This window comes from Malus domestica, chromosome 08 (assembly GCF_042453785.1).
Source record: "Malus domestica chromosome 08, GDT2T_hap1".
NCBI lineage: Eukaryota > Viridiplantae > Streptophyta > Magnoliopsida > Rosales > Rosaceae > Malus > Malus domestica.
Window position 1 is genome coordinate 7,771,746 of NC_091668.1, and position 144,179 is coordinate 7,915,924.

Consider the following 144,179-nt stretch of genomic DNA (forward strand, 5'->3'; position numbering starts at 1 on the left):
AGAACTCATACAAGAACTTCCCAAGAACTTATTCCCAATGGGTCACCCACGATGTTTTGTTTCTGAGAACTCACACGAGAACTTCTCAATGGGTCACCCATCTTGGAAATGCTCTCGCGCGAACTCATTCTCAATGGGTCATCCATCTTAGGAATGCTCTCGCGCGAACTCACTTAGCTTCGGAGTTCCATATACATATAAGGCTTACATGATTCACTCTCCTGAAAGATGTGGGATGTTACATTAACATTCAACCATCAAAGAATATTAGTTTATAAGAAATTAAAGAGATGTAAAAAATAAAATAAGAAATGGATTAGCCAAGCGCATCCAAATCAATCGAATACCAAGGAGCCTAGCTAAAAATAGATTTGATAAAAAAGTAACAAAAACCCAAGATAACACAAATGGTTTGATGCACAACTCTCACAAATATGCTGTCAGGATATCTGTTTGACTAACGTAGTAAACTGAACATGTGAAATACTGACCATATTTTTCTTCCTTCCCCTCTTTCTACCTACTCTCACTCCCTCACTCCCTCCCTCCCTCCCTCCCTCTTCATAACAATACTCAGAGGAGAAGAATATCAAGTAAATAGATATGTAAAGTTCACATCTACAGCGCACACTAAAACTCTCTCAAAATCTACACCAAAAGACATATGCTCCTTTGAATATGTACAGCACCCCCCATCTAATCACATTCCTCTTGCAGCCCCGACACTTCAAAACGGACCTGTCATTGTTCTTCTCAAGCATCGCTTCTTTCCTCGTTGAAGGTTTATAATCTCCAGGTCCTGCTAAGTGATCAAATTCCAAACAACTCATCAAAAATTATAAAACGTCCATGTATCCAGAGTCATATAAATTGTTAAGCAGCAATTTTAATGCAGTTTTGAGCCTTTTTCAAGTAATAATACTATAGCAACGGGTAACACCAGATTGCAGAAAATTCTAAATTTTGGCGATTTATTAAAGATAATATAGTTCGAGGGACTTTGATAACAAAACTTTTTGGAAAACTGCTCAGGCTCTGGCTAGTTTGAACTGCATAGAAACAATTGAGCAGTTCAGGTACTGCAATGGAGTTGCAAATAAAAAAGAATTCCCAAATAGAACAATCGAAGTACCTGATTCTTCTGCATTTCCACCATTTCAGCCTGTTTTTTCAGCAACTCTTGGTTCTCCTCCTTCAGTTCTGCAACTTCTGCTTCCAATTCCGTTGTGTAAGCCTGGCAGAAGCACAAAGACGAAACAATATAAGAACCATGACGAAAACTACGAGATAGAATAAAATGCAATAATATAGTCATCCTCTTTTTATCCCATGCAGTTCTATTCAAAGCAGAACTAACGTTCGAAGGTGTGGAACTTATTCAGTGCTCTAACGATTCGACATTATACACACGACTACTTAACGTTATTACCCTTAAAGCAAGCGTTTCCATTACCTTGTAATAAACATGATCCTTAAAAACTTGTCATGACCGTAACTTCTCAAAATCTTTCATCTCTTTGACACGTCGAATCGCTATCACATTTACCATTCTGCCGCATGAATCTTCCATGAAGTTTTGGGATACAAAATGTCATTAGATGATGAATGCAGAAAGGTCAATGTCGAGCAAATTTGATAAGGCGACAACAAGATGAATTTGTTCAATCTTGATGCCGCTGTAAATATTTTTTTTTTCTAACCTTCTCCAGAACTACTTTTAAATACTAATCACGGAAAAAAATCTTAACTGCATCTGCGTCCACCATAAGTTTGATCTATAACTTAGCCGAAAGGACAAAAAATGTATAACTGCTCTATAACTTGAATCTATTAAGATGTTGAACTAAAATCTGATCTTCGCCGAAAGGACGAGAAATGTATAACTGTTAAGAATCAGCTGACTTTCGATTTGAGTTCAGGATCTACTAATCGTATCAAAGCTAGAGCTTAACACAGATCCTATAAGCTTAAACTTTTAAGATCGCATACACAATCTCTTTAACTCCAAACATACCATCTTTCAAACATAAAATAGTGAGTTGATAAAATTTCACACCTCCATTCAATGGTTCTTTATTTACTTTTTACATTTCACAGAGCTTGAAATTCTGTATTCTCGTAATTAATATCTCAAATTTACTATAAGCTGAAACCGTACATATATGCCTGAAAGCAGTAAAACAAAGAAGACATATTCACCTGCTTGCGAGCTCTGGACCTGGCAGCTGATTCTCTGTTCTTAATCATTCTTCTCTGCCTTCTCTCAACAACCTTCTCCACAGGCCCGCCGCCCTTCCTCCCCCTAAAACCGCCATTAAACACGTAAGGCACCGGTGACACAGACGACGTATCAGTACCATTACTCTTCTCAATCCCATCAGATGACAACAGTTTCGCAGGTGAAGGCGTCACCACACGAACAGCTCCTGCAGCTCCTAACCCAACCATTCCCATCCCTGAACTCGGAACCAAAGCGCCATTCATACCCAGATCACCGATTCCCATCATCCCACCCCTCATTCCAGGACTACCCAACTGAGCATTTGGTCCCATAGGCAGCTGAGAAGTGTTGTAAGTCACAGGTTGTTGCTTGGGAAATATTTGCTGCTGCTGCTGTGGCAAGTGTTGCTGCTGCTGCTGCTGCTGATTGTGATGCTGACTTGATCTAACCCCGTTAGCATTCAATGGCAAATTCGAACCTTGATGATTATTGTTCTCAGAAACTCGATTCCCCATCACACCAACACCGCTATTCGGTTGCTGAAACTCGAATTCCAAACTACCAGAATTACCAAAACGAGACAAATCACCAAAAAAACCAGCACCATTAGGCTTTGGAGCCACTTGTGCATCTTCTCTCACAACCCCAGCTCTAAACAAAAACTCCTCCAAAGTCATCTCCCCCAAAGTCGGCTGCCTCTGAGGCATATTAGACCCGCCGGCACCCGTTCCTTCTTTCGAAAGGTTCTTCCACACCTCATCCACAGTTTTCTGGCTCAGGGTCCGGGGTAGGGTCAGAGAGCCCTGCCTCTGAAGAGACCCCCCACTGCCGTGGTCAAGCCCGTCTTGGCCACCAGCGCCGCCGGCAGCCGGTGCTATAATCTGAGTCTCTTCAGCCGTCCATATGCTCTTCAAGAGCTCATCCATGTTCATAGACCCAAAATCCTTCCCTGAGCCTCCAATGGTGTTCTGCAGCTCCTCAAACGTCAGCGTATAGATCGACGACTGCCTCGCTATCAGCGGTTCGTTCCCAAATCCCTTGAAGTTCATGTTGGTTCCCATTTTCTGTGAAATCTGAGCCAAAAAACAAAGACCCAAAAAAAAAAATACAGTTCAGATATTTACTTGCACTTTCTTCGACTGTTTTACTAAAAGAGCTTCCCTTCAGCTCACGGAACTCAACAGTGTCAACTTTCACCCATAAAAAAACAGAGTTTGAAGAACACAGACCAAAATCTCAGCTACCCCTCATCAAATTTCAATCGAAGCTCATATTTTTTTCACGAAAATACGAAAAATCTGCCTAAAAAACAGGTATCAAAATTCAATTTTTTGCAAAAATAAAAAATCCCCAGATCGAAAAGCACAACACTTAACACATATCAGCAACACACAGCAAGAATCAAGAAGTAAAGACTGAAATTTTGAGGAACCCTATTATACAAAAGCATTAAAAAAGTAAAAATTATAATTTTAGATGAACAAAAAAAGGAGGAAGGGGTAGACAGAATTGGGTTTTTCTTCTTTTTTTTTATCTTTTTTAATTTACCTTGTTACTATTTTTGGTAAAATGTGTCCGGTGGCTGCGGTTCCTCCTCCTTCTTAGGGCTCTGGTGGAAGCGCCAAGTGTCTGCTGCTCCTTTGCCCTTTCGCCTTAGCCTTTTAAGACACCCGGCAGTGGGGAGAGTGGGGGATTATTATTATTATTTAATTACTAAATTATTAAAATAATGGGCGGCGTGGACCAATCAGATGAGAGTGGGAGGATTTGATTTGACCGCTGACCAATGAGGTTGTGCGATGTGGAAGGATCTGGACCGTCCGGGTATTTTCGAATGGAGGGCCGGATTTGTTGGTTTGCATTTTGTTAGTGGTGGAGACGGGATAAGAACAAGTGGGTTGCAGTACACTCACAGAAAAAGAGGTTGGTCCACTCACGTTAGGTCAGGGCATTTTCGTCCACAACATTAAATTTCTATATTTTTAGGGGGTTTTTTTTTTTCCTTGTTTGGTGCACGTGAAAGCGCTGAACCGACAACGGTAGGTCTTCAGGACAAAATTTCAGATATTTTCGTAGGAAAAAATCTGTAATTTCAGTTTGATGTTTGTACGATAATACCCTTGTAATTATTCGTAATTTTCAATAACAAGCTCGGAGCAAACTGAGATAAGACTTGAAAGTAAAAGCCAAAATAAAAAGAAAAAGGAAGAAGAGGTTGGGGAGAGAGAAAAGCATGCTTAAACATTTTGGTTGCCACCGACCCCAACCAAAGAAAGTGATCGAGGGTTGGGGGAGAAAAAGTTTTGGTTCGTTTCTACATAAGAGAGAGAGGAGAGTTTGAGACTTAGATATCTTTTGGTATGCAGACGGAATAGGACGGGACGGAACAGAGAAAAAGCAAAAATGCCTTCGGATGGAAACAAGGAGAAAGAAAAATGAGACGAAGAGGTTATAATTTTGTGTTCCACGAATGTGGAACGAGTCGTTCCAGGGGATGAGGTGGAACGAAAATTCACCAAAAACTCGTCCTATAAAACAACGCGTTTGACCCGTTTTAGGTGCACTAAACGTGCTACGTCCCAGTCCGTTCCATCATGTCCCACGTAACAAACAGTACCTTACATACATTGTTCTCTTTCTTTTTTAGTTGTGCACTACCTATTTTTTTGTAGTCCTGGATTAATTAGATAAAAAGAGAATAAAGGAACGTAAAATAAAAAGTGTTGAAAGAAAATTGAGGAACTAAAAAAAAAATGAAGAAATAAATTTCATACTCTTTTTCCTTTTTTACACTTCTGTTATTTTATTTTGTTTATACCATATTTAGGGCCTCGTATTTAGATCTCGTACAAATACTCAGGGGACTTAAATGTAATTATGGGATAAAGGAAGGGGCAAATATGTAATAAGTGAGGAGTCCTTATTCTATAAAAGGACCCCTCACCCTCACAATTGGGGATGGGCTCATTCTCACCCTCGAGGCCAATTCCTAGGCCTGAGATCCCCTCTCTCACCCTCAGAAACTCTCAGAAGCTCTCACCATCTCCCTCTCTATTCCCTCAAATAAATACAATCAGTGTGGACGTAGCCCAAACCTTGGGGTGAACCACGATAATTCTTGTGTCATTTACATTTCGTGCAGATTCACGGTCGGATTTACGTTGTTCCAAGACCTCCGGTTTTGTGGATCAACATTTGGCGCCGTCTGTGGGAAACGACACAAAAAGCTGTGTCAGTTCTCTTTCATTTTTTCACCTCCACCGTGAATCTACAATAACCCAACAACCCAAAGCTTCCCAGAAAACCCATGGAGCCACCTTCTCTCTCCTTTGTCAGCCAGTCACACACGGAAACCAAAAACAAAGAAAGAAACAAATCAGCTCAATAAATGTGAAAAATCGCCATGATAACAAAGAAACAAAGACCAACCAGAGCTTTCAATTTTGTCTGCTACCGCTGCTTCCACACCTCCGAGCGAACTCACTCGCCAACTCGACAATGACTCAGGAATCGTTCATCTACAGCTTCGTGGCCCGAGGTACGATGATCTTGTCGGAGTACACCCAGTTCATCGACAACTTCCCCGCGATTACAGCGCAGTGTCTCCAGAAGCTTCCTTCCTCCAAGACGAAGGCATCCCCGTCATTGCCGAGAAAATTGCAACCTTGGTGAAAGCTGCCAATGTCCATGTCGAGTCTTACTGGCCTGGCCTCTTCGCCAAGCTTTATGGGAAGAGAAACATCGAGGATCTTGTCCTGAATGCTGGCTCTGGCGATGCAGTTTCCATCGCTGCCCCAGGTGTTGCCGAAGCTGCAGCCCCAACTGCTGCTGCTCCTCAACACATCTTTCTCTTCCTCCCTCCTCGCTCTGAGCCTTCTAGAAAAGTTCCAGAACCTTCAGCACCTCTCGATCTCAAACGTCGATGTTTCATCCCTGGAGCAGTTCCCGAGGCTTCAAAATCTCCAGAAGCTTATCCTCTCCGATAACACAATTGCCGGAGGCCTTGAATTCCTCGTTGAAACCTCATCTCCAGCTGCTGCTGCTCGTCAGATCCATAAGTGACCGTCACCGTCAGATCCAACCAGCGAAGATCCATCTTCCCTCTGTCACTCATCGTCCGTTGTGTTTCTTGACCTACCGCTGAACCATCTGGCTCTCGAGACGGCGTCGTCGAGGCTTCTGAGACCGCCGCCAGAGGCGCTGAAGTCCACCGAAGATTTCGAATCTCCAGTGATTTCATGCCAGTGAAACTAGTTGTGGAGTTCGATCGATTTGAACGAGTACAAGGTGTACAAGACCGAGTCAGTCGGTGAGTCAGCCAGGAAAGCGACCGCCGACGCGTCGACTCAGACCGACGAAAAACAGCACCGACGTCGTGTTGTTCGAGACGAGCACGAGGAAAAAGGTCAAGGTCAAAGTCAGCGCAAGGTAATTCAAATTCAGAGTCAGAGTCGAGCCCCGAAACGTTCGAGTCGTTGATGAAGACAGATGGGCGGTTGGTGCTCTGCGCGAACAGGGCGAACAAGGAGGAGGCAGTGAACCAGACGGCTAAGGTCTGTCCAACTGGGAAGATGAAGGCGTCAACGGTCCTGATGCAATTGTTTTCGTGCGACTCGATCTCGTTCAGGGACTGCGGATCCACGGCGGTGAGGGAGCAGGGGTTCTCGCTGATTGGGCATTACAAGCCTAGGCTACCATGGGGCGTGACCGGAAATCAGATAGGAGTGCGCAGCTGCAATTGGAGGAAATAGAGAACTAGTGCCATCTTCACTCTGCAAAGTAAAAGCAAAAGCTAAAAGAGAAAGATTATACTTTTGCTTTTGTCGACGGATGCATGTTCCTATTTTTTAAAAGCAAGAGAAAAGCAAATGGGTGGTGTCTGTCCAAGCAACTGTCATTCTAAAAAAAAAAAAAAAAAAAAAAAGCAATGGCAATTAAAAGCTTAAAGTCAGATGGTTTCCAAAGGCCAAAGAACATGGGTGGACAGGTATAATTGCGGAAGACCAGAGATAATTGTGAGGGACTCGTGGACCATGCAGAAAGGAAAAGCATAAAGGAAAAGAAAAAGTAAAAGCAAAACAGCACCAAAAAGGAGATTCAACGTGGACTATTCTAAAAGGCAGCATGTACAAATTGTCTCCATACAGGAGATTTCACCCTGGAGCTCATCAGCCATAAATAAAATATGAAGTATGGGGAGGTGGTGGAGGCTGTGATCATGAGGGATCGTGCAAAAGCGGAGATAAGATGAATGTACTTATAATTCCTTGTCTGCCATCTGCAAAAGAGAAAAGAAGACAGAAACAAAAGCAAAAGTAAAGCAGAAAAGAAAAAGAGAAAAGAAGAAGAGAGTGCAGCAGAAAAACACTGCAAAAACAAGTAATAAACACCCCACCCGAATGATGTAATTTATTATCTTTCGGAGACATCTGTATAAACCCCATCAGAGGGTAATATGCATAAACCCCATCAGAGGGTCAAAAAAAAAAAAAAAAAAAAAAAAAAAGGAAAAGCCCAAAACAAATGGGCTGACATGTTGTGGAGGGCAAAGGCACATAGGCTTGAAATAGCACCAACCAGGTCATCACAAGTACGCCTAGTACTCCAAATTATACTTGAGCACTACTCATGTCATTCATACGTAAACATTCATGAGCATCACTCATGACAATCATACATAAACATTCATGACCATCATTCATGTCAACATTCATGAGCATCACTCATGTTAACATTCATGAGCATCACTCATGACAACATCCATGAGCATCACTCATGTCAATCAACATAAACATTCATGAGCATCACTCATGTCAATCAGCTTCAAAAGCTTCATTTACAAAAGCTCCAGCTTCGAAAGCTTCATTTACAGAGCTCTAGCTTCAAAGCTTCACCTGCAAAGCTTCACCTACAAAGCTTCAGTGCAGGGTATACAAATACCGCCTCCGGACAACCGACACTTCGGCCCATACATGGATTCAATTTGAAGTCTCCAGCCAACAGACTCTATTGACCGAAGACTTGGGGGACTACATTATGTACCATATATTGGGCCTCAATTAGGCCTCATGAAAAATATTTGGGGGACTTAGCCCATTATTTATGTATTAAGGAGCGAGCCCTTATTCTATAAAAGGGACTCCCTTACCTTCATTAGAGAGCAACGCCGCCAGCTGAGCAACCGCCTTGCTGCAAACATCACTCCTAGCCCATCACTTATGTATTGAGGAGCGAGCCCTTATTCTATAAAAGGGACTCCCTCACCATCATTAGAGAGCATCAACTCTAGCCCATCATTCATGTATTGAGGAGCGAGCCCTTATTCTATAAAAGGGACTCCCTCACCTTCAAACGCCACAAGCCGAGCCAACCAAGGCAACACAAGCTACAAGCAGAGCGGCCTCGCAACATGTGCTACTTCTAGTTGAGCATCATTTCAGATTGGGCACCGCCTCATATCAAGCATTAGTTCTAGACGACATCTAGTTACTTCGGCCCACACATGGACTGAATTTCAAGTCTCCAGCCAAAAGACTCTCTTGACTGAAGACTTGGGGGACTACTGTTTATACCATATTTAGGGCCTCGTATTTAGATCTCGTACAAATACTCAGGGGACTTAAATGTAATTATGGGATAAAGGAAGGGGCAAATATGTAATAAGTGAGGAGTCCTTATTCTATAAAAGGACCCCTCACCCTCACAATTGGGGATGGGCTCATTCTCACCCTTGAGGCCAATTCCTAGGCCTGAGATCCCCTCTCTCACCCTCAGAAACTCTCAGAAGCTCTCACCCTCTCCCTCTCTATTCCCTCAAATAAATACAATCAGTGTGGACGTAGCCCAAACCTTGGGGTGAACCACGATAATTCTTGTGTCATTTACATTTCGTGCAGATTCACGGTCGGATTTACGTTGTTCCAAGACCTCCGGTTTTGTGCATCAACATATTTATTTATTAATTTTTGCAAGGGTAGTTATGTTCTTTGATTTTTTTTATTTATTAAAGGCCAAAAATAAAGTTGATAAAAGAAAATTAAGGTATTTAAATAAAAAAGTACAAAAAGAAAACAAGTGAAAATCATTTACTCAAAAAATGACTGAATTTTTTTGGTCGAATAAATTAAAACTTGAACTAAAAGTTCATTTGAAGCGAAAAAGATAGTAGACATGCATGATCTAGTAGTTTAGATGTTAGCTAGATATGGAAAAAAATAAAAAAAAACTAATTCATATAAAGGAGTGTTTCAAAAGGTTGTGGACCGAGTGCATGAGCCAGCCCAATAATGATCCACCAAAAATGGTAATACTGATCTATCAAAAATAAAAGAAATTTTTCGGTATACCAAAAACACATTTAGATATACTGAATGTTATAATATAAATAATTAAAATTTTATTTCAAGTATTCAATCACTTATTTTATGAGATGTTTCAAGTTACACTAAAAAATCTCTAAAAATAGGCCGAATGGAAGCATACACTAACCTTGATTTCCGAAAGGGACAAAAAAGGTACTTGACCCTTCGCGGGTATAATATGTTTTATGAGGAGAATGATTATACAAGTCCCCTAACTGCAGTAAGTATTTTCGATCAAGTAGCATGCAGTCTTATTTGTATCTTGTACTGACGAAGATTTTTAAATTACATTTTACGCATCAATCATACTTTAATTAGAACTTGTTATTTACGGAATTGTGAATTAAGTACGTAATTAGTGCTATGTATTAAGACCAAGAGTATTGAAACTGAAGGTCAGAAGTATTTCATACAATAATATTTTTTTTTTAATTTGATTAGAAAAGCGAATTTCGTATAATTTAATTGATCCTTACACTGTAGCAAATGAAGAAAGTTAGAAGCTCATGGCAATCCAATCTCATTGTCTCACCCTACTACTGTTACAACCTTGTTAAATAATCAACGGTCGGTGTGGGTTCTTTAGACTTTGAGTGTGTGTTCATAGTCATACAAACTTTTTTTTTTTTTTAATCTAAGAAAGTTCTAGTTCGTTCTGTCAAACTATATTAATGTTTTGCCAGTTGTTTGATAAACTTCCTAAATGTAGGGATTAGACTTTATACATCGAATAAGTTCAACATATTTTGTCTTAAAATCTCTTCTAGAAGGGATGAGACTATAAGATTGGCTTCGACTCAATTTTACTCTTGTGTTATCATACGACGTCAATTTTTTGAATTTAAGAAAGTGTGGGTTTGCGAGGTTCATAATAAACTACTATTCTGACCCTTTTTTAGTAAACTTATGAATGTATGCAATTGGTTTATTAAATTGAACAATAGTTTGACATAGTATGTCTTACAAGTCTCATATAAATAAACGAAATTGTAAAAGAATGATTCCGACTCAATTCCAATCTTGCCCAGTCCCGACTAGCAAAAACAATTGCGATGGCCATGAAAGTTAAAAATGCTACCATGTATTTTTCTTATATAGTGGACTTTTCAAGTGAAGATGCTGATGTTGGTGGAAGTAGGGTTTTTGCTTGTGGACTAAGGCCATTGATGCAAAGGTCAATTAGTACTTAGCTATCTCCACCTACAAAGCATGCACTTTGATTCTTTTTAGGTAAAGGAAGGCACGTACTGCAGGCACGTAGCAATTTCATATAAACAAATTCGGACTTGGATTGTCTGCCCTCCCATTTCGGTGCCCTCCTCGTGCCCTCCTATTTATGTGATCACGGTTAAGCCACGTCAACATTTTATATTACTATTTCTTTTTTTTTTATTATTTTTATAAAAAAATAATATAAAACGTTGATGTGGCTTAACCGTGACCACACAAAACAGGAGAGCACGAAGAGGGCACCGAAATGGGAGGGCAGACAATCCAAGTCCAACAAATTCAATCCATAAACATCGTAGTTGCTGCTGCCAGTCGAGGATTGGAAGCAAAGAAAATGGAGAAAAGTTGTCGAGCATGTGCCCTCCTCCCTAAAATATTTCCTAAATTGAACACTTTGGTGCAATGCTTACTTATTTCGTTTTCCCCGTTTGGGTTGGAGTCTTTATCCTTTGTGAAGGATTAGTTTCAAAACATGATTAACCAAGTGTATCTTCAGCGTGAATTCTCGAAACAAAACTCAACAAGTTATGATTAAGGAAAATGATTTCAGCTGCGATCTTTATTTATTCGAAGGTTAGAAATATTCAAAAGTGCGTAAAAAGAAAAGAAAATGAGCGTGAAAATCACTTTTGACGATAATGCAGAAATCACTTCTGATGATAATATACACCTATTACAAGAGCAAAACTAATAACTAGTGACAATAGTGCCTATAGTTTATGTTAGGTGGCGACGAAACAAGTGTTATGGATGACATAACTAATTTATTACCTTGTTATATATACATTTATATTAATATAGAAGAGTAAACCCGTTTAACTAACAACCATATATAAACGCGTTCGCATGCGATATGAATCCGCATAGCAGAAAACCCTAGAATGAAAAATGAAAGACTTGTAAACTCATCTTGTTGTCACTCATCAGCCTATCCGTCTATCGCAGTCAAAATAATTCTCTAGGTGCTAGTTATTTTAATTAGCATCCTATAATTGGTAGAAGTAGTTGTAATTTAGCAACTTTTTAGGAGTAGTTGTGGTCTTTGGCTTAAAAAATGGTAGGGTTTTATTAGCAAGTAATCTTTGTCCATGGTATGGTGCCACGTTCCCTAAAACAAATCCACAATTTTGGAGAAATAAAAAACACATAAAAAAAAGGCATAAAGTATTGCTATTGCTTTCGTAGGTGTGAGTTCATGACTGCACAATGCATACGTGTTGATTCAGTTCAAATGGGATGGCTACGCATCTTTTAGTAGTGGTTTGTATTGAAATACTTTTATAAAAAATGGGTATTCAAAAAAGTTGAGCTTAAAAATGTGTTTGGTAAACATTTAAAAACAGCTTATTTCTACAGTTTTAGGTGAAAAAAAAAACTGAAAACGTAAAGCAGCAACAATGAGCTTATTCTCACAACACAGCAGAAACAATTTTTTTTTTCAAAGCACAGCAATACCAAACCAGCCCTTATAGTCAAGGGCGAATGCACTTTGAAATTAAGGTGGTTTCATTAAAAAAAATACACATGTGAAGATTTCTTGTAAACTTTTTGAATGTTTGGTATGAGTATTTTTACGTTCTGTTGATGCACAAAATCAGCGAAGACTTTGGTACAACAGAAAGTGTCAGGTTTTATGACCTTCGCTTGGTTGCTTCGGTCACTAGTGAGGATAAGTACGTAAATGAATAGAGACAGAGAAGCAAACACAGGATGTACGTGGTTCACCCAGATTGGCTACGTCCACGGAGTAGAGGAGTTCTTATTAGTAGTGAAGGGCTTACACAAGTACAAAGGATCAAGCTCTCAATTTAGTGAGTTCTTGTGAATGATTTAACACAAATGGCATTAGGCAATATTGTGGGGGAATGACCCCTATTTATAGAAAAACTTGTAGCTTTGTCACATTGACATGTGTCATGTTATGATTGGTTCTTGATGTTGACACGTGCTGCGCTCTGATTGGCTTCTAATCTTGACACGTGTCGAGTAGTGATTGGCCTCCTGGTCGGAGGGGAACTCTTCTGGGTCCTTGACAGTATAGCGTTGGCCGGTGCTCGGTAGTTTCGGGATTGGTCAAGTATGGTACAAACAGTGCTCCCCTAAGTTCCCGAGTGAGGGAAACTCCTCGGTTGGGGACTTGCAAGATCCAATCCCTTGAGTAATCACGAAAATTCTAAGTACCGAAGTGTGGTCTGATCTTCATCTGCCCTTCTCTGGAAGTACCTTTCCTCCATCCGGGAATGGTGTATTTAGCTGATGTTGACGCACAAGGTAATGTATCAATTTCACTTGAAGCTTAGTTATAGTTTCGGGCTTAGTCAAGTGTGATACAAACCCTATAGTAGGAGTCCCCCAAGTCGCCGAGCTAGGAGATCTGCCGAAAGAGGTGACAGACAAGGTAAGCAGTCAAACTTCCAAGTAAGCAACCCAGGATCAGAGGTTTGACTTCGGCTTCCGGTTGATTGTTCTCATTCTCCTTGTCTCTCATTCAACTGCCAGGATAAGGAGAAGCAAATGGATAAGAGATGATATGAGATACTTTTGCTTTTGAAGAAGTAACTTTCCACAGGCTTATTCTTGAACTGTGCTGGAGGGTTTTCTGGTGCCCTTCAGAGTATAAGGCCGACTCAAAAATTTGAGGGTCAAAACAAGTCCATCAAATCTAGAGTACGTTTGACCTTGATGATATGGGATACTTTTGCTGTTGACGGAATAATGAATGTGGTATGGAAAGGTGTCGTGCTGTAGTGATCTGTTTCAGCTCACCGTTGAACCTTCTGCTTCAATCTTTTGCATGGCAGAAGTGGTGGGCAACCTTTGCATTTAAATGGTCCTTCAGAACATTCCTTCATAGTGACTCATCCACGCTTGGCAGCTTCAGTGTAAAGAGCCAATATCTGATCAACTGTCATGAGGTATTTGCCGGTGGAATTCGTGACCTTGACAGCAGTTGAGGATGAGTACTCGAGAGCAATGCTAAGTAAGCAACCAGGCAAAGGCTCCAGGCAGTCAGTTCCAAATTGGAGGTTTGATTTCAGGTTCCGACTAACTGCTCTCTTTCTCCTTGTCCTGTAGGTGTAGACAAGGACAAAGACAAAGACAGGGAGAAAGCATGATATGGGATACTCTTGCTTTCGACCCTGATGATATGAGATACTCTTGTTCTTGGTGTGGCTTATTTGCTGAGGTATTATTGGGGGGAAATAAAGCTGAGTATTTCGAGAGGTTATGTTGAGGGTGCCTTTTCGAATGCGAGAAAGGGTTGAGCATTTTTGCAGGTTTGCCTGTCCGTTAAGGAGGGAGGTCAATGTATATAGGGATTTCCCAATAACAAGTAGTAATGCTATTCCTTTACCCTTCTTGGTCACAGCAATGTAGTGGGAGCTGCCAGCTTCACGTGTTTTAATTTTGTCAAAGCACTTTGAAAAAGTGGTATGTGGTATCTGGAAAGCTGATATTACGTGTGAAGATTACAGACAAGCTTTATCTAAGGAAATCTGGCTCTCGAAGTTCTGAGAGTTGTGCCTCTTCGGTTTTCGAACAAGCAATCCCGTCGAGGATCTGACTCTCGAGATTCGGAAAGCGGTGCTACTCCGGTTTTTGAGAAAGTAATTATGTTGGGAGTCTTTTCTCGAATGTGAGTAAAGGTTGGACGTTCTTGCCAACCTGTCTTGCCGCAAAACACGGAGGTCGACACACATAGGGACTTTCCAGTTGTCAAGCAGTGGTGCTGTTCCTTTACCCTTATGGGTAATAGTAGGGTAGCTGGAACTTCGAAATTCTCGTGCCTAAACTTTGTCAGAGATCTTTGACAAAGTTATATGTGGTACCCGAGGAGTTGATGGTGCATATGGAGAGCGGTGATTGAACAGTAAGATTCACGTGCTTTCTACTTCACCAGAAATCTTCGACAGAGTGCCCGTAATTTCCGCAAAGCTGATTGTGCATGTGACAGGTGCTGACGAGGCTGAAAAAGCAGGTGCTTCTTCGATTTCTGAGATCGGCCCTCGTGGTCTCTGAGCAGCCCAGCTTTTGAGAAAGCAAACGCCTCTTCGATTTCTGAGATCGGCCTTCGTGGTCTCTGAGCAGCCCAGCTTTTGAGAAAGCAAACGCCTCTTCGATTTCTGAAGCTCCGTCGAGTGCAGATTTTTATAGAGGCTGGCATTAAGTTTCACAGCACACTTGAATCTCTACCAGTAGAAGCTCATTTCTTGCACTTCTAAGATCTTGATTTGTCTGACCTCTTCCTTCTTCAACACATTTGAAAATGTCTGGACCCTCCGACTGTCGTTTTGACTTGAACCTTGGAGAAGAGACAGCCACGCCTTCTCCAGACAACATATGGCGCCCATCCTTCATATCCCCTATTGGTCCTCTTACCGTTGGGGATTCTGTGATGAAGAATGATATGACCGCTGCAGTGGTGGCCAGGAACCTTCTCACTCCCAAAGATAACAGACTACTTTCCAAACGGTCTGATGAGTTGGCTGTTAAGGACTCTCTGGCTCTTAGTGTTCAGTGTGCAGGTTCTGTGTCTAATATGGCCCAACGCCTATTTGCTAGAACCCGCCAAGTTGAATCATTGGCTGCTGAAGTGATGAGTCTCAAACAGGAGATTAGAGGGCTCAAGCATGAGAATAAGCAGTTGCACCGGCTCGCCCATGACTATGCTACAAACATGAAGAGGAAGCTTGACCAGATGAAGGAATCTGATGGTAAGGTTTTACTTGATCATCAGCGGTTTGTGGGTTTGTTCCAAAGGCATTTATTGCCTTCGTCCTCTGGGGCTGTACCTGGTAATGAAGCTTCAAATGATGAACCTCCAATGCCTCCTCCTTCTGGGGTTTTGTCAAGTACTGAGGCTCCGGATAACCACCTTCCGGTGCTTTCTCTTTCTGGGGCTCTACCGACTGCTGAGACTTCCCCTAAGCAACCTTTGTGAAGGCTCCCTTGTTTGTTTATTTTGACTCATGTATATGTACATATTTGTGGCTTATCGAAAATATTAATAAATAAGCTTTGCTTCATTTCAACATATTGTGTTAAATACACCAAAGCCTTCTTCATAAAGTTCTTTGAATTTTTGCTTTTGTTGAAACCTGTATTGTTGAAGCTTTGTGAGTGAAGCATGTAGTTTGAGGTAGTGTTCCCTTAATTTCCCGAGTGAGGAAAACTTCTCGGTTGGAGACTTGAAAAATCCAAGTCACTGAGTGGTTGTGAGACTGCCGAGTATCAAGGTGCAGTAGCATATGGTGGGAGTCCCCCAAGTCTTCAGGCGAAGAGAGTTGCCGAATGAGGTGTCTAGCTAGTAGTCAATGTCATGAGTAGGAAAACTTCACTTGTTTCTTTTCGAAGTGGTAACCCAGGGCTCTTTCTTCATATATTGTTTTTTTTGTTATGAAGATGTGTTAGGCCCAAAGAAGTGGAGGCCTAGGCCCTTTTTCTTTTTGTTTGTTTTTTTTTTTTTGTCGACTGAGTGGGATGTTTTCAGCTGAATCCAAATAGGGGGATGTTTTCAGCCGAATCCAAGGAGGGGGGAAAGCATGACTCAACATCATTTGTCATGATGTTGTTCCCACACTTCATCATCATTTACTACTTTTCCTTTTCTTCTTTCATAATATGCCATCAATGTGTTTAATTTTCTTTTGCTTTGCCTTTCCTTTTTGGCTGGAAAGATTGCCATCTTTCCTCACAATCTGATTTACTGCAGTCTTGTTGAAGGAAATGTGGGTGTTGGAGCTAGGTAAACCAAGGAGGGTGTCTACGTAGAGGGAGTGGTAGCTCTTCAATATAACACCATTTTCTGTGGCTCAAATCGCAAAACCATCTTCATGAAAGTTGTTCCTTAGCTCGTGAACTACAACATATCCGAATTGGAGATCCATCGGAGTAGTACAACTCCAGAAATTCAGGTATGATGAGTGATTGTTCGTCATTTGTATATCAACGCGTCAGACTTGTTGTGAGCTTCAAAAACTCCATTTTCTCTTGCTCAGATCAACATACTTTCTTCATCGAAGTTGTTCCTTAACTTGTGAACTACAACATATCCAAAATTGAGATCCCTCGGAGCTGTATAACTCAAGAAATGCAGGTATGATGAATGACTGGTTATTATTTTTCTGTCAATCCGTCAGATTTGTTGTGAGCTTTGAAACTCTATTTTCTCTTGCTCAGATCAGCATGCTTTCTTCATTGAAGTTGTTCCTCAGCTTGTGAACTACAACATATCCAAATTTGAGATCCCTCGGAGCTGTATAACTCAAGAAATTCAGGTATGATGAATGACTGGTTATTATTTTTCTGTCAACCCGTCAGATTTGTTGTGAGCTTCGAAACTCCATTTTCTATTGTTCAGATCAGCATGCTTTCTTCATTGAAGTTGTTCCTCATCGTCTCTTTCATAACATATCAAAAATTCAGAATGAACTAATGGTTAAATATTTCCAGATCTTCGAAACATCACAGCAGCTTCGAAATCTGCAAGAATCCGACTGTCATGTTTGGAGCTTCAACACTTTAATTTCCGTCGCTCAAACAGAAATGGTTCCTTCTTGAAAGTTGTTCATATGCTCAAAAACTATAGGGTGTCCAAAATTCAGCTCCATTGGAGAAGAGCAGAGGTTGCAGAAATTTGATAGATGAAAGGAGGCGGAAGAGGGAAAGAGAGAAAAAGTCTCTTGGGTTGGATTTCTATTTTGGGGCAGATTCCAAGTTTTGTAGCACCTTCATTATTGATGAATTGCTTGTACTTTTGTCCATTATGAAACTTGGGACTTTGGCTTGTTGTTGGATCTATTATAATATGTTTGGGAACATATATAAGTGAATAAATAAGAAGGAAAATTTTGGGCCCTTGTGGGTGTAAAACAAAAAAATGTTTATGTTTACCCAAGTGTTTTTGTACAAGTTCAAGGGCATCTTGGGTTTTGTGAACAAAATTTGTTTATTTGGAGCAAGGTTTTGTGTTGAAGCTTTGTAGGTGAAGCTTTGGAGGTGAAGCTTTGATGGTGAAGCTTTGTAGATGAAGCTTTCTGGGTGAAGCTATGTAGGTGAAGCTTTCTAGGTGAAGTTTTTTTTGGTGAAGCTTTGTAGGTGAAGCTTTTTTAAGTGAAGCTTTTCGGGTGAAGTTTTTTTGGGTGAAGCTTTGTGGGTGAAGCTTTTTAGGTGAAGCTTTGTGGGTGAAGCTTTTTTAGGTGAAGCTGTTTGGGTGAAGCTTTGTAGGTGAAGCTTTTTTAAGTGAAGCTTTTTGGGTGAAACTTTTTGGATGAAGCTTTTTGGGTGAAGTTTTGGAGGTGAAGCTTTTCGGGTGAAGCTTTTTGGATGAAGCTGTTTTTTTTTTGTTTTTTTTTTGTTTTTTTTTTTTTGGCGCTTGACACGGTCTTCATTTGCTTGTTTTGTAGTGACTGTGGAAGACGGATTGCTTTCTGATTGAGAAGGGTTCCGGCATCGCTTTGCACCATCTTCATGTGGGTAATATAGGAACTTCCTTATGTTTTGATCATGCATGTAGTGATAGAATTTGTTTCTTCTTATTGTAGATGTCAGAGCCTGGAAGTTCTAGTGATGAGGGCTCTTCTAGCTTTAGCTCTAAGTCTGAGTCTGCAATGTCGGAGTCTTCAGGGTCTTTGTTAGAGTCCTGTACTAGAGAAACATTGGATGATCTTCCCAACCGTCGAACTTTAGCTATTGCTAGTTCTTCCTCCATGGCGTTGGGTGAGGGGGTTGTTTTTGATGCCATACCCATAGTTCGCTCTGAGTTCACAGCAGACCATCTAAAGAATAACTTGTTAAATAATGAGAAGCAGGTTGAGGCGCTAAGGCAGTCATGTAATATCCCTCGTAGTGTAGGGATACGTTTGGTACATGATGAAGAATGGCCTTCTGAGCCTCCCCAGGGTCATGTTATGTTCTACACCCAGATATTACTGACTTTAGGGGTGAGACTACCTTTACATCCGTGGTTGCAAAAGATGTTATCTTTGATCGGATATACACCTGGGCAACTCAATCCTGGTTTCTGGGATACTTTGATTGGATTTTATATCATTTGGATGGAGTGTGGGTTGTGTGAGCCTTCCTTCCATCAGTGGCGTTACTGTTACAAGATGCGCCCAGCAAAATCATGCACTGGTTATGCCGAGTGTGCATGTCGGAGTGAGAGAGAGCGTATTGTGTATGGTAAGAAAAAGGCATACTACACATGGAAAAACCGTTGGTGCTTTCTGTATAATGATTGGGAGTATGATAAGGGTGTCACGCCTGAGCGACGTGTGCTTACTCACTTCCAGACTGTAGGTTGTAACGTATCAACCGTTCGTACTATTTGCTATTTGTTGTGGTCTTTTCTTGCTTCTAACACTTTGCTTCATGTAGTGACGCGGGGCACCATCCAACTGTTTGGGCAGGAACTATCTGACATAGAGAAGGTGTTGAGGGTGCCCAAAGAGGATAGACATTTAAGCAAGCTACGACCCTTATTTCGTCGGTACGGTTTCCAACCCTTAGTTTCCGAGAGCCAGGGACGATCGAGTAAGTTGTATCCTTCATGTAAGCTTAGCTCAATTCCTTACTTTATTTGGAAAGTTGTATTTCTTATTTTGATTTTCCTTATGCAGTGGAGAAGGTAAGCAAGAAAACAGGGACTAGCACCAATAAAAGGAAAGCACCAGTGTTAGTTCCTTCGGAAGACATCCTACCGCATAAGAAAATTCATAAGTTCCGAGGGGAACCATCCGTTAGACCTAAGTCCCAAGATGGGGTCCTTAAGGGGCCTGCCTTTAGGAAGACTGGAGTCGAGGCCGTTGAAAATGCTGCTGCCGTAGTTGTAGGAGAAGGGAGCCGACTGTTGCCTCCTCCTCTTACTATGGAGCACACTGTCCAGGAAAGTGATCCTGGTTCCCGCCATGAGGGGAAAGGCAAGGAAAGAACTGGCAGTGTCCCGTGGAAGGACTTGAGGGTTGCCACGCGGCCACAGGATTTTGGGGATATCAACAATTGCTTGGCAGGGCGTCGATTCGCCTTCGATGAGCTCGGAGAGCCCTTAGCTAAGGATGAATCGGATTGCGACCGGATGTTGAAGCTGTCTTCATATGTGAGTGTTACTTTGTCATTTCCTTACTTTTTCCTCTTTATTATCATTATTTAGGTAGTGATGATCGTCTTGCCATGCAGGTCATGGCCGAGTATCACGACAGACTGCAAGAGGTTGAGCGGTACAAGGCAAAACTGAAGGAGAATAAGCAGCTTGTGGACGAGGCCCGAAGGAATAAGGGACTTTTGACTCAGGCTCTCCAACTGAAGGACGAAACCATGGAGAGCTTGAAAAGGCGAAATGGTGAGAACCTAAGGCTTAAGAAATTGTTTGAGGCAACTAAAAAACAGTTGGAGGTGGCTACCTTGGAGGTATCCAAGGTTAGGGGAGAATTGGATGGTGCCTTAGTTGAGATTTCTGAACTGGAGAAGAGCATTCAAACTGAAAGGGAGGCTGCTGTGCAAGAATACTTAAGTTCTTCGACCTTTCATCTTGCTATTAAACCCCACTGTGCTCAAGAAGCTCGCTTTGAAAAAAGGAAATGGATGGCCGTCCTTGATCGTTATGATGATGGGAGCATTCTTCGAAAATACCACGAAGATATAGATGAGCATCATCGAAAGGGCGAAACATTTGTCCTTGCTGTTGATCCTAGCAGCGAAGATGAGTCTAATAATGAAGGTAGTGCTGATGCACAGACTCAGCATGGTGAAGAGGATCTTGGGGATGCAGATGATGATGGTAGGACGCGGAGTGATACTGCCAAGGGTTCGGCTTCAGATGAGAATGAATAGCAGTGTCTTTACTATCTGCATGTATTCTGGATGTAGTAGTCTGATGTGTGTATAACATGTGCCCATGTTATAAGCTTGAGAGTTTTGGATTTTAGGTGTTTATGAGTGTTTGCACTATTATTAATGCATGTTTGGCTATGTATGAATAGATCTATTGTTTGGATATAAGCCCTTGTTTGGTTGTTCCTTTCTTTGTATAGTCTTGTCGACACATACTTAGATTTTGTTTCGTGTTGGATATATCTGCTTTGAGGTTTCAACACTTGAGTGTTCCATTGCTAGGAATGTAAAAGAGTGAGGGCTGAGTTGGCTAAATTACCTCTTTATTGAATTCATTGCCAAATGGCCTTCATTACATAGGATGCCGAACGGCTATAGCTCAACACTTGTACATCGTGAGTCTATTTGTAGTAGTACTTCAAGTGATCAGCGTTCCATGGATGGCCAAGGGTCTTGCCATCGGAGCTTCTAAGTGTGTAAGAGCCAGGGCGACTGATGCCAATGACTTCATACGGTCCATCCCAGTTTGGACTAAGTGTGCCTTCACTCGGGACTCTGTCGCAAAGTAATCTTTTCTTTAAGACCCAGTCTCCTATTTTGAAAGAACGAGGCTTGACCCTAGAGTCATAATAGTTGGAGATGCGCTGCTTGTAGGCGACATTTCTCAAGTGAGCTTGGTTTCTGTGTTCCTCGACTAAATCCAAGTTGAGGGTGAGTTGTTTGTCATTTTCACTTTGAATGTAATTCTGGACTCGGAATGTTGCTTGCTCGAGCTCAACAGGGACAACCGCCTCTGTGCCAAAGGCAAGTGAGAATGGAGTTTCTCCTGTTGAAGTCCGATATGAAGTGCGATATGACCAAAGAACTTGGGGTACAAATTCTGGCCAACAGCCTTTAGCTTTGTCCAAGCTGGTTTTCAAAGTGCGCTTGATTATTTTGTTGATGGCCTCAACTTGTCCATTAGACTGGGGATGAGCTGGAGAGGCAAAGCATAAGTTGATGTTGAACTTAGAGCAGAACAACCTGAACTTCTTGTTGTCAAACTGTCGCCCATTGTCAGTGACTATCGCATTGGGAATGCCGAATCTACAAAGGATGTTCTTCCACACGAAGTCCTCTATCTTTGCCTCAGTAATGGTTGCCAAGGGTTCTACTTCGGCCCACTTTGTGAAGTAGTCCACTGCAACGACTGCGTAACAGACTTTGCCCTTCCCTGCCGGCATTGGGCCGATCAAATCAAGTCCCCACTGGGCGAAGGGCCAAGGGCTGATCATAGGAGTAAGAGGCTCTGGAAGGGAATGAGGAATAGTCGCATATCGTTGACATTTGTCACATGAGCGGGATACTTTGATGGCATCCTGGTGGAGTGTTGGCCAGTAATATCCTTGGCGAAAAGTCTTGTGTGCTAGGGACCGAGATCCAGCATGATCTCCACAGACTCCCTCATGTATTTCCCGAAGGACGATTTCCGCCTCGGCAGGCGTAAGACACCTTAAGTATGGCAGGCTAAAACCTCGCTTATAGAGTTGATCATTGATGATCAGGTAGCGGGTAGACTTGTATCGAATTTGCTTAGCCTGGACTTTATCATTTGGGAGGGTGCCATGAGCAAGGAAATTATAGATCGGGGTGATCCAACTATCCCCCTGTTGTAAGTTGCATACTTCTGCGGCCATGGTGCTTGGTGTTGCCAACAGTTCGACATGAATTTTTCTTCCAATCTTGTCTTCCACAGCTGAGGCGAGGTGAGCCAGGGCGTCTGCATGACTGTTTGCCGCTCGAGGAACTTGGGTAATCTGGTAGTGGAAGTGCTTGAGCAAAAGTTGTGTTTGCACAAGATATGCTGCCATTGAGCTGTCCTTAGCATCAAAGTTGTTGGTAACCTGGTTGACCACTAATTGGGAGTCACTGAAAATATCAATTTGTTTAACCCCGAGGTGTTTGGCTAAACGTAATCCTGCTAGAAGGGCTTCATACTCGGCCTCATTGTTTGATGCCTTGAATTTGAAACGAAGAGCATACTCCATTGCTACTTTGTCGGGCGTAGTCAAGACTAGTCCCGCTCCACAGCCCTGTTGGTTGGATGAGCCATCAACATACAAACTCCATGATGAGGTCGTTGATTCTTCCTTCTGAGCTTCCGATGGTAATGAAGCTACTGCTTCAGGTGTAGAAGCAATGTCAACAGGATATGTGAAGTCGGCGATGAAATCTGCTACTGCTTGGCCTTTTTCGGCTGGTTTTGGTTGGTAGGAGATGTCAAACTCACCCAATGCTATCGCCCATTTGATCATTCGTCCAGACGTGTCAGGACTCTGGAGTATCTGTCGAAGAGGGTGATTGGTAAGCACGATGATGGCGTGTGCTTGGAAATAAGGGCGAAGTTTCCGAGCAGACATGACCAATGCTAGAGCTAATTTTTCAATGTTGGAGTATCGTGTCTCCGCATCTTGTAGGGCCTTGCTAGCGTAGTAGACGGGCCGTTCGACACCACTGTCCATTCGAATAAGAACAGAACTGACTGCTGAAGCCGAAACCGATAGATAGATGATGAGAGTGTCACCAACTTCTGGTTTGGAGAGCAGAGGGGATTTACTCATGTACTCTTTGAGGTTCCTGAATGCCTTGGCACATTCCTCCGTCCATGTAATGTACTTCTTATTTCCCTTGAGTGCTTTGAAGAAAGGAGCACATCTGTCTGTGGCCTTAGAGATGAATCTGGTTAAGGCTGCCACCTTGCCAGTAAGGCTTTGGATGTCTTTTGAAGTTATTGGCTCTTTCATGTCGAGGATTGCTTTGATCTTTTCAGGGTTAGCTTCAATGCCTCGTTGGCTAATCATGAAGCCTAAGAATTTGCCAGAGCCCACGCCGAAGGCACATTTGTTGGGGTTCAACCTCATTCGATACCTCTTTAGAATGGTGAAAGTTTCAGATAGGTTGGTGATGTGTTGGTCAGCATGTTTGCTTTTGACTAGCATATCATCAACGTAAACTTCCATGTTCTTCCCAATTTGTTCGGCGAACATTGAATTGACCAGTCTCTGATAAGTTGCTCCTGCATTCTTTAGGCCGAAAGGCATGACTTTATAGCAATATAGTCCCCTGTCAGTAGTGAAGGCCGTGTGTTCTTGGTCTGAGGGGTTCATGAGGATTTGGTTGTATCCTGAATAAGCGTCCATAAAGCTCAAGAGCTCACACCCTGCCGTAGAGTCTATAAGCCTGTCAATAAGAGGAAGAGGGAAACTATCTTTCGGACACCCTTTGTTTAGGTTGGTGTAGTCAACACACATCCTCCACAAGACCTTTTGAAGCGAAAGACTTTCTTTGGTCGGATTTTTCCTAACAAGGACCACATTTGCTACCCATGTCGGGTAATTGACTTCGCGGACAAAGCCTATGCCTTTGAGTTTTTCAACTTCTGCTTTCATTGCCTCGTATCGTTCAGCGTCATAAGATCTTCGCTTCTGTCTCACCGGCTTGATCTTGGGGTCAATACTCAAATGATGACAGATGACATCGGGAGAGATGCCTGGCATGTCCTCATATGACCAGGCGAAGACTTCAGTGTTCTCTTTCAAAAAAGATATCAATGCTAACCGAAGGGGTGGTGACAATGTGGTGCCAATATTCACCATGCGGTCTGGATGATCTCTTGAGATAGGTACCTTCTCCAACTCTTCAGCAGGTTGGGCTTGCTGGGTGAAAGAGTCATCTCGAGGATCATCGGGTTGATTGTTGCTATCGGGAAGATCCAAGTTCGCTTCATCTAGGCTGGTCTTTGTGACTTGGTCATGTACAGACAGGGTTTCCTTGGGTCCGGGCAAGTGTTGTTGCTTAACTGAAGTGTTGTAACATGATCGTGCACTAAGCTGATCTCCTCTGATGTAGCCGTTGCCATGGGGGGTTGGAAATTTCATCAACAGCATATGCGTGGATACCATAGCCTTGAGATCATTGATGCCTGTGCGCCCAAAGATGACATTGTATGCCGTTGGGCAGTCAACCACTAGGAAGTTAGTGGTAATGGTAGCCGTGTAAGGGCCTGTACCAATAGTAAAGGGTAAATGTATGCTCCCTAAGGGTTGCACGATATCACCGGAGAAGCTTATCAGAGGAGAAATCGAGCGATCGAGCAAGTGTTCAGCTACACTGAGTGCCCTGAAAGCTTCGGCAAACATGATATTGACTGAAGCCCCTGTGTCTACGAGGATTCGTCGAACATCAAAGTTGGCTATGTGAGCCTCCACGATCAATGGGTCGTTATGAGGGTAGATGATGCCTCTTTCTTCCTCAGGGTAGAAACATATCGGATCCCAGTTAGGCTTTTGATACTTCCCTCCCCTGATGTCTTCCACGTGAAACACTCGGTGACCAGGCCTCAGAATTCGTTCACTGTTTTTCATGGCCCTATTGGAAGATTCAGATATGGGTGTGCCGCCGCTTATGGAATATATGACATTCACCTGGCGTTGGTTACGGTTATCCCTTTGAGGGTGAAGAAGGAATTGATCAATTTTTCCTTCTCGTGCCAAAGCTTCAATACGATCACGGATGATGATACATTTCTCGCTATCATGGCCGTTATGCTCATGGTAGCAACAAAACATGCCCGCGTTATTCGGGGGCGTGTAATCTGGGTGCCTCGGCTTTGGCTTTGGTATCAGGTGAGCTATGCTGGGGTAAATGGCCGCGCATGTGGCATTCAAGGGCGTGTATGTCTCATACCTTGGGGTAGGGGGTATCTTGACGCGGGTTTGACCCACTGCATTGACTGCCTGGGGGCGAGCGTTATTGTGGCGATACCCTTGGTTATCGGGATAGTGTCCCTTACTCTTTTTACTGGAAGGAGAGTGGTGAGGATGGAAATCCTTCCTCTTGCCTTGAAATTGATATGTCTGTTGATTCGGTGAAGCATTATGCAAGGCATGGGGAGGTGCCACTGCTGTTTGGAAAGTCGAGGTCTTCTCATTTAGGTGAGTCTGGCTTCCACCTCCCACTTGTTGATAAAGGATGGTTGTAGGGGGTTTCTCCTGATATGTTTTTGCCTCGGCGGAGGCATGGTTATAAGCCTGCGCCATCACCTCAGAGTAAGTCTTCCAAGTATTGGCATTGATCATGTATTTAAAGAAACAATCACGTAGGCCTGCCGTGAAGGCTTTGAGGGCAGTCTTGTCGTCTGCCTCGGCACACCGGGAGTATTCATGGCTGAAGCGGCCAACATACATACGTAATGACTCGTCTGGCTTCTGGCAGATAGTGTACAAGTCATCTGCAGAGTGCAAGCGATCGGTTTGGAAAATGTGTTGGGAAACAAATAGTTTCCGCAATTCCTCAAATGAGTCTACCGTCTCAGGTGTAAGACGACAATACCAATTTAGAGCTCCACCAGAGAGGGTGGAGGGGAAGAGAAGACATCGCTTTTCGTCGGTGTGCATCCGGTATGCCATGGTGGACTCAAAGAGGTTAAGGTGCTCAATCGGGTCCTCTTTTCCAGTATAAAGTTGCAAGCCAAGCTTTTGCTTTGTCTTTGCTTGAAGGGGGTGTTGAGGATCCTCCTTGTAAGAGGGCCAGGCCTGGGTTGGTTCCAGTCAGGTATTTCAGCCTGACGTTCAGCCTTCAACTTGTTTACTTCCTCAAGAAGTTGTAGGACAAGGGGGTCCTGAGCGGAGTTATGTGTCACTGGAGCTTTCTTTCGTAAATCTCCATCTCCTATTGGAATTAGGAAGGTTTGATCAAGGGCATGTGATTTTTCCCTGGACTCGCTGTACTGGCTTCCAGGGTATGTCTGTCGGAACGCCTCTGAGTCCCCTGTACCCTCATGTCTCTCTAGGACTTGTTGCCCCTTCCCCAAATTGGTGGCCGGCTTGGGCCGTGGCAGGGGACCGAGTCTCTCAGAAATCCTTGGGTCATTAATCTTTAAGCTTATATGGATGGAATTCTCTCGACGTTGCTTCAGGAAATCCCGACAATCGCGAAAGACGGCTTTCGATCCTTCTGCCCCTTCAGCAAAGAGGTGTCTCCCTCCACTTCTCATGGTTCGGGTCGAAGCAACTGGGTTAAGAGAAGCCTCATGTTGATTATCAAGTCGAGGGGTAATCTGTTCCCTATCAGGGATATCTATGTCGAATGCATGTGACCCTCCATGTTGGAGGGCACCCAGTTGATGGTTGACTTCCACGGGGGCAACAAGCTCGCGTGTCTGAGCTTGCCTAGCGTCATGGAGTGTCTCGAAGAGCTTCTCATATTGCTCCTGGAGGACCTCATTCCTCATTGCTATCTTGTTGTTCTGAGCTTCCAACTCATCGACTTTAGCTTGAAGAAGAACTCGTTTTCCTTCCTTCTTTCGTTGTTTCGCACTATGTGCAAGGGGGGTGTCATTCTGTGTGCTGTGGCTTCCTTCGCTTCCCATGCTGGAGAGGGATGCCTGATCAAAAGAAAGTGTACGAATGATAGAAACCAGTTTGACACAGCTGAAGAGAGTAGGAAAAAGTGTCGTTTTCCACAGACGGCGCCAAATGTTGATGCACAAAATCAGCGAAGACTTTGATACAACAGAAAGTGTCAGGTTTTATGACCTTCGCTTGGTTGCTTCGGTCACTAGTGAGGATAAGTACGTAAATGAATAGAGACAGAGAAGCAAACACAGGATGTACGTGGTTCACCCAGATTGGCTACGTCCACGGAGTAGAGGAGTTCTTATTAGTAGTGAAGGGCTTACACAAGTACAAAGGATCAAGCTCTCAATTTAGTGAGTTCTTGTGAATGATTTAACACAAATGGCATTAGGCAATATTGTGGGGGAATGACCCCTATTTATAGAAAAACTTGTAGCTTTGTCACATTGACATGTGTCATGTTATGATTGGTTCTTGATGTTGACACGTGCTGCGCTCTGATTGGCTTCTAATCTTGACACGTGTCGAGTAGTGATTGGCCTCCTGGTCGGAGGGGAACTCTTCTGGGTCCTTGACAGTATAGCGTTGGCCGGTGCTCGGTAGTTTCGGGATTGGTCAAGTATGGTACAAACACGTTCATTAAGTACTTGATGTAATACATACTATGCATATTTCGACAGCACTCGGCAGATTGTGTCGAGTGCGTTCGACAAATTCTCTCTATAACACTAGTCATATTGCTTTGGCATATTATCGATATTTGTTGACATGTGCGCAACATGATTCGATTGACGACAATATGTTTACCAAGTGTTTGATGAAATGCCTCATCGAATGAACTGAAATTTTTTGCGTTTTTCGTGCTCTGTTTCTGTCTAAAAAGACTTAAAACTTTTAACATTATGACCCTCTAACGTTCGAAAATTGAATCCGGTATTGCTCATAGTTAGTGATTAGTGAGAGCGCAACAGTTCAAGGTTCAAAACCTCATCCCATCCAATTATTTCTTGGCCAAATGAAGCATCGGATTTAATTGTGGGAGAACAAAGCAGCAGTTGGTTATTTTGGTATGATAAGATTCAGAATTGATTGATGCGCTCCAACTCCAAAGGATTAGAGAAGATAAGATTTACAGCTGAGGGTGCTACTAACTTTCTGGGTCAGACCTTCTGGTTTTATGTTTTTAGATGTGATTAAAATATTATAGATTTAGTTGATTTTCACATAGTTGATTTTTAAATATGATCTAGAAAATAAATAATTAGATCATCGTGCAACATTATAAAATATGAAGCAGAGCCGTAAAGGTAATAGGAGAAGATTCGAATGAAATTTGCTACTAGCATTTCTATTACATTTTACACAATATATAAGAGAATCTATCTTATAATTGGTTGTATAATCTCTTGGAATGACGAGAGAGGTAGACACAAATATACAATTGAAAATATCTAAAGTTTGCATATTTACCTATAACAGAAACAAATATGATAGTTGTTCTTATAACGATCATCACATGGCGTGTTGATTCCTCTATCGCTTGCTTGGCACTTGGCACTGATGAGTTGAGGATCATTCCAGTGGTGACACGAAACTGAAAGTGTAGGTAGGATTGAAATTCTCTCGATATCCTTGTCGCTGGATTTGGAACAGACGATAATGATACGAGACAGCTGTTGGTTCTCGACTGTGATGCTACCAATCTGGTTTCTTCTGCCGAGAAATTCGTTAATGCAGTTATAACTGTTTTTTGCTTCTTGTTTCTTTTCTCTTTAATTGTGAGGGAAAAAACAAAATCTCAATGTTGCCAATTTTGAAGAAATATAAGTTTTGGATACTTTGACGGGTGTAGCATGCCAACTGTCTATCAACCCCACTTTTTTTGGTCGTGTAAAGATGAGCATTCAGAGTATGGGTGTGCTTAGTTCGGTTTGTTTCACCTTTAAAATTGAAAATAAGAGAAAATAATATAATTGACTTAATTCTGTATTAGGTTGGTCTAATCAGTTTTGTTCAGTTCAGAAAAGAGAGGAGGGAAGAGAATGGAGAGAGATGGAAATAGAAAAAGTGGTGAAAACAGAGGAAGAGAGTGAAGAGAGGGAAAAATGGACTTAACCGCAACGGAACTATGATTTAGCATGGTTCTTCACGTGAGTTACTCCTAATGTGACTCCCGAATCACTGTGGTGACTGGAAAACATAGTTTAGAGTTATGAAATGTGCTAGGACAATAGCGCACGTGCATGAGGGACTCCCAATCATTGATACAAGTGTTAGTCTCGATGCATCAATGATTAGAAGCCACTCGCGTGATTGGGCGACTGTTCTAACACTCCTCTCAAACTACTAACCGCCGGAACATAAGCATAACCACTAGCTTGAAGATTTCATGGTCCAATTTAACCAAGATTACTTCTTAGCTTATGCACACCAAATGAATAATTTTGTAGAGAGAACAATAACAAGCCAAATACAATTTTATTCACCACAGCATTTAGCCTCACATTTTTACTGAAGTCGCATCATGTACCTTCAAAGAATTTACCATATTTACTACTGCTATTTTCCAACTTCTTACTCTCTAACAATTTAAAATTGACATATAAGTTATAACGAGAAATATGGAACGAACAAAAAATTTTCCTTGACATACAGTTATACAAAGTCAGAGGATTCGACAAATCTAGCTTCATAAACCGCGTCTGCGCTTTCGGAAATGTCTGAGAATGAAGCTGTCTGCGTATAAAGGATAGTTCTTCCTTATCAGCCCCTTTATGCATTTCCAATATGAAAAGTCGACTAGTGTTCCGTCCTTTTGAACAATGAACAAACATCTTGAGCTTTCAAAATCAGGGTGATAACCAACCTGTCAACTCAAAACGAGAAAAATGGATCACATGAGAATCAGATTTACTTGTAATACAAATACAGCATGCTTGAGAAAAACCCCAAATCACTCATCTTTGATGAAGTGTTGAATGCAGAAAAAGTTTTTCGTATTTGGCTTTAAATTTCGAAAATGACTACCTGAAGCCAAGTTCCATCATTTTAAAAGCATGTATACTTCTCAATGCCCTACGATCCTTTTGGGATACTAGAGGTTGATTAGCATTACTTCGGTCAATTCATTATATGCCTTCTAAACACCATACACTAACATGTAACAGTTCTTACTTATCATTCACTGGTAATGCCATATAAGAAACAATGCAGATAACTAGTTCTCTAAGGGGAACTAGAGAGATTGAGCTCCAACCACCTTCCACAATCAAGTGATGGAGGGTAAAACAGTCCCACATTGGAGTGTGGTGTGGGAGTTTGTGGAGGGGAAGCGATATTAAAATATGACGAAGGGTGAAGATAACATTCATCGCCTACACCATCCCCAAGTTCCAGTAGCTCAGTTGGGAGGATAAAAGGTGGATGATGTTTAATGAGCCAGACTTGAATCAAAGTTACAGTTCAAAATTAGTAAAAAACCCGAAAGCAATCAAGTCTGATCATCGCCAAAACAGAAATGACAAGCAACATAGGAGAAGCTATCCAGAAACAGGCATATCCCAACAAATGCCATTCATGTTTCTCTAGATGCTCAGTTGCCAAAATCCTCTCACTTATAAGCACTTCTATAGTAAATTAAAGTCATTGGGATCAAACGAAAAATGAGCAATCAAGTAATCAATCATCAGAGTTGTAAAGCAGCTTAATTTGAAAGCAGCCTAATTCAAAAGCACCAAAACACTAAAATGGGCAATCAAGATTAAAGACCAATACCCAATAATCAAAATTGGCACCCCAAACACTAAACCCCAGAATTGCAGAGCAGCTTAATTCAAAAGAAGCTTAAACCAAAAGCAGCTTAATCTGAGATAATCGAACAAAGAAACAGAAGATACCGTGATATAATCGATTCCAGAACCGATCTTCTTCTTAGCTTCAGGATGAAACGGAAGCAACCTTTCGAGAACAGTCTTCTGATGCTCAGGACTCAATCTATCTCCGCTCTCGTACTTCCCCGAATGAAGAATCATCCTCACAAACCCTACCAGCGGAACTGTATCCTCCAAAATCTTATCCTCCCAATCGACCCATTTCCCATCTTCTCCCCCATCTTCCTCCGAAATCCCGTCCATGTCCTTCCCGGACGAAACCACCGGCTTTCGGAGCAGTCCCGGGTCGGGCCCCTGCGTCCCGGGCCTCCCGATTCTGCTGCCCCCGTCGGGTCCCGTCTTCAGGGCGCAGGGGCGGGGGTGAGGCACCGTCGTATTGAGGAAAGGGAAGGATAGAGTTAGGGGGCAGGGGTGGAGGGTGAGGGAGTTTATGTGGCGGAGGAGGAGCGGCGGTGATCTGGAGAGAGATGCCATGGCTGTCGCGCCCTGAGGTACTGTTGCTATGACTAAAAGGTACTTTTTTTAGTAAGCACTTTCTCTCATCTGATCCTTCTTCAGAAGTTGAAGGCTTGAAGACCCATCAGTCATAGTCAGCGTCTGAAGATTTTTAGCAGATAAACAAGGAAATGCCCGCGAGGTTCCCCACTCTCCACCTCTGTTTCCGGATTTTGGGCCGAAAGCCCGGGCCCAATATAAAATCACTAAAATCCATACCCATACCCTCTTGCATTTTGAGCTTGGATTTTTCTCTTCTGGTCCGAAGACCATCAATTGCGAATTGGAGATGCTTGCTGAAACGGGACGCCCATTTCGTTCAACCGAAAAGAGAAATCCATTTGGGCGTAAATGAAACCTGATACGCATCAGTCGTGGGGGACAAACATATACAGTGATTCTAAAGGACTTGAATCTCAGTATTTGAGCACAATGCCTCTACGAATTGCTCCGGAAACGATAAACACACAAACCTTTAACATCTCACTTAATTATGGTTATTGTTTTCGTTTGATTTATTCAATTCGACAACTAAAAATTAAAAAAAACGTGTAACAAGCTAAAAAATGTGTGTGCAACTAATCTTCCATTGCCTAAAAATGCAATATATTATGAGGTAATTACATTTTACCACTTTGAAGTGTGCTTCATATAATGCTTTGCATCCTCTCTTGTTTTAAATTTCTATTTTATATCAGCGATATTTCACATTAAATTAATTTGGACAACGAAAATAGAAGTTTAAACTTGGATGTATAGGGAGAACACATTTATTTATCTAATTTGACTATGCCCAAGCCTTCAATCTTTTTAGCCATCATGTTAATCTTAGCAAATTATGACGTTTATTTTAGTGGTATTATTAAATAATGACGTGGCTCACTTGAGATTCTGTTTTTGCTTAATTAAAATCGCATGAACGTCTCGTGAATCAAAACATTAATAAAAAAATTAAAAATAACATAATTGCTAACTTTTATCAAATAAGGCAGAGATGATAAGCTTGTGTCATCTTTTAGCAGGAATGAGAATAAATATGGCATCCAGCACTGCAGTGATCTTTAATTCTGCTCCGTTTAGAGAATGTCAATTAAATTTTTAAAATTCAACTCGACCCGGTTGAATTAAAAATGAAAAACCTTAAGAGATGTGAGTGAAAGATGTCCGGATCAATCAACAATGGACAACAACTAAGAACATTTTATTTTTTGGTTTTATCATATATGAAAATTTGAACAAGGAAAAGATATACAGAATTGATCCAGAGAGCAGCACCATTCATAAACCCTAGCAAAAATCCCAGAGAGCAGCACCATCAACGTTTTTTACGTATCCATTACTCTATCCGAGATTCCAAAACGCTCAATAAAAACCCTCGTCATCCGTCGAAGCCGGCATCGGCTGCTGGGACCTCCGCACCGGCGCCGAGCAGCTCCGCTACAAGCTCTGCGCCTCTCCGCCTCACAGCCTCATCTGCGTCGGCGAACGGTTCCTGGCCTCCTCTCAGCTCTGCGAGCATTCTGCCTCCTCTGGCTCTGTCCAGTACTGGTCCTGGTGCAAGGTAAGATCACCTCCTTTCTTACGCACACAGCCTGTTTGATGAACTGCCTCAACTGATAAAGCTTGCATTTTTATTGAATTTTGGGATTTTTGATGTGCAGCCGCAAGTTGATGTCAAGAGTTTCCCAGTAGAACCGATCAATCCGCTCGCTGCGAACAGCGAAGGCACGTCGGGGAATATCTACTTGTGGATGGTTAACTTTCCTAATCATTTATTTTCACCTCCTTGAATTTATCTTTTTTTGAGCTCTGAAATGCCAATGAACATTTTTTTTTTTTTGTATTTATTAAGGTTAATACTGGTAGACTGCTTAAGAAATTGCATGCTCACGACAGAGGTGTTAGTTGCTTGGTATTTTTGGATGATGGCTCGCTGCTGATTTCGGGGTTGGAGAATGGAGGCATTAGAGTTTGGTCTCTTATAGGGTAACCATTTCTTATCGTATATTTTTGTATCTTTATATTGTTTTTAATTATGCACTGAAAACGGTTATATCTCTATCCGTTGAAGGTATGACGTGGCCTTTAGTAAGTTATAAACTGTATTTGGTATAATAGTAATGTTTAGTAATGGACGGATCATGTACTGAACAATGATGACAAAGTTAGTTAAAATGGGGTCTTGATACTATAAGAGAAAACGATTCATGAATTCCCCATCCACGTGTGGATTGTTTGTCTTGACTTCTTGATCTTTTACTTTCTTAATTGAGCCATTGCACTGGATCCTGGTGAAAATGTCGTCTTTGCCAGTGGTAGAGATGGCAAGATATACGTTGGTGCACTTAGTGCTGAGAGCCCGCTTAACAGCAAGAATGGATTGCATATCATCGATTGTTTCTTGAATCACAGGTTTCTCTCTTTTCCTATAGGCAACCTTTTGAGTTTTCTTCGGTTAATACTTGTCTAATTTTTAAATCTGTATTTTTCGTTTTTCAAAGTATAATTGCCCAAGATTGTTGCACGTTTTAAGAACCCTGCATTCTACCTTTAGTTATGACAGGCCTTGCATTCTGGCGAACTGAATCGAGGAACATTCATTTTAGTATATTTTGAATGAGCAAAACTCATTTTACTCACAACTTTGTACTTTTGACTCTTGAACATCAAAGTTGTTACTTGCTTAGCATATGGCATTTCTGGAAATTATTTGATTTCTAGATTAGAAGATGGCGTGGTCCGACTTTGGGATGCTAGAACTCATAATATTCTTCGCGTGTTCAAACACGCAAAAGGTTATCTCAATTCTATTTGAATTATTTCCTTCCCCGGGTTTATGCATATTGATGATATTGAAGCAAATTTAGCTGTATTTGATTAGCACTATTTCATAATACAGTTTATATTCAAAGATCTCAGTTGTTTGTGTTCAATCTGCCAAACTTTTGATAATTTGTTTAGTATTTACATAAAATTTGCACTGTACTCTGCAGGTCCAGTGAATAATATTCTAGTCGTTCGACAACACTTTTCTGAGAAATATTGTTCGACACACACGCTTTTGATGATCTTCATTCTCCCCGAAAGCAAAGGAAAAGACCATTATGCTGAAATCTGTAATGCAGCAGCCAACACCGGTCCTACTAATGCATGCAGGCTTCTCTCCCTTTCCATCTCATTTCCTCTAAAGAGAAAATGCATTAGCCCTGCGTCCATTAGCAGCACTCGCAACAGTCAAGCGGGTATGATTAACGAAAAATTCAAAGGGTCAACGAAACATGCATGCATAAACTAAACACCCCAATTAATTTTGAGATTACCTGTTTCTGCACTCTTCCTTTTCGATGATTTTTGCACCCGCGCAAAGTCAGCTTCAATATAATGGTTTTGGTTTATTTCAGGCAGCATTGTTTTTACACCCTGTAACTAGTAGCAGCTAAATCAGACGACTGGAGGGTCTGCAAAATTTTGTGACTATAAACTATTACTTTCTTGCATATAATTTTGGGTTTAAAGTTGCTTATAGTCTCAAATCCAGAGATTTTAAAAGTAAAATAAAACTAGAGCATTGCAAATCACAACATTGGGAGAGGAGGAATCGTACTCTGGGACCTGGAATATAGTCTTAACCGAGTTACAAGTCCCTTGCAACATTATATATGCAGTTATGCTTGTCTAGTTGGAATCTTGTCTAGTTGGATTGATGTAAAATGAATAGAGTGAGTTGGTAAATAAATAGAAAAGAGCTTAATTACCAGAAGTGGAAGGCCTCTCATGCAACTAAACAGCTTCCTCTGCTTCGACTATGCCTTCACCCTCATCATCAGAATCAGAAGTGGAAGGCCTCTCAGGTAACTCAACTGCATCCTCTGCCTCCACTATGCGTTCAAAATCAATATATATGTTGGGGATGTGAGAAATCTTGGGCCACTCCTTTCCTCTGCCTTTTTGGCAACCTCGTGCAAGATTACCAGTGTATGATGTGAAGTATCTGAAGTGGTGTTTTCCGCAAGAAGTCTGGCAGAGTTGTTAGCTGAGAGCAATCGATAATGTCTAAAGAAGAAAGGCATGGCATTATGGTAATATGAGAATCCTCTTCCTTCCACTCTTCCACTCCTTTCCACTCTTCCCACTCCAACATCAACAGAAATGTTAGTGTTTTCAATTTTGGGAATAGAGTAATGCATGATGATGCTGATGACGTTTCCTTTTCTATTCCCAGAAACTCAACTCCAACCTTTTTTACTCCTTTCATTCTCCAAATACTCAGGCTTTCGAGGGACGACAATCTTCCCAAAGGTGGTAAAACTTCACATTCATTCCATTCATCCAAGCTAAGAAATCTCAAATTGTTTAATGACATGATCCAGTCGGGGGCAGTGCTTCCATTATAGCCACTGATTCCTAAAGATTCCAAATTTGGATGCGGTCGTAAGAAATTCAGTATTTCCGCAGTTCCACACTCCTCAAACTCTATACTCAATTCTGAGAGTTGTTGTTTGTTCCCCAGGGGTGACGCTTTCTCATGCTCACCCGCAGCAACTTTCACATCCCCATCAATTTCTATGCTGAGAACACGAAGTTGGTCTAAGTTTCTCAAATCTCCCAATTTGAACGCTTCATCGTCGTCTTTACCACCGCCAACAGGGCACCGATCTAGTCTTCTTAGATTTATTAATCTCCCAATCCCTTTCGGCAAGTACTTCAACTCATTGCAACCCTCAACATAAAGATGCCTTAAGTTAATCAACTTTCCCATGCTCTGAGGTAGACTTTCAAGTTCCCCACACCCATCAAGGCGCAATGTCTGCAAATTGTATAAATTACACACCGCCTTCGGTAGCTTTTTCAAACCTCTATTTTCAGACAAATCAATGAATCTCAGATGCACCAATTCACCTATCTCTTCCGGAAGCACTTCAATACAATTACTACTCAAATTCAATGTCCTAAGATGTTTCAACTGTGACATCAAAGTTGAGTCCACAACGGTGAATTTTGAACCAAAAGTTGCAAGAGTACGCAGATCAGTTTTGCAGCTGGAAAATGAAACATGTGGAAATGGACCCTCGGGAGCAAGCAATAGGGTCAAATGACGAATCTTATCACCCAAGGACTCTATTGTATCGTTACCACCCTTAACCTCCATTGTAAAGCATTCATTTTGAGTAAGAAACTGTAGAAAGTCGTGTACAATATCATGCATTTTACACATCCAGATATTTCCATCACGATCTTTTTTAAAGTCTTGGAAGAAAGATCGCATTACTAAATTATCAAAACACCTTTGGCCAATTATTTTCTTCTCTATTTTTCCTTTCGAATAGAGATAATCTTGTGACATCCACAATTCAATCAAATGATCTTTATCGATCTCATGATCTTTTGGAAAAATAGCACAATACAAAAGGCATTGTTTGACCATAGGTACCAAATCAAAATAACTCAGTAACAATGGTTTGAAAACTTGTTCCGCAACATCTTCCAGCTCCCATATCTTACTATTCAAAACTTCTTGCCATTCTTTCCTTGTTTTCTTGTCACGCATGAGACTACCCAGAGTCTTTGCAGCAAGAGGCAAACCCTTGCACTTTTTTGAAATTTTTTCACCAATGTCTCCCAACACACTATCCTTTTCCCTATTTAAAAATGCCATGTAGTTGAATATTAACAAACAATATTGTTCGCTCAACCTCTCCAAATAGATCGTGTGAGCGGGAGCTCCCATCATATCAACAACCTCCTGTTTTCGAGTGGTCACTAATATTCTACTGCCTCGAGCGCCACTTTGCATTAATCGCAAATTCAATTTCTCCCACCGTTTTGAGTCTTTAGTCCACACATCGTCTAAGACAAGGAGAAACTTTTTTCCCTTTATGACTTCAGACATACACCGAAACAAATCTTCCAAAGTATTTGAATTTGGGATGACCCCTTCGGCACCAGAAATGATGGCTTTGGCAATTTTGTTCACATCAAAAGGGTCCGAAACACAAACCCATATTTTGATGTCAAACCAGGCTTTAACATTTTCATCGTTAAAAGCCAGTTGGGCCAGAGTTGTCTTCCCCATTCCTCCCATCCCGACAATAGGGATGACAAGAAGGCTCCTCTCTTCTTGACTACTCTCATTCAACAACTTGCTAACCAAAACTTCCTTTTGTTGTTCTCTACCAAATATGATAGATTCATCAACAGAAGAATCAATTTCGACTCGCTCAGGTTGTTCAATAATAATTCTCTCCATGGATTGAAAGTTATATGTTTGTCTGCGCTTAACAATCTTATCTAAATCTTCATTCAGATGTTTCATCTCACGAGCAATGTCATAATGACGAATTACCCGTCTGACTTGACCAAAAGAAAAGCAGGAGGGAATAGAGAAACATACCGCCTTCTTCTTCTTCTCGGTAACAAGAGAAGTACTTCCACCGTGCTCTTCTTGTTTCTCAACTTGTTGTTTCAGTATTTCAGTCTTCCACTCATCCACCACATTGTCCATCTTGTACGACACCTCTATCAGCTCCTCCAGCCAATTTCTGACTCTGGTCTCCTTCACTTGCCTCATCTCCGCATCCTCAAGCACAGCACGAATCGCTTTAAGGTTGTCAGCGAACTCTGCAACATCTTTCTCCGCATTCAAAACCAGGCTCACCTTTTCCCCGACGTACTGGTAAGTTATCGAAGCCAGTTGTTCGAGAAGCACGGAAATGAGTGCCTCGGCCATCTTTCGGTTAGCAGTGGAAACAGAGAAAACCAAGAGATCTGAACTGAGAAAGCGCAGGATGGAAGGCTGTGGTATCCAAGGAGGAAAAAATCGATAATATCGGCGAAATATCGCCGATATTATCGTTTTTTTGAAGTACCGAAATTTTTTTAACTATCCAACCTATTTTCGTCAAAATATCGCGATATTATCGATAATATCGCGATATTTTCTAAATTATCGACAATATCGCAATATTTTATTAAAAATATACTTAAATATGTTGAGAAAACTCAACACATAGTTAACTTGATCATGGCCCAAAGGCCAAACAAGTTTTGGTTATCTCACCAGGGGAGTGTGAATTTTATAGGAAAAATTCATTGCTCACTTCCTTGCATGGGCGATGTGGGACTCGCCCAATGGGGGAAAAAATCAAAATTTCGGCCGAAATTTTACACCCACTTTAAACGGCCATAACTTTGTCAAAACTCAACGAAATCAAGCAATACAAAAACGAAAGTTGTATCCCTCGAAGAGACAAAGAGAATGGTACCTCACACTATGTCTGAATCGTAGTGGTTTGGCCGGAAAATGCCTCGAAAGTCACTGAGGTCGCTGAGGTCGTCGGAAACTGGGTAAGATTCAAATGAGTATAACTTTTTCAATACGCAACGAAATTGAGTGAAACAAAAAGAAAAGTTGTAGCCCTCGAAGAGACGAAGAGAATGGTACCTCACACGATGTCTGAATCGTAGTGGTTTGGCCGGAAAATTTCTCGAAAGTCACTGAGGTCGCTGAGGTCGTCGGAAACTGGGTAAGATTCAAATGAGTATAACTTTTTCAATACGCAACGAAATTGAGTGAAACAAAAAGGAAAGTTGTAGCCCTCGAAGATACGAAGAGAATGGTACCTCACACGACGTCTGACTCGTTGTGGTTTGGCCGGAAATTGCTTCGAAATCTACTGAGGTCGCCGGAAACTGGGTAAGATTCAAATGAGTATAACTTTTTCAATACGCAACGAAATTGAGTGAAACAAAAAGGAAAGTTGTAGCCCTCGAAGAGACGAAGAGATTGATACCTTGCACGTCAGCCAAAATTCAATTGACACACTCCTAGCTTCCAAAATTCAATACTTTTACTTTATATCAAGTTGAAAAAACATAATCGGCATCCAAATTAAAGTTTAATCTTATTCAATGTATTGATTTTCAATCGTTAATTGATATACTATAATTTGGAACTTCAACACCTAGACGCATGCTTATGTGTAAGAAATTTAAATTGTCAAATTCGGCACATTATTCTTCATCATTTTATTCACTTCCCTTTTTTTTTTTTTAATATCCTAAATAAAACCTCCAAATATTGTACTAATTAATTATATATAAATGATTATGGTGTGTTTAAACTTCTTTCATTAATTACTACATATTTTCTACACTCACAATGTTTGTCAGCTCGCTATATAATCAACTTAAATCAGTTAAATCCATCATGCAATGCATTTCCTTCCAATTTTTTGTGGTAAACTAATAGATAATTGACTAAATAAACATCCTACAAAGTTTCATTAAAAATTTCCAAGTTTTTCTTACAATTTCCGTGGTTTCCATGTAATTTTTATCGATATCGATATTATCCCGATATTTCCATCGATATTTCCGTGTTTTCGGACTACCGATATTTCCGATATTACCGATATTTTCTTCCTTGGTGGTATCACATTTGTTCTTCCCACCACTACTTGAGTTAGGGATGTTGATGGATGTGACAACCGACAAATAATAAAGTGGTAGGGTAGAGGTGAGTCATCCCGCACTCATTTGTTCAACTTGACTTGTTTTGCAGACATACATTGGTCCTCTTTCCTGTTGTACGATTGCACTCAGGAGTCAGGACAGCCACACGAATCAAACAATAATTGAGATAGCAGATTCGCGTATAATACATGTATTATTACGTATATCTTACGTTGAATACATGTATTGTTTTTACTCTTTGCCCTCTGTATTTTTAATCACATTCGAATTTTATCTAGAATAGTGTTATCCGAACACCTACTTTTATTTTTTTATTTCAATTTTTGACTGTTAGATCGAAAGAATTGAATAAAATTAATTGTAAAAAAATTAACAAAAATATGTAGAATGTAGAAATAATCGTGTAAATAACACTTTCCTTTATTTAAGATAAAAGCAAAAGACAAGTCTTTGCTGACTTTGATATATATTAAGTTCGCGTGGTTAACTGTTGTTTTGTACTAAATTTAAACAAACAACTAAAGCAGTAGAGACATGAAAACAAAACAATACCTCTGTAATTAAGAATTATTTCTCCTAATTGTTCTGTGAGTAAAAGCACGGCTTCAAATCTTCTTTGTCATTGAACAAAAAAAAAACTTCGTTGTCAATTATTCCGACTATGTCCAATAATTTTCACATGGGTAAAACCGTAAACGGAAGTTGGGGAAGAGAAGAGGGGAAAGCAATTGAGAATTGAAAGTAAAAACAGAGTAGACATGTACGGAGGTCACAGTTGATTTGACTTTTAAATTACACAATCTCTGATTTGTTTGACTTTCGAGCACCATTTGTCGTGGGGAGGAGCAATTTGCCGCGATTTTCTGGGAACTTAAAACAATCAAATAAACAAGAAATTTATATTGAAACATGGGAGAAAATTTTTGTGAATTTATGTTCATAAGTGTTTTTGTTAAATTGCACTAATTGTATAATTGTCATTTTTATCGATTGTCATTTGCATGTGAAAGATCTCCAAGAATTCTCTGATGATATGAACAAATGGCCGTGGAGAGGTAGTTTATGCCTCCATGGATGTGCAATGATTAGGTATTTAGCGAAGAAGATTTTTTTTTTTATGTTAAACGACATCGTTTTGAGCCAAATGACTTTAAACAAAAATAAAAGACTACTATTGCTAAAAAAATTAACAACTACTATTGCACGACCGGCTATACATTCCACTTTTACTTTGTTACTTATTTTTGGAACAGTGCATTCGGCACAAAAGCCGATCTACCCAAAGAAAAAGGGAATTTTAATGAAAAGCCCGCGGTACAGTTCACTTTAACGAAAAATCATATTTTTACACTAAAAAGTCAAACATGATACTATTCATTTTACCCTTTATTTTGTCCTTATCGTTAAAACTCAAAGTTTTCAAACCCCTTTAATTAATTTTCCTGAAGAAAAATTGCTGACTGCGGCTTCAAATAAATAAAAAATTATAAAAAATTTCGAGCTGATGAGTTTGCTTGAATGTGATCAGTGTAAAATTCTCTTGTAATCTCTCCGGGCCCAGAGATGCCGCACCTTTCTTCTGGCAAGATTTTGAGATGAGAATGTGGGGTGGCTAGACAAATAATAATGGTAGGGTAGAGGTGAGTCATCTCACACTCACTTGTTGAACAATTATTATCTTTTAAGCAGGAATCTTACCTCAAAGTCAAAAGTTAGATAGACAATTCACACAAAGACTTTTAAACTCGGGTGTAGTGGAAGAAACAATTGTCGGATTCTGAGTAAAGTGGAATTCTTCATCTCACATTCTCTTCATCTCGTCGAGAAGTATGATTTTCTTTTTTGAATCACTCGATTTCGTTGAGTATTGAATAAGTTATAAACGTTTAAAGTTTACCCAGTTTCCGGCGAGTTTTCCAATTTTGCCGCGAACTAGTCACCTTTCAGGTTTTTTTCCGGCCATCTCCGGCAATCATTGGGCTTCCAAATAGGTATAATCTTGTTCTTCACTTTCTTATCTTCATTTTGATATATTATGGGTCAAATTTGGTTAAAAATCGATTAAGTTATGAAGCTTTGAAAATTGCCTAAAGAGTTTTTAAAGAAATGACCAAAATCATGAAAGATGGACAATCTCAGGGACCATTTCTATTGATTTTCAATCTCATGGACCATTTTTATTAATCATGCAAATCTTAAAGACCATTTTGTATAATAACCTGACAAATAATAGTGGTAGGGTCGAAGTGAGTCATCCCTCACTTATTTCTTCAACAACTTGTATGACAGCCATACATTGATCCCTCTTCCTGTTGATTTCCACCGAAAGTTTTTAAATTTCTTCACCTTACACTACAGAACAAAAAAAAAATATATTAAAAGATGAAAAAGCTTTGTCTGTATAGTCCACCGTTCAACCAAGTTGTGCTAAGCAGAGGTTTTTTTTTTTTTTGTCATTAGTTAAACTTGGAGGCGGGGGGATTCGAACCTTGGATGAGTTGAGAGTTTTCTTGGCTCTAGTGCCACTGCACCAGGCCCCCATCCTCAGTAGCGCTTAGCAGGGTTGTCAACCGTTGTTTTTCCATTCATTTTTTATAGTCCACCCTTGGTCTGCATTGCCATCACCTAACGGAAGGTCGTCGGTCCAAGTTCGTAGGCCAAGCTCGTCGCACAAAGTTTTATGCAACAGACATGAGATCCCGTCGGTTAACTACTGTTTTACTCGACAAGCAGGTTTGTCACATAGAAATAAATTTACGCGACAGAGATGATCTCAACCGACGGACTCTGTTTGGTTGTCATTTTATATTAAAATAAAACAGTGGGATAATCCGAAGAGATCGTCCATCGAAAATAAGTGATCTAAGAGATGACTGTTCCGTCTGGTAAATTTATATGATATTAAAAAATTAAAATTTATAAATGCATTAATTAATTAAAAATATAATTGGAGATTAAAAATATTAAATACCAAGATTTAAAAAAAAATTTATATTGTCAAATCATTTTTGAATATTATCTAAAGGAGGGGGTGCACTTAGCCTCACAATGGGTTAGTAATAATGTGGTTCAAATTCTCATTTGACAAGAATCAAACCTAGGACCTCTCACTTATGAATGAAGAGGAATACCACTAGACCGTAGTACTAAATGGCTATGGTCAAATTGAAACTAAATATATACAACCCAAAAAATATTGTTTGTTCAAATAGAATACAAAATTAAAAAAAAAAAAAAATTGTAAGCTAGGGGAGGTCCTGGGATGGCTGTACAAGCTCGGGCGGCGACGGTGGAATTGTGATGTCATAAGTTGATAAGCTCTAGGATACGATCATGAAGTACTGGCAGACTAATTCCCTTTGACGTGCTAGCTTCTCCTCCACATGCTGAAGTCGAGAGTCGGTCTGGGTCACTACAGTGGAGCTCGATGAAGAACATGAGCCGACTTCCCGGATCCGACCCGCCTTAAGGCAACTTATTTCCTTGCCATTCTTTTCAGCCAACCCCGTCCATCAGCACCTGGAAAGACAACTTTGAGTCGGTGTCAACTCCTCCATAGGCATATCAGGATACTGCTAGGAGAGAATGGAGAGGTACTCGTCCTTCTTTTGTACCATTGAAGCCTGAAAAAAACAAAGAATACAAAGTTAGATCAATTGGAATTTAAACCATAATTAAAGCTTTTAAACATAAGATACACATTTATGGAAGAATACTTACTTAAATCCCATCTACGACCTCGTCGCCATAGTTAGCATGGGTCTCCCCTCAAACCACCACCTCCAGGAAGTTCTCCCCAACCTCCTGATGTTCCTAGACCCGATAAGATAGGGGTTGAGAACCTGAGTGGTGCTCGTACGACTTCTACTCCTTGTTTCCCTTATTAGGCGCCGATTTTTTTTTAAATATACTAGTTTAAATCAAGATAAAAATAAATATACAACAAAAACAAAATCAATATAAAATTAAAAATACGAATGTTACCTGAAGCTTTTCGGTCTTAAAATGGGTGCAAAGCTAGTGCCACTCACCCACTGTAATACCTTGAAAAATTTAAAATATGTGATTATGTGGAAATTTTTTTTCGATAAGTGGAAATGACGAAAATGCCCTAGGGGATAAATGTAAATTTTCAAGGACGTATTTTATCCCCATATATTTTGTTATGTTTTTGGACTTATTTGGATAGAGTTTGATCCTACGAGTGCGTAGGCGAAAACCGTTTGTGAAACGGAGTTATAACAAAGAAATTAGAGACGTTTTAGTTGTTGGAAAAAATAAAATAAAATAAAATAATGGTGGGAAACTGCCAAGTGGTAGCAAGAGAGAGGGGTAATGTGGAGTCCCATAATTTCTGAATTTTATACACCTTTTTCCTACGTGCTCATTTTGATTAAACTTTTAGACTTCTCTTTTTATTTAATCTTGCTTAAAGGGGGACATTTTTATTTAACTTAGGTTAGTTAAGTTTGGGTTGAAATTAATTTACTACGAACCTTATAAAATGGTTATTAACTCTTTTGGACTAGGAAAGTGAGGTCAAATGGCTTTCTTGGAGTGGCAAAGTTTGTCACGTAGTTCACTCCATATGCCGACCCAAGGACATTAGATTAACTTGTTGGTGAAAAGTATGTAGTTGAGGTGTTATCATGTAGGGCTTTTAGGGTGCGTTTGTTGCACCGGACTGTCTCGGACTGGACTAGCTGCTGGGACTAAGCTGGACTGGCTTAGACTAGACTAAGTTGAACTAGCTTAGCGAAGCGTTTGGTACAGTGTTGGACTATAAAATCGGATAATAAACAAACTATAATATTATATTATTTAATGCATATATTATAATATTTTATATTATTTAATGTATATATTGTAATATTTTATATTATTTGATGCATACATAATAATGTTTTATTATTTATTCAACTTTTTAACCTTTTTTTATCCTGGAAAACTATCACTCTGCAATCATCTCTTCTTTTCTCCTTCCATCTCCGTCCATTTCTTCTTTTCTCCCTCATTTTCCTGCACAACGCTGGTGTGAAGCTCATCGCAAATCCTTCAAAAAAAAGCTCATCATCTTCACCCTCTTGCCGCCATTAAGCATCTCCACCTTCCTCATCCTTTTTTCTTCCAAAATTTTTCGGATCTCTCTCTTTCTGATACATGCGTTGGCTTCTCGGCCTGCAAAGCCATCTCAGAATTTTCTGGCAAGGGGTGGACTTTGAATTTGGTGGTTGGATTTGGTTGTTGTTATTGTTTTGCGTTTTTATTTTGTTTTTAATTTTGTGGTTGGATTTTGAGATTTAGGCAGCGGGTGAGGCTTTTGTTTCAGATATGGGGGGTGGGCAAACGGTGTTGCAGAGAAGAACGCTTGCAGACGATGCAGTATGTAGACGATGCAACGGGCAAATGAAACAGATTGGGGGACGGGATTAGCAATCACATACCTATTGGGGATCCTCGCTAAGATGACCTAGCGAAAGACTTAGTCGGTGCGAGTCCGACTTAGTCTCATTAACGGTAGTCCTTGTTCTCATCAAACACTGGCTAGCAATCCCAGCTAAGCTAGTCCAATCCAAGGAAGTTTAGTGAGGGCAAACAAACGCCCCCTTAGGGTGCTTAGTAAGCACCTTAGGGTGATGACTATTGAAGCCTAGGTTGATGATTAAGCAAGCCTATAGCTAACGTGGAATGGTGGAGTAGCATTTGATGTTGAAACTGATAACCAATGAGAACCACTTTGCCGCCTTATTTATGGTATAAATAGGAGCAATGCTCCATATGTGTTAGATTTTTCCTCTTGCAAAGTGCAATACGCCCCGTATGTAGAAAGTGTGTAAGAGAGTGTTAAAAGGAGATAAGCAAAAGAAGTACTCGTGGAGTAAGAATAGAGGATTCGAGGTAGGGGAATTTGGGGAATCAATAGATTGCATTTGTTACTTGTATTATGGGAAATATTGTTATGTGGACTTGAGATGTATTCAACTATTGACTTAGATATGATTGTTATGTGGTATATTATATATTGGCATGATCATTATCATTTGTCAAAGAAGTAAAGGAGTTACTTGTGTTGTGGGAAAATGTGGAAATTAGCTTTTGTGTAGTTGAGTCTGTTCATTGTGAAACCAGTTCCAGGCGAGCCCGATGTGCACAATAGAATAGGATATCGACGGAAATTGTCGATGTGGGTGATTTGGGCTGGAGATCAATGAATCAGATAAGATGACTAGCAAAAGGGATTATGAACTTGGGTGAGTTGATGAGGGTTATTCTATATATTAAAGCACTTGGGGCCACAGTGGTAAAATGCATGGTATGGGACATGCAGGTCTGGTTGCTTCAATATATAGGTTAACGGGTTGGGTAGAAAAGAAGTATTGTTCTTGCATTACATTACTCATAAAATATTCATAACATTCATAATATTAATCACGTGAGACCTTGGACCCCTACTGAGCTTTTAGCTCACCCCTTATTAGTTGTGTTACAGGAGAAGAGACAGGAATCTAGTGGTTGACTTGGAAGAAAGAGACTGCTTATAAATAGTTTTAAACTTTTTATGGAGTTGTTGTCGTTTTCTCTTATGTGTAATGACAATGTAAATTATTTTGTTTAATGAAACGTTTTAGTTCAACACAGACACATGTTACTACCTTTAAGTTACCCTTGTTATTCATGCTCTAAAAAAACAAATTTTAGGGCGTGACAGGTAATGAGGGATACGGGAGAGAAAAGGAGAAGGGGGAGGACCAATAGGGATAGGAAGAAGGGAGAGAAAGGAGGGAGGTGAGGGAGCACCGGATCCTTTTGGATCCGTGCAACCCGACCCCACCCGGTTTCTTGACCCGCCTCTAACTCCTCCGTCCGACGTTCGATCGAGGTGATTCCGATGTCTATGGAAATCTCTCATCGAGCCTAACGTCTCCATAGTGTTAGATTTTAAATTTTCTAACCCAAACTTACGAATCGAAGCCAAAAACCCACAAGTGGTTCCAGCGGGTTTACCCTTTTTCCGGTGGCTTCGGAGAGCTTCACTGTCGATTACCACCACCAAAAGACTCCTCTCAACCCCAGGAGCTGATAACGATGTAATTGTATGTAATGCACAAAAACAATGGAAGGAAAAATATCGAAGAGATATAACAAAGAAAGAGAGGAATGAAAATCTTAGCTTCTTTTCATTACATTCAATTGTGACCGACTTGTCTTATAAATACCACACACTCATAACTAACTCCAAGAGCCTCCAATACATTTGTGACACATGACTATATCCTCCTGTTGACCCTAAAAACTACCAAGCCTACGTGGCGCGCAGGCCGAGTAATCTATGAGCTAACTACGTCCTTCGGTTGTGTGCGGGGCGTGCCAACTCCAAAGGATTAGAGAAGATAAGTTTACAGCTGAGGGTGCTACTAACTTTCTCGGTCAGACCTTCTCGTTTTATGTTTTTAGATGTGATTAAAATATTGTAGATTTAGTTGATTTTCACATAGTTGATTTTTAAATATGATCTAGAAAATAAATAATTAGATCATCGTGCAACATTATAAAATATGAAGCAGAGCCATAAATGTAACAGAAACAAATATGATAGTTGTTCTTATAACGATCATCACATGGCGTGTTGATTCCTCTATCGCTTGCTTGGCACTTGGCACTGATGAGTTGAGGATCATTCCAGTGGTGACACGAAACTAAAAGTGTAGGTAGGATTGAAATTCTCTCGATATCCTTGTCGCTGGATTTGGAACAGACGATAATGATACGAGACAGCTGTTGGTTCTCGACTGTGATGCTACCAATTTGGTTTCTTCTGCCGAGAAATTCGTTAATGCAGTTAGAACTGTTTTTTGCTTCTTGTTTCTTTTCTCATTAATTGTGAGGGGAAAAAAAATCTCAATGTTGCCAATTTTGAAGAAAAATAAGTTTTGGATACTTTGACGAGTGTAGCATGCCAACTGCCTATCAACCCCACTTTTTTTTGTCGAGTAAAGATGAGCATTCAGAGTATGAGTATGGGTGTGCTTAGTTCGGTTTGTTTCACCTCTAAAATTGAAAATGAGAGAAAATAATATAATTGACTTAATTCTGTATTAGGTTGGTCTAATCAGTTTTGTTTAGTTCAGAAAAGAGAGGAGGGAAGAGAATGGAAAGAGATGGAAATATAAAAAGTGGTGAAAACAGAGGAAGAGAATGAAGAGAGGGAAAAATGGACTTAACCGCAACGGAACTATGATTAGCATGGTTCATCACGTGAGTTACTCCTAATGTGACTCCCGAATCACTCTGGTGACTGGAAAACATAGTTTAGAGTTATGAAATGTGCTAGGACAATCGCGCACGTGCATGAGGGACTCCCAATCATTGATGCAAGTGTTAGCCTCTATGGATCAATGATTAGAAGCCATTCGCGTGATTGGGCGACTGTTCTAAAACTCCTTTCAAACTACTAACCGCCGGAACATAAGCATAACCACTAGCTTGAAGATTTCATGGTCCAATTTAACCAAGATTACTTCTTAGCTTATGCACACCAAATGAATAATTTTGTAGAGAGAACAATAACAAGCCAAATACAATTTTATTCACCACATAATTTAGCCTCACATTTTACTGAAGTCGCATCATGTACCTTCAAAGAATTTACCATATCTACTACTGCTATTTTCCAACTTCTTACTCTCTAACAATTTAAAATTGACATATAACGAGAAATATGGAACGAACAAAAAATTTTCCTTGACATACAGTTATACAAAGTAACTCCGCCTATGTAAGTTTATCTTATATTGCCGGTCCCAAGCCCGGATAAAGGAGGAGGGGAAGGGCGTCAGGTAGTCGACAGCCGGCACTCCATGATCACGTCGAATCCTTATGAAAATGAATCCAGAACAAAATCGCGCAAAAGCTAGGGCGTCACCTGTAAGTGGCGCGCTGTGTGGCCCGAGCACAGTGATAAGTGAGCAAGGGTCGCTGTATCTCCATCGGCACCCGGATGCAGTGTTAAATGAGCAAGGGGATCATAGAAACTTCTTTTCGAACGACTCCACTCAAAGTTGTTTGGGAGCATATGCTCCTATCAACTTTACACGGGACACACAAAAGAAATACTTTGATCCTATTAGACGGGGGAGGGTGAAGAAGCTAGGACAGAAGGGTAGAGTTCAAGAGAGCAAAATGCGTTTAGGAACGTGGAATATAGGAACCTTAACGGGAAAATCTATGGAAGTAGTGGAAGTTATGGTGAGGAGAAGGATAAATATTATGTGCCTACAAGAAACTAAGTGGGTTGGTCGTAAGGCAAAGGATCTAGAAAACTCAGGGTTTAAACTTTGGTATTCGGGCACAAATAGAACGAGAAACGGTGTTGGCATCATCGTGGACAAGACCTTGACACAAGATGTTGTAGATGTCAAGAGGGTAGGAGATAGAATCATGGCAATCAAGATTGTAATAGGACAAGAACTTATCAATGTGATTAGTGCGTACACACCTCAAGTAGGGTTGGATACGAGTTCGAAGGAGAAATTTTGGGAAGACCTTGGAGACTTGGTGCAAGGAATTGCTCAAACGGAGAAGTTATTTATAGGAGGAGATTTAAATGGACACGTGGGCAGGGAGACAGGCAACTATGGAGGTTTCATGGTGGCCATGGTTTTGGGGAGAGAAACGAGGATGGAGAAGCTATCTTGGATTTTGCAATGGCATATGATCTCTTTTTAGCCAACACCTTCTTTAAGAAGAAAGAAGAACATATGATCACCTACAAGAGTGGGTCGTAAAAAATACAAATAGATTTTCTTCTAATGAGGAAAGGGGATCGTATAACTTGTAAGGATTGCAAAGTTATACCAAGAAAGAGCGTGGCTAATCAACATCGCTTGTTGGTGATGGATGTACATATCAAAAGAGTGAGACAAAAGAACAAGACTTGGAAGTGCCCAAGGACTAGATGGTGGAATCTAAAAGAAGAAAAACAAGCCATTTTCAAAGAGAAAGTAATCACCCAGTGTGTGTGGGATAGAGAGGGGGAAGCTAGCCAAATGTGGGATTCCATGGCTAGTTGTATCCGAAAAGTAGCAAAAGAGGTACTAGGAGAGTCCAAGGGCTTTGCCCCACACTAAAAGGAATCTTGGTGGTGGAATGAGGAGGTACAAACAAAGGTGAAGGCTAAGAAGGAATGTTGTAAAGCCTTATACAAGGATAGGACCGATGAAAATGGTGAAAGGTATAGAAAAGCGAAGCAAGAGGCGAAGAAAGCTGTGAGAGAAACTAAGTTAGCGGCTTACGACGATATGTATAAACGACTAGATACCAAAGAAGGAGAGTTGGATATCTATAAACTAGCTAGAGCAAGGGAAAAGAAGACAAGGGACCTAAACCAAGTGAGGTGCATCAAGGATGAGGATGGAAAGGTTCTTGCTACAGAGAACGCGGTTAAAGACATATGGAGAGGTTATTTTCATAATCTTTTCAATGAAGGACATGAAAGGAGTGCTTCTTTAGGGGAGTTGAGTAACTCAGAAGAGTGTAGAAACTAGTCTTTTTATCTTTGAATCCGGAAGGAAGAAGTGGTTGTAGCTTTGAAGAAGATGAAGCATAGAAAAGCAATAGGCCCAGACGATATACCAATCGAAGTGTGGAAAGTTTTGGGAGAGACAGGTATAACATGGCTCACTGACCTTTTCAATAGGATTTTGAAAACGAAGAAGATGCCAAATGAGTGGCGAACGAGCACTTTGGTGCCTATCTACAAGAATAAGGGTGACGTACAAAATTGCATGAACTATAGGGGTATTAAGCTAATGAGTCATACAATGAAGCTCTAGGAGAGAGTCATTGAGCATAGATTGAGGCAAGAGACACGGGTTTCCGACAACCAATTCGAGTTCATGCTAGGGCGCTCAACCATGGAGGCAATCTATCTCTTACGAAGATTGATGGAAAGATATAGAGATGGGAAAAATGATTTACATATGGTCTTTATAGATTTGGAAAAAGTGTATGATAGGGTCCCAAGAGACATTCTTTGGAAGATTTTAGAGAAGAAATGAGTACGAGTAGCATATATCCAAGCTATAAAGGATATGTATGAAGGAGCAAAGACTGCCGTAAGAACTCATGAAGGACAAACCGAAAGCTTTCTCATAACTGTAGGATTACATCAAGGCTCATCCTTAAGTCCTTACCTTTTTGCGTTGGTAATGGATGAGTTAACATGACATATTCAAGATGATATTCCTTGGTGTATGCTTTTCGCAGATAGTGTTGATAGATGAAACTTAGGAATGGGTAAATGCCAAGCTTAACCTTTGGAGAGAAGTGTTGGAATCTAAAGGTCTTCGCCTAAGCCTATCAAAGACAGAATATATGGAGTGCAAGTTCAGTGCAAATGGAAGCCAAAACGAGTTAGGAGTAAGGATCGGAGATCAAGAAATACCAAAGAGCGACCGTTTTCGTTACCTAGGATCTATCTTGCAAAAGAACGGAGAATTAGATGGAGATCTCAACCATAGAATACAAGCTGGATGGATGAAGTGGAAGAGTGCATCCGACGTGTTGTGTGACTGTCGTATGCCACTGAAGCTCAAGGGAAAATTTTATAGGACGGCAATAAGGCCGGCGATGCTGTATGGCACAGAATGTTGGGCGGTGAAGCATCAACACGTACACAAAATGGGTGTAGCGGAGATGAGGATGCTTCGTTGGATGTGTGGGCACACGAGAAAGGATAAGATTAGGAATGAGGATATCCGGGGTAAAGTAGGAGTAGCCGAAATTGAAGGAAAGATGAGAGAAAATCGGTTACGGTAGTTTGGATATGTGCAAAGAAGGCCTACTGACGCTCCAATTAGAAGATGCGACTATGGGACAGAGGTTCAGGGCCGAAGGGGTAGAGGAAGACCTAGGAAAACTTTGGAAGAGACTCTAAGAAAAGACTTAGAGTACTTGGATCTAACGAAGGACATGACACGGGACCGAGCACAATGACGTTCTAAGATTTATATAGCCGATCCCACTCAGTGACTTGGATTTTCCAAGTCTCCAACCGAGAAGTTTTCCTCACTCGGGAAATTAAGGGAACACTACCTCAACCTACATGCTCCACTCACAAAGCTTCAACATACAAGCTTCAACAAAAGAAAATTCAAAGAACTTAGCGAAGAAGGCTTTTGTGTATTTAACACAATACGTTGAAATGAAGGAAAACTTATTTATTGATCTCCTCGATAAGTTACAAATATGTACATATACATGAATCAAAATAAACAAACAAGAGGGAGCCTTCACAAAGGTTGCTTAGGAGTAGTCTCAGCAATCGGTAGAGCCCCAGAAAGAGAAGGCACCAGAGGGGGATCATTCGGAGCCTCAGTACTGGACAGAACCCTAGAAGGAGGAGGCATCAGAGGTTGATCATTTGGAGCTTCATTACGCGGTACAGCCCCAGAAGACGAATGCAATAAATGCCTTTGGAACAAACCCACAAATCTCTGATGATCAAGTAACACCTGACCATCAGATTCCTTCATCTGGTCAAGCTTCCTCTTCATGTTTGTAGCATAGTCATGTGCGAGCCGGTGCAACTGTTTATTCTCATGCTTGAGCCCTCTAATCTCCTGTTTGAGACTCATCACTTCAGCCGCCAATGATTCAACTTGACGGGTTCGAGCAAATAGGCGTTGGGCCATATTAGACACAGAACCTGCACACTGAACACTGAGAGCCAGATAATCCTTAACAGCTAACTCATCAGACCGTTTGGAAAGTAGTCTGTTATCTTTGGGAGTGAGAAGGTTCTTGGCCACCACCGCAGCGGTCATATCATTTTTCATCACGGAATCCCCAACGGTAAGAGGACCAGTAGGGGAGACGAAGGATGGGCGCCATATGTTGTCTGGAGAAGGCGGGGCTGCCTCTTCAACAAGGTTCAAGTCAAAACGACGGTCGGAGGGGCCAGACATTTTCAAAGGTGTTGAAGAGAAAAGAGGTCGGACAAATCAAGATCTTAGAAGTGCAAGAATGAAGCTTCTACTGGTGGAGATTCAAGTGTGCTTTGGAACTTAATGCCAGCCCCTATAAAAATCTGCACTCGACGGAGCTTCAGAAATCGAAGAGGCGCCTACTCAGAAATCGAAGAGGCGTTTGCTTTCTCAAAAGCTGGGCTGCTCAGAGACCACAAGGGTCGATCTCAGAAATCGAAGAGACGTTTGCTTTCTCAAAAGTTGGGCTGCTCAAAGACCACGAAGGCCGATCTCAGAAATCGAAAAGGCACTTGCTTTCTCAAAAGCTGGGTTGCTCAGAGACCACGAGGGCCGATCTCAGAAATCAAAGAGGCACCTACTTTTCTAGCCTTATCAGCACCTGTCACACGCACACTCAGCTTTGCGGAAATTATGGGCATTCTGTCGAAGACTTCTGGTGAAGTAGAAAGCACATGAATCTTACTGTTCAATCACCCACTTCCCACACGCAACAGTAGCTCATAGGTACCACAGATAACTTTGCCAAAGTTCTCTGCCAAAGTTGAGACACGTGAAGCTTGCAGCTCCCACTACATCGCTCTGACTAAGAAGGGTAAAAGAATAGCAAAGAAACAGCACTAACAAAGTTTAGACACATAAATTTTGAATGTCTAGCTACCATATTATTACCCACAAGGGTAAAGGAACAGTACCACTGCTGGATAATTGGAAAGTCCCTGTGTGTCAACCTCTATGCTTCGTGGCAAGGTAGACTAGCAAACATGCCCAACCTTTACTCACATTCGAGAAAACACTCCCAACAAGATTGCTTGCTTCAAAATCGAAGAAGCACCGTCCTACGAATCTCGAGAGCCAGACTCCCAACATGACTACTTTCTCAAAAATCGAAGAGAGGGTAAATGAACAGTACTATTGCTGGATAATTGGAAAGTTCCTATGTGTCAACGTCTGTGCTTCGTGGCAAGGTAGACTAGCAAACATGCCCAACCTTTACTCACTTTCGAGAAAACACTCCCAGCAAAATTGCTTGCTCCAAAATCGAAGAGGCACCGCCCTCCGAATCTCGAGAACCAGACTCCCAACATGATTACTTTCTCAAAAATCGAAGAGACACCGCTCTCCGAATCTCGAGAGCCAGACCCCCAGCATGATTGCTTTCTCAAAAATCGAAGAGGCATCGTTCTCCGAATCTCGAGAGCCAGATTCCCGATAGGATTGCTTGTTCGAAAACCGAAGAGGCACCATTTTCCCAACTTCAAGAGCCGGATCTCCTTGGATAAAGCTTGTCTGTAATCTTAACATGCAACATCAGCTTTCTAGATACCACAGACCACTTTTTCAAAGTGCTCTGATAGAGTTAAAACATGTGAAACTGGCAGCTCCCACTACCGTGCTATGACTAAGCAGGGTAAAGGAATAACATTACTACTTGTTGTTAGGGAGACTCCTATATATGTCGACCTCCATCCCCAACGGACAGGCAGATCTGCAAAAATGCTCAACCCTTCCTCATATCTGAGAGGGCACTCCCTACGAAGCCTTTCGAAATATTCAGCTTTCTTTCCCCCGATAATACCTCTGCAAACAAGCTATACTAGAGCAAGAATATCTCATATCATCAGGGTTAAAAGCAAGAGTATCCCATATCATGCTTTTTCCCTGTCTTTTCCTTTGGTCTTGTTCTTACCTGCAAGACAAGGAGAAAGAGAGCAATCAGTCAGCACTTGGAATCAAGCTTCCAGCCAGGAACTGACTGCCTGGAACCCCTTACCTGATTACTTACCTGGCATTGCTCTCGAGTACTCATCTTCAACATCTTATTAGGGGTGGGTTCGGTTTAAATCGGTTTGGTTTTTTGTCAAAACCGAAACCAAACCGAAATTTCGGTTCGGTTCGGTTCAGTTCATTTTTTTCGATTTTTTTCGGTTCGGTTTTTTTTTTTTGTTCGATTTTTTCCGGTTCGGTTTCGGTTTTTTGTTTTTTTTTTTTTTCAAAAAATGAAAAACATTGAAATTTTAAATTTAACATATCCAACACAATCATAACATAAGCATTCTAACTAGAATCAAAGACAATGAAAATAAACATTTAAAATTGAACTAAAATCATCAATCAAGTCTTCCAAAGTCCAAACTAACAACCTCACAACACAAAAATCGTACAAATGACTTAGAAAAGTTAAATTGTATGATGTTGTTCAAAGATCAAGGTTGTTTGCTTGTAATTGCATGTTGACAACTTGATTAGTAAAAATAATGCGTGGGTGGATTTATTTAGTGTGTGTTAAATTCTTTTCCATCACAAATTACCCAAGTAATCTACCCGAAATAAATGTTTATGGATTTTGTTACATGTTATATGAGAGTAGATTTGGAAAAGAAAGCTAGGGCAGAAGTAGGCAGTGCTATGGAGATGGATGTAGGTACTTCTCGAGGAGGTTTGGTTCCGGAACCTTATATGGGGGATAAATAATAGGTTAAGGTTTAGAGTTTTTATAGGCCTTTTTTAAATATTTTGAGCTTAAAGTTTGGCAACACATTGGGTTTAGCACATTTTAACTTACAAATTGGGTTTAGAAAATAATACCCAAAACAAATAATTAAATAAAAAATTTAATTTAATTAATTCGGTTCAGTTCGGTTTAGTTCGGTTTCTAGATCACTAAAACCGAACCGAACCAAAAGAATTCGGTTCGGTTCGATTTTTTCAATTCGGTTCGGTTTTTTCGTTCGGTTCGATTTTTTCGGTTTCGGTTCAGTTTGGTTTTCGGTTTTCGATTTTTTGAACCCACCCCTACATCTTATGATTCCAGGGAAGATACCGCATCTACCTGAGGAACAGATAGGGCAAGTGAGAAGGATACAATGAAGCATGTGGAGACAAGGGTAACAGCACACGTGCCGATACATCCACTACTCTGTCAAAAGCAAAAGTATCCCATATCAGCAGGGTCGAACGTACTCTAGATTTGATGAACTTGTTTTGACCCTCAAATTATTCAGTCGGCCTTATACTCTGGAGGAAACCAGAAAACCCTCCAGCTCAGTTCAAGAATAAGCCTGTGGAAAGTTACTTCTTCAAAAGCAAAAGTATCCCATATCATATCTTCTCATTTTTCTTCTCTTTATCTTTCATGATGCCTGCAAGATAGGGAGAATGTGAACAATCAGCCGGAGCTCTGATTGCTTACCTTGTCTGTTACCTCTTTCAGCAAATCCCCTAGCTGGGCGACTTGGGGGACTACTACTACATGGTTTGTATCGCGTTTGACCAAGCCTGAAACTATAAGTAAGCTTCAAGTGAAATTGATACATTACCTTGTGCATCTCCACCAGTTAAAGATACCACCCCTGGATGGAGGAAGAGTACTTCCAGAGAAGATACCACATCTACCTATGAGACAGATAAGGCAAGTCAAGACGATACCACACTCCGATACTTAGAAGTTTCGTGATTACGAGATCATTCTCCCACAATATTTCCTAATGTCATTTGTACTAAATCATTCACTTGTACTCACTAAAGGAGAGCTTGAACCTATGTACTTGTGTAAACCCTTCACAATTAATGAGAACTCCTATATTCCGTGGACGTAACCAATCTGGGTGAACCACGTACATCTTGTGTTTGCTTTCCTATCTCTATCCATTTATATACTTATCCACACTAATGACCGGAGCAATCTAGCGAAGATCACAAAAAGCGACCGTTTTCGCTACCTATGATCTATCTTGCAAGAGAACGGAGAATTAGATAGAGATCTCAACCATAGAATACAAGCTGGATGGATGAAGTGTAAGAGTGCATCCGGCGTGTTGTGTGACCGTTGTAGGCCACTGAAGCTCAAGGGAAAATTTTATAAGACGGCAATAAGGCCAGAGATGTTGTATGGCACAGAATGTTGGGCGGTGAAGCATCAATACGTACACAAAATGGGTGTAGCGGAGATGAGGATGCTTCGTGGGATGTATGGGCACACGAGAAAGGATAAGATTGGGAATGAGGATATCCGAGGTAAAGTAGGACTAGCCGAAATTGAAGGAAAGATGAGAGAAAATCGGTTCCGGTGATTTGGACATGTGCAAAGAAGGCCTACTGACGCTCCGGTTCGAAGATGTGACTATAGGACAGAGGTTTAGGGCCGAATGGGTAGAGGGAGACCTAGGAAAACTTTGGAAGAGACTCTAAGAAAAGACTTAGAGTACTTGGATCTAATGGAGAACATGACACAAAATCGAGCGCAATGGCGTTTAGGATTCATATAGCCAACCCCACTTAGTGGGAAAAGGCTTTGTTGTTGTTGTTGTTGACATACAGTTATACAAAGTCAGAGGATTCGACAAATCTAGCTTCATAAACCGTGTCTGCGCTTTTGGAAATGTCTGAGAATGAAGCTGTCTGCGTATAAAGGATAGTTCTTCCTTATCAGCCCCTTTATGCATTTCCAATATGAAAAGTCGACTAGTGTTCCGTCCTTTTGAACAATGAACAAACATCTTGAGCTTTCAAAATCAGGGTGATAACCAACCTGTCAACTCAAAACGAGAAAAATGGATCACATGAGAATCAGATTTACTTGTAATACAAATACAGCATGCTTGAGAAAAACCCCAAATCACTCATCTTTGATGAAGTGTTGAATGCAGAAAAAGTTTTTTGTATTTGGCTTTAAATTTCGAAAATGACTACCTGAACCCAAGTTCCATCATTTTAAAAGCATGTATACTTCTCAATGCCCTACGATCCTTTTGGGATACTAGAGGTTGATTAGCATTACTTCGGTCAATTCATTATATGCCTTCTAAACACCATACACTAACATGTAACAGTTCTTACTTATCATTCACTGGTAAAGCCATATAAGAAACAATGCAGATAACTAGTTCTCTAAGGGGAACTAGAGAGATTGAGCTCCAACCACCTTCCACAATCAAGTGATGGAGGGTAAAACAGTCCCACATTGGAGTGTGGTGTGGGAGTTTGTGGAGGGGAAGCGATATTAAAATATGAAGGGTGAAGATAACATTCATCGCCTACACCATCCCCAAGTTCCAGTAGCTCAGTTGGGAGGATAAAAGGTGGATGATGTTTAATGACCAGACTTGAATCAAAGTTACAGTTCAAAATTAGTAAAAAACCCGAAAGCAATCAAGTCTGATCATTGCCAAAACAGAAATGACAAGCAACATAGGAGAAGCTATCCAGAAACAGGCATATCCCAACAAATGCCATTCATGTTTCTCTAGATGCTCAGTTGCCAAAATCCTCTCACTTATAAGCACTTCTATAGTAAATTAAAGTCATTGGGATCAAACGAAAAATGAGCAATCAAGTAATCAATCATCAAAGTTGTAAAGCAGCTTAATTTGAAAGCAGCCTAATTCAAAAGCACCAAAACACTAAAATGGGCAATCAAGATTAAAGACCAATACCCAATCATCAAAATTGGCACCCCAAACACTAAACCCCAGAATTGCAGAGCAGCTTAATTCAAAAGAAGCTTAAACCAAAAGCAGCTTAATCTGAGATAATCGAACAAAGAAACAGAAGATACCGTGATATAATCGATTCCAGAACCGATCTTCTTCTTAGCTTCAGGATGAAACGGAAGCAACCTTTCGAGAACAGTCTTCTGATGCTCAGGACTCAACCTATCTCCGCTCTCGTACTTCCCCGAATGAAGAATCATCCTCACAAACCCTACCAGCGGAACTGTATCCTCCAAAATCTTATCCTCCCAATCGACCCACTTCCCATCTTCTCCCCCATTTTCCTCCGAAATCCCGTCCATGTCCTTCCCGGACGAAACCACCGGCTTTCGGAGCAGTCCCGGGTCAGGCCCTTGCGTCCCGGGCCTCCCGATTCTGCTGCCCCCGTCGGGTCCTGTCTTCAGGGCGCAGGGGCGGGGTGAGGCAACGTCGTATTGAGGAAAGGGAAGGATAGAGTTAGGGGGCAGGGGTGGAGGGTGAGGGAGTTTATGTGGCGGAGGAGGAGCGGCGGTGATCTGGAGAGAGATGCCATGGCTGTCGCGCCCTGAGGTACTTGTTGCTATGACTAAAAGGTACTTTTTTTAGTAAGCACTTTCTCTCATCTGATCCTTCTTCAGAAGTTGAAGGCTTGAAGACCCATCAGTCATAGTCAGCGTCTGTAGACCTGTAGCAGATAAACAAGGAAATGCCCGCGAGGTTCCCCACTCTCCACCTCTGTTTCCGGATTTTGGGCCGAAAGCCCGGGCCCAATATAAAATCACTAAAATCCATACCCATACCCTCTTGCATTTCGAGCTTGGATTTTTCTCTTCTGGTCCGAAGACCATCAATTGCGAATTGGAGATGCTTGCTGAAACGGGACGCCCATTTCGTTCAACCGAAAAGAGAAATCCATTTGGGCGTAAATGAAACCTGATACGCATCAGTCGTGGGGGACAATCATATACCGTGATTCTAAAGGACTTGAATCACACTATTTGAGCACAATGCCTCTACGAATTGCTCCAGAAACGATAAACACACAAACCTTTAACATCTCACTTAATTATAGTCATTGTTTTCGTTTGATTTATTCAATTCAACAGCTAAAAATAAAAAAAGTGTGTATGAAGCTAAAAAAAGGTGTGTGCATCTTAGCTCCCATTGCCTAAAAATGCAATACATTGTGAGGTAATTACATTTTACCACCTTGAAGTGTGCTTCATATAACGCTTTGCATCCTCTTGTTTTAAATTTCTAATTTATATCAGTGATATTTCACATTAAATTTATTCGGACAACGAAAATAGAAGTTTAAACTTGGATGTATAGGAAGAACACATTTATTTATCTAATTTGACTATGCCCAAGCCTTCAATCTTTCTAGCCATCATGTTAATCTTAGCAAATTATGACGTTTATTTTAGTGGTATTATTAAATAATGATGTGCCTCACTTGAGATTCTGTTTTTTGCTTAATTAAAATCGCATGAACGCCTCGTGAATCAAAACATTAATAAAAAAAATTAAAAATAACATAATTTAGGAGAATGTCAATTAAATTTTTAAAATTCAACTCGACCCTGTTGAATTAAAAATGAAAAACCTCAAGAGATGTGAGTGAAAGATGTCCGAATCAATCAACAATGGACAACAACTAAGAACTTTTTTTTTTTTTTTGGTTGGTTTTATCATATATGAAAATTTGAACAAGGAAAAGATATACAGAATTGATCCAGAATTGGGACAATGTTGTAAATATTATGTGGATGGTCCACATGAATAGTTTGTTACTATTTATGCACAGTATTTTCACTATTCATTTGTGGAAAATTTGTAAAGTGAATAGTGCTTTCTTTTGTTTATATAAAGGAAGAAGAGGAGATGAAGTGAGGTGAGTTCACGGGAAAGAAAGAGAGGAAGGAAGGAAGAGGAAGAGAGAGAAGGAAGAGGAAGAGAGAGAATAGAGGAAGATGAGAGGAGATAATAGAGAGAGTTATCTTTGTACTCCTATTATTTCAAATTATAATGAAAGCACCGCTGCTGCCCCGAGGACGTACTCCAGTCACACTGACTGTAGAGGAATCTCGTAAATTTTGTGTCTTGTTTCATTTATTCCACTGCATCCACAGTCGATTTTACAACACGTTATCAGCACGAGAAGCTTTTATGTCAGTGGAAAGCACAACGCCACAAATCCTGTTCACCTCCTTCAACTGGAATCTCACAGATAAGAAACAATTTTCATTTCATCTTCAAATCTCAATACAATTGATTTTCTTGAAGCAACTATATATATTGTTGTATGACTATATATCCATTTCTTATCGTATATTTTTGTACCCTTATATTGTTTTTAATTATGCACTGAAAACGGTTATATCTCTATCCGTTGAATCTCACAGATTATTTGACGATTATCAAAGTGAATTACAAAGCCATCTGTACATGCTAAATTTATGGAGCACACTCTTTGTGTAACGGATGTTGGCGCAGGATATGGTGGATGCAAAGCCATTATTGTATCAGCATCTCAGGATCGCACGTGTGAGGTATGGCGTGGCCTTTAGTAAATTATAAACTGTATTTGGTATAATAATAATGTTTAGTAACGAACGGATCATGTACTGAACAATGATGACAAAGTTAGTTAAAATGGGGTCTGGATACTATAAGAGAAAACGATTCATGAATTCACCATCCACAAGTGGATTGTTTGTCTTGACTTGTTGATCTTTTACTTTCTTAAATGCTCAGATTTATCTTCTCGATTTTTCATAGCATGTACTCCTTGTAATTCCCTCAATATCTATTGCATTTCTTTTGCCTATTATGTACTGATGCATTCTTATTCATCCCACAAAAAACAATGCATTCTTGAAATTGCATGTGTTTTATAATTTTGATTTGGTTTGGAGAGTTGGAAGTGGGAGATTGTTCAGAAATATTGTTTTCCCTACTATAATTGAGCCATTGCACTGGATCCTGGTGAAAATGTCCTCTTTGCCAGTGGTAGAGATGGCAAGATATAAGTTGGTGCACTTAATGCTGAGAGCCCGCTTAACAGCAAGAATGGATTGCATATCATCGATTGTTTCTTGAATCACAAGTTTCTCTCTTTTCCTATAGGCAAACCTTGAGTTTTCTTCAGTTACCACTTCTCTAATTTTTAACTGTGTATTTTTCGTTTTTCAAAGTATAATCGCCAAAGATTGTTGCACGTTTTAAGAACCCTGCATTCTACCTTTAGTTATGACAGGCCTTGCATTCTAGCGAACTGAATCGAGGAATATTCATTTTAGTATATTTTGAATGACCAAACTCATTTAACTCACAACTTTATACTTTTGACTTTTGAACAGCAAAGTTGTTACTTGCTTAGCATATGGCATTTCTGAAAATTATTTGATTTCTAGATTAGAAGATGGCGTGGTTCGAGTTTGGGATGCTAGAACTCATAATATTCTTCTCGTGTTCAAACATGCAAAAGGTTAGCTCAATTCTATTTGAATTATTTCCTTCCCCAGGTGTATGCATATTTGATGATATTGAAGCAAATTTAGCTGTATTTGATTAGCACTATTTCATAATACAGTTTATATTCAAATATCTCGGTTGTTTGTGTTCAATCTGTCAAAGTTTACAAATTTGTTTAGTATATACATAAAATTTGCACTGTACTCTGCAGGCCCAGTGAATAATATTATAGTCGTTCGACAACACTTTTGTGAGAAATATTGTTCTGACTTCAACTGAAGACCTCATACAAGTCTGGATCACTTTGCATTATACTAGACACACACGCTTTTGATGTGCCTATGTCCAGACGATCTTCATTCTCCTCGAAAGCAAAGGAAAGGACCATTCTGCTGAAATCTGTAATGCAGCAGCCAACCATCGGTTCTAGTAATGCATGCAGGCTTCTCTCCCTTTCCATCTCACTTCCTCTAAAGAGAAAATGCGTTAGCCCTGCGTCCATTAGCAGCACTCGCAACAGTCAAGCGGGTAGGGTTAACGAAAAATTCAAAAGATCAACGAAACATCTATGCATAAACTAAACACCCCAATTAATTTTGAGATTACCTTTTCGATGATTTTTGCACCCAGCCAAAGTCAGCTCCAATGTAATGGTTTCGGTTTATTTCAGGCAGCATTGTTTGTACTCGGGACCTGTAACTAGTAGCAGCTAAGTCTCAAATTCCGAGATTTTAAAAATAAAATAAAACTAGAGCATTGGGAGAGGAGGAATCGTACTCGGGACCTGGAATATGGTCTTAACCGAGTTACAAGTCCCTTGCAACATTATATATGCAGTTATGCTTGTCTAGTTGGAATCTTGTCTAGTTGGATTGATGTAAAATGAATAGAGTGAGTTGGTAAATAAATAGAAAAGAGCTTAATTACCACAAGTGGAAGGCCTCTCATGCAACTAAACAGCATCCTCTGTTTCCACTATGCCTGAAGTGGAAGGCCTCTCAGGTAACTCAACAGCATCCTCTGCCTCCACTATGCGTTTACCATCCATTCTGATGTTGGGGATGTGAGAAATCTTGGGCCACTCCTTTCCTCTGCCTTTTTGGCAACCTTGTGCAAGATAACCACTGTATTTGATGTTAAGTGTCTGAAGTGGTGTTTTCCGCAAGAAGTCTGGCAGTGTTTTTAGCTGAGGGCAGTACCCAATCTGTAAAGAAGAAAGGCATGGCATTATGGTAATATGAGAATCCTCTTCCTTCCACTCTTCCACTCCTTTCCACTCTTCCCACTCCAACATCAACAGAAATGTTAGTGTTTTCAATTTTGGGAATAGAGTAATGCATGATGATGCTGATGACGTTTCCTTTTCTATTCCCAGAAACTCAACTCCAACCTTTTTTACTCCTTTCATACTACTAAGGATCAGTGTTTCGAGGGACGGCAATATTCCCAAAGGAGGTAAAACTTCACATTCATTCCACCACACAAGATCAAGAACTCTCAAATTGTTTAATGACATGATCCAATTAGGGGCAGTGCTTCCATTATAGCCATTGATTCTTAAATATTCCAAATTTGGATGCGGTCGTAAGAAATTCAGTATTTCCGCAGTTCCACACTCCTCAAACTCTATACTCAATTGTGAGAGTTGTTGTTTGTTCCCCAGGGGTGACGCTTTCTCATGCTCACCCGCAGCAACTTTCACATCCCCATAAATAACCATCTTCAGTGTACCCTGAAGTTGGTCTAAGTTTCTCAAATCTCCCAATTTGAACGCTTCATCGTCGTCTTTACCACCGCCAACAGGGCACCGATCTAATCCTCTTAGATTTGTTAATCTCCCAATCCCTTTCGGCAAGTACTTCAGCTGACCGCAACCCTCAACATAAATATGCCTTAAGTTAATCAACTTTCCCATGCTCTGAGGTAGACTTTCAAGTTCCCCACACCCATCAAGGCGCAATGTCTGCAAATTGTATAAATTACACACCGCCTTCGGTAGCTTTTTCAAACCTCTATTTTCAGACAAATCAATGAATCTCAGATGCACCAATTCACCTATCTCTTCCGGAAGCACTTCAATACAATTACTACTCAAATTCAATGTCCTAAGATGTTTCAACTGTGGCATCAAAGTTGAGTCCACAATGGTGAATTTTGAACCAAAAGTTGCAAGAGTACGCAGATCAGTTTTGCAGCTGGAAAATGAAACATGTGGAAATGGACCCTTGGGAGCAAGCAATAGGGTCAAATGACGAATCTTATCACCCAAGGACTCTATTGTATCGTTACCACCCTTAACCTCCATTGTAAAGCATTCATTTTGAGTAAGAAACTGTAGAAAGTCGTGCACAATATCATGCATTTTACACATCCAGATATTTCCATCACGATCTTTTTTAAAGTCTTGGAAGAAAGATCGCATTACTAAATTATCAAAACACCTTTGGCCAATTATTTTCTTCTCTATTTTTCCTTTCGAATAGAGATAATCTTGTGACATCCACAATTCAATCAAATGATCTTTATCGATCTCATGATCTTTTGGAAAAATAGCACAATACAAAAGGCATTGTTTGACCATAGGTACCAAATCAAAATAACTCAGTAACAATGGTTTGAAAACTTGTTCCGCAACATCTTCCAGCTCCCATATCTTACTATTCAAAACTTCTTGCCATTCTTTCCTTGTTTTCTTGTCACGCATGAGACTACCCAGAGTCTTTGCAGCAAGGGGCAAACCCTTGCACTTTTTTGAAATTTTTTCACCAATGTCTCCCAACACACTATCATTTTCCCTATTTAAAAATGCCATGTAGTTGAATATTGACAAACAATATTGTTCGCTCAACCTCTCCAAATAGATCGTGTGAGCGGGAGCTCCCATCATATCAACAACCTCCTGTTTTCGAGTGGTCACTAATATTCTACTGCCTCGAGCGCCACTTTGCATTAATCGCAAATTCAATTTCTCCCACCGTTTTGAGTCTTTAGTCCACACATCGTCTAAGACAAGGAGAAACTTTTTTCCCTTTATGACTTCAGACATACACCGAAACAAATCTTCCAAAGTATTTGAATTTGGGATGACCCCTTCGGCACCAGAAATGATGGCTTTGGCAATTTTGTTCACATCAAAAGGGTCCGAAACACAAACCCATATTTTGATGTCAAACCAGGCTTTAACATTTTCATCGTTAAAAGCCAGTTGGGCCAGAGTTGTCTTCCCCATTCCTCCCATCCCGACAATAGGGATGACAAGAAGGCCCCTCTCTTCTTGACTACTCTCATTCAACAACTTGCTAACCAAAACTTCCTTTTGTTGTTCTCTACCAAATATGACAGATTCATCAACAGAAGAATCAGTTTCGACTCGCTCAGGTTGTTCAATGATAATTCTCTCCATGGATTGAAAGTTATATGTTTGTCTGCGCTTAACAATCTTATCTAAATCTTCATTCAGACGTTTCATCTCACGAGCCATGTCATGATGACGAATTACCCGTCTGACTTGACCAAAAGAAAAGCAGGAGGGAATAGAGAAACATACCGCCTTCTTCTTCTTCTCGGTAACAAGAGAAGTACTTCCACCGTGCTCTTCTTGTTTCTCAACTTCTTGTTTCAGTATTTCAGTCTTCCACTCATCCACCACATTGTCCATCTTGTACGACACCTCTGTCAGCTCCTCCAGCCAATTTCTGACTCTGGTCTCCTTCACTTGCCTCATCTCCGCATCCTCAAGCACAGCACGAATCGCTTTAAGGTTGTCAGCGAATTCTGCAACATCTTTCTCCGCATTCAAAACCAGGCTCACCTTTTCCCCGACGTACTGGTAAGTTATCGAAGCCAGTTGTTCGAGAAGCACGGAAATGAGTGCCTCGGCCATCTTTCGGTTAGCAGTGGAAACAGAGAAAACCAAGAGATCTGAAGTGAGAAAGTGCAGGATGGAAGGCTGTGGTATCACATTTGTTCTTCCCACCACTACTTGAGTTGGAGATGTTGCTCAGATGGATGTGACAACCGACAAATAATAAAGTGGTAGGGTGGAGGAGAGTCATCCCGCACTCATTTGTTCAACTTGACTTGTATTACAGCCATACATTGGTCCTCTTTCCTGGTATACGATTGCACTCAGGAGTCAGGATCGCCACACGAATCAAACAATAATTGAGATAGCAGATTCGCGTATAATACATGTATTATTACGTATATCTTACGTTTAATACATGTATTGTTATGTATAATACATGTATTATTACATATATCTTACGTATATTTTTAAACACATTCGAATTTTTATCTACGATAATGTTATCCGAACACCTACTTTTACTTTTTTTTTTTATTTCAATTTTTAACTGTTGAATTGAAAGAATTGAAGAAGATCATTTACGAAAAATTAACAAATGTATGTAGAATGTAAAAATAAACGTGTAAATAACATTTTTCTTTATTTAAGATAAGAGGAAAAGACAGGTCTTTGCTATGGTTATTTGACTTTGATACATATTAAGTCCCGTGGTTAACTGTTGTTTTGTACTAAATTTAAAAACAAACAACTAAAGCAGTAGAGACATAAAAACAAAACAAAACCTCTGTAATTAAGAATTATTTCTCCTAATTGTTCTGTGAGTAAAAGCACGGCTTCAAATCTTCTTTGTCCAAGTAGTTAACCATCTAACCTAACAGTGCTAAGTTCAAGTACCTCTCCACCCACCCCGGCCACGTCAGCCACCCGACTTGGTCGCCGGCAAGCCCTTCCTCCTCCTCGCCGTGGAGCACCAGCTCATCTGAAGCCTAAAAGCAAGTACTCAAACAACTGGCTTTTAGAGTAACTCCACCCATGGAGCATTCCCCCCTGGCAATGCACTATTGAATCCACCATTTTGAACAGTAACTGCCTTAAATGAATAGTAACTTACATTAATAAACAGTAATTGTCATTTGCATCTCCACCCTTGGAGCCCTCCCCCCAGGCAATAGGCAATAAAATATTAGTTTTTTTGTTTGTTTAAATAATACAAAATAAAATTATTTGTAAATTCGAATAAGATTTTTTAAATTGTTCTCGTTGCGCCACGTGTCATTTTATAAAAACAAACAATTATTTAGCGATGGATTTCGATAAGATTTTTATCCAATGTCATCGTGCCACGTGTCGTTATCTTTTGAGAATCTTTGATGATAGATTTTGATCAAATTTTAACTCGTTCAAAATTGCGCCACGTGTCATTATTGGAAAATATAATTATTGGAGATCGATTTCGATAAGATTTTTATCCAATACGATCGTGGCACGTGTCATTATCTTTTAAGAATCTATGAGGATAGATTTCGATTAGAGTTTTAACGAATGACGGCATGCCACGTGGCCTCATCTACAATCCGATCCTTTTATGAATCGTCCATATAATCCACCATCCATTCTCACAAATCTCACACCAATTTTCTCAACATCTCTATCTCATTATTCATAATTTCTGCTTCTTCTTCACCATCCATCCTTACAATGTCTTCTTCATCATCAAGGATGATGTGGGAAATCGATCAGCAAGAGGAGGAATTGTTTAACCAATCTGAAGGAATGTTCAACCTTCAGATAGCCGAAAATGAGATGGAAGAGGATGAGGAGCGTAGAATGAGAGATGATGAAACAAGAATGGCCCGAGCCTCACATTCCCGTCGAGTCATCCAGACTGTTGCTCAGATATGCAGGCCTAACCGTTCAAGAAACATTGATAGAAGCAGGCAACGACGGGGTGAAGAGCTGTTGGACGATTACTTTGTCCATAACAGTGCATTTCCTGATACGTACTTCAGACGCCGTTTTAGAATGGAACGACATTTGTTCAACAGAATCATGACTGATGTTTGCAACCATGATTCTTACTTTGTGCAAAAGAAGGATGCTTGTGGTGTTATGGGTCTCTTGCCTGAGCAAAAAATCACTGCTGCGTTGCGGATGGAGCATCTGCAGACCAAGTGGATGAGATAACGAGGATGGGGAAATCAACCATTCTTGAGGCCCTGATGAGGTTTTGCGGAGCAGTCGAATCTTTGTACACCGCAGAGTACCTCCGAAAACCTACTCGCTGGGACTTGCAAAGGCTTCTGAAGAAGGGCGAGATGCAAGGTTTTCCTGGGATGATAGGAAGCATCGATTGTATGCACTGGACGTGGAAAAACTGTCCAAGTGCATGGCAAGGCGCATATGGGGACATAAAAGGATCAAAATCTATCATTTTGGAGGTAGTGGCATCTTTTGATACATGGATATGGCACGCCTTTTTCGGGGTTCCGGGGGCTCAAAATGATCTCAACGTCCTTGCCCAATCCCAAGTGTTCAACGACGTCCTGCAAGGAAAGGCACCAAAAGTCATGTACGTCATCAACGGACGTAGGTACGAAGGGGCATACTACCTAGCTGACGACATTTACCCACAGTGGGAAACATTTGTCAAAACAGTGCCACGTCCGCGAAGTGCAAAGGAAAAACACTTTGCAAGCTGTCAAGAGGGGTGCAGGAAGGATGTGGAGCGTTGTTTTGGTATCCTTCAAGCTCGTTGGGCGATCATCAGGGGTGCTGCCAGAATATTCGATGTAGAGTCACTTCGATCCATCATGATGACGTGCGTCATTCTTCACAACATGATTGTGGAATATGAGTTCGATTATGATGCGGTTGATGAATATGAGCCAGAGGCAGACACGATGAACAATTCAAGAACACAGATATATTTTGCGCATGATGCCACCGAAGAACCCGTGCAACACGAGCCATTAGAAAGGGATGGACGTTACAATGAAAGGGTCATTGAACGATATACTGCACTTCAAAGGTCATCTATGCACAATGATCGGCAAATTGACTTGATAGAGCACCAGTGGGCATTGAAACAAGCTGAAGATACTTAAGTTTATTTAGTATGTTTGTTTGTATTTGGTGTGTTTATGTATTTTTATTTGGTGTGTTTGTTTGTATTTGGTGTGTTTATGTATTTTTATTTGGTGTGTTTATTTGGTGAGTTTATGTATTTTTATTTGGTGTGTTTATGTATTTGTATTTGGTGTGTTTATGTATTTTTATTTGGTGTATTTGGTGTGTTTATGTATTTTTAGTTGGTGTGTTTATGTAATTCCAATTGGTGAGTTTTATTTGGTGTGTTTTATAATTTCATTATACGTGAACAATTTGATGATTTCAAGATTCTATTATTAGGATAAATATATTACGAAATTAAATACATGTACTCTCACTTTAAATAAAGTACTAACTTCAATAAAATGGAAACAACATAAATAATAAATTACAACCCAAAGTGATTGGAAAACTATGGGCTCCGATTACAAAAGTACCCTATTCCTCACCACTTAACCAATCTGTGGTGCTAGGATCATCTTGTCTTGTTGTGCTAGGACCATCTTGTCTTGATCTCGCTTCTCTTGCACGCCTCCTTTGCACCACATCCGCTTTCTCCGACTGCCAAAAATATTTAGAATTTGGAGACATCCCTTCTAAACGCGTGTTCATAATGTCACGATCTCGCTGTGCAATTCTTTCTTCTCTAAGAAACTCCCTTTCTTGCCTAAGTAGCTCTCTTTCCCTCTGTTCAGCTTCAAATGCTTGTTGAATAGCTGCAGCTTTTACCTCTTCTCTAGCCTTGTCAGCCTCATATTTCGCCAATTCCCGCGCCAACGTCAATTCACCTTGACGAGCAAGTTCTTGCATGTACTTTCCATAATCATTCTTGGAAGCACTCCCTTTCCTCTTTGAAGCCTTCTTACCTAGAGGCCTAATTGGATAACGGGTCGACCCCGACGCTTGTTCAGGAATGGGTGTTTCAGGCACTTCTTCTCCATCTTCTTCATCAACATGGGAGCCAAGATCGGGTGTAGAGTGTGGAGGGGTGCTGTGTACAAAGGTGCTGTGTAGAGGGATGTTGTTCATGCATACTTCTGGACCAACATGTACAACTTTGAATTTAGGACAATCTTTAACAATATTCCAACATTCCCACCGGGTGAATGATTTGTTTCTTGATTTGATTTTGGCACCATACCATGCTTGTGCTTGAAGTTGCTACAAATGAATAATAATGAAATTATTAGGTAACAAATAAATAATACAAACAAATGAATAATAATGAAATTATTAGGTAACAAATAAATAATACAAACAAATAATAATAATGAAATTATTAGGTTACAAATAAATAATACAAACAAATAATAAAAATGAAATTATTAGGTCACAAATAAAAAATACAAACAAATGAATAATAATGAAATTATTAGGTAACAAATAAATAATACAAACAAATAATAATAATGAAATTATTAGGTAACAAATAAATAATACAAACAAATAATAATAATGAAATTATTAGGTTACAAATAAATAATACAAACAAATAATAATAATGAAATTATTAGGTCACAAATAAATAATACAAACAAATAATAAAAATGAAACAAAAAAATTAGGTAACAAATAAATGAAACAAAAAAATAATTATAATCAAATTAGGTAACAAAATAATAATACAAACAAATAATTATAATATATTCTTACCTCATCCGCATAATTTGCCCCACTTCGAACATTATTACTAGCTTGTGTCAAGGCATCTCTCCACGTGGTAAAGGAATGGCTAAGTATTTTCCAACGACTGGATATCGATTCTTTGGTTCTTTTCCCACCCATTTGCTCAAGAAATTTACCATGAATTAAACTCCACATTTCTCGCAATTGCATCTCATTACCCGTAAGGGAATTATGAGTAACTTCAACCCAGCTAGTGCACAACGCAACATCTTCAAGAAGCGACCAATTCGAACCTGCATCAGTAGTCATTTTGTGGAAAAAAATTGGATTGAAACTTTGAGAGAAAGATAGGAATTTGATTGAAAGTAGTTGAGAAAATATGAAATTGTGGTGTAAGGTAGATGGAGAAGAAGTGGTATTTATAGAAAAGTGAAAACAATTTTTTACAAATTTTTTTCAGATTTTTTACAATTTTTTTTCGGATTTTTTACATTTTTTTTTAAATTTTTATTCAAATAATTAATCTCTGCCGTTGGATTTAAAAAAATTTGAATTCCAACACACCAGATTGTGCCACGTGTCACAACGGTAACTTTTCTAAATTTTAAAACTATTTATTTTATTTTATAAAGCATATTAATATCAACCGTTGATCTCAGATCGAACGGTTGATATAAAATCAACTTTTTTTTTTATTACCCTTGTAAATCGGACGGCTCTTATGAAATAGCCGTTGGGATCGAACGGACCGTGGTAAGCCACGTGGCTTCCTAACGGTCACTGACGCCGACCACTTGCGCCTGTTAACCTGTCGGGCGACGCGCCCCCACTCGCGAGTGAGGGGCACGCGCCTGACACAAAAAAAATAAATAAAAGGGCCGGACCCAGCCCTTGCGTCACGCTGACGTCACTGGGCTCGGGCCACAGGCCTGTCGATTTTCCACGGGCCTTGAGCTCGGGCTCCCACCCTCACTCGGGCCCTTCAACGCTGGACTTGGATCGACCGGCCCTCGGGCTCCCACATGGGGCCTGTCCCCCGTGCAACTCCAATGGCTGGACTTGCTCTTAACGCAGCTAAGAATTTGACAAATTGTGTTTCTAGCACAACCATTTATTTATTTTTTTTCATTTTCCACTTTCTTTTTAAATAATAATTGTAGACATCGCAATTTCGTAAATAAATGTTGACCGATAAATCAAAGTGTCAACGCTCATGTATTACATAAATTTTACACGTAGCGTATGACTCAACGAAAATTGAAATGAGTTGGAAAAGTCATCAAATAGGACACGTGTCAACACCTGGCAGAAACGACTTATTTCATCTGGGATATTATATTCAAAATTAGGCCTTGGAAAATTCTATAAATACAAGCCCATTTCATTCATTTTGGAGAACCAATTCATATTACACCTTGAATCTCTGAAGCTCTGAAACCCCGAAGCTCTCAAGCATCCAGGTTCCCGAAGAATCAAGAAAGCTCTCTTCGTTCTTCCAAGATCAAGCCCCAACGGCCCTTTGGATCAACAGTTATCCACCAATTCAAGATCAAGCCCCGACGGCCCTTGAAGAAAGTGTTCTTCGTTCCTCGTTCATCGTTTTTCCAAGATCAAGCCCCGACGGCCCTTGGATCAACCATCCACCAATTCAAGATCAAGCCTCGACGACCCTTGAAGAAAGCACCATCGTTCATCATCCGTTCATCCAAGATCAAGCCCCAACGGCCCTTTGGATCAACAACGTCGACAAATCCACACATCCAACCGTTCTTCAAGATCAAGCCCAAAAGCCCTTGAAGATCCGTTCATCATTGTTCTTCAAGATCAAGCCCAAAAGCCCTTAGAGATCCGTTTATCACTGTTTTTCAAAGATCAAGCCCAAAAGCCCCTTTGAAGATCCGCTCAAATCCACCTTCAAGATCAAGTCCACGGCCCTTGAAGAACGTTCATCCTTAGATCAAGCCCAACGGCCCTTTGGATCAATCACACATCCACAAATACACACCTTACGGAGATCGAATCAGAGGATCAAAATAGAGAGAGATTGTAACCCAAAACTATCAAATACAAATATTTGTTTGTGCACGTCGTTCTTGTCTCTTTCGTTTCAGGAATTTTCCGTGTTCACAAATTGGCACGCCCAGTGGGACAATCTCTACCTCTCATCTCTTTCTCCGTTCAAGGAATCCAAGCACACCTCAAAGTCAATGGCATCAAGCAAGGGACAAGCCGTTCTTGCAACCATTGAGGGAAGGATCCTAAGCACTTCTGCCGCAAACGGACAATCCATTGACGCCACGACCGCTCCTCAACATGCCACTTCAAAATTGGTGCCGCTAAAAGAGCAAGGGGAACATCCAAGGTGTGAGTCTGTCATCAACCTGACCTCGCTGGGGGCACCGAAGCATGATGCTGAGGCACATAATATGACATCCCAAAGCAGCCAACGACGTTCTTTATCAGCATCCTGGATGTCTAAAGGAAAGTCACGTCTATTGGTCGCACAAGTCATGACTATCAGCGTTACCTCCGTTGAAGAACAACTGGCTCAGATGAATGAAGTAATCGCAAGGCTAACCCGAACTGTGGAAGAAAAAGACTTGCAAATCGCTGCACTCGTCAGCCGACTGGAGCCACAGGACAACGAGAACCCTAACCCAGAAGATGAGCCTCAGGTGGAGAAAAACGATGCGAAGCCGGAGCCAGACCAAGCAGCGGCACTCATGGGATCTCTTTCTATCCAGCAGCTGCAAGAGATGATCACCAACACCATCAAGGCACAGTACGAAGGGAGCTCAAATACCTCCGGGTTGTACTCAAAGCCGTATTCAAAGAAGATCGACGCCTTAAGGATGCCGAGGGGTTATCAACCACCAAAGTTCATGCAATTTGATGGAAAGGGAAACCCGAAACAGCACGTTGCCCACTTCGTTGAAACTTGCAACAACGCGGGGACGGAGGGAGACTACCTCGCCAAGCAGTTTGTGCGCTCGCTGAAAGGAAATGCCTTTGAGTGGTACACGGACCTAGAGCCCGAGTCCATCAATAGCTGGGAGCAATTAGAGCGGGAATTCCTCAACCGCTTCTATAGCACCCGTCGCACTGTGAGCATGCTAGAGCTGACGAGCACGAAACAATGGAAGGAAGAACCAGTCATGGACTACATCAACCGATGGCGTAATCTAAGCCTCGACTGTAAGGACAGACTCTCCGAGATTTCTTCAATCGAGATGTGCATCCAAGGCATGCAATGGGGTTTGCAATACATCCTTCAAGGCATTAAACCGCGGACCTTCGAGGAATTGGCTACTCGCGCCCATGACATGGAGTTGAGCATCGCCCATCATGGGAAGAAAGAACCGATCACCGACTACAAGAACGACAAAGTTCTTGGGACAAAGGTGGAAAAGGCCGCATGGAAACCCACCAAGGAAGCGATGACGGTCAACACAGCTCCCGTCAAAATCTCCACACGAGGCAAGGTGATTCAAACCGAAGCTTTTCGTGATCAAGAGATGCGTAGACGCACTTTGAAGGAGCTTGAGGAGAAGCTTTATCCATTCCCCGACTCTGATGTAGTTGCCATGCTAGATAACCTGTTGGACAAGAAGGTGATCAGTTTGCCTGAGTGCAGACGGCCGGAAGAGATGAATCGTACCGACAACCTAAGATACTGTAAATTCCACCGCTTCATCAGTCATCCAACGGAAAAGTGCTTCGTACTGAAAGATCTCATCCTGAAGCTAGCACAGCAAGGGGAAATCGAGCTTGACCTCGAAGACACGGTGGCGGCACACACTACTACTATCGTGTTTGAATCACTCGATCCTGTGCATCTCCGAAGCATGCATGATCATTCCCGTCAATGTTCAAGTCACATGGCACCTCCTACACAACCATCACCGGGGGCAAGCAACCAAGATGCATCTACTGGTGATAAGAAATGGCGGACATCGGTGACCTACAAAAAAACGAGGAAGCCAAGACCACAAGCCACAAGGCCAAAAGAGGAGCCTAAACCTGCCCCTCGAACTTCAGTCTTCGAAAGACTGAATTATTCAAAACCTAGAATTGCAGCACTTGATCGCATCAGTGGTCGAGACCAAACTTCTGTCTTCAAAAGGCTTGAGACGCCAACACCGCAAAGATCAATCTTTGAAAGGTTATCAAAGCCTAAGAAACAAAGCGGCACAGCTAGATCTCCTCCGCAACGGTCGGCTTTGGACAGACTTGAAAAAACTAAGAAGCCTTCTAGAAACAGGAAGACAACGCCAAAGGGAGAGAAGCTCGACAGTCTAGCAGGAAAAAATGATGTTCAAAGCTTGATTCCTTCAAGGATGAAGCGCCAAGCAATTTTGGAAGTCGACACAAAATGACCACTGAAGGTAAGGAGGCGCACCATCATCTACACCGGCCAATCTTTACGGCAACAAACTCAAGAGGACCGCACTGAAGAGAAGGCCCGAGAAGACAAAGAAGACAAAATCCTGGAAGAAGACGTCACTTCCGGCTCTGTCAACTCAAAATCTTCACCTCAATCGCTGGGGGCATGCTCCAAAAACATGCCAGTCAAGCCGAGTGAAGTTGAAGGATGGACTTATGTCACTCCGAAGAAATTGCACAAAAAGCATGTCTTCTCCACAAGCTCACAAATGGGAAAGGGGGCAAAACAGCTCCTGTTCACCTCTAGAACAATGTGAAAGTGTTGGAGATAATGAAACTTTGACGCGAAGATCATCCATCCCCATCACGATGTGTGACATCTTCCCAGAAGACTTCTTCAACTACTCAGTCAAGGCTCCTTGCTATGAAGATTGCGAGGAACGACTCTCTCAGATCGCTTGACGAACCAAAGCTCCTTGTCCGCACGAGCCTAAACTGTAGGACACAAAGCTCATTGTCCGCACGAGCCTAAACTGTAGGACACTAGGCTCCTCGCCTGCACGAGCCTAAACTGCATGGCACTAAGCTCCTTGTTCGCACGAGCCTAAACTGCATGAAACAATTCTCCTCGCCCGCACGAGTCTAAACTGCATGGCACAAAGCTCCTGGTCTGCACGAGCATAAAAGACAACATCAACGCTCCTGGTCTGCACGAGCATAAAAGGCAACCCCAACGCTCCTTGCCTGCACGAGCTGAAACTGCAACACGGCACCAAATGCTCCTGGTCTGCACGAGCATAAAAGGCAACACCAATGCTCCTGGTCTGCACGAGCCTAAAAGGTGACAACCCAACGCTCCTTGCCTGCACGAGCTGAAACTGCAACACGGCACCAAATGCTCATGGTCTGCACGAGCATAAAAGGCAACACCAATGCTCCTGGTCTGCACGAGCCTAAAAGGCGACAACCCAAAGCTCCTTGCCTGCACGAGTTAAAACTGCAAACAGCACAAAAAGAAAATACCAAAAAAAAAAAAAATGTATTTGAACTACGTTTTGACTTGATCTCTTTCTTTGGAAGGGTACGTAGGCAGCTTCAGCATTCGATTTCGAGTTCAGTCACATCAAAAAAAAAAAAAAAGGATTTGATTAAAGTCTCATTGGTGAAGGTCAATTTTATTACAAAATTACTTGCAGTTTTCTTTGTACAAATTAAATTACAGTTTCTTTTAAAAAAATAAAAAAATAAAATAATAATAAAAATACATATGTTATCTAAAAAAAAAAAAATGTATATATATATATATACATGTCTGAGCCCAGCTACAAAATCAGGCCCGTCTTCTCAGACCCAAACCATGAGCCCAACAAAGCTCAGGCCCAGCTCTCAAAGCTCCAATCCGAGTTTTCTCCTCCATCCGTGCCTTCGACTTGCAGCAACACCATCACCTTGGCTACTGGAGACGGGTCCGCACCGGCGATACGACCTGTAGCTCGGCAACAAAGGCCAGAAGATCAGTTCCGTATCAACTCCCCATCAAACACCTTCACTCTCCACCACTCTCTCGGCCGCCGCTTCGTCGTCTCCGCCAATCCCACATTGTCCAGCACATCCTGAAGACCAACTTCCCCAACTACCAAAAAGGCGAGACCTTCCGCACCACCCTCGTCGACCTCTTCGGCGACGGCATTTTCAACGCCGATGGAGATAACTGGAAGTTCCAGCGCCAAGTCTCCAGCCACGAGTTTAACACCAAGTCTCTGCGTAAATTTGTCGAACAGATGGTCGACACCGAGCTTTCCGACCGCCTTATTCCAATTCTCTCCGCCTCCGCCGCCAGCAGTTCAGTCCTGGACTTCCAAGACATTCTTCAGCGCTTCGGTTTCGACAACATCTGTCGAATTGCTTTCGGGTACGACCCGGATTACCTCCTGCCCTCTCTGCCCGAAGCCAAATTCGCAGTGGCTTTCGACGAAGCCGTGCAAATCAGCAGCGACAGGCTCAGATTGCTGCACCCAGTATGGAAACTCAAAAGGGCTCTCGGAATCGAGTCCGAAAAGCGCCTCCGTGCCGTCGTATCAGAAGTCCGCGAGTTCGCGAAAGCCATTGTCAGAGAAAAGAAGCGGGATTTGAGCGAGGCGAAGGTGTTGGAATCTGTAGATCTGCTCTCCCGGTTTTTTAGCTCTGGCCACACCGACGCAAAGTTCGTCACCGACATCGTCATCAGCTTCACCCTCGCAGGCCGGGACACCACATCGGCGGCTCTAACCTGGTCCTTCTGGCTTCTCTCGCAGAACCCATGTGTAGAAAACGAGATCTTGATGCAGATCAACGAAACGGCGTCGTCTGAGTCAGCAGCGGGAGGAGTTTACGACGAGGTGAAGGAGATGGTGTACACCCACGCGGCGCTGTGCGAGAACATGAGGCTGTACCCGCCGGCTCCCACCGACAGCAAACAAGCGGCAAACGACGACGTTTTGCCGGACGCCACCAAGGCCTCTTCTGATGATCATGCAGCAGCTGAAAAGCATGGCAGTTCAGTACTAGTAAAGAGTGCTGCTACTGCTGCTAAAGCCAAAGACAACCCAGTGATCACTGGAACCAGAAGCTCGAGAAGGACGAGTATGAGTACTGCTCATCACGAGAAAAATAATGGCAGCGCTTCCAAGAAGAAAGCAGCAGCTCCGGCGAAGCCTAAAGTTGCAGCGAAATAACAAGTGCTAAGGCTATGAACACTTGGTGGTTTTCATTAGCGGCGGCGACGTCCTCCTCCGTGACGGAGTTGAGGCTATGAATGGAAGATCGAATCGTCGGCAACTACCGCAGCAGCGACGGTTGGGTCCTCGTGACGGCAGCAGCGAGACTGGTTCGCTTGAACATCCCCACCTGCCTGCTACAGCTGCTGCTGCTTAAGCTCTGTGCAGGATCCAAGGGTCACCATCTGCATGGCACAAAAACATCTCGGCTCGTCCTTAGGCAACGGTGTGTCCTCATCTTCGCAGGAAAACAGCAACGGCAGTGCAATGGTTGTGTAGTCGCTGTGCAATGGCGGCGGTGCAGGGCAACAAGAATGCAGTGGCGGTGCAATGGTGGTGCAGTGGCAGTGGCAAACAGCAATGGCGAAGAACCTCAATAACCGCCGTTAAACGACTAGCCGGTCATGAAGCCTCGACTCCAACTCTACGTCGTCTTCGTCCTCCCTGCAAATTCCCCATCCCATCATCAAAATTTATACAAAAAAAAAATATTAAAAAATGGGATGGTGGAACACTGCACCATAATTAAAGAAAAAAAATATATAATAAAATAATAAAAAGATGATGAAGGAACATGGTGCGTCTGGCACCATATGAAGAAAGGGGAAGGGGTGCAGCTGTCACCATAATTAAAGGCAAAATATATATATATATATATATATATATAATAAATAAAACAAATAATATATTTATAGAGTTATGGTGCATCTGGCACCATGTGCAAAAAAAAAAAAAAAAAGGAACAAATGTATTAAGAGAAATAAAAGTCCATTTTATTTCTAGAAATTTTTACATAAATATGCATTGTACATACAAAAAAAAAATCAAATCAAATCAAATCAAATCAAATTTACAAGAGGGGATCTTCAAGGACGATCAGGTGCCGCCTCACCACTCGGCAGAGCGCCAGAAATAAGAGGCGCTGGAGGTTGACTGTTTGAAGCCTCACCACTCGGCGGAACTCAAGGAAGAAGAGGAGCCAAGGGTTGATCATTTGGAGCTTCATTACGCGGTACAGCCCCAGAAGACGAAGGCAAATGTTGTTGGAACAAACCCACAAACCTCCGATGATCAAGTAAAATCTGACCATCAGATTCCTGCATCTGGTCAATTTTCCTCTTCATGTTTGTGGCATAGTTGTGTGCGAGCTTGTGCAACTGTTTATTCTCATGCTTGAGCCCTCTAATCTCCTGTTTGAGACTCATCACTTCAGCCGCCAACGATTCAACTTGACGGGTTCGAGCAAATAGGCGTTGGGCCATATTAGACACAGAACCTGCACACTGCACACCGAGAGCCAGAGAATCCTTAACAGCCAACTCATCAGACCGTTTGGAAAGTAGTCTGTTATCTCTGGGAGTGACAAGGTTCCGGGCCACCACCGCAGCGGTCATATCATTCTTCACCACTGAATCCCCAACGGTAAGAGGACCAGTGGGGGATATGAAGGATGGGCGCCATATGTTGTCTGGAGAAGAAGGGACTGCCTCTTCACCAAGATTCAAGTCAAAACGACGATCGGAGGGGCCATACATTTTCAAAGGTGTTAAAGAAAGAAGAGTTCGGACAAATCGAGATCTTAGAAGTGCAAGAAGGTACAAGCAAAAATTCAAGTGTGCTTTGAAATGAACTGCCTGCCTCTATAAAAAATCAGTACTCGACGGGATTTCAGAGATCGAAGAGGCGAGCTCAGAATTCGAAGAGGCCATTCAAAAATCGAAGAGGCAAGCTCAGAAATCGGATAAGCATCTTGCTTTTCCAGACGCGTCGACACCCGTCACACGCAAACTCAGCTTTGCGGAAATCACAGGTAATTTGTCGAAGCGCTGATCCCAGATATCGAAGAGGAGCCAGTCTTTTTCAGCCGCGTCATCACCTGTCATATGCACACTCAACTTTGCGCAAATCACGGGCAATTTGTCGAAGATTTTCGGCGAAGGAGAAAGCACGTGAAAGTTTACTGTTCAATCACGCGTTAGTTGCCGACACAAGTGAAAGAATAGTACCTCTACAGGTATTAAGGGACCTCCTATAACTGTCCACCTTCACCTTCCATAGCAAGGCAGACATACAGAACCTTTCTTCATCTCCGAGAATGCCTTCCCAACGAAGCCTCTCGAGTCACTTAGTGTTCCTTATTCATTGGGGTACCTCTGTAAGCCAATAACTTCAAAGCAAAAGTATCTCATATCACCAGGGTAGAAAGCAAGAGTATCTCATATCATGCGTTCTCCCTGTCGTTTCCTTTGTCCTTGCTCCTACCTACAAAGACAAGGATAAAGAAAACAATATGCCGGAACTTCCACTCAAACTCGGGTAAGGAACCGACTGCTTGGAACCCTTCCCTGATTGCCTGCCTAGCACTGCTCTCGAGTACTCGTCTCCCACTGCTGCTGTACTTCCATAGAAGCTGTCACATCTGCCTGGAGAACAGATAAGGCAAGTGAAAATGATACCTTGCAGCATGTGGAGACAACGTGCCGAAGAAACAAGCAGAGAAGAATGCGGCCTGCACAGTCAACTCAGCAGAAGGAGTCCGAGCTGAAGAACTCGAGAAGCTGCCATATCTGCCTGAAGAAACAAGCAGAGAAGAATGCAGCATGCTTAGTCAACTCGGCAGAAAGAGTCTGAGATAAAGAACTCGTTTTGACCCTCAAATTCTTGGGTCGACTTACTAGGCGTTGTGGGCTGCACGTGCTGATTCACCACCCTTGAATCAAATCCTTAAAGACGAAGTCACCAATTGGAAGAGGAGCCCATCAATCTCGAAGATCATACCGTTGACCAAACTACTCAGGTGTGAATTAGAAAGATTGAACAAAGCAACAAGTCGTCACCTTCACCTTGTGCCTGCTTGCCGTGTGTTCGAGTCAGCCTTCAAGAATCAAGCCTTAACGGCCCTCGAAGAAGCTTCCAGCCAAATTCAAAATCAAGCCTCGACGGCCCTGGAAAAAATCACAAGTCCGATTCAAGATTAAGTGTCTACCACCCTTGAATCAAAACCTAGTTCAAGAATAAGCTGTGGAAAATCAACAATTGGAGGAATCCAGAAAATCCTCCAACCCAGTTCAAGATCAAAGCTGTGGAAAGTCAACAAGCGCAACAAAATACGTGCCGATTCACCCACTACCAAAGCCAAATGTCATCTACCACATGAAGTTCCTTGTGGTTCAATTTCAACCTTCAAGATCAAGCCTCGACGACCCTTGAAGAAATTTCAAACGAAAGTTCAAGAACAAGCCTTAACGGCCCTTGAAGAAATCTCCAGCCCAATTCAAGATCAAGCCTCGACGGCCCTTGGATCGACATCTACAGTAAGGGACTTCAAAACACATCTCCTACACGTGACAAGCACATGTATACGACGTGCCTTGAAGTGGGGGCATTTGTAGACATCGAAATTTCGTAAATAAATGTTGACCGATAAATCAAAGTGTCAACGCTCATGTATTACATAAATTTTACACGAAGCGTGTGACTCAACGAAAATTGAAATGAGTTGGAAAAGTCATCAAATAGGACACGTGTCAACACCTGGCAGAAACTACTTATTTCATCTGGGATATTATATTCAAAATTAGGCCTTGGAAAATTCTATAAATACAAGCCCATTTCATTCATTTTGGAGAACCAATTCATATTACACCTTGAAGCTCTGAAGCTCTGAAACCCCGAAGCTCTCAAGCATCCAGGTTCCCGAAGAATCAAGAAAGCTCTCTTCGTTCTTCGTTCATCGTTCTTCCAAGATCAAGCCCCAACGGCCCTTTGGATCAACAGTCATCCACCAATTCAAGATCAAGCCCCGACGACCCTTGAAGAAAGTGTTCTTCGTTCCTCGTTCATCGTTCTTCCAAGATCAAGCCCCGACGGCCCTTGGATCAACCATCCACCAATTCAAGATCAAGCCTCGACGGCCCTTGAAGAAAGCACCATCGTTCATCATCCGTTCATCCAAGATCAAGCCCCAACGGCCCTTTGGATCAACAACGTCGACAAATCCACACATCCAACCGTTCTTCAAGATCAAGCCCAAAAGCCCTTGAAGATCCGTTCATCATTGTTCTTCAAGATCAAGCCCAAAAGCCCTTGGAGATCCGTTTATCACTGTTTTTCAAAGATCAAGCCCAAAAGCCCCTTTGAAGATCCGCTCAAATCCACCTTCAAGATCAAGTCCACGACCCTTGAAGAACGTTCATCCTTAGATCAAGCCCAACGGCCCTTTGGATCAATCACACATCCACAAATACACACCTTACGGAGATCGAATCAGAGGATCAAAATAGAGAGAGATTGTAACCCAAAACTATCAAATACAAATATTTGTTTGTACGCGTCGTTCTTGTCTCTTTCGTTTCAGGAATTTTCCGTGTTCACAATAATATTTAAAACGTGTTTGATAAAATTTGACTTCAATTTTTCATAACAAATATTCAATTTAAAAGAAAAACAAAAACTAAAAACTATAAGTAAAAAGAAGCTTTAATGAAAAATACTTCCCCAAACTTTTTCTTTAAAAAAACACCTAATCACTTTATTTAATAAAAAGAACTTATATTTTATTGAAATAACAAAAAATACGCACAAACAGGTCTAAGTGGTAAAATCACGAGTCGGAAGCAAAGTCCAGTACGCTATGTACTGTCACATCGTCATGGGTGGAATCTTTCACTCATCACACACTTTATTTCCTTTCTCTCTCTTTCCTACTTCTTTCTTCTTCCCTTTCTTTTTTGTCTTTTCCTCCTCTCACTCGTACGCTTCATCATTTTCACTTGACAAGTACTTTCCTTCTCTCACTTAAGGCTAATTTAGCAAGATAAGGATTGTCTGACATTCTACTTCCGATGTCCTTCCATGCCCTTTTGTTTTATGTGGTCATGGTTAAGTCACGTCAATATTTTATATTACTATTCATTTTTGTCTTACTATCTCTATAAAAAAACAATATAAAATGTTAACGTGGTTTAACTGTGACCACACAAAACAGGAAGGCACGAGAGGGCACTGGAAATGGGAGAGCAGACAATCCTTGTCCAATTTAGCATGGTTGTGTTTAAAAAAATTATTTTTATTATACTGTGAGAATAAACACTTGTAAAAAAAATTGTTAAATATTTGGTAAACATTTTTTGTAAAAGTGTTTTTAACAAAAAACAAATATTTGAGTGTGGTAAGCTTTTATAAGAAACTGCTAATAACTAAAAGAATATGGTATTTGTTTGTACCATACTTGACCAATCCCGAAATTACTGAGCACCGGTCAACGTTATACCGTCAAGGACCCAGAAGAGTTTCCCTCCAACCAAGAGGCCAATCACAATGCGACACGTGTCGACATCAGAAGCCAATCACATCGCAACACGTGTCAACATCAGAAGCCAATCACAACACGACACGTGTCAATGTCAGAACAAAGCTAGAAACTCTTCTATAAAAGGAGATCATTCTCCCACAATATTTTCTAATGTCATTTGTATTAAATCATTCACTAGTACTCACCAAATGAGAGCTTGAACCTATGTACTTATGTAAACCTTTCACAATTAATGAGAACTTCTCTACTCCGTGGACGTAGCCAATCTGGGTGAACCACGTACATCTTGTGTTTGCTTCCCTGTCCCTATCCATTTACATACTTATCCACACTAGTGACTGAAGCAATCTAGCGAAGGTCGCAAACTTAACACTTTCTGTTGTACCAAAGTCCTCACTGATTTTGTGCATCAACATTTGGCGCCGTCTGTGGGAACGACACTTATTCCCACTCTCTTCAGCTTTGTCAAGCTGGTTTCCACCATTCGTACACTCTCTTTTGACCAGGCATCCCTTTCCAACATGGCGAGGGGTTATAACGTTTTCAAAGGTTTTTATTAAAACTTTATTTTCAGGCCTATTCACCCTTGTTTTTCACCATTCCAGGTTCTAGTAGTAGAGTTTTCGTACCGATGAGGATTATTGGCAAATCTTGGTGTAAACAATTACCATCGATGGTATAATTCTCACCATATTTTACAGTACTGTACTTATGCTCTGTCATCACATGTGAAATGAGTTTATTCCCGCTCACAGCGCATTCTTGTATTTAGGCACTTTTAGGTTTAAATTTATTCACATTTTCCTCATTACTACATTTTATGGCTTCGTCACCTTCCAGATGTCGATCAGCACAGCTTGATTTGGAGTTCTAATGGACATTCCGGGTCGGGATGTGTTAATTTCCTTAGAAAATATAACCAAGGTGTTTAAGAATTTAATTGATTAAAAGGGATGATAATTAATTAGTTGCCATAAAAAAAGAGTTAAACACTCAATTACATTATTCAATACTTATTTATAATAAAATAATATAAAGTATTAAGTTGGCAACTAAAATACTGATGTAATAAAAGTCAGACTTTGATCAAAAGTTGAAAAACACAAGGTTCAATCAAAGTAATGTCATCACTAGAAGTGGGAGCCCTATTTCGTCATAATAAATAGATTTACCTGCCACGAGTAGTCTAATTAAGAAGTGCGTGCGACAGAGAGCCCGAAGCTACCAAGAAGAAGATGACATTCTACAAAAATGTATGTGTACCATAACAAACATGTACAGCAATGCCTTAGAACATATTTGGATACATCGCATATTTTCACATAAGAAAAATTATGTTCATCGTATTATTCATATATATGCTACAACTACTGTTCTTTTCCTTTCTTGAGGCTAGAAACCTAACATTATGAATTAATATGCAATTGACACTACGATAACAAAGCTCTGATTCTCAACACTACAACAAGAGAGTTCAGATTCTCATCAATGAAATGGTATATATGTTGCAAAACTTAATTCTTCTCTGAACAATTGTAAATTAACTTTCTGATTCCTTTCAGTCCCTCGCAACAATCCAACAAAGCTTTGTACCTACAACTTCCTCCGTTTATTAGATTTGGATTCAGACTTGGCATCATGCACCGGAGAGTTCTGTCTTTTGTTGGATTCACACTCGGCTGGCATTGGAGACGGAAACTCCTCCTCTACACACATCCCGCACACGATGGCAGAAGAGTCATTGACGTAAGTACAGCAATCACAAGGCCAATAATCCCCACTCATCTCCGAAAAATCATTCTCCATCGCTGTTACAGTTCCGCTTTCTGATTAAAACTCCAAACTTTTATACAAAACTTGAAATTTTACATCAAACTTTTTGTGTGTAGGCTGACAAACTAGAACACTGGCTTGACTCTGTAAGCCTATTTTCCTCCAATTCAGTACTGTTTAGTTCTCTCCTCCGTGCTTAGTTTCGCTGTTTTCTCTGAGAATCATTTCACTGGAAAAGCAGACTACAAAATTTAAAGCTGTACTACAATGCAAACAAAGAAATATTCCATGAGAAATTCATGATCATGCACAATTTGCTTACACTTATGAACCAGCATTGTTTCGGTAGTTTCGTTGGTTTATCCCCTCCCTCCCTTAAACATCGTATAGTCATGTTTAATTTGATTAAGCATATTGTTACATGAGCCATATTTACAGATCAGGTTGTGTAAAAATCCTTTTGAAAGGATAGTAATGCTAGAGGTAACTGAGCAAGTCATGCTTTTCTCGTTGTCTGCTAGATTATCGACTTTATGTTTTTGTTATCTTTTCATTAAATTAATTCAAACAACGAAAATAGAAGATATCTGCTTCAACTAACTGTACTTCTCTAAAGAACTTGAATGCTGATCCAAAAGGAATAGGTCCTGGTCCTTTCTCTGGCCTATTTCTAATTTCTGGTCTTGCTTGTTCATTGGCATATTTGGTTGTAAATGCACGTATAGTGGTGGGTAAGCATCCGCGAGATTTGAGCTACACGCGATGACGAGCAATGTTAATCTACACAAAAATGTGGAGATACTTAGCCTAGAGCAAACGAAATTCTAAGCATCATCGCTCCAATTAAGCAAAATTGTAGCTCGGTCAATGGTACACGACTGGTTGTCGTGGAATGTGAATTTATTTCTTAATTATCTGTTAGCATGGCTCTGTCAAATATACATCTGCTCATGTACATATCTATTTCTGAGATACAGGAAGTTGTATTAAGGTCACCATTTGTGTTGAATTCTTGGTTCTGACTTCAACTGAAGACCTCAAACAAGTCTGGACCTCTTTGCATCTGTGCTTGATATTGGAACACTTTAAGATGCTTGCTGAAACATGAAGCCCATTTCGTTCAACTGAAAAGAGAAATACATTTGGGCCTAGATGAAACTCGATACGCATCAGCCATCAAGGACAAACATATGTTTTGATTCTAAAAGATTTGAATCTCAGTATTTGAGCACAATGCCTTTACGAATTGCCCTGGAAAATGGAAATGATAAAAAAACACTTTTAACATCTCACTTAATCATGGCTATTGTTTTAAATTGATTTATTCAATTTAATAGCTAAGAAAAATGTGTGTAGAAGACGCTAAAAAAAGTGTGAAATTATTTCCCATTGACTAAAAATGCAAATACATTATGGGGCAAGTACAGTTTACCACCTTGAAGTTTGCTTCATATAACTCCTTTTGTTTAATGTATATCTTATATAAGCGATATTTCACATTAAAATTAATTCGAACAACGAAAATAGAAGTTTAAACTTGGATGTATAGGGAGAACACATTTATTTATCCAATTTGACCATGCCCAAGACTTCAATCTTTTTAGCCGTCATGTTAATCTTAGCAAATTATAGCTTTGTTTGAGATTCCAAAACGCTCCATAAAACCCTAGTGAGAAACCCCAGTTCACCAATCCAATCCAATCCAATCCATCGATACTTTCTTATGCACACAACATGTTTGATGAATTGGCTCAATTGATAAAGCTTGCATTTTAATTGAATTTGGGAATTTCAAAAAATGACGCCACGTTCATCCTCTCCCCTTGTGAACGGTTTTGCCATTTTAGTTTGGATTATCTCCTGTTGATGCACGAAATCGGAAGATCTTGGAACAACGTAAATCCGACCATGAATCATGCAAACGCCCAAGAACACAAAGATGTATCGTGATTCACCCCAATGTTTGGGCTACGTCCACACTGATGTTGATTGTATTTCTCTGTAACTGTATGTATGGATTACAAGCTCAAGGGGAGTCCCTCTGAGGAAGCGAGTGTTGTCTTTGAGTTGTTTGAGACTTGTATGTTTTGGGGGTATCCTAGAGTCTGATTTGTGAAGGGGGAGGAGTCCCCTTTTATAGAATAAGGGGCTCCTCCTTTTACATAATTATGGGCTGGGTAAATGAGGCCCAAATGTTGAGGCCCAAAGACGAGGCCCAATATATGGTACCAACAGGAGTCCCTCAAGTCTTCAGTCAAGAGAGTCTTTTGGCTGGAGACTTTAAATTCAATCCATGTACGGGTCGAAGTGGTTAGATGTCTTGAACCAGTACTCAACACAAGGCAATGCTCAACATAAATCAATACTCGACTAGAGGTATCACACGTTACAAGACTGCTCGCCTGGAGGTGAGGCTCGTTGCAAGGCTGCTCAGCTAAAGGCTATGCTCGCAGCGAGACGGTTGCTCGGCTGGAGGCAATGCTCGTTGCGAGGCTGCTCGGCTAGAGACTATGCTCGCTGCGAGGCAGCTCAGCTCATGGTATTCCTCATTGCAAGTATGTACTTTATGTCAGCGTGCACTTAGTATGAGATGATTCTCGACATGATTTGGGTCTGCTTGTCGGGTTCGCATATTGGGTTCTTTTAATCAGCAACAATGTTGATCAGTGGAAGTAGTTGCTCAATAATTCCTGACAATAAATGACAGTATAAGTATGACCGTATAATGAATAAATCAAATTGATAAAGTTTGCCAAGGCAATGTATTGTACTATGTGCCTTCTATAAATAAATAATTTATTCAGGCGTGTGGTAAATCACATGTTGTACAAGTGACATAGTTTAATGGCAGTCACAATACTCTAGGCCATGAATAAATATTGCACATGTACTTGGGTTAAATATATGTCACTAGGCAACAAATAATATATATATATATATATATATATATATATATATATATATATATATATATTATATTTTCATTCAAGTTGTTGATATCCAATTTGGTCAGATAAGGTGATAAAATAATTATATAATGTAAATGGTGTAGTGAGTGTACAGACTTTGCCACGTTTTATGGTAAGGATCACTATGATATCACATGTAAAGGAACGATTATATTATTTAACTAATATGCCATCGTGTTAATAGATAATAATGAAGTAATAAAATAATAAAATAAAATAGAAAGGAGAATCTTATCTTGTTCCCGTAGCTTTTTCAGAAAATGGGCAGGGAACATGCACTTCCTTGATGAAAGTTTCATTGTTGGTGGGCATCTTCTTTGGTGGTCGACAAAAGCTATCGGTCCTGATAATAAAGTTATTATCTCTTCAGACAATGGAGTGGGCGGGCAGCCATGCTTTCCACAGCCATGCTTTCTACTTCCTGTCTTGATTTTTCTCCATCTCCAGACATCCTTTTTCTTTTTCTATTCTTTTTCCACCGCACCTCTCTCTCTGTCTCTGTCTCTGCACTGGTGAAATCTGAGTTCTTTCGTGAGTGGGATGCCGAGTTCTGCCATGCATGCATGCATTCGGTCGTCGGAGCCGTAGAGCCCAGGGTACCTCTGGGTCTTGCATTTTGCTCAGCGCCATTGCCAGTGGGTAGCTGATGGCAAAACCGCCACCGCCGTACGCCATGCTGTACGAGAAGAAAATGTTATGCAAGTGGCTCTCTGATAAGCTCCCGATATAATAGTACTACGTGTGGTCGTACTTCTTCAGGACCCGAACGAGGTTGTCGGTAATGAAAACGGTGTCATCGTCGCCCATCACGAACTACCCGACGTCCTTGAGGTCGAGACGCAGCGTTTCGCTCACGATCCGGGATATCTGAATCGTGGACTGGTGGCCCTGTTTGTTCATGTAGGCGAACTCGGAGGTGTCACCGGAGATTTTAATCGGCGAGAGGCCGACGACTTACGGGTTTTTATCTTCTACTTTGTGGTCCAGCCAGACTATCCCGTGTATCGACTTGGGCTTGTACGAGAGCTTGATGTAGTTCTTCTTATGTTTCCAGAGCTTGGCGGAGGCGGCAATGCCGAAAACAATGTCGTTTATCTTTGTCGGCTGGTTTGCTTTATCGAGTTGTTGGGTTTTGAGCTGGAGCATCTGGGAAGTTCTATCTTGGGCGGTGGTGGTGTTGTCGGTGGAGAATGAGGAGGAGAGGCGGAGAACGGTGAAAAGGTTGTTGTCGTCGGAGCATGCGGCGCGTGAGGTGGAGACGATCTTGAGAGTGTAGACGATGTATGTGAGAAAGATGAAGTGGAGGAGCCAGACGAGGAGTTTAGGGGTGGCTCGAGATTGGGAGCCGGGTCTAGGAATTTGGGTCCCTATGGAGCTTCGCATCTGATCCTAAATCATTATCTCTTGATCTTTCTAGCTCCCTTTCATTTTTCTCTCTAAGTCCCTCTCTCCCTCAAAGCTCAAGGCTTTTCGCTGCACTCTATTGATTCTGGTCTCTCTGAAATCCCTGGTTGCAGATCGAGTATGATCTCGGGTTGTGCAAATTCATGGTGGACAATTGTGAGGGTTTCACGGTGATGAGATAGAAAAATGAAAAAGAACCGACATAGCTTTTCATGTCGTTTCCCATAGATGACGCCAAATGTTGATGCACAAAACCGAAAGATCTTGGAACAACGTAAATCCCACCGTGAATCATGCAAACGCCCAAGAACACAAAGATGTATCGTGGTTCCCCCCCAATGTTTAGGCTACGTCCACACTGATGTTGATTGTATTTCTCTGTAACTGTATGTATGGATTACAAGCTTAAGAGGAGTCCCCCTGAGGAAGAGAGTGTTGTCTCTGAGTTGTTTGAGACTTATATGTTTTAGGGCTATCCCAGAGTCTGATTTGTGAGGGGGGATGAGTCCCCTTTTATAGAATAAAGGGCTCCTCCTTTTACATAATTATGGGCTAGGTAATGAGGCCCAAATGTTGAGGCCCAAAGACGAGGCCCAATATATGGTACCAACATCTCCTTTTTTCTATTTGTTTTAATTTGTTCTTGTTGCCATTATCTTTTATCTATCTCTCCTCTCCATAACTACTAACCTTTTAGATAATTATCATGATTTTTTAAATTTAATTATCATGTTTTGTTTCAATACGGTTTCTGTTAAGTTCTTTTTTACGTTTTTGTCCCATTTTTCTTTACTCTTTTCTTTTCTTTTCTTTTTAAATTTTGTTTTCCAATACAGTTTTTTTTGTTAAGATATGGTTTTTTACCAGTTTGTCCTTTTTTTTGGGGTTTTGATTGTGAATGAAACAAATGGGCATTTTTGGCATTTTGGAAAGCTTCTCCAAATTGGGCTCTCACTTTATATATATATATATATATATATATATATATATATATATATGTATGTATATATGTATGAAATTATCATAAACTTATCATACGGTTCCCAGAGGTGGTCTAGCGAGCACAGGTTCTTGGATTCGAGTCTGACCCACGGCTTGCCCTTGCTGCTTAAGACCATCTCCAATGGTGGGCTAAAACCTAAAATTTCCCTTCCCCCCCCCCCCCCCCAAAAAAAATCCACTCCAACCCATGACCTAAAATTAAGGATAAATTACATAGTAACCCCTCAGGTTTGAGGTCTATTACAATCCCATACAACATCTTTAAAACATTTCATTTGCATACCTCACGTACTATTTTATTTCAAAATAATACTTCCGTTAGATTTTCCATCCATTGGTCTGTTAAATGCTGACGTGACTGCCACATTTGTTCTGATGTGGCTGCCACGTGGCAAAAAATAATTTTTTATACATTAAAACTATTATAATATTAACCCTATTTAAAAAAAAACCATTAAAAGTCATCGTCTTCATCTCCACCCAACTTCATATCATTCTTTCTCCTTCTCCAGCCCACCCTTTCCTTACTGTCTCTCTCCTCTCAGCCTCCCCCCACCCGACTCAAAACCCTAAAAAACTCAATTGTAGGAGAAAAAGCCCCATCCTTCAATCTTCATCTTCCTTCCCCAAACCCAGTCCTACACAGACCCATCAACCACCACCACACCAGAGTAATCATGTCCCTCATCTTCCTCGCTGCCCAGACATAAACCTCTACCCAACCCTCATCTTCCTCGCTTCCAATGTAATCCTGTTAACCACACCACGTCGCCGGTTGCAACACTTCTCCTCGCCCACACAAAAATCTCTTCTCTCTCCCTCCTATACCAAATTAAGATCCACAAACCAAGACGACCCACTCAACCTTCTATCTCACAAAATTGAAAAAATCTCATTTGTTTTCTTTTCTTACTTGGGTTTATTGATGTATTTTTGTTGGTTTATTGGGTTATGTAGTTTTGATTACTGGGTTTGGTTTGCATCTGAAAACAAATTAAAATATGGGCAGAGGTCTAAGAGGCGGAGCTGGTCAAGGGAAGCGGGGGAGTCGAGTAGCTCCTAGAGAAGAAGAGAGATGAGAGTGAGGTGGAGACGCTGGAGATGAGAGTGAGGGGTGGGTGGAGGCCAAGAAAAGAAAGAGAGTAAGGAAAGGGTGGGCTCGAGAAGAAGGAGAAAGAATGATATGAAGTTGGGAGGCTCTGGAGGGAGAAGGAAAGGGGATCTGGGTTTGGGTTTTTCTGGTTTTTTTTCTTTTTTTTTAAATAGGGTTAATATTATAATATTTTTAATGTATAAAAAATACTTTTTTTCCACATGGCCGTCACATCAGCGCAAATGTGGCAGCCACGTCAGCTTTTAACAGACCAATAGATGGAAAATCTAACGAATGTATTATTTTGAAATAAAATAGTACGTGAGGTATGAAAGTGAAATGTTTTAAAGATGTTGTATAAGATTGTAATAGACCTCAAACCTGAGGGGTTACTATGTAATTTACCCTAAAACCTAAAACCCAAATGGAGGGAAAATACCGACTCAATTTTAGGCCACAAAGCAAAATAGGCCCCACCAATTGAGACTGAAACCGAGGCTGTGAACCCCACTGCCCACTCCTTACTTGCCTACTCGTTGTACGCGCTAGGGTTTTTCAAAATTTTGTACCAACCCACATGGGGTTGTTCCCCCACTGTCAGACCATCAAGTAGCCATTGGGCTACTTTTCTTCATCCAACGGTTCCATTTAAAACCTAAATTTTATGGGCTAAATATTTTTAGGTTCTAAGTCACCATTGGAGATGGTCTAAATGGAGCAGATTGACAGGACATGGGTGCAGAGACCGGCAGATGCCTCTGACATTGTCGCCGTCGAGGTTGTACTGGTTCCACCGGTGGTCTATGCCTCCACGTTGCCGATGAAGACCAGAAGGAACTGCGGTAGGGAGCCCAGCTCGTAAATCTTTTTCCTTCTTTGTAATTCTAGTTCTCAATCCTCTTTCTCTAATCTCCCTCCCTCCATAGGTGCATGGTTCTATTTTTGTTTTTACTTTTTTGTTTTTTTTTAATTTTTATTTATACAAAAATAAGAATAGTTTATTATTATTTAAATGTTTTAACTCACAAGGTAATATTTAATTAAACTTGTGGGACACAGTTATGTGCTACATCAGCATTTACAGAATTTTTGACAGAATTATGATGGAACAACTACATTGATTTGCGACACCCATTTTCATGCACTACATTAATCAATTTTCAATTTCAAAAACTATTTTGATGGGATGGGTCAATTCCAACGACTATTTGTGACAAAAACCCTAATATATATTTGTGTTCGTTGATTTGAGTGTATTAAATTATTGGAAAAATTAGTATCTAGTCCTTAGTTACTAATGTTCTTTGATTGAAACCTTATTAGTTTTCAGATTTTGATCGAGGTCCCTAGCATTAATGCAATAATGAATTTATATGTCAGTTACATAATTTCCAAAATAAAACAAAACAAATTAGAATAAGTTTGTACCCCTTAATTTTTTATAAAAAGGTTTGGAATTTTTTAATTTTATATATTGTCACAGCCCGTCCCGGGATTTTATATATCGGGGACGTGAAATGACGGAATTAACCTTGACGGGTATTAAGGTATGTGTGTATGTGACATATTATTTGGACTAAATTCACATAAGCTTTTGGAAATAATATAAGTTGGATTAAAAATGTGGGTTTGTAATTTGTGTGGCTAGGGAGTTAAAAAAATTAAATGGATGGTGATGGTTTGAGGTGGACCACACACACACAGTCAACCCTTCTCTCTCCCTCCCCCGTGCCCTCTCTCTCTCTTCTCCGTTCAGTCTCTCTCTCTCCCTCTCGAATTGTACGGACAAGGGCCAATACCCTAGAACTTTCACGGATCGATGCCAAAAAGGTATGGTTTTTCATCCTTTCGACCTCCTGAATCGTTTGGTACTAGTTTTAGCCCATGAAACTTTCGAAATCACGTGAAACCCGAACCCCATTTTTATGTCACTGTTGCCGAACCCCATTTTTATGTCACTGTTCATGCAATAGTGATATGTTGATTTTCAGGGAATTCTAAGCTTATAGTGAGCTTAGTGAGGTCCCAAGGAAGCTCGGAGTGCTTCGTTTGAAGGTTTTGGACGTAGGGATCACTGGGTTCGAAATTGGCCGGTTTTCTTGGAATTTCTCCTGTGAGATTTTGTAGTCTTTAGAGCCTTAAAGTAGTATAATGTGAAACTACATGCTTAGGGCTTCATTTTGATATAAAATACGAAGAAAATAGTTGAGAAATGACGGAGAACAAGGAGATTGAAAAATCTCCAGTTTTCCGGCCACCGGAAAACTCAGTCCGGCAAACCGAGGTAGGAGACGCGCGTGGGGGGCGAGTGAACCCGTGCATGTCCTGGCGCGTGGGGGCGCGTGCAACCTCAGAAAATTTTTCTAAAAATTTCTCGACGTCCGTGACGTCGAGTAGGTCGATGTGGTATATTCATATACCCAATTTGAGCACCGTATGAGAAGTTATTTCGAATTATCGGTTATGTACTTTAATTAACGTTTTTACAGTTGTTTCGCATATAGGTGACACCTATCCCAAGGACGAGCGCATCCAGGGACGTCACGGGGGTTACGACCCATCGACTTACCAATGAGTGGGCAGTTTTGTTTTTCGTATTACCTATATACTATTGATTTTCCCAGAAATTGAACTTATATGAAAGTATGTTTTAAAATGCCATGCATGCATATTATAAGATATATGAATTGATAATTGATGCATATATATATATATATATATATATATATATATATATGTGAATTGGTGCTGTGGACGCACATGTGAGTATCAGGTGAGTTTTATATATTCATGTGAATCATTTATAATGTGAATTGCATTGAGAGCTCATAACCTGCACCCTTGGTGTTAGTGCTTATATTATTCACCGCACCGCACGCTCACCTTGGATCCAAGTAGGTGCATTTCGTACAGACCATGTGAGGGTTCCGACATGCTGTCGTATAGATCACTAGAGGTGGTTCCGACTAGTAGATGACTTTAGATTATGTGCGCAGATGATTGATGAGAGAAGCACTAGAGCGTATTCTTACACCTTTCTTATCGTATAGACTACTTTAGGTAGTTCCGATTTATGTGCAGAGTAGTACCGTACAGGTCACCGTGGTAACTCTGGCTGGGTTGGATATTGAGCTATAGAATGAACCGTACAGGACCAACTGAGGGGTCTCCGGTTATTTCACTATATCACATGTTATATTGATGCATCCATATTCTGTCATTGACATATATTGCTTGGCATATTTACTGGATTTTGATAAAGATTGATGTTTTGAAAGATTTGAACAAATATTATGATATTATGTTATTTTCTGGGAAAGTATACAGGTTTTACAGTGAAGGGTTAGAAATGTTTTAAATGAAATGTTTTGGAAAACTTTGGTTTTTACTGACCCACTCAATTTTGTTTTACGCCCCTCCAGGTTCTAGATAGCAACGTTGGTGGCCCACGAGGATCCTCATGGCGTACTGACAGACTACATAAATGTAGGACTCACCTGCGGGTGTTGTAACTTAGTTATGGTCCTACTTGACTGCACCTAGTATCTACGCTCTGAATTTGTGTGTTTTACTGTTAAACTCACTCTAACATGCTAGTTGGATATTATTGCTAGTAGTTGGTTTAAATTCCTTCATATTTCTCATATCCTTTGCTTCCGCATCGCACTTTTGGTTACGTCACGCTCACGTGACGATCATCACGCCTTGATTCTAGGATCGGGGTGTGTCATATATACCCATTCATGTAAATTTTCAAAATTTTAATCTTAAAATGTACTCATTCTTAAATATACCAATTTGTTGTAGTAAAATGTACCCCTTTTTTTATATAAAATCTATTCAATTTTTTTCTAATCCATTTTTAAACTTATATGGATACATTTTTTTTTATTTGAGAATGTATCCATGTCAAGTTTAATCAAAGAAATTTACTAATGTTATCAAGCCTAATATCTATTATTTTTTGTGTGGTTTTGAAGAATGTACCCATATTTTAGTACAATAATTTTTTTGTTAATTTTGATGTATGTAACCATGTTTATATACATACATATATATATATATATATATATATATGTGTGTGTATATATACCCGCACAAAATATCTGGAGAGTATAATTTATATTTTAATAATTTTAATCCACAAATTATGGGTTTTTTTATTTATTTAAAATCTCATTAATACAAACAACTATAAATTTCAATTTTTAATTTAAAAAATATAGTATCACATTAATTTCAAGGATTTCGATCAAAAATTGAAAATCAACAAGGTTTCAGTCAAAGAATATTGATAGTTAGGGACCACATCCAAAGTACGCTAAATTATTATTTTTTGTTCATTTGTTTTAGGCTTTGTTTTTTTTTTTATTATTTATTTTGGTCAAAACTTTTAGGCTTTGGTTGCTATGAGCCAAGTGACAAAACAAATCCACAAGAACAACCCTGACTTCGTTCCTTCGGTGCAAAATACAAGTTGTATGAGCGGTTCCTATTTATATCACTGGGTACCGGTACAACATCTGCGGAGAAGTACGATGCCAAAGAAGCATCACAGCGGGGTGCTTTGAAATGGTTGATTGGATTTGATTTTTCATCTTCTCTGATAGATATATTCAGTCAAGCAAGTAGCGACATGGTGGATTTCCACCTTGCTACCGTTTTTCAAGCTATACAGTCTCCAGACAATTATCTTCGAATTCAGGTATATATGTGTGTGCACGAACGCAATCTTTTTACGAATCATTAACATTTTGATTCAACAAAGTAAAAAAAAATACTACTAGATCCCAAATGATCATTTTCGCACAGTGAATTAACCTAGCTAGTAAGATATGTAGAAATTTTAATGCGTAATAGTGAAAAATGAATGCATGCAGGATGACACACTGAGTGGAACTCTAGCTTCTGTGGATATTGCTACTTCAGAAAACTTGAATGATCTCGTAAAAGTGGGCAGAAATTGTTAACGAAACCAGTTTCAAGGGTTGACTTTGATACTGGAAAAGCAAAGTCTGTTCATCCTAAAATTACAAATTAAAAGGCTCTGATAAGGATCCAAGTGAACAATGAATCAAAGGCCTCAATGTTGCCACTTGTCAATAGAAAAGATGGGTTGTTATAGGTAGTCATGAGGTTGTTAGAATCTTGATGGGTTGTTATATGGGTTGGTATAGGTAGTCATGAGGTTGTTAGAATCTTATCCAAGTGGTTAGCTTTTCATTACAAGATTAGTTAGTCTGTTAAGTTTCTTTACAACATACATCACCACTGTAAAAGATTACTTGATCATTAAGAAATAACAAGCTTTCTCTCAAAAATTATCGAGCTCTCTTTCTCTCTGTTCTTCCTTAAATTTCCTCTTCATTTTCTTCAATCTACACGTATACGGCTATAGACTATTGAATTTCGATCAGTTATTTATTTGTTTATGTAAAATTAAAAAGCTACCATAGAGCCATGATGAAATGGTAGCTAAACAATTGTTTAATTGTCTAGTAATTCAGTACTGAAATTATTTTCTCTCAATAAATACTAATTAGCATGTTGGTTCTGATATGAGCCTTGTTCCCTTCATTGTTTGTTCATGTGACGGTCGAGTTGGAGTAAACTGATAGCTCTAGCGAACCTGACCAAGTCAAAGTTCCTGTATTCTTTATGCAAGAGTATATAATAGTAGAAAAAATAGCTTAAGCAACAATTTTGTCGCTTAAAGAGTCTTTGCGAGACAAAACTAGGAATCCGTCACGGAAATGATTAAAAACTTAGTACGATGAAGTAATTTGTCGCGCAAGGACTTTTTGTGCAACGCACAAAGTCATGCGTTGCGCAAAGGGGAAGGAAAACGGCGGGTGAGAGGCTTTTTGGTGCCAACAACTTGCACGATGAAATATTTGTCGTGTAAAAGGACCACTGAATGGTCGGTGCGCATTGAATTCGTCGTATTTACTACGTACTTTACGCGACGGATTGGTCGTCACGCAAGGTTTTGGGGGATCAAGGTTTTGTCGCCCAAAATCCGGTGGGTTCTTTATAAGCACAGTTCACTTTCACTTTCACTTTTTCTCACATTGTTTTCTCACAACCCTAAATTTCTTCCCGTTTTCTTCATCCCAAACTCCTCTTGTTTTGGTGAGATGGCTGATTCTAATGCTCGTACAACTAAGCGATGCGAGGGAGAAGGATTTGGGAAAAGTAAAAACTCAGTTTATGTGAATCTAATATTTATATTTTCGGCAAACAATTTTGGATGTATCACTTACTTTGAATTTGAAATTTATGTTTTGTATCCGTAGATTAAAAACACTAGGAGAGTGTTGGTGCGGGCTTGAATGGAGGAAAGGGTGGAGTATCCGCAAATCATTTATGATCATATGAGGAAAATGCGTACGACAAGATGTTCAGAGTTTATGCACTATGCTAGGGTACTAGTGCGGACCAACTGTTCTACAGAGTGGGCATCTTGGAAAGATGTGCCTGATGATCTAAAGAAGTCTATGCTGGATGAATTATTAGTAACTATGAATTAGTAAAATAAGAATTATTTTTGTTAAATAGTATGTTATAATGATTAATTTGTAATTATTTTTGTGTAAAAGTGTAAGTATATTATTGATGTTACTAACCAAGACTTGATGAACCAACATCGTAGATTATTAATTAAGGGTTATGAACGAATAACATATTTTTATATTTATGTATTTGAGGATGATTAGAGCGTGTGGCTGTTAACCACAAGGTCGGAGGTTCGAACCCTCCTTCTAGCGGTTTTTATTTTGCCGACCCCACTTAGTGGGAAAAGGCTTTGTTGTTGTTGTTGTTGTTGATGTATTTGAGGATGATGTTTTTAATTATCTGTGTAATATGTATTTGAATTAAATTTTCAATTTAATTGGTTAGTTGATTAATTTGATCTGTTAAATTTGTTTTAAGTTCTTAAAAGATTAAATATTGCATTTAAGTATTTGTTTGTAATTATGAATTTTACGTAAGCATAGAGTACTAAATGAATTACTCTTTGTTTAGGTAAACTTCATAATTACAAACAAATATTTAAATTCAATACACTTCGTCACTTAAGTGTTTACACGACAAAAGTTTTGTCGCATAGTCATACACCCAACGAAATGAAGTTTGTCACGCTAAGTGAGTTTGCGCAATGGAAGTTGTGTCGCACAAAGTGGGCACAAAAGGCAGGTACATTTCGCGCCAATTTTCAACGGTATATGTTTTGCAAGGCAAAGGCTTCGATGCGTAAACAACTCGTCTTAATAATCAGATTCCTAAGTTGCAGAGGTAGAAACTGAAATTTTTGCAGCAGCTGCCTCTGACAACACTGCAAAAATCTTCCCTCCCTTCATCTCAATTCCCATCCTCTCTCCCTAAATCGATCTATCCCCCTCTATTTGGTAAGAGTTTTCGTTTTGTATTTCAAAATTTCATTGTGAATTGAAACTAACACCATTAAATTTGTTTTCTATAAGGTTGTTGTATACGATCATCACTCAGTAAAATGAAATTAGAAGTATATTCTTTGGATTTCAAATTTTGTATTAATTTAAATTATTTAAGTTGTTTCTAAATTATGGTCTCATTTAAATTGTTTGCATGAAGACATTTTTGCACGTTATGTACAAAATTGTTTTATGTTGTATAGAGTTAATAGTAATTAACTTCGTACGTGTATTTTCAATTAAAGTTGTACGTGTATTTTCAATTAAAGCTTAGTCTCCCATTCGAGGACTCGTTGGATTTCACACATGGATGCGAAACCATGACTCATGTTCAATTGATTCTTGAATTGTCCCATTATTTGGAAAATTTGGGAATGCATACTTATGCGGCGTAATTTAGGGTTCCGAATTAGGTTTCGATCATGGGAATTTCGGTCACATCTCTTTAAGTTTTTCGAGTGCTAGATAGGTAGTTTATATCTACGTCGTGTACTTCAAGAACTATAGAGAGATGTTGCCGGAATTGTCCTACGTCGAAATGTAATTCGATGGAGCCGTAAACGATGTCACATAACTATGCATTCCCAAATGGGATAGGGCCCTGATCTAAGGCATAAGGTGACAATGCCTTGTTGAAGTTGTTGTAATCATTGGAATTTTATTGTGCTTGCAAACATTATGTATAGACAGTGGATACAACAGCCCAACAAATGTGCAGTTAAATATTTGGATGGAATAAATGACTTTATTGAGTTCACATCCAGACACAACCCAAGGTCAACTAGAATCCGATGTCCATGTAAGAGGTGTAACAACACGTTAAGGGAGACTTTTGAAAATGTTCGGTATCATTTTGTAAGAAATTGGATGATAGAGACCTATACTATTTGGAATCATCAAGGGGAACAATTAGACCATGCTTCGTCATCAAATGTGACTAGAGTAGACAATGTTGAACCTAATGTGGATCCTAACAAACATGTTATGGATATTCTAAATTACGCTTTTCCATTTCCCTCAATGAACACCAACCAGGAAGGGGATGATGACGTGCCTCCACCCATGGACAATGAAGCTTTCGAACAATATGAAAAAACTATTAAAAAGTGCCAACCAAGAATTATACCCAGGATGCGAAGACTTTTTGGTGCTCACGGCCATTACAGAGTTGATGCGTGGCAAAATAAAATATCAAATGTCGAACCAATGTTTTAACTACTTTTTGGGGGGTTTTCAAGAGAATGTTTTCGAAGGAGAATAGTTGCCGAAATATCATAAAAGTGCACATAAGGTGTTGAATAGTATAACAAACATAACAGACATAACAAACTTAAATCAATCTAACAACCTCTCAACTTACTTGCTGACGTGGCACTCTAGTGATGTGGCAATAAATTCAACATGATACTTGAAGTAAAGCACACTGCTAGCTCTAGCTAACCTGACTAAGTCAAAATTCCTTTATTCTTTGTTTTTTTTATTTTTTTGATGAATTATTCTTTATTCAAGAGTATACAGATAGTACCCAAGTTTTTTATTTTCGCATTTCCTTTTCCTTCTAGGGTAATCCCATGAATCAAGAAATATAACATAGATATCCCAAATAATTAATTGAAACAGACCATGCTCGTAGTTGAGCCAAACAAAGAACATTACTGCAAAAACTGGATTTTTGGTATATGGTGTAACCGAGCCATGCATGAATTATTAAGGAACTAATGTTAAAAAAGAAAAAGAAAGTTCTATTTTGCAGAGAATACTCACACATTTCAGTAGCCAATTTATTATAGTCTAGACTTCGACGGGTTGACCCAAGAAAAAGAAGTAATCCCGATAATTTTAGTAGCCAATTTAGTAGTCTCTGGACTTTGAAGTCCATGGAAGAACTTGTCGTTGTGACTTTGGACATATGTAAAGAATTTCTTTCCACATTAGCTAAACTATATATGGTGTACGCGTAAGATGCATCCATGGAAGAACTTGTCGTTGTGACTTAGACATATATAAATTTTATTTCCGCACTAGCTATAAGATATATATAGCTGATACTAAACTGAATGTGTACAAGAGGTAAAGTTAATATCATAGTTGTTATGTCAGGAAAAAAGGAAAAAAGAAAAAAAACATAAGAAATATGGAGGCACAATAAACCTCACTAGTCACAACCTTTCGAGATAAAATTAATCAACGATAGGAATCTAGGATGCCTTCAGATGAGTGACTTTACATTTCCGTTGTATTTACTATTTTTTGGCTCTTATTAATAACTATAGTTTGGAGTCTTTTGACCCTTGACCAACTTATGGTTCACATCTGTATTTCTTTTAGAAAACTTTCTCAAAATAAGGACTAAATTATAAAAGGGTTTTAATCACAAATGGTCCATGACATTGATCAAACACATCATTTTGATCCCTAACATCGAAAATCAATAGAAATGGTCCTTGAGATTGTCCACCATCCATCATTTTGGTCATTCCGTTAAGTGTCCCGGAGCTCTTGGCCGGAAGTTTGGCAATATATCAAAATGAAGATAGGAAAGTATAGAATAAGATTATACCATTTGGAAGCCCAATGGTTGCCGGAGATGGCCGAAAAATAGCCTTAAATTTGACTGGTTCGAGCGAAAATTGGAAAACTCGCCGGAAACTGGATAAACTTTAAACGTTCATAACTTCTTCAATACGCAACGAAATCAAGTGATTCAAAAACAAAAATTATACTTCTCGACGAGACAAAGAGAATGATACCCTTTTTTTTACAGCTAACTAGCCGTGGTTTGGCTGGAAAACGGTTAGAAAGTGGCTGTCTTGGTCTAGAGTTAGCCACTTTCGAGCCATTTTGGGGCCAAACCACAGAGAGTTAGCTGTCAAAAAATGTACCATTCTTTTTGCCTCGTTGAGAAGTATAATTTTTGTTTTTGAATCACTTGATTTCGTTGAGTATTGAAGAAGTTATGAACGTTTAAATTTTATCCATTTTCGACGAGTTTTCTAATTTTCGCTCGGACCAGTCAACTTTGATGCTATTTTCCAGCCATCTTCGGTAACCATTGGGCTTCCAAATATGTATAATCTAATTCTACACCTTCCTATCTTCATTTGAATATATTATGGGTTGAATTTGGTTAAGAAACAATTGAGTTACGAAGTTTTAAAAATTGCCCAAACGTCCGGCCAAGAGCTCCGGGACACTTAACGGAGTTTTTAATGGAAGGACCAAAATGATGGATGGTGGACAATCTCAGTGACCATTTCTATTGATTTTCAATGTCAATGACCAAAATGATGTGTTTGATCAATGTCAAGGACCATTTGTGATTAAAACCCATTATAAAAAGAAGCATCTCCATTTTGAGGAATCTCACATATACTTCTCAAACCATCCCTTGCTTAGACTTTTCTTTCTGTTGAGAAATCCATAGCTTAGACCTAATGCTGAATTGTTGATGTTAATAGTGGTAATACATGCACGATGTAATAGTGGAGATTAATTTGACAAGTGAAGAAATAAGTCATGATGATAGCCAAAAGAAACAGTCAAAAGTTAGTTAGACAAGCTTACCTCTGCAATTTTCTTCTACCTTTATTTATAGATGTTAGTTTTCCTAAAGTGTAACTATAAATACCAATGTAACTTATCATTTCATGAAATCATATTTTCTTTCTTCTTCTGTTTTCCTTGTATGGTATGAGAGCTTGAAATTAAGAAAAGTAGTAACAGTATATGATTTATGCTTGAGAGTGTACAACTATGAGTACTTAGTGAAGTCATCAACAAAAAATGACATAAAATCAAAAACCACTAACATAATTAGTGAAGTCATCAACAAAAATGACATAAAATAAAAAACCACTAACATAGTAGTGGAACTGATCCCCAAACATCAGAGTGTACTAATCCTAAAGGCATAGAAGTATTACATAGAGAAACAGTGAAAGGCAATCTAGCACATTTGCCTAAAACGCAATTGGAACAAAAAAATTGTTGAACTGAATTATAAATAGGTAAAGCAGACTTAAAAAACACAAAGCTTAAAGTCCTGAACATTGGATGTCCCAAATATTGATGTCAAATCTAAGAAGAAGCCTTTGTTGAAGAATTAACAAAAATCCTTGAAGGAGACAAAGAAAATGCACGAAAAGGATTAAGACTTCTCTGCCAGTAGGACCTCTAAAAAGCATCCTCCCCATAATAGGATCTTTGACAAAGAAGTTAAAAGGATTTAAAGTCAATGACCACCAATTATTAAGTAGAAACATATTGGCAAAGAAAGATCATGTTTCAAATGAGGAACATACATTACATTCTTTAAATGAAAAGTAGAATGTGGTGTTTTAAGTAAGGAAGAACCATACTAGAGAATAGATAGACATTGACCATCACTAATGTAAACCTTGCCAAAATTAGACTTGGCATTCGTGTCATGTTTCCATTGTTCATGTAATTTTCATGTTATACCCGATATCTTCAGGAGTCATATCGTGTAACACTAGTTAAAATGAATGGCTAATATTACCTGACCAGTTACCAATTAAGGAAAATATATTTTAAACCAGTAAATAATCAAATGACAAACATAGTACTAAATTAGTGTATACATACCACATTGTCCCATAAATATTACTTTAAAACATGAAAATGAATTTGTCTTTCAAGTACTACATATCATAAATAAGAGTCTAATGAAACAACATCAGTATATTACTACAAGCAGTTGATTGTCGTTTTGCATTTACACTTCATTATTCTCATCAAATTTTGTGTTTTTTTTTTTTTTTGGTTTTTTTTTTCAGATTTTCTTTTTTGAAAACGTGATCTTTTAGAGGATACAGGAAGATAAACGGTACGGATCATTGATATTACGTTCAAAGTTTTAGTGTTAGTGAAAATTGCTTGATTATAAAGCCTCTACAAACTATATGACATTAACTCATATTTCAGTTAACCGTAACTGTTCATTTTTTTATATCCGCTAAAAGATCATGTTTTCAAAAAAGAAAATCTAAAAAATGAAATTCAATGAGAAGAATAAAGTATAAATAACAATCAACCGTCAAATATGAATCTATAGGATGGATGAGTGACATTGGCTATAAGATGGACAAGTGGCACTAGCTCTGCTGTTATTTGCAAAATTTATAAATTATGGAAAAGTACGTCTTCCGAGGCAAAGCAGTTGGATGAGTGAAGTAAATTTTCATCGAGAATTTTTTTTTTCTTTTTCAATATAATTGTACGAACAATGTAGTTTTAGTAATGAAATATTTTTTTTAAATATCAATATAATAAAATTTGGTTAATTAAATTTAAACATATATATTTTAATATTACATAAACCTTGCCCTCAATCATCGGATTGATGTTATACTTTTTTTTTATGTTAATAAAGCTTACCCAGTGACACAGGTCGTCGGGTTAAGATTTTAAATTTTAATTTTTTTAATTAACAAAGCTTGGCCAACAAATTCGTCGTCGGGAAACATTTAGGTTTTATATTTTTTATTAAAATTTTAAATTTTGCCCGAGGAAAGGATTTCGTTGGGCTACAATTTTTCGCCGGGTCTCTTTGGTCAACGCGAGTTTGCCTGACGAACGATCGTTGGTAAATTCATCGGGGCAAGTGCATTTGCCCGACAAATACTATGGTGTCAGGTCAAATGTCTAATGACGAGTTTTATGCGACGAGTTTTCCCCAACGGAGATCTGTCGCCTTAAATTTTAGGAGACGAACTCCTACTTTACCGGACGAATGTTTTTGGTTTGGCTAGTGGTGATGTTTTTTTTTTTTTGGTAGTGTGTTATGTCAGGGAGAATAGAAAAAAAAACCATAAGAAATATGTTGGGGTATAGTATGTGAGGTGTATATTCAATAATTTGTGAGGTGTGAATAAAACAACCCATAACCAATTACACCCGAATACTAAGTTGGATATTAAATTAAATATTTTTATATTATACGGTGGGTTCGGTTACAGATATTAAGAACCAAAACAAAACCATTTTTTAGCTTGGGGTTCGGTTTCAAACTCAACTTTTTAAATCCACAATAATCGAACCATTCGGTGCAATTTGATTTAGTCCATGTTTCGGTTTTAATTTTCGGTTCCAAGTGTCCACCCCTAGAACTTGTCATTGTGACTTAGAAATACATAAAATTTCTTTCCACATATAAACTTGTCGATGAACTTGTCGTTGTGACTAATATATATATATATATATATATATATATATATATATTACTAAACTGAATGTTTACAAGAGGTAAAGTTAATATCAATGTTGTTATGTCAGGAAAAAAAGAATATATATATATAGCTGATACCAAACTCAATGTTTACAAGAGGTAAAGTTAATATCAATGTTGTTATGTCAGGAAAAAAAGAATATATAGCTAATACTAAACTGAATGTTTACAAGAGGTAAAGTTAATATCACTGTTGTTATGTCAGGAAAAAAAGAATATATATATATATTCTTTCCATACTAGCCAATATATATATATATATAGCTGATACTAAACTGAATGTTTACAAGAGGTAAAGTTAATATCAATGTTGTTATGTCAGAAAAAAAAAAACAGAAAAAAAAAGAAAACATAAAAAATATGCAGGCACAATAAGCCTGACAAGTAACAATCTTTTAGAGAGAAAACTTACGATTTGGAATTTAGGATGCATGGCTACAAATGAGACACTTTACAAATGAAGTTTCCGTTGTCTTTACTATTTTCTGGCTCTTTTTATTTATGACTAGTTTTGACCGTTGACCAACATAAGGAAATATAAGAAACATGCATGCATGCACAAAAGACTTAATGCTTCAATTGTTTTGTTTTTTTAGTCGATTTTTTTTTAAAGTCGATTAATGCTTCAATTGTTGGTTTTAATAGTCTTGTGCATGTACGGATGCAATAGTTTATTACCTTCTTGCTAGTTGAATATTACTGTTGAATTGTGATGATCAGTGCGTACGTACGTAGCAAACAATATAGGCTGTACGCCACAAGTTTCTCTATATAAAGCCCTACAACTCCAGGTTCATAATATACCTGCATTCCCCCTGATCAACAGCCTTCCTCTCAGATTCTTAAAACCTCTACTTACTATCTCAGTTTTACTTCCTAAGTATTAAGTCTTGTGCATCACCTTGATATCTTCCAACACCATTTATGGCAAAATCATCCCTTCACTCTACCACTAATGGAAGCCTCATCACTGTTCTTAGCATTGATGGAGGTGGAATAAGAGGGATTATTCCTGGAACTATACTCAGTTTTCTGGAGTCTGAGCTTCAGGTAAAATGATCAATGCATGAGAACTTCATATATGACTGTTAGGCTAATTATCTTAATATCTAGATGTTTGTTCATAAAATTGAGGTTCCACCCTTCGGTAAGAATGGGGTCGCTCAACTCTTTATAAGCTCTTGCAAGGTTTGACAAACTTCCGAATTGAGACATTTATTCACGGATTTGATTACAATACTTACATTTATTTAATACAATCACCATCTCAACGGTCAGATAATGGTTGTATTAAATACATATATTCACATGAATTATATCTGACTGTCAGATGGTGATATAGTTTGAAAACATATAAGTATTGTAGCCAATCCATTTGTTCACATCCTCACATGTCTCCTCACATATGGATAATTTTTTAGTCTAACATGTAGATGTGGCCATTGAGATTTACATATGGGTAAATTGGTTTTGATACAGCGAAGAAAGTTGAGATTCTATAAATTAATTGATAATATGGAAGTGGCTCTAACTCCATATCAGCCTTTGCAAGTTTTGGTATATATACTTCTGATGTGAGGTATTTCTTGCAAGCATTGATGTGATATCAAAACTCATTTATTTTTTTTTACCAAAAGAACTCATTTAATTCTAAGTTAAGGTTGTAGGTTAAAAATAATGGTTTTGTAGCCTCATTTAAACCCAGAATTTAATGTCACATCTAGCTAGCATGTCTGCTTCCAGTTTAATATAGCCTGTCAAAGTGTTAATTGAAAAAATTGTGTTATTGCTAGAGGAAGTTTTGTTTATGATCCTAACACCATGTTATGGTGTTTCTGATACGATTCACCCAAATCATAACATGTGATGTGCAGCGAGTTTATAACTTCAGAGTGTACATAGTATCAAGAATTATACATGTGTTTTAATTCTGGTAGATTTATATAATAACACCAAGTCATGGCGGCTATATGCAGAAACTGGATGGTAAGGATGCAAGGCTCGCAGATTATTTTGATGTGATTACAGGGACGAGCACAGGTGGCCTTGTGACTGCCATGCTTACCAACCCAGATGAAAATAAGCGTCCCTTGTATGCTGCTAAAGATATTACCGCTTTTTATCTTGAAAACTGCCCTAAAATTTTCCCTCAGGACAGGTATTATCAGATATATTATTAGCCGTTAAATTTGTTAAATAATGTTATATGGTGACCATTAACTGAAATATAACTAGCTATTTTCCCATTAACAACAGTTCTATTGTTGCCAACTTGAAAGTTTTGGGAAAACCAAAATATGATGGGAAGTATTTACATTCCCTATTAAAGGAAAAGTTGGGAGACAAGCACTTGCGCCACACCTTGACTAACGTTGTAATCCCAACTTTTGATATAAAGCGGCTCCAACCAATTATCTTCATCAGGTTTGTTTATCTCTTAATTGGAACATTATACATACATATATTGGACAATATTTTTTTTAGCGAGCGTATGCTATTTTGTACCCTCAAAAATCAAACTGATCAATAATTAAGCCAAAAATTTCATGTTTATGTTCTTATACTAAGAATGTTGGGGTCCCACCATAATGTTGAACCTCCAACTAATATTGAGGGTTTTTGTGATAAAACCCCATAGTTGTAGTACTGTGCAGGTGATAATTACCAAGTTGGGGGTAATATCGATGTTGTTGGAAGTGGGACTTTGGCCCATCTCTCTGATAATTCTACCGATAAACCCCATTCGCAATATAAGGAGTAGCCCAATTACTTATAAGCACATGCAATGTCCCTCATTTGTCTGATGTGGGAGTTATACTCTCAACAATATATTCTGATCTGCTCTTTGCAGTGGTTCTTGATTTTGTGTATGTATTTCTATCATGATTTTAGTTGAAAAAGAACAATAGCCTAGATGCTTCGCTATCGGATATATGTATCGGAACTTCAGCAGCCCCGTACTACCTTCCAGCATATCAATTTAAATCGACTAATTCATCTGGTGAAACAAGAGAATTCAATCTCACTGATGGTGGCATAGCTGCTAATAACCCGGTATTGATCCAAAAAGTTAATTTTCACTATGAATACATGTATTATATTTTTGTGTTCGTTAATTTGAGTGTCTTAGTTTTTTTTGTTCATAAATTTTAGGCTTTGGTTGCTATGAGCGAAGTGACAAAAAAAATCCAGGGCAACCCTGACTTTGTTCCTTTGGGCGCAAATGACAAGTTGTATGAGCGGTTCGTAGTTATATCACTGTGTACCGGTACAACATCTGAGGAGAAGTACGATGCCAAAGAAGCATCTGAGTGGGGTGCTTTGGGATGGTTGATTGGATCTGATTTTTCAGCTCCTCTGGTAGATATATTCAGTCAAGCAAGTAGTGACATGGTTGATTTCCACCTTGCTACCGTTTTCGAAGCACTTGGGTCTCCCGACAATTATCTTCGAATTCAGGTATATATATATATATATATATGTGTGTGTGTGCACGCGCGCACGAGCACAATCTTTTTACGAACCATTAACATTTTGGTTCAATAAAGTGAAGATAAATATTATTAGATCAAATGATCATTTTCGCATGGCGAATTAACCTAGCTAATAAGATATGTAGAAATATTAATGCGTGAAAGTTAAAAATGAATGCATGCAGGATGACACACTGAGTGGAACTCTGGCTTCTGTGGATATTGCTACTTCAGAAAACTTGAATGATCTCGTAAAAATTGGGGAGAAATTGTTAACGAAACCAGTTTCAAGAGTGGACTTAGATACTGGAAAAACAAAGCCTGTTCATCCTGAAATTACAAATCAAGAGGCACTCATAAGGTATTTCAATATTGCATACATACATCACCAAATCTACAATTAATATAAGTTTGTAGCACTTTATGTGTATAAAATTTCACTGACTATTTCATGTTTCAAAAATTGATTTCCATGTGCAGGGTAGCCGGGGTTCTGTCAAGGGAGAGGGGTAAAAGGAGCAAAGTTCATAAACTGAAATCATCATTGTAAGGATGACAAGGATAAGGATCCAAGTGAAGAATAAATCGAAGGCCTAAATGTTGCCACTTGTCGATCGATAAGACAGGTTGTTATAGGTAGTTATAAGGTTGTTAGAATCTTATCCAAGTGGTTAGCTTTTCATTACAAAATTAGTAAGTCTGTTAAGTCTGTTTACTACATATATCACTACTGTAAAAGATTACTTGATCATTAAGAAATAAAGAAATAACAAGCTTTCTCTCAAACATTCTCGAGCTCTCTTTCTCTCTGTTCTTCCTGAAATTTCCTCTTCATTTTCTTCAATCTTTCTTCAATCTTCCCAATCATCACCACATGGAAAGGACGCAGCATCCAACTGATCTTACATATATTGAATGACAAAATACAACACTGACCGTATATACACTTCAATACGTATACGACTATACACTATTGAATTTCGTTCAGTTATTTATTTGTTTATGTATAAAATTAAAAAGCTATCATAAAGTCATGAGGAAATGGTAGCTAAACAATTATTTAAGTGTCTTGTAATTCAGTACTGAAATTATTTTCTCTCAATAAATACCAATTACCATGTTGGTTCTGATATGAGCTTTGTTCGCTTCATTTTTTTAATTCATGTGATGGTCGAGTTAGAGCACACCGATAGCTCTAGCGAACCTAACTAAGTCAAAGCTCATTTATTCTTTATGCACGAGTATATAGTAGTAGAAAAAACAGCTTACGTGACGAAATGTTACGCGATGACGACAATTTCGTTACTTAAAGAGTATTTTGTGTGACGAAACTACGAATCCATAGTGGAAATGGTTAATTAAAACTTAGTGCGACGAAGTAATTTGTCGCGCAACACACAAAGCCCTGCGTCGCACAAAGGGGAAGGGAAAAGGCGGTTGAGAGGTGTTTTGGGCGCCAACAACTTGTGTGACAAAATATTTGTAGCGTAAAAGGACCACTGAATGGTTGGTGCGCATTGAATTGTCGTATTTATTATGTACTTTACGCAATGGATTGTTCGTCGCGCAAGGTTTTGGGGGACCAAAGTTTCGTCGTGCAAAATCCGGCAGGTTCTTTATAAACACAGTTTCACTTTCACTTCTTCTCACATGGTTTTCCCACAACCCTAAATTTCCTCCCGTTTTCTTCATCCCAAACCCCTCTTGTTTTAATTTTAGTGAGATGATCGATTCTGATGCTCCTACAACTAAGCGATGCGAGGGAGAAGGATATGGGAAAGGTAAAAACTTAGCTTATGCGATTCTAATATTTATATTTTGGAAAAACAATTTTGGATGTATCACTTACTTTGATTTTGAAATACATGTTTTGTATCCGCAGATGAAATATATGTTTTGTATCCGCAGATAAAAAAACCAGGAGAGCTTCAGTGCGAGCTTGAATGGAGGAAAGGGCAGAGTGTCCGCGAATCATTTATGATGATATGAGGGGATTGCTCGAGATGTTCAGAGTTTATGCATGATGCTGGGATACTAGTGCGAACCAACTATTCTACGGAGTAGCCGAGTAGGCGGATTGGTTCGAATGGAGAGAAAAAACAAAGGATTGAACTAAAAATATTTTATTGAGATATCCATTTTCCTGGAGAGATGGATAAGATATTCTGTTGTGCATCTTGGAAAGATGTGCCCAAGAACCTGAAGAAGTTTTTGCTGGATGAATTATTAGTAAATGTGAATTAGTAAAATAAGAATTATTTTTGTTAAATAGTATATTATAATGATTAATTTGTAATTGTTTTCTGTATAACAGTGTAACTATATTATTGATGTTACGAACCAAGACTTGATGAAGACTTGATGAACCAACAGAGTAGAATTGCTAATTAAGGGTTATGAACGAATAACATATTTTTATATTTATGTATTTGAGGAGGATGTTTTTAATTATCTCTTTAATATGTATTTGGATTAAATTTTCAGTTTAATTGGTTAGTTGATTAATTTGATCTATTTAATTTTATTTAAGTTTTTATAAGATTAAATATTGAATTTAAGTATTTGTTTGTAGTTATGAAATTTATGTAAACATAGAGTACTAAATGAATTACTCTTTGTTTACGTAAACTTGATAATTCCAAACAAATATTTAAATTCAATGCACTTCGTCAATTAAGAGTTTACGTGACGAAAGTTTCGTTGCATAGGCGTACACACGATGAAATGAAGTTTATTGCGCTAAGTGAGTTTGTGCAATGGAAGCTACGTTGCACAAAGTGGGCAAAAAAGGCAAGTACATTTCAAGCCAATTTTTGATGGTATATGTTTTGTACAAAAAAGGCTTCGTCACGCAAAGAGGTCATCTTAATAATTAGATTCCTTAGCTGCAAGGGCAGAAACTACAAATTTTGTAGTAGCGGCCTCTGCTAACAGCATAGCACCGCAAAAATCGTCCCTCCCTTCATCTCAATCCCCATCCTCTCTCCCTAAATCGATCTATCCCGCTCTATTTGGAAAGAGTTTTCGTTTTGTATTTAAAAATTTCATTATGAATTGAAACTAAAGCCATTAAATTTGTTTTCTATAGGGTTTTTATATACGATTATCATTCGGTGAAAACAAAATTAGAGGTCTATTCTTTGGTTTTCAAACTTTGAATTCATTTAAATTATTTAAGTTGTTTTTAAATTATGGTGTCATTTAAATTGTTTGCAAGAAAACATTTTTGTACGTCATGTACAAAATTGTTTTCTGCTGTACAGAGTTAATGGTAATTAACTTCGTATGCATATTTTCAACAAAAGTTTAGTCTTCCGTTTGAGGATTTGATGGATTTCGCGCATGGATGTAAAAGCATCACTGCAATCCAATTGATTCTTGAATTGTCCCATTATTTGGACAGTTTGAGAATGCACAGTTATGCGGCATAGTTTAGGGTTCACAGATTAGGTTTTGAACATGGAAATTTCGGTCACATCTGTTTAATGTTCTTCGAGTGCCAGATATGTATTTTATATCTACGTTGTGCACTTCAAGAATTGTAGAGAGATGTTGCCAGAATTATCCCACGATGAAATCTAATTCAATGGAGCCTTAAACGACGTCACATAGCTGGGCATTTCCAAATGGTATAGGGTGACAATATCTTGTTGAAGTTGTTGTCATCATTGGAATTTTATTGTGCTTGCAAACATTATGGACAAATAGTGGATACAACAGCCCAACAGAAGTGCAGTTGAATACTTGGATGGAATAAAAGACTTTATTAAGTTCACCTCTAGATACAACCTAGGGGCAACTAGAATTAATCTGGTGTCCGTTAGGAGGTGTAACAACACGTTAAGGGAGACTTGTGAAAATGTTCGATTTCATTTAGTAAGAAATGGGATGATAGAGACCTATACTACTTGGAATCATCATGGGGAACAATTAGACCATACTTCGTCTTCAAATATGACAAGAGTGGACAATGTTGAACCTAATATGGATCCTAAAGAACATGTTATGGACATTCTAAATTACGCTTTTCCATTTCCCTCAATGAACACCAACCAGGAAAAGGATAATGACGTGCCTCCACCTCCACCCATGGACAGTGAAACTTTCGAACAATATGAAAAACTATTAAAAAGTGCCAATCAAGAATTATTCTTAGGATACGAAGACTTTTCGGTGCTCACGACCGTTGTGCAGTTGATGCATGGAAAAGTAAAGTATCGAATGTTGAACCAGTGTTTTAACTACTTTTTGGAGGTTTCAAGAGAATACTTCCGAAGGACAATAGTTTGCCGAAAGATCACAAAAGTGCGCAGAAGGTGTTGAATGGTCTCGAATTAGGATATGAATAACAATGTTGTTAGAAACTATTAGATGTATAAGCTAACTGATATAACAAACATAACAGACATAACAAACTCAATCATTCTAACAACCTCTCAACCAACTTGCTGACATGGCACTCCAGTGATGCGGCAATACTTAGGTGGCAATAAATTCAACATGATAATCGAAGTAAAGCAACTGCTAGCTCTAGCCAATCTGACTAAGTCAAAATTCCTTTATTCTTTATTCTTTTTTTTATTCCTTATTCTTCTTTGTTTTCGGAAACAAATGAATTTATTCTTTAATCAAGAGTATACTACCCAAGTTTTTTATTTTCGCATTTCCTTTTCCTTCGAGAGCAATCCTATGAATCTAGAAATGAAACATAGATATCCCAAATAAATTAATTGAAACAGACCAGCCCGGAGTTGAGCCAAATAAAGAACATTGCTGCAAAAACTGAATTTTGGTATATGGTGTAACCGAGCCATGCATGAACTATTAAGGAACTAATGTTAAAAAAGAAAAAGAAAGTTCTCTTTTGCAGAGAATACTCACACATTTCAGTAGCCAATTTATCATAGTCGACACTTTGACGGGTTGACCCAAGAAAAAGAAGTAATCCCGGATAATTTCAGTTGCCAATTTAATAGAGTCTGGACTTTGAAGTCCATGGAAGAACTTGTCGTTGTGACTTTAGACATATGTAAAAAATTTCTTTCCACATTAGCTAAACTATATGTGGTCTATTCTTACGATGCATCCATAGAAGAACTTGTCGTTGTGGCTTAGACATGTATATATATAATTTCTTTCCACACTAGCTAAGCTATATATGGTCTACCCTCAAGATGCATCCATGGAAAAACTTCTTGTTGTGACTTAGACATATATAAATTTTCTTCCCACACTAGCTATAAGATATATATATATATATATATATATATATATATATATATATATATATATATAGCTGATACTAAACCGAATGGGTACAATAGGTAAAGTTAATATCATAGTTGTTATGTCAGGAAAAAAAAAACATAAGAAATATGCAGGCACAATAAGCCTCACAAGTCGCAATCTTTTCGAGATAAAATTATTTAGCGACTAGGAACCTAGGATGCACATGGCTCGAGATGAATCACTTTGCAAATAGTTTCCGTTGTCTTTACTATTTTTTGGCATTTTCATTAAAGCTTCCTATTAATAACTCTAGTTTGATCATAAGATTAATACTTCTTGGCTCTTGTTAATAACTTTAGTTTTGACCCTTGACCAAACTTATGGTTCGCATCTGTATTTCTTTTAGAAAACTTTCTCAAAACGCGACGATATTATAAAAAGAAGCATCTCCATTTGGAGGAATCTCACATATACTTCTCAAACCATCCCTCGCTTAGACTTTTCCTTTTGTTGAGAAATAACTTGCTTAGACTTAACTATAAAATTTGCCCGCTTTGTTGCGTATTTTGAAACCATTGTCTACAACATGCATGAATAATTTTCACAAAAAAAGTAACTAAATAGATGGTGTAGTACCTAAGAACCAATGAAGTGAACTTTTGCTTGCTATATATGGATATGCTTGCCTACTGCATGGGGAAAAAACACAAAAAAGGTAAAGTAGAAAAGTAGAAGACGTAATACTTGAGCATCTAGTAGGAATAGTAAGTTTATGGAAAAATTACTAAATCGTCTAACAAATTCAATTGTTAACGTTATACAATGACCCAAGACAAAGACAAAGTATATAGTTTACAAATCAAAACGAAGTGCTACCATAATTCACAACATCTATGAATCATTTTCATAGAAACATACTCAAAATTGACGGGTAAATCGAATAACCTGCAAGCAAAGCAATATAATATTATGTGCTAACACGGAACTAAAACAAAAGGAGGATTAAGTATCGAAAATTTCCATAAGGCATCAATTGACAAAATGCTTCTTAATTAATGTGGGTTTCCAAGAAATGAATGCAGCTCCAAAACAACTTGGAAAACACCTTAGAAATATTTATCACCCCAATCTTACCAAATAGAAGCATAAATGAACATGATAGCTCCCTAATTTTATAATAGAAACTCCAACAAAGAATATTAGGCTCCAAAGGTCTAGACTTTTCCTTGGCATAAATCTGTACATTGCAAGTTTAATTCAAATGAAACAAATACATGTGTAAAGTAAAAGGCATCAACGCTACATGTACTACTTTACAATCATCTCAAGATTCTGACACAATGCCTAAAATATTCTAGACTCAAAGATTTTCATTTAAAGAGAACACCTCACCTAAACAATAACCGAGGTTGTGGTACTTGAATCAAGTAGGCAGACACTTTGCAAGGCCTTCTTCAATATCATCTCATATTCCCTTTCTATTTTTCCTATATGATATAATAAATTGTTTAAATTTAGACGTAAATAAGAGAATCCACCACACTCTGCTATCACAGTTGTCAATCCTGAACAATAATACAAGTCTAGTTGCAAAAACCACCTCAATAAACTATACATATAAATTTTCAAAACTCTAGTAAAGAAACCGAGATGCGATCTTTCTAAGAAGCTCAGATGACAATAAAATAAAAAGTGGAAAAGATGACTTACACTTTTAAGGCCTACTGCAAGTCTGGCACTTCCCATTTGCTTATCATCAGCAATTACTCACAACTGCCTCTTACCGCAGTTAACAATTTGACGTAGTGTATTTCTAGCACAACTATTTCGTTTTCATCTTTCACCTTTTTCTTTAAATAATAAAAACTAATACATGTTTGGTAACTAGTTTCATTTTTCAAAAAAACATGAAAATTGAAAATAAAAAAATAATGTAGTTTTCAAAATTTGAGTTTCAATAACAAGGATGTGTTCGCTTGGTCCCCCAAAGACATACCTGGCTTTGATCATTTGGTAATCTCTGTTAGCGTCTCCATCTAGACCCAACCATAAGACTGATTATTCATGGGATTTTAAGTACATGCACAAATAAGATTAAAATCACTGAAAATACTTGTAAGAGTACAAGGTAATTGTAGTATAATCGCTCATACAAGGTCATTTTCCCCAAAGATTGTTTGACTAATTTGTAATTAAACTAACTCTTAATTAATTATTAAAACAGATTTTTATCAAAGACTTGAGATTTTTGAACTTAAAAAGATTAAATTAACAATAAAAGAAATCTGAAAAGTTTGGAAATAATGGCAGCAAAAGGAAAAAAACGTTTTTTAAATTAAACAATTATGGGAAAAACTAGGGTTAAGCCGTCACCATTAACAATCCTATGCAATTCTACCAATTACCTATGAATTTACACATACATGCTTTGAAGGTTAGGTTTTCCTAATGCATATTCTTCATGATGTTCAAGCGAAAACGTATATCTAACATGCAATCCGTCTGTGATGTTCATATCAAATATAAACATGCATGACTCATTAAGCTTTGTGAAAACCCTTTGAAAAACCATGCAACCCTTGAGAGCATGATGTTCGCTTTAAGTGAACTTACAATTACTAATCACAAGAAGCCCTCCTCAATTTCAGGGTGATGTTCCAACAGAAATTGCATCAAATTACTTGTCTAAATATCCTAACGGTGATTAGGCATTAAAATATATAGATAGTTTTAATTGCGGTGGTTAATAATTCAAAACAAGCATGCATCCATTCATAAGCAAATTAATAAAATCATATATTCATGCTAATGCTCGTGGCATCGCCCTAGCAAAAGGAATTAGTTATGCATACTCACAATAAAAACCAAAGAAAATATCATTAACTAGAAAAAGGATTGAAAACACCTTGTAGGTAAAAAGTCTAAAATTCTCCAAAGTTTTGCCAAGTTCTCTCAATGTCGCGTAGTGAACCATAATGGCTCAAAAGTCTTATTCATACTACCAAAAATTAAAATCCCCCATAGAAAAGGTTTTCTAAAAACTAGGAAATAAAATAATAAAAGGATAACATAAAAACACACTCCAAATCTAACTAGGAAATCTGCCTAGCAAAGAAATAGTCACCTTTATAGACCTTCAAGGCACCATAGGCCCAAAACGAATCAAATTAAAGATTATGACCTTCTCTTCAAGTTCCAAGAAGAGTCCAAGTCCAAAATCCATCATCTTCCAGCCTAAAAGTCACAAACAAGCTCTATAGCCCAATCTGTCAGAACTACGCACTAGGCATAAATTAATTCGCCACGATCAGATGCTTCAAGATAAAATTATGAAATTTTGATACAACCTTCTTGACAGACTTACAAACCCGTTTCAATTAGAATCACTCAAAAATTCCACCATTTGATTACTTTATGCTTGGAACAAGTTCGCACGTCCTACATTGAAAATACATAACAAAGCGTCAAAATCTCACCAAAAAAATACCACGAAAGGGGAAAATATATATCATAAAATCGACTCATCAATTATGTAGCGAAAGTGCAATCATGTAACGGAGCAGAGTAAACTCATTGAGGTTGAGATCGACAAACTTAGGGATGCCAACTTCATTGTTGAAGTCCATCATCCAAATTGGCTGGGCAACGTAGCCCTTGTGCAGAAGAAGAATGGCAAGTGGAGAGTCTATGTAGATTTCACAAATTTGAACAAGGCATGCCCCAAGGATCCTTATCCTCTACCTCGGATAGGCTTTCTTATCGACCTCATTTTTTAATTAAAAGTTTTAAAAACTAAAACTTAGTTACCAAACAAATTTTAAATTTTTAAAAAAAATGAAAACAAAATACTGTAAACAAAATGGTTGTCAAACACCATTTAATGTTGAAGTTCTATAATTGTGTATGATGGCAGAAGTTGATAAACACATAACATATTTCTCTGCACACACAGTCCTTTTTTCCATTTTTTTTACCATCATATTGAATAAATCAAACAAAAAAAGACCAAAATTAATTACCAAACAAATTTTAAATTTTAAAAAGAAAATTAAAACAAAATGGTTATCAAACAGGTTCCGCTTTTCCAAGTGTGTGAGAAGATTCGTTTCACACGATGTGCCTTGTTAGCATGGCAACATGAGGTGTTCAGCTCTACAAATACAAAGGCAGAGATTGCTAAAGTACGGGATAAGTTGGGTGTGTTGTTTGAGCATCCACGTTCGGCTGAGTTATATGCGGCAAGGGGTGAGCTGTTAGGTCAGCTTGCTTCACTTCTTGGGTGAGAGGAGATGTATTTGAGGCAACGTTCGCGTGTTTAGTGGTTACAGGAAGGGGATAGGAATACAAAGTTTTTCCATTTGCGGGCATCCAATCGTAAACGGAAAAATACGATTAAAGGGCTAAAGGATGCGCAATGAGTGTGACAGGACTCCAGGGCTGGAATTCAAGGCACAGTTGTAGGGTATTTTCAGAATATTTTTCACTCCCGTGGTGTTCTTTACAATTTGGTACAAGAGGTGATGGCGACTTGTTCCCAACGGGTTACCCCCGAGATGAATGCGGATTTGTTAAAGCCTTACTCAGAGGAAGAGATTCGTGTTGCACTTTTCCAAATGCATCCGTCTAAAACCCTCGGTCCGGATGGTATGTCACTTTTGTTTTTTCAAAAGTTTTGGCATGTTGTTAAACATGACGTGGTGAATGCTATTCGCTCTTTTATCACCTCTGGACGATTGCTACGGGAGGCGTGTTTCACTCATGTTGTATTAATTCCTAAGGTGAATCAACCGCAGGAAATGTCACAATTGTGCCCGATAGTCTATGTAATGTAATTTACAAGATTGGTGCAAAGGTGATTGCGAATCAATTGAAGAAATTTTTTTAATGTTTTAATTTCTCCGCATCAGAAATAGGTCAAAGGTGCAAGGGCGAAATTTTTTAAATGTTTTAATTTTGTTCCAGGGAGGTTGATTTCTAATAACACTTTGGTGGCAGCTGAAATAGGTCATTTCCTTCAGAATAAGAGGTGGGGACGGGAGGGATCTTTTGCACTCAAGTTAGATCTAAGCAAGGCATATGATAGGGTGAAGTTGATTTTTTTGGAAGCTATGATGTTGAGGTTGGGGTTTAATAGTAGATGGGTGGCTGTTGTGATGATGTGTGTGAAATCGATTTCGTACTCTTTTTTGGTTAATGGCGAGGCATGTAGGTATGTTGTGCCATCTTGCATTCTTCGCCAAGGTGACCCTCTATCTCCCTATTTGTTTCTTCTTTGTATTGAAGGTTTGTCGGCACTTATTGCTCATAGAGAAGAGAATGGAGTGATTAGTGGGATAAGGATTTGTGATGGTGCTCCTAGTGTTCATCATTCGTTATTTGCCGATGATAGTTTCTTGTTTGGTAAGGTGAAGTTGGAGAAGTGTGCAGAGGTTCAGCATATTCTAGATGTGTTCTCTCAAGCATCAGGTCAAGAAATAAATTTGGGTAAAAGTAGCATTGCTTTCAGTGCTAACGTGAGAGGCCGTGAGCAGCAAAGGTTGGTAATTGGTGGAGCGACATGAAAGATATTTGGGCTTGCCTATGTTCGTGGGTAAGAACAAACGGCAAACTTTTGCTTATATTAAGTAGATAGTTCATGAAATGTTGAGTGGGTGGAAAGGGAAGTGTTTAAGTGGAGTGGGATGGGAGTTGCTTGTGAAGGTGGTGGCTCAGGCGTTGCCTACATATGCTATGAATTGTTTTCTGCTTCCGAAGACTTTTTGTGATGATCTACATCATCTCATGGCTCAGTTTTGGTGGGGGTAGTGACCCTGATTCAAGGAAAATTCATTGGAAGTCATAGGATAAGTTGTGTTAGGCTAAATCGAAATGGGGTATGGGGTTCCAGAACCTTTATGCCTTGGATTTGGCGGTGTTGGCGAAACAGGGATGGCGTATTCTCCAAGATCCCGAGTCGTTGACGACATGGTTGTTTAAAGCAAAATATCACCCACATACGTCATTTTGGGACGCTCTAGTTCCCTATTCTTCGTCTTATTGTTGGTCTAGCATACTCAAAGCTAGAATTATCTTGGATAAGGGGTCGAGATGGTTGATAGGTGATGAGGCGTCAATACGGGTATGGAAGGATCGGTGGGTACCTCGACCATCATCTTTTCATCCTATATCTCGGTCGCTTCCCTCAAGGGAGAATATGTTGGTGCAGGAATTGATTGATGGGGAGAGAAGAATATGGTGTGATACTGCATTGAGTGAATATTTTGAAAAGGAAGATAGGGAGCACATTCATGTTTTACCAATTAGCCATCGTCTACCTTTGGACAAGCTTATATGGCATTACACTGATAAGGGACTATTCACGGTTAAAAGTGCTTATGGGGTTGCTTGAGATTATGTTAAACCACCATCTTTGAGTGCTTCTTCTTCTGCTCTTGGTGGTAATCCATTTATTCCGTTATGGAAAGCAATATGGCAGGCCAGAGTCCCGCCGAAGGTGCGGAATATGATATGGCAGACATGTCAAGACATTCTCCCGAGAAAAGATAATTTGTCTAAGAAAGAGGTTGTTTCGGATCCGTTGTGCGTTCTATGTGGTGGAGAGCCCAAGACGGTGGTGCATGTTCTTAAGGATTGTTCATTTGCCAAAGCTACATTGTCACATCCCGGCCCAGGCTCAACCACTTCCCAGGCTCGACTCCGCCACAGCACGATATTGTCCGTTTTGGGTCCCTACCACACCCTTATGATTTTGTTTCTGGGAACTCACATGAGAACTTCCCAGTGGGTCACCCATCCCAGGATTGCTCTCGTGCGAACTCACTTAACTTCGGAGTTATGATGGAACCCAAAGCCAGTGAGCTCCTAAAAGGCCTCGTGCTAATTAAGGGTGGGAATGTACATTTAAGGCTTATACGATCCTCGTCCCTAGGCGATGTGGGATTTTATAATCCACCCCCTTTAGGGGTCCGACGTTCTTGTCAGCACATTTTCGGCCAATGAGTGGCTCTGATGCCAAATTGACACATCCCAGCTCTACTCCTCCATAGCACGATATTGTTCGCTTTGGGCCCCTACCACACCCTCACGGTTTTGTTTCTAGGAACTCACACGAGAACTTCCCAGTGGGTCACCTATCATGGGATTGCTCTTGCGCGAACTCACTTAACATTGAAGTTTTGATGGAATTCGAAGCCAGTGACCTCCCTAAAGGCCTCATGCTAGGTAGATATGGGAATATACATATAAGGCATAGAGGATCCACTCCCCTGGGCGATGTGGGATCTTACATACATGGTTTTGCAACCCCATGTAGTTTTCTAGTTGATTCGGTTCCTTGTTGATCGGTTAAAGAATGGGTCATGTTGTTACTTTAAAATCACCATTTGGAGTTTGATTTTATATGCATGGCGATGTGGCATTTGTGGCAGGAGAGGAATGATAGAATTTGGAAGGGGAAGCACGAGTCTCCAATTGTGGTGGCTCAGCATGCAATGGCTTGGTTGCAGGAATTTCGGGTCACGACAAAGCTTGTAACTGTTGTTCAGCAATGGCGTCCTCGGGATGGGCTTACGAAAGATGGTGTTGTGGTCCTGAAGGGGGTGGCGTATGACTGGGTACAGCTGAATGTGGATGGTGAGACTAATTTGCAGAATAAGGTGGGAGGGGCTGGGGTGGTTCTCCGAGACGGGTAGGGACATTTTCTGGCTGCAGCGGCATCTTTCCTCCCTACGGTGACGTCTGCTAACCAAGCAGAAATGCTAGCCATTAAGCATGGTTTGAAGCTCGCCCATCAGCTTGGCTTTCAGAAGGTTCTGGTTCGAAGTGACTCCTCCCAAGGAATTTCCATCATTCATACTTGTGTAGTCCATGCGTCGGCTATGGATTTGTTAGCGGGGGATGTCCTACATATTGCAGAGAATTTTACTGCTTCTAAGTTTATTTCCTTTTCTAGGAGTAATAATAGTATTGCTCATTGTTTGGCAAAGGTAGCATTGTTTGTTAAGACAAAAGTAGTTTGGGTTGAAGAGCCTCCTAGTGTAATCTAGGATCTCCATATCCAAGATATTTTGTAATTTTCCTTAGTTAATGATATTGTCTTTCATTAAAAAAAAAGTGTTATCAAACACCATTTAATGTTAAAGTTCTACAATAGGAAAACTAATGAAAATGGCTTAAAAACTTTGAGTTTTAACGATAAGGACAAAATAAAGGGTAAAGTGAATAGTACCATGATTGACTTTTTAGTGTAAAAATATGGTTTTTCGTTAAAGTGAACAGTAACGGGAGCTTTTTCGTTAAAGTTCCTTCTATAATTGTGTATGATGGTGATAAACACATAACATATTTCTCTGCACACACACTCTTTCCATTTTTTTACCATCATATTGAATAAATCAAACCAAAAAAAGACCAAAATTAAATAGGGGAATGGTGTGTTTAGCTAAAACAAACACTAATAAAAATCGATTGTACTTGTTCTGTGCAGTAAAAGCAGTTATACAATTGTAAACACAGAAAATTCTTGAAACGAAAGAGACAAGAACAACGTGCATAAAATAATATTTGTATTTGATGATTTTAGGTTACAATCTCTCAAATTTGATCCTCTGATTCGATCTCCGTAAGGTGTTGATTTATGGATTGTGATGCTGATCCAAGTGCCATCGAGGCTTGATCTCGGATGAATGGTTGGAAGTTTCTTCAAGGGGACCTTTTGGGCTTAATCATGAAAGGTTGATGGATGAACGGATCTTCAAGGGTTTTTGGGCTTGATCTTGAAGAACTGTTGATGAACGGATCTTCAAGGGGCTTTTGAGGCTTGATCTATGAACAATTGATGGATGGATCTTCAAGGGCTTTTGGACTTGATCTTGAAGAACTGTTGATGAACGGATCTTCAAAGGGCTTTGGGGCTTGATCTTGAAGAACAGTTGATGAATGGATCTTCAAGGGCTTTTGGGCTTTATCTTGAAGAACGATTGGATGTGTAGATTTGTTGATGTTGTTGATCCAAAGGGCCGTTGGGGCTTGATCTTAGGATGAACGGATGATGAACGATGAACGCTTTCTTCAAGGGCCATTGGGGCTTGGTCTTGAATTGGTGGAAGTTCCTTCAAATGGTCGTTGGGGCTTGATCTTGAAGGTTGGTTTAACGAAGAACGAAGAAAGCTTTCTTGATCCTTCGGGATTTGTTTGGGAGCTTTGGATTTTCAAAGCTTCAAGGTTTTGGTGTGAGGTGAATTGGTTATTAATTGGTTATGAATTGGTTATGAATTGCCCCCCAAAATGAATGCATTGGCTTCCTATTTATAGAATTTTCCAAGGCCTAATTTTGAATATAATATGCAGATGAAATAAATTGTTTTTTTTTTTTTTGCCAGGTGTTGACATGTGACTTTTCCGATTTATTTTGATTTTTCGTTTAGTCACACGCTACGTGTAAAATTTATGTGACATGTGAGCCTTGAAATTGTAACTATTGGTCAACATTTATTTCACCGAAATTTTGATATCTACAAATGCCCCCACTTCAAGACGCATCATATACATGTACTTGTCACGTGCAGGAGATGCGTTTTGAAGTCCCTTAATGTAGATGTCGATCCAAGGGCCATCGAGGCTTGATCTTGAATTGGGCTAGAGATTTCTTTAAGGGCCGTTGAGGCTTGATCTTGAATTGGGCTTGAGATTTCTTCAAGGGCCGTTGAGGCTTGATCTTGAATTGGGCTTGAGATTTCTTCAAGGCCGTTGAGGCTTGATCTTGAAGGTTGAAATTGGACCACAAGGAGCTTCATGTGGTAGATGATATTTGGCTTTGGTAGTGGATGAATTGGCACGTATTTGTTTTTGCGCTTATTGACTTTCCACAGCTTTGATCTCGAACTGGTTTGGAAGGTTTCAAATCAGACTCATTCTGCTGGGTTGATTTGATTATGCAGTTTGCATTCTTCTCTGCTTGTTTCTTCTGCACGGCAGGCAGGCACTAGGTAGGGGTGATGGTCTGTTTCTTTTTTTCAATCTTTCCAAGTGCCCACCATTTGCTTTCTTTCTCCTTGTCCCTAGCTGAGGATGAATTAGCACATTGTCTCCACATGCTTCGAGGTATCATTTTCACTTCCTTTATCTGTTCCCCAGGCAGATGTGGTAGACGAAGAGGAAGCATAAGATGTTGAAACATGAGTACCTCAAAAGCAAGGCTAGGTAAGCAATCAGGAAGGGGTTCCAGGCAGTCGGTTCCAGATCGGAAGATTAATACCAAGTGTTGGCTGATTACTCTCTTTCTCCTTGTCCCATAGGTGAAAACAATGACAAAGAGAAGGACAGGGAGAAAACATGTTATGAGATACTCTTGCTTTCAACCATCATGATATGAAATACTTTTTCTTTTGATAAGTTGTTTGCAGAGGTACCCCAAGGAATAATGAACATTGAGTGACTTGAGAGGCTTCGTTGGGAAGGCATTCTCGGAGATGAAGAAAGGTTATGTATGTCTGCCTTGTTATGGAGGGTGAAGGTCGAATTTTATATGAATTAATAACCGGTACTATTCTTTCACTCTTGTCTGCAACCGTTGGATGATTGAATAGTAAACTTCACGTGTTTTCTACTTCACCAGAAATCTTCGACAAATTGCCCGTGATTTGCTTAAAGCTGAGTGTGCGTGTGACAGATGCTGACACGTCTGGAAAAGCAGATGCCTCTTCGATATCTGAAATCGGCGCTTCGACAAACTGCCCGTGATTTTCGCAAAGCTGAGTGTGCATGTGACAGATGCTGACACGTCTGAAAAAGCAGATGCCTCTCCGATTTCTGAGCTTGCCTATTCGAGTTCTGAGCTCCGTCGAGTGCAGAGGTTCCATGTGACAAGTGGGGACAAGTCTGGAAATGAAGATTGGCCCGTGGTTTCTGAGCAAGCCCAGCTTTTGAAAAAGCTAACACTTCTTCGATTTTTGAATTGGCCTCTTCAAATTCTGAGCTCGCCTGTTCGATCTCTGAAATCCCGTCGAGTGCTAATTTTTATAGGGGCACGCAGTTCGTTTCAAAGCACACTTGAATTTTCACTTGTAGAAACTCCCTTCTTGCACTTCTATGATCTTGATTTGTCCGACCTCTTCTTTCTTCAACACCTTTGAAAATGTCTGGCCCTTCCGACCGTTGTTTTGACTTGAACCTTGGTGAAGAGGCAGCCATGCCTTCTCCAGACAACATATGGCGTCCATCCTTCATATTCCCTACTGGTCCTCTTACCGTTGGGGATTCGGTGATGAAGAATGATATGACCGCTGCGGTGGTGGCCCAGAACCTCGTCACTCCCAAAGATAACAGACTACTTTCCAAACGGTCTGATGAGTTGGCTGTTAAGGATTCTCTGGCTCTCAGTGTGCAGTGTGCAGGTTCTGTCTCTAATATGGCCCAACGTCTATTTGCTCAAACTCGTCAAGTTGAATCATTGACGGCTGAAGTGATGAGTCTCAAACAGGAAATTAGAGGGCCCAAGTATGAGAATAAACAGTTGCACAGGCTCGCACATAACTATGCTACAAACATGAAGAGGAAAATTGACCAGATGCAGGAATCTGATGGTCAGATTTTACTTGATCATCAGAGGTTTGTGGGTTTGTTCCAACAGCATTTGCCTTCGTCTTCTAGGACTGTACCGTGTAATGAAGCTCCAAATGATCAACATTAGGTGCCTCCTCCTCCTGGGGTTCTGTCTAGTACTGAGGCTCTGAATAATCACTGTCTGGTGCCTCTTTGACCTGGGGCTCTGCCGACTGCTGAGACTTCTCATAAGCAACCTTTGTGAAGGCTTCCTCTTGTTTGTTTATTTTGATTTACGTATATGTACATATTTGTAACTTATCGGAAATATCAATAAATGAGTTTTATTTCATTTAGTGTCTATATATACATATATATTTCATATGGTGCTGATCCACCATTCATTTATATATATATATATATTTTTTTTTTTTCTTGCACATGGTGCCAGACGGAGGACATGACACAGGACAGAACACAATGGCGTTATAAGATTCATATAGCCGATCCCACTCAGTGACTTGGATTTTCCAAGTCTCCAACCGAGAAGTTTTCCTCACTCGGGAAATTAAGGGAACACTACCTCAACCTATATGCTCCACTCACAAAGCTTCAACATACAAGCTTCAACAAAAGAAAATTCAAAGAACTTAGCGAAGAAGGCTTTGGTGTATTTAACACAATACGTTGAAATGAAGGAAAGCTTATTTATTGATATCCCCGATAAGTTACAAATATGTACATATACTGGAGTCAAAATAAACAAACAAGAGGGAGCCTTCACAAAGGTTGCTTAGGAGAAGTCTCAGCAGTCAGTAGAGCCCCAGAAAGAGAAGGCACCGGAGGGGGATCATTCGGAGCCTCAGTACTGGACAAAACCCTAGAAGGAGGAGGCATCAGAGATTGATCATTTGGAGCTTCATTACGCGGTACAGCCCCAGAAGACGAAGGCAATAAATGCCTTTGGAACAAACCCACAAATCTCTGATGATCAAGTAAAACCTGACCATCAGATTCCTTCATCTGGTCAAGCTTCCCCTTCATGTTTGTAGCATAGTCATGTGCGAGCCGGTGCAACTGTTTATTCTCATGCTTGAGCCCTCTAATCTCCTGTTTGAGACTCATCACTTCAGCCGCCAATGATTCAACTTGGCGGGTTCGAGCAAATAGGCGTTGGGCCATATTAGACACAGAACCTGCACACTGAACACTGAGAGCCAGAGAATCCTTAACAGACAACTCATCAGACCGTTTGGAAAGTAGTCTGTTATCTTTGGGAGTGAGAAGGTTCCTGGCCACTACCGCAGCGGTCATATCATTCTTCATCACGGAATCCCCAACGGTAAGAGGACCAGTAGGGGAGATGAAGGATGGGCGCCATATGTTGTCTGGAGAAGGCGGGGCTGCCTATTCAACAAGGTTCAAGTCAAAACGACGGTCGGAGGGGCCAGACATTTTCAAAGGTGTTGAAGAGAGAAGAGGTCGGACAAATCAAGATCTTAGAAGTGCAAGAATGGAGCTTCTACTGGTGGATATTCAAGTGTGCTTTGGAACTTAATGTCAGCCCCTATAAAAATCTGCACCCGACGAAGCTTCAGAAATCGAAGAGGCGCCTGCTCAGAAATCGAAGAGGCGTTTGCTTTCTTAAAAGCTGGGCTGCTCTGAGACCACGAGGGTCGATCTCAGAAATCGAAGAGGTGTTTGCTTTCTCAAAAGCTGGGCTGCTCAAAGACCACAAAGGCCGATCTCAGAAATCGAAGAGGCTTGCTTTCTCAAAAGCTGGGCTGCTCAGAGACCACGAGGGCCGATTTCAGAAATCGAAGAGGCACCTACTTTTCCAGCCTTGTCAGCACCTATTCAATCACCCACTTCCCACACGCAACAGTAGCTCATGGGTACCACAGATAACTTTGCCAAAGTTCTCTGACAAAGTTGAGACACGTGAAGCTTGCAGCTCTCACTACATCGCTCTGACCAAGAAGGGTAAAAGAATTGCGAAGAAACAACACTAACAAAGTTTAGACACATAAATTTTGAAGGTCTAGCTACCATATTATTACCCACAAGGGTAAAGGAACAGTACCACTGCTGGATAATTGGAAAGTCTCAGTGTGTCAACCTCTGTGCTTCGTGACAAGGTAGACTAGCAAACATGCCCAACCTTTACTCACATTCGAGAAAACACTCCTAACAAGATTGCTTGCTCCAAAATCGAAGAGGCACCGCCCTCCGAATCTCGAGAGCCAGACTCTCAACATGATTACTTTCTCAAAAATCGAAGAGAGGGTAAAGGAACAGTACCACTGCTGGATAATTGGAAAGTCCCTGTGTGTCAACCTTTGTGCTTCGTGGCAAGGTAGACTAGCAAACATGCCCAACCTTTACTCACATTCAAGAAAACACTCCCAACAAGATTGCTTGCTCCAAAATCGAAGAGGCACCGCCCTCCGAATCTCGAGAGCCAGACTCCCAACATGATTACTTTCTCAAAATCGAAGATAGGGTAAAGGAACAGTACCACTGCTGGATAATTGGAAAGTCCCTGTGTGTCAACCTCTGTGCTTCGTGGCAAGGTAGACTAGCAAACATGCCCAACCTTTACTCACATTCGAGAAAACACTCCCAACAAGATTGCTTGCTCCAAAATCGAAGAGGCACGGCCCTCCGAATCTCGAGAGCCAGACTCCCAACATGATTACTTTCTCAAAAATCGAAGAGACACCGCTCTCCGAATCTCGAGAGCCAGACCCCCAGCAGGATTGCTTTCTCAAAAATCGAAGAGGCATCGTTCGCCGAATCTCGAGAGCCAGACCCCCGACAGGTCTGTAATCTTCACACGCAACATCAGCTTTCCAGATACCACAAACCACTTTTTCAAAGTGCTCTGACAGAGTTAAAACATGTGAAGCTGGCAGCTCCCACTACCGTGCTATAACCAAGCAGGGTAAAGGAATAGCATTATTACTTGATGTTAGGGAGACTCCTTTATATGTCGACTTCCATCCCTAACGGACAGGCAGACCTGCAAAAATGCTCAACCCTTTCTCTTATCTGAGAGGGCACTCCCAACAAAGCCTTTCGAAATATTCAGCTTTCTTTCCCCCCGATAATACCTCTGTAAACAAGCTATACTAGAGCAAGAATATCTCATATCATCAGGGTTAAAAGCAAGAGTATCCCATATCATGCTTTTTCCCTGTCTTTTCCTTTGGCCTTGTTCTTACCTGCAAGACAAGGAGAAAGAGAGCAATCAGTCAACACTTGGAATCAAGCTTCCAGCCAGGAACTGACTGCCTGGAACCCCTTACCTGATTACTTACCTGGCATTGCTCTCGAGTACTCATCTTCAACATCTTATGCTTCCAGGGAAGATACCACATCTTCCTGAGGAACAGATAGGGCAAGTGAGAAGGATACAAGGAAGCATGTGGAGACAAGCGTGACAGCACACGTGCCGATACATCCACTACTCTATCAAAAGCAAAAGTATCCCATATCAGCAGGGTCGAACGTACTCTAGATTTGATGGACTTGTTTTGACCCTCAAATTCTTCAGTCGGCCTTATACTCTGGAGGAAACCAGAAAACCCTCCAGCCCAGTTCAAGAATAAGCCTGTGGAAAGTTACTTCTTCAAAAGCAAAAGTATCTCATATCATCTCTCCTCATTTTTCTTCTCTTTATCCTTCATGCTGCCTGCAAGATAGGGAGAATGTGAACAATCAGCCGGAGCTCTGATTGCTTACCTTGTCTGTCACCTCTTTCAGCAGATCCCCCAGCTCGGCGACTTGGGGGACTCCTACTACATGGTTTGTATCTCGCTTGAGCAAGCATGAAACTACAAGTAAGCTTCAAGTGAAATTGATACATTACCTTGTGCATCTCCACCAGTTACAGATACCACCCCTGGATGGAGGAAGAGTACTTCCAGAGAAGATGCCACATCTACCTATGAGACAGATAAGGCAAGTCAAGACGATACCACACTCCGGTACTTAGAAGTTTCGTGGCTACGAGATCATTCTCCCACAATATTTCCTAATGTCATTTGTACTAAATCATTCACTTGTACTCACTAAAGGAGAGCTTGAACCTATGTACTTGTGTAAACCCTTCATAATTAATGAGAACTCCTCTATTCCGTGGACGTAGCCAATCTGGGTGAACCACGTACATCTTGTGTTTGCTTTCCTATCTCTATCCATTTATATACTTATCCACACTAATGACCGGAGCAATCTAGCGAAGATCACAAAAAGTGACCGTTTTCGCTACCTAGGATCTATCTTGCAAGAGAACGGAGAATTAGATGGAGATCTCAACCATAGAATACAAGCTGGATGGATGAAGTGTAAGAGTGCATCCGGCGTGTTGTGTGACCGTCGTAGGCCACTGAAGCTCAAGGGAAAATTTTATAGGACGGCAATAAGGCCAGCGATGTTGTATGGCACAGAATGTTGGGCGGTGAAGCATCAACGTACACAAAATGGGTGTAGCGGAGATGAGGATGCTTCGTGGGATGTATGGGCACACGAGAAAGGATACGATTGGGAATTAGGATATCCGAGGTAAAGTAGGAGTAGCCAAAATTGAAGGAAATATGAGAGAAAATCGGTTCCGGTGGTTTGGACATGTGCAAAGAAGGCCTACTGACGCTCCGGTTCGAAAATGTGACTACGGGACAGAGGTTCGGGGCCGAAGGAGTAGAGGAAGACCTAGGAAAGCTTTGGAAGAGACCCTAAGAAAAGACTTGAGTACTTTGATCTAACGGAGGACATGACACAAATGAGCGCAATGGCGTTCTAGGATTCATATAGCCGACCCCACTTAGTGGGAAAAGGCTTTGTTGTTGTTGTTGTTGTTGCACATGGTGCCAGATGCACCATCCATTTTTTTTTAATATTTTCTTTTCTTTTCTTGCACATGGTGGTGCTGATCCACCAAGATTTTTTTATATTTTTTTTTTCACGTGGTGACAGCACCACTTTGCTCCACCATCCTTTTTTTATTATTATTATATATTTTTTCTGTATAAATTTGGGTGATGGGTAGAGGAATTTGCAGAGAGCGGAGCAAGGAGGCCAAGAAGATGGTGCTTCGAGCTTCACGACCAGCTAGTCGTTTGACAACGGTCGTTGAAGTTCTTTGCTATCATGGTGGTCATAGTGACGAGCTCGAGGGAGGTCAGGCGCTGCGGTGGAAGTAGCAGGAGATGACGGAGAAAGAGTCTCGCTTGATGGCATCGTCGGGGGAGAGGTTGAGCTTCTCGGCCGGCTAGTCGTTTGACAGCGGTCTTTGATGTTATTGGCAACTGCGAGGCAAGAAACGGAGGAGGTCTTTGAGTGTGTATTGATAAACTTTGGTTTTGTCAATCTCATTCAAATGCGGCAGCCATGGTGGAGGTGTAAAGGAAGAAGCTCCACCACTACCTTTACTGAGCACAGCCACTGAGCACAGCCATTGCACTGTCTGCCGAGCACAGCCATTACACACCCGTTGCACTGCCACTGAGCACGACCATTGAGCATAGCTATTGACCATAGGTACAGAGCATAGCCACTGCCCGTTGCACTGCCTGTCATCGCGGAGGAAGGCGATAGAGAGAGTATGGAGGTCCTTGGGTGTGAGTTGGCAAACTTTGGTTTTGTCAATCACATTCAAAGGCAGCAGTCATGGCAGAGAGCTGGAGCTTGCGTTGTTGTTGTGGACACCAAATCAATTCTTACTGAGCATGAGTAGAACCAGGCTGCTGTTGATTTGAAGTAGTGGGCACGGCTCGAGGTAAAGAGAGGAGGAGGATGCAAAGCTGGTGGAAAATATGTAGTGGGCTGACCTGGAGCGGAGCATCCTCGCTAGGCAAAAGGAATGGGAGAGCCAAGTGGTGATGAAAAGTCCTGCTCGTGACTAGCTTCTGTGACAATGACCGCTATTTGCTCGCCGTTATGGAAGAAGGCTGAGCTTCGTATGCTGCAAGAGATGAGCCTTGGTGCTGGAGCTTGACGTCCTGGAGAAGCGTGGTTGATTCGAGTTTGATTTCCATCGAATGCGTTGTGCACAATATGCGCTCTAAACCTAACAGGTTCAAGATTTCTTGCCAAGTTCACACCCCTGCAAGATTTGAAGCCTTTCCCTCTGCGAAAGTAGCAATTTTTCAATCTGGGTTGCAGCAGATTTCCGATTCTGATGCGTAGACTCTATCCGATGGAATTTTCCTGGAAAATCTCGTCGGACGGTTCATGAATCGAAGAACGGTTTCAGGAACAGCGTGACTGCTTGCGGTGTTGTAATCGATGTTGTAGAAACGTCTGCACTACCCCGCAATCTTGCGCTGTTGCTGACTGTAATATCGAATGCACCGTTTCCTCGCTGGACTGCATTTATCATGTCCTCGCTGCTCGCAAGAGAGCGCGTGATCCGGTGAATCAAGGCCATGGAATTCGAAAACCAGGTCAACCAAACTCACAACATCTACCTCGAATGTTGTTCTTGGTCTTGGGTGAAGTTCACATTCTTCGCTGTGCTCTATTGCTTGGTATTGTCACCTGCATCAGCATATGATCCGTTCTCGTCGAAGTCTGCAACCGCGACTGCTTCATTTTTTTTTAGCTACTGTTGTTGGCGTAGCTGCTTCTTCAATGAAGGGGAGGAAGGCGACAAAGATGGAGAGTAATGAAGGAAAGAGCACAAAAGGGTCTTCGGAGAGCTGGAGCAGCGGGCTCGGACGCAGGAGATGCAGCGCTGGGCGAGGACACGAAGGCATAGCTTTCACACACGAAGCAACAGCGGCCTCTGACGACTTCAGAACTGATTGTCCATGAGCTCCAGGATAAGACCGATGTGGACGATGAGATGGTTGATTCTGAGCCCTCTACTTTCTCTGCCGTTGATGTTGACTAGCACCGAAACCAGGCAGGAGTAGAACCCATGAGATCGCCTCGCAGATGACGGCGATGTAGAAGAAGATGTTGCGAGTGTAGTGTGTTGTGAGGTTGGATCTCGGCGTGGCCCGTAAGGAAGTGAGAGAGTGGAAAGTCTTGGACCAACCTACTTTAATATATGTCTTTTTTGTTTTTTTTTTGTACAAAGAAATAATGTTGTCTTTGTAATGAAATTGACTTTTATTAGTCAAGTCTTTAATAAAACTTCATTTTTTTTTATTTTGATGTGACTGAACTCGAAATTGAATATTCAAGCTGCATACGTACCCTTTCAAAGAAGAGATCAAGTCATAGCGTAGTTCAAATACTTTTTTTTTTCTTGGTATTTTCTTTTGGTGCCGTTTGCAGTTTCAATTCATGCAGGCAAGGAACATTGATATTGCCTTTTATGCTCGTGCAGACCAGGAGCTTAGTGCCATGCAGTTTAGGCTCGTGCAGGCAAGGAGCCTCGTGTCCTACAATTTAGGCTCGTGCGGACAAAGAGCTTTGGTTCGTGCAGTTTAGGCTCCTGCGAACAAGGAGCAGGAGTTGTCGCCTTATAGGGGTAGTAGCGCTTCAAGAATCTGCCATTGATAGGGCCGATCTTCAAGTCGTCTTCCACCATGATTAAGTAGGCGCCATTGGTGTAGACTTCTTGTATTACATATGGTCCATCTCATATTGACGTGAACTTGCTCTTTGTCTTGTGAGCTCTGATGATAGGCCTACGCAATGAAAGGACAAGATCTCCCATTTGAAAAGAACAAAGGAGAACTTTCTTGTTGAAGGCCTTAGAGAGTCATGCTTGATAACACTCCAAGTGTTGCTGGGCTTCGAGTATTTTCTCATCCAGCGCTTCCAGCTCTTGAAGGCGCAACTTTGCATTCTCTTCGTCAGTCAAGCCTTCTTGTATAGCCATCCTTAGCGAAGGGATTTGACTTTCGAGTGGTAGAACAGCTTCCACGCCATATACGAGAGAATAAGGTGTAGCTTGGGTAGGCGTTCTATATGTCATCTAGTATGCCCAAAGTGCTTCGCCTATTCTTTCATGTCAGTCTTTCTTTGTTCTGCCGATTACCTTATTCAGGAGGTTGCACAATGTCTTGTTGAATTCTTCTGCAAGATCGTTGGCCGAAGCATGATACATGGAGGATTTGTGCTGCTTGAACTTGTATTTCTCGTAGAGCTCGTCCACGAGTCGGTTGGAGAACTGTTTTCCGTTGTCAGTGACAATGTAACGAGGCACAACATATTGGTGGATGATATGTTCCTTGATGAAAAGGACGGCAGTTTCCTTCTTGACTTCCTTCAAGGGTATAGCTTCAGCCCATTTGAAGAAGTAATCTGTTGCAGCCAGGATGTAAGCTTCTCCTGCATATGACTTTGGCGCAATTGGTCCTACGACATCCAATCCCCATGCATCGAATGGCCATGAAGCAACTGTAGGGTGTAATGGCTCAGGTGATTGATGTATGAAGTTGGCGTGGAATTGGCAGGCTTGGCACCTTTTGGCATGTTCCAAGCAGTCCTTCACCATGCTTGGCCAGTAGTAACCCATTCTCTTGAGCTGGAAATGTAGCTTTGGTCCAGATTGATGCGCCCCGCATACGCATGAGTGTGCTTCTTCCATAGCTTGATTGGTTTATTCCTCACCTAGGCATCTCAGAAGTATGCCTTCGAAAGAGCACCGATATAGTGTTTCTTTGTAGTAGAGGAAGCGAGGTGCTCGTCGACATATTTCAGAGCGGTGTCTAGGATCATCTGGAAGTTTTCCATGCTCTAAGTAGTCGATCAGCGGTTGCCTCCACTCTTCAACATCGACTGAAAGTACTGAGATGATATTTGTATCATCCAGTAGCATTTCAGTGACAAGGGGGATCACCCATCTTTGGCAGACTGGCACGTTTGCGGCTTCGTCTTCTCCTAATGTCATGCTTGAGGCTAGGTTGGCAAGAGCGTATGCCATTTGATTTTCTTTTCTTGGCATATGTTCTAGAGTTACAGCCTCAAACCTTCGTAGCAATTGAGTTGCCAGTCAGAAGTATAGGACAAGATCATCTTTCTTCACCTCATATTCAGTCAAGAGTTTATTGATTATGAGCTTGGAGTCGCCATATACCTCGAGGGCTATGATTTCCATGTTGATCGCCATTTGGAGCCCAATGATCAGTGCTTGGTACTCAGCGACGTTGTTGGAGCATAATTCACTTAGTTGGAAGGAATAAGGTAGTATTTGCCTTTGTGGTGACATGAATACCACTACTGCCCTCGCTCCATCCGCTCGTGCAGATCCGTCGAAGAACATTGTCCATGTTGGGAAGATGTCGATGTAGAACACGTCATCGTCGGGCAAGTCGTCTGAGATTTTCCAATCAACTGGGATTGGGTGATCGGCAAGAAAGTCTGCTAACGCTTGCCCCTTGACGGCTTTAGCTGAGATGTATATGATCTTATATTGATTGAGAAGCAATGCCCATTTAGCGAGTCGCCCTATCAAGACTGGTTTGGACATGACGTATTTGACCGGGTTAGCTTTAGCAACCAAGTGGATAGTGTAAGCATGCATGTAATGCCTGAGCTTCTGGATGGCAAACACCAAGGCAAGGCACATCTTTTCTATTAGGGAGTAGTTCAACTCGGCATCGGTGAGAGTTCGGCTGAGGTAATAGAGTGCTTCTTCTTTCTGGGATTCATTCTCTTGCGCCAAAAGTGCTCCAACTGAACTTTCCTGAGCGACGATGTACAATATGAGTGGTTTCCCAGGCACAGGCGCCCCCAAGACAAGTGGATTTGACAAATACTTTTTTATGCTTTCAAAAGCATTGTGCTAAGCTTTGTCCCATACAAACAGAGCATCCTTCTTCATAAGTCGGCTGAACGGTTGACAACGCCTTGCCAGGTTGGAGATGAAGCGTCTAATGAAGGCTAGTCGTCCTTGTAGACTCTTTAGCTCATGCAGTTTTCTTGGTTCAGGCATGCTTTGAATGGCCTTGATTTTTTATTGGTCCACTTCAATACCACGGTGCTTGACAATGAAGCCAAGGAACTTTCCGGAGGTGATGACAAACACACATTTTAACGGGTTCATTTTGAGGTTGTATTTTCGCAGCCTTTCAAACACCATTCGCAAATCCTTCAAGTGGTCTGATCTTTTCTTTGCTTGACCACCACATCGTCTACATAACATTCTACATTTTTGTGTAGCATGTCATTGAAGATTTTCTGCATTCACGTTGATATGTAGCTCTAGCATTCTTCAGACCAAAGGGCATCACCTTGTAGCAGTAGATACCTTTTGAAGTGCGGAAGGCTGTTAGTTCCTCGTTTTCGAGAGCCATGCGAATTTGATTATATCCAGAAGAGCCGTTCATGAATGATAGTGCCTCGTGGCCAGTGGTTGCATCCACCATGATTTCGATGATTGGCAAGGGGAAGTTGTCCTTCGGGCAAGCGTCGTTGAGGTCCCAGAAGTCTACGCAAACACATATTTGTCCAGATTTCTTAAGGACGATGACGATGTTGGAGATCCACTTGGGGTATTGCACCTCTCGAATGAAGCCTGCTTCGATTAGCTTGTCAATCTCTGCCTCAATTTGTGGAATGAGCTCGGATCGATAGCGTCTTTGAGTTTGCTTTATCGGTCGCGTTCCAGGCTTGACTGCAAGATGATGCACAGCGATGACAGGGTCAAGGCCAGACATTTCTTTGTAGGTCCAAGCAAAGACGTCTTTGTATTCTGATAACAGTTGGTAATACTCTTCTATCTCGTCCGCACTTACGAAGATAGGTTTCTGCTCCTCTTTTGTGCCTAAGTTGAGCTCCTTGAGATCATCAACCGTGGATTGCCCCCATCTTCAAGTTGCGGTAGCGCAGCAGTGACATCTTCTTCGGGGATTTCGTCTTCTTTGTCTTCTTGGATCGTGACGTGGAAGACGTCTTGAACCTCCCTTTCAGTGCCGTCCTCTTGGGATTGTTGGCATGAAGATTATCCAGTGTGGATGATGGTACGCCTTCTTACTTTCAGTGGTCCATTTGTATCAATATCCAAGATTGCTTGGCGCTTCATCCTTGAAGGAATTGAGCTTCGAAAATTGCTTTTTTCTGCTAGCCTGTCGAGCTTTTCTTCTTTTGACATTGTCTCCCTATTTCTAGAAAGCTTATTGATGTCTTCAAGTCTTTCCAAAGCTGACCGATAAAGAGGAGAGTTAGCCGTGTTGCTTTGCTTCTTAGGTTTTGACAACCTTTCAAAAACAGAGCTTTGGGATGTTGGTAGGCCTGGCAATTCCTGACACGACCCGATAATCCGACACGACACGACACGAAATTAACAGGTGTTCGGGTCGACACGATAACGAAACGGGTCGTTATCGGGTAACCCGATAAGCACCTGTTAAGATAACGGGTTTGTTCGGGTATACACGTGGGTAACACGATACACGATAAGCAAAATATTAATTTAATAATTTATAACCCTAAAAAATACTATAATAATTATATATATATTAATTTAACAATTTAATACCCCTAAAAACTATAATAATTATATATATATATATATATATATATATATTAAATTAACTATAATAATTATAATAATTATATATACTATAATAATTATACCCAAAATATTAACTATAATAATTATATATATATATATATATTAAATTTTATACCCCTAAAAACTATAATAATTATACATACAAAATAAATAGATTTAAATCTACTTAATAAATAAATATATATACACACACACCATTGAACTTCATGGGATACGAATTATACGAAACTAATTTCAACGATCCAACCGTCAAACATGTTTGTATATACTTCGAGATCGCATAAGCCAAAAATTACAAAAAAAAAACATTCAGAGATCAAGTAACGGGACAAAACTTTTCGACGGTTATAAACGAAAAATCACGATTTAACGGTCATTTTAACTCCGATTTTGATGATTTTTTACAACCACACTCCTTGACCCTATATGAATACAATGATTGAATTCGATCTTCAATTTAAAATATTTACACTAATCTTATGTTATACTTAATAAAAGTATGAATAAACTCTTAAGTATTAGTGAATCTATTGTTTTGATGGGATACTCATTCTACGAAACTAGTTTCAAAGATCCAACCGTCAAACATGTTTGTATATACTTCGAGATCGCATAGGTCAAAAAGTACAAAAAACAAACATTCAGAGATCAATTAACGGGACAAAACTTTTCGACGGTTATAAAAAGAAAAACCACGATTTAACGGTCATTTTAACTCTGATTTTGATGATTTTTTGCAGCTACACTCCTTGACCTTATATGAATACAATGATTGAATTCGATCTTCAATTTAAAATATTTACACTAGTGGAAACCACAAAATCTTATATTATACTTAATAAAAGTATGAATAAACTATTAAGTATTAGTGAATCTATTGTTTTGATGGGATACTCATTCTACGAAACTAGTTTCAAAGATCCAACCGTCAAACATGTTTGTATATACTTCAAGATCGCATACGTCAAAAATTACAAAAACCAAACATTCAGAGATCAAGTAACGGGACAAAACTTTTCGACGGTTAGAAACGAAAAATCACGATTTAATGGTCATTTTAACTCCGATTTTGATGTTTTTTTACAACCACACTCCTTGACCCTATATGAATACAATGATTGAATTCGATCTTCAATTTAAAATATTTACACTAGTGGATACCACAAAATCTTATATTATACTTAATAAAAGTATGAATAAACTATTAAGTATTAGTGAATCTATTGTTTTGATAAGATACTCATTCTACGAAACTAGTTTCAATGATCCAACCGTCAAACATGTTTATATATACTTCGAGATTGCATACGCCAAAAATTGCAAAAAACAAACATTCAGAGATCAAGTAACGGGACAAAACTTTTCGACGGTTATAAACGAAAAATCACGATTTAACGGTCATTTTAACTCCGATTTTGATGATTTTTTACAACTACACTCCTTGAGCCTATATGAATACAATGATTGAATTCGATCTGCAATTTAAAATATTTACACTAGTGGAAACCACAAAATCTTATGTTATACTTAATAAAAGTATGAATAAACTCTTAAGTATTAGTGAATATATTGTTTTGATGGGATACTCATTCTACGAAACTAGTTTCAATGATCCAACCGTCAAATATGTTTGTATATATTTCGAGATCGCATACACCAAAAATTGCAAAAAACAAACATTCAGATAGCACGTAATGGGACAAAACTTTTCGGCGGTTATAAACGAAAAATCACGATTTAACGGTTAATTTAACTCCGATTTTGATGATTTTTTACAACTACACTCCTTGACCTTATATGAATACAATGATTGAATTCGATCTTCAATTTAAAATATTTACACTAGTGGATACCACAAAATCTTATGTTTATACTTAATAAAAGTATGGTATAGTACTATTGTTTTATTTTTTTTCATAATTATTTTGGTAAACTTCTCATAATTTGAATGATTTTTAATGTTTGGTTTTTCTATGCTTAGTTTATGCAGAAGATAGTTATGACGTGGAAAACCTTACTGAAAACATCATCAACATAACTCTTGAAGGCAATAGATCAAGCCAAAGTTCCAATGCAATTTCATGATGATCGATGTAAATCGAGGATTTTGTAAATTGAGGTTTAAACTTTTGAGAAAGATTTTACAACCTTGAAAACAAAAACTGTTTCATTTTGCATATCCTTGCACATTAAAAATTTGTAATAGATTAGTAGTGTATGTATTATTTTTTTATTAGGCTCTTATTTTCGAGTGTAGATGTAGTACTTAAACGACAAATGTGTTTTAATGTTTTGAAGTAATATTTATGTGGCAATGTGTGGTATGTGCAAATTTAAGAAAAAAAAATATATTTTTCTTAACGGGTCATAACGGGTCATAACGGGTCGGGTCACTTTACCCGTTGGGTAAAGTGACACGACCTGTTAAGGACCCGTTAAGATAACGGGTGTGACACGACACGACCCGTTAAGATAACAGGTGTTACACGAAAACGACACGAACACGACTGACACGACCCGTTTGCCAGGTCCAGATGTTGGCATGTTAAGCCTCTTGAAGACAGAGGTTCGGTTTTGACCACCAATGCGATTAAGTGCTGACGTTCTGGGCTTTGAGCGATTCATCCTATTGAAGACTGACATTCGAGGGGCGGATTTAGGCTCCTCTTGATCTTGTTCAGCGTTCACGCTGATGTGTTGAGTGCTAGTATTTTTAGCTTTGCTTGAAATCTTCACGGGTGAATTTGGTGTGAAACCAAGTCCAGCTTTGTTATTGTCAACTTCATAACCATGCTCCTTCAACTTCTTTTGAGTCTCAGTGAGGTCACGTTCTTTGTCATTGAGGGTGTTTGAAACCTTCTTTCCAGGATTCGAAAAAGGAACGAAGTCGTACCCAGCTTTCAACATGAGTTTGTAGGTGTTTGGATCAAAACCTTCTTCGGTCCTCTTGGTTGGGAGAAAGCTTGGTTCCACCCCCTTTGGTAGCCTTAGCGTTGCCTAGCTGTGTCAGAGGTAAAACTGCATTCGTCTTGAGCAACTTTACCTTATTCCTATGTCGCTGTGTATCGGCTTTACTTGCTCCAGTTTCTAAACAAAGATTGACCATTCTTTCTTCTCGACATCGGGATGTATCGGAAAACGGGTGTGTTTGGTCCATTTGAGGGCATCCTACTCTCTTTGGTTGTTGCAGGTTTAGCAAGCTCATCATCATTCTTGCTTGAAGATGGCATAGCTTCTCCTTCTTGCTTCTTGGGCATGGCTTGCCACTCCTGCTTTTTAGGTGTTGCTTTGCCCATGGATTTAATCTCTTTTGTAAGAGCTTCAGGCACCATGTCTTCATTCATGTAGAACTTGGCGTCTGCGAAATGTGATTCAACTTCGGTGAATGGTTTGGTGTCGCCATATATCACCTTCACTCATTCTCGGTAGAATTTTAAACATTGGTGAAGGGTGGACGATACTACTCCATTCGCATGGATCCAAGGCCTTCCTAACAGCAAGTTGTAGGAAGTTCTTGCATCAATCAAGTGGAATATCGTGCTCGTTTTGAGTTCACCAATAGTCATCTCCACTCGGATCATGCCTATCCCCTTTTGTCCCTCTTGGTTAAAACTTTGGATTAGTAGACGGCTGAGGGATAGTTCATTCACACTTGATGCTGATTGTGATCATTGTTGACTTTGGCATGATGTTTATGGCTGATCCACCATCCATGAGCATGCGGTTGACTTTGTGCTCCCTTACGTATCCTGAGACAAAGAGATGACGGCTATGAGGCTAAGTCTTCATCTGTGAAGCTGATCGCGTCCTGGGTGGCACAGCACGCGGCACCTTCATGTTGGAAATGTGCCCTAAAACCAATCATATGATGATACTTTACGGACATTTCAAATGTTAAACTAATCTAGTTTAACATATAAAGGGCAAAGATTATTGTTTGAGCCGTCTCATATAAATGTTATATGCCTAAACGATAAAGTCCAAGGAATATGTGATTGGGAGAATGCAATCTAATGAAGTTAGATTAATGAGACCATTCTTTCGTAGACACATCCTAAATGTTCCTGATCATAGGATTACCAATTGGGCATTGACAGTCCGTTAAGATCAGTACGTACTGTGTCTTCTCTCAGGGAGAGTGACTAGTCTCGAGTCATTGGTGTGTGTGACATCAAGACAAGTACGTAGGTGCTCAATAAGAGAATGAGTTCACTGAACGTGATCAACGAAGAGTTCTTATATTCCATGTCACATGAGAACTCATGGTTGGGATAATGCAAAGTAGTCCTTTGACCTGAGGCATCACAGTTGTCTTGTGGTTAAGTCCTTAATCTTTGATTATGTCTAATTCACCCCATCGGGGTGTCACGGCATCGTTGGGGTTAAGCCACTTAGCTATGGAGACAAGTGAATGCGCAACAAGGGATCTCTAACCTTCAAACAGTTGAGGGAGAATACTCTATGATATGATTTGGAATCTCTGGCCAGAGTATGAATGAGATTGGGGAATGCGTTCCAAATCACATTCAAGGAAATCATATAAGCAAACGATTCACATTGGATAGTAGACATGAGTAAATAAACTATCATACCAAACAATGTGGTCAAGAGTATTAGATTAGAGAAGGACCGTATTGCATTTGTAATCCCAAACTGAATAGGTTCTCTATCCTCTTCTGATTAGCTTGGGTAACCATGATATGCTGCTAGGTGTCACTCATGGTTTGTGGAAGCCCTAAACGTGTGTAATCACTAAAGGGACAATTGAAAATTGTTTCAATTCACAATCGATGTAAAATGGTTTTAATCGCCCACTGCCTCGCTAAAAGGAACCTAATGGATCGCACACCATAAAAGGTGGAGATTGAAGATTAAACGGAAATGAGTAAGAATGATTAAATGGTTTAATCATTTAATTATGGCAAGGATTAATTAATATGTTAATTAATCAAACGAATAAGTTCGTTAAAGACTTCGGGATAGTTTTGGACCTTAAGGCCCAATGGGCTTCGAACGTCAAGCCCATTAACTTAAATTGTATGACAATTTAATGAATAAAGATTCATTAAAGCCCAAAAGCCCAAACATCCCTAAATGGCCGGCCATATTAGATGAATTAGGGTTTTGGTTGTTTAGGTTACTTAAAGAAGTGACTATATAAATGACTTTATAGCCAAAATTCATTAAGGAAAAATTAAGGGTTTATTTTGGGTGAAAATGGGTGAGAATTGTCTCTCCATTTTCTCTCTAAAGAAGCTAACACCTTGGAGGGTACATCTAGCAATACTACTACTCCAAGGTCACTCATTTCTTCTACAATCAAACCTTGGTGAAGAGACTTAGAGGTTCCCTATTTTGGGAACTTGGAGAAACCTATTCTTCCATCCAAATCCATGGATCTAAGAAGCAAGGAATGAAGGCCCCTATCTCTTTGGGTGATTAGCCTTTGCTTATGCAAAGAGGAATCTACAAAGGTATTAATTTCAACTCACTTTGTTTTGAGTTGATTATTGGTTCACCAATCTACTAGGCTTTGAATTTCATGGGTAATGTTTTGTTTTTGAATGCATACAAGCATGATTCCGCCTTTAATTTGTTAATTGCATGCCATATGATGTTATTCAAATGAACATGTTTTTAAAAATAAATCCTTCAAGTGGTATCAGAGCCTAGGTCTAGTAGTTGGTGAATCCTTTTGGGTTTTGTAGTTCATAAGTTTATGATTTAAAAGTTGTAATTGTTACAAGCTTTATTCTTGCTTCTTTGAATGTAAATTTTGTTTGAAAATTTGCCATCTCAAATGTTGTAGATGTAGTTCATATGAGGATGAATATTGGAGCTAAAATTTGGTGTCATGATTTTGGGGATTTTCGGCCAAATCCAAATGGTGATTTTTTGGGTTCATGTTTGTCTTGTTAAAATTGTTTTAAGGTGACTTTTGGAACCCCTAAGTACCCTAGGATGTTAACACCATTTTGAATGGTGAAAATTTGAGTTTTATGGCTTGAAAACATTCATGGAGCTCTTATGGGTTTTCATGGATGTTCTTCATTGTTCTTGATGTTCTTGCCAAGAACAAAAAGGTTTTGTGTTTTGATTCAAAGTTTTGAATATTTCATAAAGTTTATGTTATATGTTTTTCAAATGATTTATCATGTATTTAAAGTGTTAAATATTTGTATAAATGATGATGGAAACATCAATCATCAAAACATATATTAATTTTATGAAAGTATTTAAAGTGTTAAATATTTGAATAAATGATGATGGAAACATCAATCATCAAAACATATATTAATTTTATGAAAGTATTTAAAGTGTTAAATATTTGTATAAATGATGATGGAAACATCAATCATCAAAACATATATTATTTTTATGAAAGGTGAAAGCACTACTTGATTGTTTTTGACAAAACTAATAAATCAAAACACCCATCACTCATTTTTATCCCTAAAAACCGGCCACCCTAATAAAATAGGGTATTTTTGGGGCTTTTATGCAATTACATAAAGTTTTGATACTTTTGTGTATTTGTACTTTGACCCGAAAGTTTACGTTTTGACGTTAAGGCCTAAAAACGCTAAAGGACAAATTGTTTTGCTCCTTTAATGAAGTTTTTGAATTTATTTAAATTTTGGGTTCTAGTTGTATTTACATGAAGTAGTGACTTTTGTGTTTTTACAAAGTGACCCCAAAAGTTTATGTTTTTCGCAATATGGCCCAAAAAGTTGTGGTTATTGCATGATGGCCCAAATAGGATGAGAACAAAATTGTTTTGTCTCTTTAAATGAGAATTGGATTTTCATTTTGTTTAGCTCCACTTAAATCAATTTTATGGATACAAAAACCAAATGAAAATGTTGCATTCAATTAATTAGTTAAAGCGTTAATTAATTAAAGGATGATTATGAACCTAAGCCTAATATAATTGAGCTATGTGAAAGGCGTTTCAAATTTGTTTGAACCATGGGAATGTGTAGATTAGATTTTGGTTGTAATTTGATTTGATCAAATGTTGTAAAAGGGCATAAGTCCTTCTTTACTTTAAGGTAATTTGTTTTATGCAAATGTTGTAATGAGCATAAGCTCATTCTTTACTTTGAAGTATTTCTTTCTTGCTTTATATGATATGCATGAAAATGAAGTAATTGGGTCCAACGCTCCTAAGACAACAAGCCTTAATGTGATTAAACGCGTAACTAAAATCAATCTCCATCCCTAGACCGAGATTCAACACAAGGCTCGTGTTGAATCTAAACAAAGGTTCATAGTCATCCTAAGGCCCTAAGGCAACTATATAGTCCATCAAATGAATGCAAACCTTATGTTAGTAGTAACATATACTCTTGCTTTAAAAACCGTTTTAAAAGCATAGTGGGAGTATTATGTACAACTAAAACAATCATATGGACCAATAGTTGTAATAGGACCAAAATTGTTTTAATAGAGATTAAAATGTATATTGAAATGTGATGAGACCTAAAACCCTCAACCAACCCAATATTAAGTTGAAAGCGTGAGAGTGCTTTGAACACTCTTTCGTGGCCTTCCACCGTGGTAGGCTCCAATCGTTTATGACTTGTACACCGCCTTCACCCTATAATGGGGAAGTACAAAGTGCATGCTTATACTCAGGAGGAGTCTATACGCATATGATGAGGTGAGTGTAGGCAACGAGTTTAGCCAACATGATATAA

At 39.8% G+C, this 144,179-nt stretch overlaps 5 protein-coding genes, 3 long non-coding RNA genes and 3 pseudogenes across 19 annotated transcripts; 5 read left to right on the plus strand and 6 right to left on the minus strand.

The window, feature by feature from the left end:
• Positions 1-356: 356 nt before the first annotated feature.
• On the minus strand, positions 357-3,921 carry LOC103441116 (ABSCISIC ACID-INSENSITIVE 5-like protein 5). Of its 5 annotated transcripts, none has more exons than XM_008379818.4 (4): positions 3,770-3,921; positions 2,200-3,294; positions 1,133-1,234; positions 357-799 (listed from the first exon to the last, which is right to left on the minus strand). In XM_008379818.4, the coding sequence occupies exons 2-4, from the start codon at positions 3,280-3,282 to the stop codon at positions 728-730; spliced, it is 1,257 nt and encodes a 418-aa protein (XP_008378040.3). In that variant the 5' UTR covers positions 3,283-3,294; positions 3,770-3,921; the 3' UTR covers positions 357-727. The 5 variants fall into 5 exon arrangements, with proteins under 5 accessions (XP_008378040.3, XP_008378039.3, XP_017189434.3 ...); XM_008379817.4 differs by having other exon boundaries at positions 357-802; XM_017333945.3 differs by having other exon boundaries at positions 357-1,049.
• A 12,666-nt stretch (positions 3,922-16,587) lies between these two features.
• On the plus strand, positions 16,588-17,670 carry LOC139198467 (uncharacterized). Its single transcript, XR_011583995.1, has 4 exons — positions 16,588-16,727; positions 16,812-16,909; positions 16,993-17,090; positions 17,266-17,670. It is a non-coding gene; the product is annotated as an uncharacterized lncRNA (long non-coding RNA).
• An 11,827-nt stretch (positions 17,671-29,497) lies between these two features.
• On the minus strand, positions 29,498-31,535 carry LOC139198250 (protein DCL, chloroplastic-like). Its single transcript, XM_070826719.1, has 2 exons — positions 30,935-31,535; positions 29,498-29,904 (listed from the first exon to the last, which is right to left on the minus strand). Exons 1-2 carry the CDS (start codon positions 31,400-31,402, stop codon positions 29,728-29,730), a joined length of 645 nt encoding a protein of 214 aa, XP_070682820.1. The 5' UTR covers positions 31,403-31,535; the 3' UTR covers positions 29,498-29,727.
• A 1,257-nt stretch (positions 31,536-32,792) lies between these two features.
• On the plus strand, positions 32,793-63,084 carry LOC108172946 (protein ROOT INITIATION DEFECTIVE 3-like; annotated as a pseudogene).
• Positions 33,696-34,608, plus strand: LOC103441120 (uncharacterized). 2 transcript variants are annotated; one of them, XR_011583610.1, is made up of 2 exons: positions 33,696-33,835; positions 34,417-34,608. It is a non-coding gene; the product is annotated as an uncharacterized lncRNA (long non-coding RNA). The 2 variants fall into 2 exon arrangements; XR_011583609.1 differs by lacking the exon at positions 33,696-33,835 and adding an exon at positions 34,088-34,218.
• Positions 34,276-66,003, minus strand: LOC114826242 (putative disease resistance protein RGA3). Of its 7 annotated transcripts, none has more exons than XR_011583604.1 (4): positions 62,768-66,003; positions 35,179-35,196; positions 34,744-34,843; positions 34,276-34,629 (listed from the first exon to the last, which is right to left on the minus strand). XR_011583604.1 is itself a non-coding variant. In XM_070826717.1 (3 exons), the coding sequence occupies exon 1, from the start codon at positions 65,707-65,709 to the stop codon at positions 62,779-62,781; it is 2,931 nt and encodes a 976-aa protein (XP_070682818.1). In that variant the 5' UTR covers positions 65,710-66,003; the 3' UTR covers positions 34,762-34,881; positions 35,179-35,196; positions 62,768-62,778. The 7 variants fall into 7 exon arrangements, 2 of the variants coding, with proteins under 2 accessions (XP_070682818.1, XP_070682817.1); XR_011583607.1 differs by having other exon boundaries at positions 34,744-34,849; XR_003775314.2 differs by lacking the exon at positions 62,768-66,003 and having other exon boundaries at positions 34,744-34,881; positions 35,179-38,338.
• On the minus strand, positions 43,053-43,922 carry LOC139198251 (uncharacterized). The gene is made up of 3 exons (XR_011583608.1): positions 43,880-43,922; positions 43,616-43,774; positions 43,053-43,518 (listed from the first exon to the last, which is right to left on the minus strand). It is a non-coding gene; the product is annotated as an uncharacterized lncRNA (long non-coding RNA).
• Positions 48,461-59,024, minus strand: LOC103431303 (protein DCL, chloroplastic). Its single transcript, XM_070826720.1, has 3 exons — positions 58,436-59,024; positions 57,188-57,409; positions 48,461-48,637 (listed from the first exon to the last, which is right to left on the minus strand). Exons 1-2 carry the CDS (start codon positions 58,670-58,672, stop codon positions 57,233-57,235), a joined length of 414 nt encoding a protein of 137 aa, XP_070682821.1. The 5' UTR covers positions 58,673-59,024; the 3' UTR covers positions 48,461-48,637; positions 57,188-57,232.
• A 10,033-nt stretch (positions 66,004-76,036) lies between the features above and the next one.
• LOC103441420 (cytochrome P450 94A1-like) lies at positions 76,037-77,465 on the plus strand (annotated as a pseudogene).
• A 10,150-nt stretch (positions 77,466-87,615) lies between these two features.
• On the minus strand, positions 87,616-89,129 carry LOC139198418 (uncharacterized; annotated as a pseudogene).
• Positions 89,130-105,687: 16,558 nt separating this feature from the next.
• On the plus strand, positions 105,688-108,786 carry LOC103441275 (patatin-like protein 2). Its single transcript, XM_070826232.1, has 7 exons — positions 105,688-105,813; positions 106,740-106,921; positions 107,020-107,191; positions 107,656-107,817; positions 107,917-108,222; positions 108,422-108,597; positions 108,717-108,786. The coding sequence occupies exons 1-7, from the start codon at positions 105,688-105,690 to the stop codon at positions 108,784-108,786; spliced, it is 1,194 nt and encodes a 397-aa protein (XP_070682333.1).
• The last annotated feature ends 35,393 nt before the right edge of the window (positions 108,787-144,179 follow it).

What these genes read in the sequence shown, in the direction of transcription:
- LOC103441116 (XM_008379817.4), bottom strand. Translation starts at nt 3,282, where the DNA reads ATGGGAACCAACATGAACTTCAAGGGATTTGGGAACGAACCGCTGATA. An exon ending in GGTCCAGAGCTCGCAAGCAG is followed by an intron (nt 1,235 to 2,199) that starts GTGAATATGTCT and finishes TGCTTCTGCCAG; the next exon opens with GCTTACACAACGGAATTGGA. An exon ending in TGGAAATGCAGAAGAATCAG is followed by an intron (nt 803 to 1,132) that starts GTACTTCGATTG and finishes TTGATCACTTAG; the next exon opens with CAGGACCTGGAGATTATAAA.
- LOC139198250 (XM_070826719.1), bottom strand. Translation starts at nt 31,402, where the DNA reads ATGGCATCTCTCTCCAGATCACCGCCGCTCCTCCTCCGCCACATAAAC. An exon ending in CTGGAATCGATTATATCACG is followed by an intron (nt 29,905 to 30,934) that starts GTATCTTCTGTT and finishes TTGAGTTGACAG; the next exon opens with GTTGGTTATCACCCTGATTT.
- LOC103431303 (XM_070826720.1), bottom strand. Translation starts at nt 58,672, where the DNA reads ATGGACGGGATTTCGGAGGAAAATGGGGGAGAAGATGGGAAGTGGGTC. An exon ending in CTGGAATCGATTATATCACG is followed by an intron (nt 57,410 to 58,435) that starts GTATCTTCTGTT and finishes TTGAGTTGACAG; the next exon opens with GTTGGTTATCACCCTGATTT.
- LOC114826242 (XM_070826717.1), bottom strand. Translation starts at nt 65,709, where the DNA reads ATGGCCGAGGCACTCATTTCCGTGCTTCTCGAACAACTGGCTTCGATA.
- LOC103441275 (XM_070826232.1), top strand. Translation starts at nt 105,688, where the DNA reads ATGGCAAAATCATCCCTTCACTCTACCACTAATGGAAGCCTCATCACT. An exon ending in AAAATTTTCCCTCAGGACAG is followed by an intron (nt 106,922 to 107,019) that starts GTATTATCAGAT and finishes CATTAACAACAG; the next exon opens with TTCTATTGTTGCCAACTTGA. An exon ending in CAATTATCTTCATCAGGTTT is followed by an intron (nt 107,192 to 107,655) that starts GTTTATCTCTTA and finishes TCATGATTTTAG; the next exon opens with TTGAAAAAGAACAATAGCCT.